Source organism: Meriones unguiculatus, chromosome 1, assembly GCF_030254825.1.
Source record: "Meriones unguiculatus strain TT.TT164.6M chromosome 1, Bangor_MerUng_6.1, whole genome shotgun sequence".
Lineage (NCBI taxonomy): Eukaryota > Metazoa > Chordata > Mammalia > Rodentia > Muridae > Meriones > Meriones unguiculatus.
Genome location: NC_083349.1, coordinates 52,006,485 through 52,150,663, shown reverse-complemented (window position 1 = coordinate 52,150,663; position 144,179 = coordinate 52,006,485). Strand labels below are relative to the sequence as shown.

At 41.0% G+C, this 144,179-nt stretch overlaps 1 protein-coding gene, 2 long non-coding RNA genes and 2 pseudogenes across 8 annotated transcripts; 4 read left to right on the top strand and 1 right to left on the bottom strand.

The window, feature by feature from the left end:
- Window positions 1–48,341: 48,341 nt before the first annotated feature.
- On the top strand, window positions 48,342–51,344 carry LOC132647928 (uncharacterized). The gene is made up of 2 exons (XR_009586281.1): window positions 48,342–48,452; window positions 51,096–51,344. It is a non-coding gene; the product is annotated as an uncharacterized LOC132647928 (long non-coding RNA).
- LOC132651943 (small nucleolar RNA SNORA17) lies at window positions 49,342–49,466 on the top strand (annotated as a pseudogene).
- A 6,888-nt stretch (window positions 51,345–58,232) lies between the features above and the next one.
- Window positions 58,233–118,568, bottom strand: Hectd2 (HECT domain E3 ubiquitin protein ligase 2). 6 transcript variants are annotated; one of them, XM_021631271.2, is made up of 21 exons: window positions 118,285–118,568; window positions 100,779–100,908; window positions 90,547–90,685; window positions 89,991–90,093; window positions 89,528–89,617; window positions 88,498–88,562; window positions 83,698–83,743; window positions 81,876–81,985; window positions 80,210–80,358; window positions 79,538–79,661; window positions 77,128–77,227; window positions 74,284–74,391; window positions 73,358–73,490; window positions 72,200–72,288; window positions 68,680–68,838; window positions 66,685–66,759; window positions 65,951–66,038; window positions 65,759–65,865; window positions 64,358–64,473; window positions 63,768–63,911; window positions 58,233–60,650 (listed from the first exon to the last, which is right to left on the bottom strand). In XM_021631271.2, the coding sequence occupies exons 1-21, from the start codon at window positions 118,414–118,416 to the stop codon at window positions 60,530–60,532; spliced, it is 2,328 nt and encodes a 775-aa protein (XP_021486946.1). In that variant the 5' UTR covers window positions 118,417–118,568; the 3' UTR covers window positions 58,233–60,529. The 6 variants fall into 6 exon arrangements, 3 of the variants coding, with proteins under 3 accessions (XP_021486946.1, XP_021486947.1, XP_060244619.1); XM_021631272.2 differs by having other exon boundaries at window positions 77,128–77,224; XR_009593541.1 differs by lacking the exons at window positions 58,233–60,650; window positions 63,768–63,911; window positions 65,951–66,038 and having other exon boundaries at window positions 118,285–118,546.
- Window positions 67,456–68,115, top strand: LOC110545271 (U1 small nuclear ribonucleoprotein C-like; annotated as a pseudogene).
- A 19,709-nt stretch (window positions 118,569–138,277) lies between the features above and the next one.
- On the top strand, window positions 138,278–139,977 carry LOC132647827 (uncharacterized). The gene is made up of 3 exons (XR_009586218.1): window positions 138,278–138,579; window positions 139,057–139,167; window positions 139,589–139,977. It is a non-coding gene; the product is annotated as an uncharacterized LOC132647827 (long non-coding RNA).
- Window positions 139,978–144,179: the final 4,202 nt, after the last annotated feature.

The following is a 144,179-nucleotide window of genomic DNA, read 5'->3' as shown; positions in this document are numbered from 1 at the left end:
TAGGCACCGGAGCAGAAGGCCTTGGCCCATGAAGTTTCTGCATTGCAGGCTTGCCCTCTGCCAAGTACAGGCAAAAGATGTCAGCATTATTCAGGGACCGGGCATGAGGCTTCAGCAGCTCCTATGAACAGTTTTCAAGGCAGCCAGGGGAGGTTGCTTGGTGCTGTGGAGGCGTGAGCACAGCAGGCCAAGCAGAGCCAACCCTGTGGCCAGAGCAGAGGGGTTGAACCTGCTTATTATTCCTTCAGATTTAGACTCAGGAAATGCCAGCATTGAAGCTGAAATATGAGTCATAGAAAAGGATGGAGAGGTTTCGAAATTGGGTGTTTTGAACCTCTCCTCCCTGGGGCTCCAGAATCTATAGGAAGGCTCTGCTGCTGGTTCAGGGGCTGCTGCTGTTTCGTCAGTGTGTAGGGATGTGGTCCTTCATCCCAAGTTGCACACGTTGGATTCAGAATACGATGCATTTCTGGAACAGAGCTTAGACTTAAAGGTCTCTTTATTTGACAGCTCAGAGGAGGAATGCGACTTCAGAGGTTTATAGCCACTTTGTGACACAGCAGGGAGGTGTTTGCACTGAGGACATAGGTGAACCACAATACTATAGGTTAAACAGGACTTCAAATGCCCTCAGCACTGGCATCTTTTCCTTTAGGGCAAACGATTTATTTCAGTCCATTTCTCCAGTTCAAATTCCATCCAACCCCGAATCAGTGCTGTTTATACCATGATGATCTGGGCAGATAACCAGCCTATGCCATGCCAGAAAGGTTATCTGGGGGGTGCGATTTGTGTGGCTCCCAGTCAACGTTAGCAGTTGCCCATTTGACTGGAATTGCCGCTGTGGGTGGAACACGTTTTCAGATGAATCCGTGTCAGTGCACCTGAGGAACGGAGTATTGGTTTGTGACTGTCCATTACGCAAACAAGGAGCAGCTTCACCAGCACACACTCTGGCTGTGCCATAAGGACGCCGTATAATGTAGATCACAGAGGAGTTAATAGGAGAGGTCCTCAGTTTCCGGTTGTTTTCTTTGATAAGACCAGGCACAAAGGACTGTGAGTAGACACTTTCAGAATCAGGTCAGGAGATGCCCTGTTTCCTCCCCTGTTCTTGTATTCATGGTAGTCTCCAGCTTATGTCTGCCCAGGCCTTGGTCTGAGCTGTTGCAACAGCCAAGACCGTCCGTCTCTCACACTTTTACCCTGGAGAAAATAACTGCTTAGAAGAAGTTATTTCTTCTAAGTGTCTACTCTACCCCTTCTGCCAACCCACACCAAGGCTGTGCTGTGTTTAAGACAGTGATATTCTAGAATTTTATTATTGTGTCAGGCACATGGCCTATCCTAATGGACACAGGTGCTTTTTCAGTTCTTTTCATGAATCATCTCCAATTTGGTGGTCTACTCTAAATCACATAAGCATGCGATTAAAGGATTTAAATCAGAAGGATTTCAAATCATATGGGTAAAATTATATCAAATAGACAATGATTTTAGATGAATTGGCAAAATTTTGTTATTCGTGTTTCATTAAAATAAATCACATAGAAAGTACAACAAACGATGACAAAAATAAATATTTGGTGAGTGTCACATTGGTGATTAGTGAGGCCTGGAACACACATAGTCATCATCACTCACTCAGAAGAACCTCGTCAGCATTACTTTCCTTAGCAGGCTAAGGGTCTTCTTTCTGAGCCCGACACCAGTCCTGTATTTCTGGACGCTGTCTTTCTGACTTAATGACAAAATGCAGTTTATATTCATCTCACTCAGATTTTTCCCTGGTACTGGAAAATTAAAATAATTAGGAGATCTGAAGTGGAAATAATTTTGTAAAATTTGTATTTACTTTTCCTTTCAAGCCGTTTTGTAAGCATAAAATCCTAACCCTGGCCACGTCCATGTGCTTGCGTTCACGTGAACGCACTCAAGTAACTGACTGCTGAGTTGAGTTCCAGTTCCACAAAACAAGATGGTTCCAATGAGAGGCTCAGCTTCTAAGTCCTTAAAATCTGTATCTTTTTATTGCCCCACCCCTCTGGAGGTCAGAGGGCAACTTTCAGACATTGGCTTTCTCCTTCCATCTTGCGGGTCCCAGGGATCAAACTCAGGTCATCAGGCCTTGTACTAAGTACACTAACCATTTACTCTCTGAGCCATTTTCTGGCCAGCTCTAATGTCTTATTCTTCTCTGCATCCACTGTGGCTGGGGGAAGATCACGCGATGCAGAGCCTGACTCTTCCCAGCTAGGAGGACCCGGTGCCACCCTAAACAGCAGAAAATGCTTGTTGCTGGCGCAACCTTGTAGAAGCAAATGACAACATTCTGGAGTTCCATGGGAGATTGGGGGAGGGTTTTTTTTTTCTTCTGTTATTTTTTTACTGTGTTGACTCCTAGTATTCATGAGTGGAGATGGACAGTAGATGCCAAAATAGAAAATTTTACTGAATAACTTAAGATTAAGTAAACTTTTATTTGTTGCATTTGGAAGGCATAGATGAGGAACTGGTTTTCTCTTGTGTTTGGGTCAGCATGGTAAGTACATGCACTGTTGGGTTAATGACAATGTCAGAAATCGTCTTCATCAGTCCCGTGACACAGAGAGGGCACAGAGGGAACAGTGGTTCTTTGCTGCTCACTGGAGTCTATCTGCCCCTTTCCTCTCGGAGGACTCCAGGAGTGGAGTTTGGCTTTCTTTAGCTACCTTGGGGCGGCATCCATGGCACTTGGCGCAGTGGGCTTTGCAGAGGCTTCCAACATGAAGATGGCTTGGGGGTAGTGCAAGACAAGCTTGGCTGCAGGAGGTGTTAATATGTGGGAGCCACCCATCACTGAAGAGCGCCATGCAGGCTGGGCACCAGTTCTAAGCAGTGACTGAGCCACGGGCCATCATCAGTTTGCTCTCACAGGAATGCTTGGAATAAGGGCATGGGACTGTGCCCTGAGAACACAGAAGAGACGCCTGACCTGCTTCTCTAGTTGGAGTAGTGATTTGCCCAAGAGTAGGAAAGGACCCTCTCTTCCATGGTTCAGACACCTGGGTTAGAAACAAATATGAGAAAGAGGAGACTTTGATCACTCATTATGCCTGAGCACGCGGCCTGCTCTCAGTGTTTAGGCTGTGTTACAGAACCCAAGGATATGTCTGGGTAGCTGAGGACACAAGGAAGGTTGGGGACATTACAGTCCAGTGTGCCTACTGCTTTACTGCAATATTTAAATGCTGAAATTCTGTGGGCAGATATCCTAAACCTTTTAACTACATTTAAATGAATGTGTATGTATGTATGTTCATGCAGACATATTCCCACATGCATCATACATGTGTGCTAGAGGACAATGTGGGGGAATCTGTTCTTCCACTGTGTGGGTCCTAGGCTTTGAACTCAGGTCATCAGGATTGTTAGCAAGAGCCTTTATTTCTGAGACATCATGCCTACACTGGAAGGGTATTGTAACAATGACTTCTATGACTGGAAATGTTTGATGTCTCTCGACCTACCCTGAACTTCTCTATCAGTTACTTTTCTTGTTGCTATGACAAAACACCTGACAAGTAATCAAAGGAAGGAAAGGTTTATTACACTCTACAGTTCAAGAAGATTCACTCCATCACTGTAGGGGAGGTATGGTGGGAGAATCCAGAGGCTACCTGGTCAACCTACATCCCTAGTCAGGAAACAGAGGGCAAATGGGAAGCGGAAAAGGGCTATAAAACTTTGTAGCCTTTATAAAGCTCCCAGTGATTCACTTCCTCCAGCAAGGTTCTACCTCCCAAAGGGTCCACAAGTGCTAACAGCTGGGGACCAAGTGTTGAACCGCATGAGCCTCCGGGAGGGACATTTCACATTCAGTCTACAACAATGTCCCTCATGACTAAAGTCAATCAGTGTCATTATTTTTAGCTTCCTTCGATGTGACCTCACAGCCTTCCTAAGTAATCTATTTTCAGAGGATGTGCCTTATGTAAGACTGGAATTCCTGGGGGTGGGGCAGTTGGAAAACTCCAAACTCTTAAGTAGAACAAGAGAGTAAGTGATGCTAAGGCCAGCCCTGAGTGAAGATAGTGTCTTCTATGTCACGAGCTGCCCTACCACCAACTCCTGGGCTCCAGCTGCTGTTCCTCATCCAGAGCCCTGCCTGGACACCCTACTTGGTCCAGGCCCTTTCTCTCGCTACTGCAACACCGTGTGGGAGATGACATTCCTCAATTCTGAAAAGCTGTAAGTGCGTTAGTAGGATGGAATCTTATTTTCTTTTAAGATTTATTACTCAGGGTATTCACATACTCCTTTCTCATGTGGCAAGTTCCTGCTGGCACCTTTGAAGGATTTTCCTACCAGCTGAACCATGGCTGGCACTATTTCCTTCTACCTTTCCACCCTGGGAAGAAGGGTGGGTTTGTGGTCTCTTATCTATAAGAAGGATGCTTTTGCAACTTGCTTCTTTACCTTTCCTGGCTGCCTTTTCCTAGGACTCTGTGTATAAAGGGGGTAAGGATGAAGGCAGTTTTGGCAAGACCTGGAGAGAAACTTTCAGTCCCTCCACTTTCCTGGAGAAACCACTCAATTGATTTTTTTTTTAAAGGGTGCTCTACTATGACAAAATGCTTGAAGAATTCAGCTTACAGAAAGAAAGGCTTATTTTGGTTCCTCTTTCAGAGGTTTCCTGTGGGCTCATTGTTTTGAGGAAGAGCACATGGCGGGAGGGCGTGGCGGAGCAAAGCTGTTCACCTCTTCATGGTGGCCTGAAAAGGAGAGAAGCTAGGGACCGAGTGCAGCCTTCAAGGACATGCCTCAGTGACTCACTTCCTCCAACTGGCCTCATCTCCTACAGTTTCCATCACCCCTCAATCGCCCCTAAATCTCTGAATCCTTCAATAGGATTAATTTATTATTAAGATTAGAGCCCTCATGATCAAATTACCCTCCAAAGGTTCTCCCCTGAATCCAATTGCTCTGGGATCCAAGCTTTCAATGCGTCGATGCTGGGGATCATTTCATATCCAAACTTCAGCATCTGCTGTGTTTGAACTTCTAGACATGAACGAGGATGGCATTGTACCACTCTGCTTCCCAGCTACTTCCTGACAAAACAGACTCAAACAGGCGTGAACAGCCAGCAGTGACTCACCATGTCAGGCCTTTCCCACTCTTGTCTTCTCTCATTCATTTTGCCCAGAACTTCCCTGTTTTCAGACCCGGATTCCATTTCCTTCATCCCCTCTCTTCCGTAAATGCTTTCCCCCCTGCCTCCCCTTCTAAGTTCTCCTAGCTCTCAGAGGCGGCTCAGAAACCCTCTTCCACCCGCCCTGCTCTCGTCCTATAGCTGAAGGTTGGGAAGCCAGGTGGTCATCCTCACCTTCCAGCACTGCTTCTTTGGCTCTGCTGGGAGCATAGCACTCCCCTGGCTGTCCTGGCTTGTCAGCTGCCTGGTGGAGAACAGTGGCTGAAGGTGCCGTCTCTGTGCCCTGGCTTATCAGTTTTGGACTGTGTGGGTATAACCTCAACTTGCCTGACTCTCCTGACGGTGATATGATGTCTTTGCCTTCTGTTTGTTGTGAAGCTTACATGGGCATAGAAAAGTTAGCTAATTCATTCTATAAATAAATACTTATTGTGTGTCAGACCATGAAGATCTTATACCAAACAGACCAAGCCATTGCCTTTCTCTTTTAATGAGGAAGAAATAGAATATACTACAGGTAAGTCCTAAAACCATCACAGTCAGTGTCTGCCAGTCACAGTTCTGAGTGGCTTAATGGGTTTCTAGATCTTTTCCTTCACAAAAGTCCTCTGAGTTACACATGGTCCTGGTCTGCTTACCTATATGAAATAAACTAGTATTCCACACCAAATCCAGCAGCGGCACAGTGGTGTGGCAAGGACCGCACTGAGAGTGTCAGGGGAAACAAAGCCCGAGAGAGGAAAGGAAGCCGAGGGACAGAGGAGGTTGAAGGGCTCCGAGAAGGTCACTGGAGTTGAGGGAGGTCATGGGAGGCAGAAGGAGGAGCAAAGGCAGACTGCGTAGCAGGGACAAAACAGGTTGTACAAAGCAGCACCAATGATAGTCTCCTTGGGACTAGCCTGACTAGTAAAAGCTGCGTGATGAATCTGCATAGCCGTGAATGTGGACGCTGTTTGCTCCGGCCATTATAAACACACGCCTTGCTCTTCCCATTAGCCCGGGAGGCCAGGGCTGAGCTTCTTGTTCAGACTTGTATGTGCCCACGGGACTTGTGAGAACGCAGACCTGCCTCTCTAAGATACTGGTCATTCTCAAGAGAGCCATCTCTTGCAGCCTGAAGAGATCAAGCTATGACCCCCTGCAGTTCTTTCTGTGACTGAGTTAACACACAGCTTTTACTGTGACCTAACAGCTTGGCTTTCCATGCTCTTTGACACGTGTGCTTTGTTATGAAGAAAAAAAATCTAGTGATGAGAAATTTCCTGCTGGCACAGTCCCCAGCTTCTAAAGATCTGAAATTTTCTTTGTTCTTGGGATTGCTCATGGCTTGCTCCCAGGGATTTTCTCTATAGAGTCTCCTGTGCCTATGCCCTCTCTCTCTGGCAGCAGTGTAAACCATGAGGGCCTCAAACTGGCTTGCCTCTGCCTCTGGAGTGCTGGAATTAAAGGCACAGTAATGAAGTTCCTCTCCAGGTTTTGAAAGGAAGCCATGCCCTCCTTTGAAAGCTCTCATCATGTTTGACTCTCATGTATGTTCTATAACTTTCTGTGCTAGGCTTCTCCCTCCTACCTTGAGTCCTAACAAGGGCCTGGAGGCCCTTTCTTCTAATCATCCCCTTTTTCCCAGAGGGGAATTGTGTGGCAGCCTTTTCTTCCCCGTACCAACCACTGCTGCTCTTTTCTAATGTTATTATGTTTAATATGACTCCATTCTATGGCTTTGTTAGTAGATGTTTAAGCTTCTTGTTGCATTGGAGTTAGAATTTCAGTTTAATTGGGCAAACCTTGGACTGCAAAGAAATAGCTTTTTATCCCAACTCTGTTGCTTATTAGCACCTGTGGGCAGCTGGTTTTTGTTCTTTGAGTTTGTTCCTATATTTGTCAGCTGCAAAGAGGAACGTTCCCTTCAAAGAATGTTGTCAGGATTATGAGGAATAGCGCATATGAAATAGCATAGCACACACGCTATATATATATATTTATAGCCACTCTACTCTATAATTAAGGGAAAGATTTTTATTGTAGATATGAGAGGACAGAGCATCTGGAAGAGTTCAGAGCAGAGAGAAAGAATTAGACTGAACATAGCAGCATACTGGACCTGACTATGAGAAAAGTAGGAGGGGAGAGAGAGAGAGAGAGAGAGAGAGAGAGAGAGAGAGAGAGAGAGGAGGGACCCAGAGAGAGGGAGAATGTGAAGAAGACACAGAGAGAGCATACTGAAAATTTCAGGATTATAAGGAGAGTGAGTAGCTGGGAGATGGAGAGAAGTCAGTGAGCTAGAGAGAGTTTAGGGTAGAGGAGGAGGTGAGAAGGGCTAGGATGCTAGCATGGACTTTGAGATGTCTAACAGCTGCTTGTGATGGTACTGAAGGAGTCTGGAGGCCAGCACATGCTTTAGTATGCTAATAGGTGCCTCAGAGAGCCATTTGTCCCTTCTGTCTTTTGGAATTTGGGGAAATGGAGTTTCCTTTGGACCTGACATAGACCTATCCACCCATAACTTCCCAGAAAATTTTCTTTCCATTTCCCAAATTCCTGTAAACAAAATGTTCTTCAACTATGTCTAGGCCTCATGAAAGCTTAGGATTATTATGCCCATGACCTGTCACCACTCTAAGTGTCCTTTGCAAGGAATCACCATGTCAGTGAGCCACGATTTCAGAGCTGTACATTGGCACTCTCAGCTCACAGGTATCAGATATCCTTTCAGGTGTGTGTTTATGTGCTTGGTAGTCGCCCCCCTCCCCCCATCTCCCAATTTTTACTGTCAACTTGACACAGCCTAAAGTCACATGGGAAGAAAGAACCTCATTGGGAGAATTGCCTCCCTTGATTAGCCAATAGAAATATCCGTGAGAGACTGTCCGACTGATCATTGATATGGGAGTGCTCAGCCCACTGTGGGAGGCACCATCCCTAGGCAGGTGGTCTTGGGCTGTAAGAGAAAGCCAAGAGCAAGACAATAAGCAGCATTCCTTTTAGTTCCTGCCCTGACTTCCCTCAGTGGCAGATCATGACCGGGAAGGCAAGACAAATAAACCCCTTTCTTGTAAAGTTGTTTTTGGTTAGAGTGTTTTCTTTCTTTCCTTGTTTCTGATCTTAAAATATTTCTCTCATTTTTTTGAGATTATAATTACGTATTTTCCCCTTTTCCCTAAACCCTCCCATATACCATTCCTTGCTCTCTTTCAAGTTCATGGCCTCTTTTTTTCCCCATTAATCGTTATTGCATATACAGACACAACCCTAAATACATAAGTACAACCTGCTCAGCCTGTATAATGCTACTTGTATATGTGTTTTCATGGCTGACCATTTGGTACTGGATAAGAAATGGTGTGGTTTTCCCTGAGGAGATTATTTCCAGCTTAGGGGCCTCCAAGCCCAGCGTCTGAAGTTCTGAAGTGCATGGTATTTCAATGATAGGGGTTTACTTACCTTCCTCCTCTGGTGTGTGTGTGTGTGTGTGTGTGTGTGTGTGCGCACCCAAGGGCAATACCAGTAGCTTGTAATGCATTAGGAGCCTCTTTTACAACCAGGTCAGACTGTTCTTTCATAGCAACTAAAACCAAACTAGAACACCAGCCAACTTGGGATCATAGGGAAAGAAGTAGAACCCATCAATCAAAGAAGAGCTAGGATATAGCTTTCCCTATGCTCAGATGGAGCCCTCTGAAGCACGCGGTGCAATTTGACCTGCCCCTGTCAAGAGATCTTGGGATCCCTGTAAGAGATGAATGATTAATTAATTCTTCAGTGATAGCATTGCCCAGGATACTCTTTAGTGGGAGGTTCCTTAATTCTTTCACATTGGTCAGTGGTATTGTTTGGACCTGAAATGTTCTCTAATATCCCACATGTTAAAGGTTTGATCTGTATGGCAACATTATTGGAAGCTGGCAGAATGTTTAAGATGTGGGGCTTCGTGGATGGTCTTTAGGCCATTGGGGTGTGTCCTTGAAATAGAGAACAGGGCTTTAGGCTCCTCCTCACTCTCACTTCCCTAACCACAAGGAGCATGGTTTTGCTTCATTACAGTTCTTGCCACACACCCAAAGGCAGTGGGGCCAGTTGGTCATAGACTAAAACCTCCAACATCTTGAGCCTAAACTAGTCTTCTTCCTCTATAAGCTGTTTATCTCTGGTATTTGTTATGGTGACACTGAGTGGACGGACAGGACAGTCCCACTTCTAACCTCCAAAGGAACTTGAGCATTTCCCTTTTTAGCCTGTGACCTAAATCCTAGGACTCATTCTTTCTTAACCTTGGTGGTGAGTCATCAGGAGCATACGACACCCCTCACTCTCCTATCCCTCCGAAGCTTTGCTACCCTGTGAGGAATTTCAGGGTGCATGTGATATGCAGAAGGGCAATTTGCAGATGTATACCAGGTCTCAGAGCCCTGGTTGGCCAGGCTACGTGCATTCCATTTGTTTCCCAGCCTGGCCAGGAAATTTGCCTAGTACCAGCACTGGGGAGAAACTGAGGCCAAGTCTTCTGCAGCCACTAAGTTCCACTGTTTCCTTCCCCTGCACCCACACTTGGAAACCTGTAATATTTCCTCCATCTAGATCTCCTATCCAGGGGTAAATGTCATGGGTGTCCAGGCTTTCTCTCATTTGACTTCAAAGACATATCTTTCTCTTGTAGCATTCTTTGACTTCTCTTTCACATTGAAAAACAGTAGTGATCCAGTCTTTAAAAAACTAGGGAAAACCCACAATATTAATTGATCCTGAGTACTTATCTGGCCCCAGAGAGGTTGCCCTATGAACATCTGTAAGACTGAATGATGTTTTGTTAAACACACTGGGCTATTTACTTCTCAGGGATGAAGCTCAGTCTTTCTTACGTGCACCCCACAGAAGACACATTCAGACTTACAAGTACTTCTGCAGAAAAGAAGGGGACTGTTTTTCATCACCCTTCCAAATGGAGGGAAATGCTGGCCTCTGATTTGACCAAAGCTGCAACCACATCTGTCATCTTCCAGATTACCTGTAATAGGAGGAGTGGGGCTTGACAGTGCCTGGCACCAACTGGCCCTTCTGACATTATAATTGTGGACCCAGGACAGTGACAGTTGCCACATTTACCAAACATACCACTATAGAATGCTGTGGTTTGTAGGCCACTGGGGCCAGAGGCTATGACGTGCTTGGCTTTGCATTTCCTGTGCCTGGTCCTGAAGGATAAGCGGTGTTCAGCAGACACTTGCTCAACAGCGAGTCACTCAAAATGAGGACAGTATGAGTAGAAGCACAACATAAGTTGGTATTTCAGAGAGAAACGTTATTGGACCCTTTCTCTTTTTGAAGGATGGACACATGAGGACTGTGTAGTGTGTTTTGAAAACCTAAAACTATCACAACTTGAGGAGATGTGTTCATTGCCTCTGAGAGGAGGGCCTCCGGTGACGGCCTTGGGCCATGAAGAATCACTCTCTTACACAAGCAAATATAAGCCTGGGAGGCAACAAAAATGGAGACTCTTTTCAATGCCACGGCTTAGTGGCCACTGCTTCTCCCCTTGATGTGCAGCGCCTTGAAGAATCACAGTCCCTAATGGGTCAGGGTTGCCCTGTACCCTGCACGAAGGTTAACCAGCAGCGATTTTAAAATGCCAGGTCACAGTAAATTCAGAATTTACTGTGAAGATGCACCTTGCAGTTATCCAGGGCGATGGATATGGCGAATGGAACTTGCGGCACCTCCCGAGTGTTGTGACCAGAAAGTTACTGGGACAGAGGTACCGCGGGGCTGCTTTTCCACAGCAGTGTCACTCCGGCAAGGGTGGACCAGGACGGTGGATCAGAACGGTGAGACTTGCATCGTAAGCTCAGGAAAACCTCACTTTTCTCTATGTCTTTATGATCACAAAATTTAAGGGAATTTAGAAAAGGCTCTCCTGAAAAAGGTTGCAAGTCAGTCCCAATTTGCTGCTTTTTTTTTGTTGTTGTTGTTGTTTCCTTTCAATTTCTGTGATGCTTGCATAATTTGGTGGATTCACCTGTAGGCCTCTAGAACACAATTCCCTCCCCTGCCCCCTTTTCTTTTTAGTCACTTGCTAACATCTTTGAATAAAGTACACACACACACACACACACACACACACACACACACACACACACACTCATACATGCACCTCTAGTCTTTTCTGGAGTGAATGATTTATAATAACTGACTAAATGAATATCTGCTCAGTGGGCCTTTAGCATTTAAGTCTCACTTAGTCTCTGGCTATTCTCCTTATTTCAGTTAAAAAAAAATTCCAACAGAGAAATGGCTTGAGAGTGCAAAGGGCAGTTTTAGAATGATTTTCTCCCTCTGCAGTTAGTGACAGAGCAGACAAATAGCACACACAGAAACATATACCCACTCCAGACTGGGGGGAAAATGCTCCTGTTGCTTTTTTTGACTTAGGCTAAATTTATCATGGCTTTCACAGTAAAGCCACTTCAGCCTCAAAAAGAAAAAAAAAAGTGACAGATTTTCACTTAAGTGAGGAAACTGATAATTACTTCTCAGGATGGTGTGACAGTTATGTGAACCTAAAGCCTTAACAGACAGTGGAGTTCTTGTGTGATGGAGCAGGGGGAGTGGGGGGAGGGGGCTCTCAGCAGGTTTTTGCCCTCACCATGCAGGGTGTTGAAATCACCTCTGAGGAAAGCCTTGGCTCCCCTGTGAGGGGGTCCAGGGTTGGCAGTGTCTTATTCTAAACTGGAGGCTCACTCTGCGGCATCTCTCTTTCAGAAGGCACCCCTCTCGCTACTCCAAAGCTCATGCGTCATGTCTCTCTGCACTGCCTAGTCCTCTTTTAATTTTAAGAGTATCATGCTGTTCAGTGTAGATGAGGCTCTCCAGTTCTTCAAGATGGCAGCAGCCAAACCAAAATGGGTGCTGTATTGAAAAGACAGTCCAGGAATAGGAAGGCCAGATCAGTGGACTCTCAATGTAGGTCAAGGACTGTGTGTGTGTGTGAGTGTGTGTGTCCTGTTATAGGACGAAGAGGAAGTCTGATCAATCGAAGGGAAATTAAAAATTAACGTCCTTTTGTTTGCTCAGTTATAGTCTGTGAATAGGTCAATACTCAGGGACTGTGCCAGCAACCTGGTTTGAGGCTGGCCACAGAGTATGCTTGAAGACCAGTGGGTAAACAAGACTGAGAGCAGCTGGGCAGGACTGGGGTTCAACACATCTAGGATATGGAGACTCACAAATTGCTTAAACATTCCTTTCTGGGGGCTGGTGTTTGTGCAGCTGGTATGGAGGGCTCGAGAGGACCTGGAGCCCGTGGATGGCGTGTACCCTAGTGGTTCACTTCAAGAGAGACCAAGGATACCAAGAACATCTCTTTCCTTCTCTCTTTTCTGCTTCCGTTTCTCTCCCCAGGGCAATATGGCAACTGGAGGTATAAGGGAACTGACTCTAAATGAGACTGGTGTGTTTGTAGGAGACATATGTAACCAGAAAAAATCTGGGAATGGTTTGTTCCCACTCACCACTTCCTGTTTTGGTGTGTGTGTGTGTGAATGTACCTGGAAAGCAGATATTCCATTATCGATTATAATCATTGACTTAAAATAGACCCATGAGCATTGTCTTAGTTAGGTTTTTTTTTTTTTTTTTTAATTGCTGTGATAAAACACCATGACCAAAAGTGACTTGGTGAGTGAAGGGTTTCTTTCAGCTTATAGCAGCCATCCCATCACCTAGGAAGTAAGGCTGGGGACCTGGAACCATGAACTGAATCAGAAGCCATGGGAGAATGCTGCTTATATGGGTTCGCTCGGCATGGCTTGCTAAGCCCGTTTTCTTATATCATCCAGGAACACCTTCCCAGTGATCTGTGCCCAATTCCCCACATCAATCATCTATCAAGCATCTGCCCCATCGGCTTGACCATAGGCTGCTCTTGTGGGGACCATTGTTCTTAGCTGAGGTGCTCTCTTCCTAGACGACCCTAGATGGAGTCAAATTGTCGTAAAACTAGCTAGCATAGCTGTAAGCTGAAGTTCCCAGAAAAAAAAGTCAAGTTACTTCTGTGTTAGAAATTCTACAAGGGCCAAGTGACTGAATGTCATGATTAGAGAGAGTTAAACATTCTAGGCCAGAGCCAACTTATCTTGGGCTATTTTTAGTCCCTTTGAAAGCAGTTCATCACTTACCCCCCATCTAACCCAACACCCTTGTAACTCCTAAAGCTTTAAAAGTATTTTTAGCAGATCACTGGCTTCCTACAACCGAAAAGCTAAGAAGTCATCAGAGAGTCATCAGACTGTAGCAGTCTTCTCCATTTTGCTGTCACCAGTCTGTGGATCCACTGATGTATTTAGTAAATGTCTAAATGACTTGAAGTGTGACTTTCTTTGTTAGGTAACTAACAGGCTCTCATGTGAGCACCTCCACAGGGGAAGGAGTTTTTCACAGCAACCTGAACCCATGTTCCAGGGCCATGACCACCCACATTTGGCTCTAGCCTCACTTCTTATTCCCATAGAGGTGAAACTTATGGGAGTTTTTGTTTTGTTTTGCATGGACAGCTCAGTTACTAGTCTATAGCTACACAATAAATACTGAAGTTAAAAAATAAAAATGAATGAGTGGACAAAACTCACATGAGGCTAGGAACAAAAGAGTATAAATTGTAATTTACAGTCAATTAATTGTATGTGTGTCCGTGTATTATAGTAGTTTTAAACAAGTGTGGGTGATGTGGATGTTAAAGAACACGTGTATGATGTGATTTGTTCCCTGCAGATACTTAGCAATGTTTCAAGATGTTTTGGCCCTCACATCAGACAAACTCTGAGAATGGTACTGGTACTCAGTGAATAGAGAGCATGTTATAGTCAATCAACCTGCAACACTGAAATATTTTGATCCAAATGTCCATAGGGAAAGGCTAAGAAATATTTCTATAAAATGCTAGTATAAGAGAATATTGCCAAATTGTTTATAGTGATAATTTATTTGGAGGAAGGTGGAATACAGTTTCAGAAAACAATGTACTTACAAAAAAATAACTTATTTATTGTTAGAATTCTTTTTTTTTGGAGAGAGTCTGTATGGGGCTTGGAAATTAACATCTGTCTGCCTTAACTTCCAGGTGGTTGGAATTACAAGAATGCATCGCCATGCACAGCTTTTGGAATTTATTAGTTTTATATGAAGATGCCCCCCCCCATAGGCCTACATATATGAATACTTAGTTACCAGGGAGTAGAAAGAACTCTTTGATAGGTAGGAAGATTAGCAGGTGTGGCCTTGTTGGAGAAAGTATGTTACTGGTGTTGGGATTTGAGGTGCCAAGAGCCTATGCCAGGCCTCGTCTGCATCTGCTACCCACAGATCAGGATGTAGCCCTCAGCTACTGCTCCAGCACCATGCCTGCCTTTGTGCTGACATGTTTGTTCTCCGCTGTGATGATAATGAACTAAGCCTCTGAAACTGCAAACAAGAGAACAACTAAATGCATTCTTTTCTAAGAGTTGCCTTGATTATAGTGTCTCTTCACAGCAACAGAACAGTCCCTAAGGCAGTGCACAAGTGTTTGCCTACATCCATGTATATGCACCATAAACATGCAGTTTCTTGGGAGGCCAGCAGAGGGCTTCAGATCCCCTGGAACTGGAGTAACAGAGGGTTGTGAGACACCATGTGGATCCTTTGGAAGAACAACTGACTCTAACCGTCAGGTTCTAGAATTAAAAACAAACAAACAATAAAAACCACCAGTGAATTACATTTGGAATCAGGATCAATTAGAAAGATGTTAAATACTTAAGCTGGACAGTTGGTAAACAGGTGCTATCTAATAAAGAAACAGTTGGTGCTGTCCACACAACAGAACTGGGCAGTCAAGTTCTCATTCAGCGAGGCAGAAAGCCAAAGTTTTCTGAATATTGCTTGTCTTTTTTAAAAGAAAAAAAAAGCAGTTGGGGGTCCTCAGACATAACTACTGTTTATGCTGATTCCAGTTTCTATCTTCAAAGGAGGAAGCCAGGTCTTAGCAGTTCTCAACCTGTGGGTTGCAACCTCTTTGGGGGTCAAGGGACGTTTCACAGGGCTTGCTTGCCTAAGACCATCTGCATGGCAAGCATTGACATCATGATTCATAACACTAGCAAAATTATGGCTATGTAGTAGCAATGAAAATAATTTTATGGTTGGGGGGTCATCACAACATGAAGAACTGTATTAAAGGGTCACAGAATTAGGAAGGTTGAGAACCACTGCTCTAGGCAAAACAAACAAAAAAAAAAAAAACCAAAACAACAACAACAACAACAAAACCCAAAAACAAAACAAAAACTCTAGTCTGTGTCTGGTCTCGAGGGCAGCCTCCCTCTCTACCTCAGCTATTTTGGCTCAGCCTCTGCTCTCAGGGAGCAGAATCTCAGGGAAGGATGTAGCACGAGGAAACAGACAGCACTGGAACCCTGTTCTTGCGCTAAGCATGCTCTAGAACCATCCATATTCACACCTTCACTTTCTGGAAGAGGACAGTAGGCCAGGAAGGTTAAATTTGCCCATACAAAGAGCTAATGTAAGGGCGGGCCGAAGCCCAGGTTTCTGCCCCCCCACACTCTGGGGTGTGTTGTTGCTCCAGGACACCCTTGCTTCTCCGTTGCCACCAGAGCAGCTATCAGATCGTTTGCCAGGCCCCGAACTCGGTCCACATTCCCAGAATATAGTTCAGAGCCCTGGAAATCCGAATGGGGGCTGAGGAGATCGCAGCAGCAGCAGGCCGCGCAGGAGCACACAGCCCGGGCCAAGCGCTACCATTTGGCCACGGACAGGAAGCCAGCCAGTGAGGTCTGGAAGGTGGCCGTGACGGGGAAACCACACAGAAGGAAACTCATGTTTGGCAGGCTGGATTCGCGGATGGGCACAGCGCCAGGATGAATAGCCTTGGGAATGAAATCGTGAGGGACGGGGCGAAGTAAGTGTGTGTGTTTATGTTCACGTCTGTGTTAGTGTTCCTAGAGGAAGGTTACGGGTGTTGTGTGACTTTTCCTAGAGAGACATGGCGCATCATCTAGTCCCTTCACATAGGGCCCCTACAGACCAAAAGAAGAAGTCCATTCAAGTCCAGCTTGATGCACCAATGAGCTTATTGGGCTTATTTATAGGGACACGGATAAGGGTTACTAATAGGGAGTATTGGTGAGTCGTGTGAACGGAAGTTCCTGGAATTAGACCTCTCTTGAAGAGTCTATAGGACTGACTGACTAAGGACTCTAGTGGTGGAGCCTTAGAATGTGCTGACCCAGCCAAATAATCTCCGACATAATATCCTATGACTATCAAAACATTTGGAATGTGTTTTGACCACCAATCCCAAAGCTGAGAATGTCATCAAAAGGCACCTGAGGCCATGGTAGGGTTTTCTCCTCTGCTGTAACTTATCTACACGTGGTCCCCGCTGTAAGGTATTTGGAAAACGTCTCCATTTATGACCCTCTTTGTTCCGTAATCTCACCTCTCCACTTACGCAGCAGAACACGCCTTCGAGGGCAGCCTAGATCTGTGTCCCAGACCACGGGTATTCTCATTTGATCCCATTTTCTTATTCCTTTTGAGAGAAGAGCTGCAGTTTGGTGTTGACAGTTTGGGTACCTAAATGTGGGTCCCCAGAGATCCACTTGGAGAAGTCACAGGGTCATGGGCCCTTTCTGACTGCTTGTCTCGTTCCTTCTTGAGTGGATGATAATGAGTTCTCTGTGGGGCTCAGATCATCTTTGGCTTGGCTGATGGTCCATTGGTCGGCGGCGTGGGGAGCCAATTTTGTTTTCAGACACTGGTTATTTTTGCTCACTTTCAGAATGTTTTTTTATTTGCTAGCTTTTCCCCACCACTTCTTAAATATTTAAATTCTATTTATTGCAAACTTGTGGCTTTTGGTTTGGAGATTCACAAAGACTTCAAAGATATCAGACACTCATTGTTAGTGTACAGGCAGTTCAGCTGGTCACCCTCAGGGACCTAGACATTACCTGCTGCCACCACCGGTGTGCCAGGGTGTGCCACGGGAATGGGGTCCATAAAAGGGCCACACTCCACCCCTAGCTTGTTCTCTCTCTCTCTGTGCGTATGTTCCAACTAGTCTCTCTGTTTTCTGTTTCTCTCTTTCTCTTCCTCTCTGGCCCCTCTCTATTTCTGCCCTCATGGCTCATTCACTGTCTCTAACTCTTCCCCAGGCCCTTGGCATGGGTCCACCGTGGTGCTACCCCATTGCCAATGCATCATCTTTATAGATCATAGCACTCCTGCAGGTATGTGTTTCCACATCAAGTTGACAATGAATGTGAACCTTCAGGGGCTACAGTCTGTTTGCCTATGCCCTCCCCCTTCTCTCTCTCTTCCCCACCCCACACCATTGCCTCTTTTGAAAAACCAGTTATTCTGCATTCTTAGTCAAGCCTAGCTAAAGTAAAGACATTTAAGAGTTAATTGTAAAATTTGAGACTTTAGAAAAACTCATTATATAAGGAATTGCTCTTAGGCCTGACAAAAATGCAGATATTAAAGTTAAAATGGTAACTTTGTTTATTTTGTTAAGATTTATTTTGCCGTGTGTGTGTGTTTATGTGTGTGTGTGTGTGTGTGTGTGTGTGTGTGTGTGTGAGAGAGAGAGAGAGAGAGAGAGAGACTACTTGCCACAATGGTGTGGGTGCTAGAAGAGGCATTTGATATCCTAGAGCTGGTTACAAGCAGTTATGAACTGTCTGATGTTGGTGCTGTGAACCAAACTTGGGTCCTCTGGAAGAACAAAAAGGTCGATTCACTAAAAGTGCTTATTGTTCTCACACAGGACCCAGTTTGCTTCCAGGACATACACGGTGGTTCACAACTATCTGTAACTCCAGTTCCATGGAATATGATGCTTTCTGTTCTCCAGGTGTGCACATATACTTGGTTGTAAAGCGAGTCTCAACGGACACAAGAAAATTGAAATAACTCCCTGTATCCTATATGACCATCAAAGATTAAAGCTGAATATCAACAATGACAGAAACAATAGAAAGCCAACAAACTCCTGGAAACTGAAAAACTTCCTCTAATGACTTCAGGGTCAAGGCAGAAATAAAGAAACTATAGACTTTCTACAATTCAATAAACATGAATGTACAATGTACCCAAACTTAAAGGACACAATGACAGTGGTGCTAGGAGGGAAGTTTATTGCACTAAGTGCCTTCGTAACAAAATTGGGGAAATCTCATACTAGCATCTTAACAGCACACCTGAAAGCTCTAGAACAAAAAGAAGCAAACACACCCAAGGGGAGTAAATGGCAGGATACAGTCAATCTGAGGGTAGAAATCAATAAAATAGAAACAAAGAGAAAAATACGAAGAATCAATGAAGCAAAGAATTGGGTTTTTTTGAGAAAACCAACGAGAGACAAACCCTTATCTATCTAACCAAAAGACAGAGAATATGCAAATTAACAAAATCAGAAACAAAAAGAGGAACATAACAACAGACACCAAGGAAATCCAAAGAATCATTAGGTTTTACTTCAAAACGCTGTACTCCACAAAGCTGGAAAATTTAAAAGAAATGGCCAATTTTCTCAATAGACACCACTTACCATAGTTAAATCGAGATCAGATAAACAATTTAAATAGACCTAAGACCCCCTAGGAAATAAAAGTAGTTGTAGACATAATGTTATTGTGCACTATGTAAATGCTGATTTCTGTGCCCTCATTTCTAGTTGTAATCCTTGTTCTGACTGTCTAAAATTTGCTCCCCAATTGTCCCTTGATATGTCGATAGAGCAGCTTATGAGCCAGTCACTGAGGAGGGGAGAGAGTAGGGGAGGAGAAGAGAGAGAGAGAGGGAATGGGGATTGAGCCATGAAGAGAGATCCAGAAGACGTCAGGGGAGAGCAGCTGGAGCAGGGAAAGCAATGCAAGTATCTCCAGGATTTCAGCTGAGAGGTAGCCAGATTAGCTTAGAGGGTTAACACAGGCTTATGTTGCTCAGTTGTTGTACTGTAAAACTTATTAAACGAAGATAATAGTTCAGTCTAAATTATCTGGTTGCAAACTGGGCTAAGAAAAAAAAAAAACCCTGCAACATATTTTAAAAGCAACCACTAACAAGTAGTCAGTAAAAGTCTCCCAACCCAATAAAAGCCCAGGGCCAGATGATTTTAGTGCAGAACTCTATCAGACTTTTGAAGAAGACCTAATACCAATACTTCTCAAATCATTTCACAAAAGAAAAACAGAAGGAACATTCCTAAGTTCATTTTATGAGAAGACCACAATCATCCTATACCCAAACCACACAAACACTCAACAAAGAAAAAGATTTTTGACCAGTTTCCCTCATGAACAAAAATACTTAAGATACTTGCAAACTGAATTCAAGAACACATTAAAAAGGTGGTCCACCATGATTAAGTAGGCTTCAGTTCAGAGATGCAGGGATGGTTCAGCATATGAAAATCTGTCAATGTAATCTACCATATAAATAAACTGACAGAAAACCACATGATCATCTCATTAGATGCTGAAATAACCTTTGACAAAACCCAACACCGTTCATGATAAAAGTCATGGAGAGATCACAGACACAAGGAACATAAACATAATAAAGGCAATTTACAGCAAGTCTATAGCCAACATCAAATAAATGGAGAAACTCAAATCAATTCCACTGAAATCAGGGACAAGCCAGCGCTGCCTGCTCTTTCTGTATCTACTCAATATAGTACTTGAAGTTCTAGCTAGAGCAATAAGACAATTAAAGGAGATCAAGGGAATACAATCTGGAAAGGAAGAAGCAAAAGTGTTGCTATTTGCAGATGATATGATAGTATACATAAGCAATCCCAAAATTTCTACCAGGGAACTCCTACAGCTGATTAACGCCTTCAGCAAAGTATCTATATAAGAGTAACTTAAAAAAAAATCAATAGCCCTATGTACAAATTACAAACAAGCTGGGAAAAAAAAAAAAAAACCAGGGAAACAACATCCTTCACAATAATCACAAATAATATAAAATATTTTGGAGTAACTCTAACTAAGCAAGTGAAAGACCTGTATAATAAAAACGGATAAGGTCCTTGAAGAAGGAAATTGAAGAAGATATCAGACAATGGAAAGATTTTCTATGCCTATGCATCGGTAGTATTAACATAGTAAAATGGCCATCTTACCAAAAGCAACCTCAAACCCAACATAATCCCCATCAAAATTCTAACCTGATTCTTTACAGGCCTTGAAATAACACTAATCAACTTCATATGGAAAAACAAAAAATCTAGGACAGTGTAAACAAGCCTGTACAATAAAAGAACTCCTGAAGCTATCACCATTCCTGATTTCAAGCTGTACTGCAGAGCAATAGTAACAAAAACTGCATAGTATTGGCATAAAAACAGACACATTGATCAATGAAATCTAATCAAAGACCCAGAGGTAAATCCACACACCTATGGACAACCTATTTTTGATAATGAAGCCAGAAATATATAATGGCAGAAAGACAGCATCTTTAAGAAATAATGCTGGTTTAACATGCACACATGCGCGCACGCGCACGCGCGCGCACACACACACACACACACACACACACACACACACACACACACATTAACATAAAGGGCTGGCCTGCATACAGAGACACTTTTTCATGGTTTCTGGGCTTTGCCTATACATTTTTTGTTGTTGTTGTTGTTGTTAATATTTAGCTCACTCTTCATGCAATGGCAGAATTGAGTTGCTGGATTTCAGTATTAGTTCATTATTAATAGATAATACATTTTTCTAAATAATGTTCTGAGATCAGAAATTTCCAGATCTAATTTAGTGTAGAAGCACATTCTAAAGTTATTAAGGGAAACCCAGAGTTGTCTATGAAAGACAATGTTGGATGTGAAGGCTCTGTGCTGAATATTGATGCTTATAACAGAAGATGATTTATGACATAAATGCATAATTAGCCATATAAGTAAGTCTCTAGCAGACACAACATGACAAAATGCCATGTAAAATCCTGTTGTCTTTTTCAGACAGGCTCTATCTTTATTAGCATGGAACACACAAACATTGTGGGTCAAGCCTGCTATCACCGGTTCTGTCCAACCTGAACCACTGAATTCTTACTCTATTTCTTCATCTTTATCTTATCTATTATCACACTTACTTATGTGTGTGCATATGTGCATGTGATATGGACACCTCTGGAGGTCAGAAGACAATTGGGGGAATCCATGTTCTCATTTCACCATGTGGCTCTTGCAATTTCGGGGGACCAGCTTGGCAGGGAGGGTCTTTACCGTGGGATCTTTCACACCAGCCCTGCTCTCTCTTCCTCCAAACAGGAGCTGCTGGCTCCTCCAGTTCTTCATAGGAGCAAATAGGTTTTATACCTAACACTAAGTTACAGGGCTAACATGAAATGTTTTTGGCTTCCCGCGTGTTTCTCTTGCCTCTCCTGCCTTCTTGCTGATACGGGACAGGCTGCTGCCCGAGGTCGCCGGACGCACTTGCCGGAATGTCATGTTCCCTGACACTCAGATTCTTGTTAGATCGAGGGCAAAAAACACGTAAAAGGGCCCCCTTTTAACTTACTAAGTTTGTTGTTTGACAGTTTCATACATGAAAATAATTTATTCTGATTTTGTCTCTCTCTCGCTCCCTCTCATCTCCCTCCTTCCTTATCAAGCCTGCTTCACCCGCAACGGTCCGTTTCCCAGGATGGCTTTTGGTTTTGCTTTACGACCCACTAGTCTAAATCCAAGTACTAGTGAAGTCTGCCTAGGATCTGCAAAGGCTGAAAACTTTACAGATTAACAAGATGTGGGCAGATTATCTGGTTGCTACATATTAAATACAATCTGGATTCAATTCTCTCCTAATAAGTTGGTAAATTTGTTTGTTACATTACTTTGTTTCATGATATTAAAGAAGGATTTTATGGTGAATATTTTATTCGTAAAGTAAAAAAATAATTCAAAAATGTAAAAGAAAAGATGAGAACAAAACCTAAAGGCTTAAGTATGTCATGAAAAACTTTGAAAGAGACATGACTTGAAGATAACACACGCACGCGAGTGCACACACACACACACACACACACACACACGCCTGCACCTACACAATTAAAAATTCCTTGGATTAAAATGACTATAGTGTGAAAGTTCAACTTATTGTTTAAATTTTTTTCCCTGTAACTGTAGGTATTTGTACTATGTGAAATGTTTTATTTGGTATTAGTACTTAAAATAACTTATTCATCTGAATTTTAGCTTTAATTTTGTCTAGACTGCTTTTATAGCCACAGCCTCATGTGGAGTGCCTAGTCTAATTTTGGGAAATATTAGTCTTTAATGTCTAAATTTATTACAACTCTCTTTCTCTAGATAATAATGTGATCTATTTTATTATCTTGGTATTGTAACAGATGAGTTCAGGAGAGTAAATGAAAATTATATTAAGGATAAAATCAAATAACATTCCAGTATTACTTTACATGTTCTTTTAATAAAATTGCTCATTCTCCTATGTACCAAATATTATTAATAAAGGGTAGAAAGAAGCGGTCAGACCTGAGAAAAAATTAAGATTTTTAGGTTTTGTGGCCATACCCAGATATTTATTTATTTATTTATTTTTGAGACAATGTCTTTCTATGTATCTCTGGCTGTCCTGGAACTCTATACATAGACCAGGCTGGCCTTGAACTAACAGTGAACTGCCCACCTCTGCCTTCCAAGTGCTGGGATTAAAGGCACATACCACTATTCCCAGCTGTAATAAAATCTTACCATTTTTCTTTTGTAGTGAGAGTGAGAGCTCATTTTGCAATATTGTCAGTTTACTTTTTATTGTCAGAATATTTATTGTCAGAATTAAGGGTACCTTAAATGTGTATTTAATCAAGAAACATGGAATCTTAAGTTATAAAACACCACACGTTTTAACCAGAGAGTGTCCTCTTTTTGTATAATTTGGACGAGGAGAGTCAGCACAAGAAACATTCTTTTGGTTTCTTTCCAGGATCTTGCTGTGAAAAACTGCAAAGAATTCTGATTTGTTGTTGTTGTTATATTTAAAAGTAAGTCTCCTTAGTAGATGTGGCTCATCTAGGTTTTTACTTTTTTTTATAGGCTGTGCAGTACTCATTTTAGGAGGAGAACGATAGGGGTTTTTCAAGAGGAACTCTAGAAAGTATCTTAGGCTAAGGAAGCCAAAAGCTTTAGTCAGTTTTGAAAAGAAGTAGAGGTTGTTGTTGTTGTTTTTTTTTTTAAACACTCGATCAAGAGGACTGAAGATCTTAGATAGAACTAAATATTTACATCATAAGCCAAATTAAATATTTGTTCATTAGAATGGTTTGTACAGTTGTCATGTAAATGAGCAGAAATGAGGCAAGTAGGGAAAGTTCCTCGTGATAGATTTCTAGTTGTTTTTTTTTTTCTGCTGCTGGTCATCACTTGATGGTTACCCAGCAAGCGAATGCTTCACCCAGTGGGAAAACATACAGACACAGCACTTGGATGAAATCTGGTTGCAGATTATAAATTGCTTACTTAGTAAAAGAATAGAGTAAAACCCTCGTTTTCTAAGCCAGTGCTTTGGGAACATTACCAAGGACAGGTCAATATTTAAGAAAACTTTATTTGTTTTAAGCAAGGAGTCAGGCATCAGTTGTATCCAAGGGCATTGAATTTTGACCTTAGGAGGTTGAACAACCTGTAATTTCAGCCAGCTTAGAGATACCATGTCATCTTTAACTGTTCACAACCTTTTTACAGCATACTTAACCTTCAAGTTTTGATCTCATTGCTCTGTTTCCATTTCTGGAACAAACCTTTACCTTAAGACAAAAATCTGTACAAAATACTTTTTATCAAAAACCATTTCCTTTTTCTTTAGCTTTCTTTACCAAAAATACATTTTATAACCATAAAATTTAGATCTTCTTTACTTACCTGATTTTTGTTTTAATTTTCTTTATAAAATTTTGAAGGTACTTTTCTTTATAAAACATCTGTATTCAAATAAGAACCCAGAATACCATATCTGAAACACCAAAATATGTACATTGTATCTTAAATATCTAACAACTATAAATACATGAAAAGCATGTTATCACTCTGGAAACATTTTTTCACCTCTTAGCAACAAATGTAAGTTACCTATTTGTAAAGCAGGCAGGTCTCACCATAACAGGCACTGAGACATTGATCAGGATAAAAAGAATATTTTTCATTTAGGTTTTCAAGGATCTTAAGGTCAGGGTTAAAGTCTGTAATTTTCTTTTTCTTTACTTTTGAGTCACCTATTTACATTTGTAGTAAGGACTTCAATCATTGAACAAGTATTTTACCAAAATAATTTTACCCTTCTTTAGACCAGGGGATACAGAGATAATTACTGTCCCTAATACATTGCAAAATAGAAATTATATGTATAACATAGTGGAGCACAGTAGGGTCATCTGAGATGACTTTGTCTGCTTTTAAGTTGGTTAAATACGTTTTAAAAAGATAGTTTGTGTCCATTTAAAATTTTTAGAGTTGTATATTGGACTTGGCTAAGACAATAACCTTGAAAAACCTGTTCCTAATGTTCCTAAAAATATTTACACACATATACAGACATGCATACACATCTTAAAGTTAGGGATATGCCAAGGATAGTATGCACTAATTAAAAAATATATATACATATGAAAGAAGTGGCCACAATTTTTTTTTAGTTAGTTATTTTTAGGAATTTGAGGGGCAGATTAAGTTTTGTCCACAGAAACAGTCACAGTGATCACGAACACACAAAGTAGAAGCACGAAGTGTACTTCTTAGGAAAACAAAGCAGAAACTTTATATGTTTATATTCTCAAGGCCGGGGAAGGGCTGGCGAAAGGATCCAAGGTTAGGCGGTGTGTGCAGTCGCTGTTCAGTTGTCTCTGCTGGAGACGCACTCAGCTGACTCAGTGCACTATGGCAATATTTATATAGTGTGGGGTTCTCTCCCCTCTTGATTTTATCCTGAAATAGCTCATAGCAGTCTTTTTTTTTTTTTTTTCTTTTCTGCAGACTGGTGAAAGGATAGGTGAGGGGTGAGAACAGTTAGATCTCAGCGTGCATCTTTAGTTTATATGTAACTGCTAACATATTTCTATTAGCTTCCCATCCAGTAGTTTCTAGAGCTTTTATTAACAAATTTTTAATGCATTATTTTCGTTACACATTTCTTATCTTTTGTTTGTTTGCTTGCTTTCTGTTTTCCTGAGACAGGGTTTCTCTGTGTAGTCCTGGCTGTCCTGGAACTTGCTCAGTAGACCAGGCTGGCCTCAAAATCACAGAGACCTGCCTGCTCTGCTAGGATTAAAGGCGTGCACCACCACACCTGGCATATTTTCTACATTCTTTATCTTAGTTTGATGTGGTGGTACATAATCTCAAGTCTTGGGAGGCAGGGGCAGGAGGAGCTCAATGTCATCTTTGGCTACGTAGTGCTCATCTCATCTGTTGGCGGCTCATACTCAAGTGGCAGGGAAAGGTTTCTCTGCTGTGAACTCCCTTTGTAAACTTTGTATACTTTTTACTCTTTGTAAACCCTCAAGGCAGAATAGTAGCCAGGCCCCTCCAGAGGAGCTCTAGCAGCCACGCCCCTCCCCCAGACCTCTCTTAATTGTCATAACAGCGTTTCCAGCCTCTGTAACTGTCATCTCCAGGACCTCAATTAAGATCCTTCCCACATTATGCAAATTTTAGGTGAAAAGTCTGAACAAAAAGCCACCACCGATCTCTGAGCAGGAAACCCCACCAATCTCTGAGCATCCCACAGAAACCCACCAATCCATGCATAGGAAAACAACCCACCAATTGCTGAGCTCCCCCAAGCTCTGGACTTGAAATCCCACCAATCCCCACCCTGGAAATCTCTCCCCTAGAAAGCTCCACCCCCCTAAGAATTCCTGTATAAAAGCTGGGTCTGCTCAGTGTCCTACTGCCCCCCTGGTTTCCTTCTTCCACACCTGGAATCCTTTTCAGTGAGATTTGCTGCCTGGTGTGACTCATTGAAGAAGCCAATGAAGGGAAGAAGCAGAGAAATGGAATGGGGCTGAAGCTCCTGAGCTCCTTAAGCTCAGCTGGGAATGTCCTCCCCTGAGAGTTGCGATGCCTTGCACTGTTCTAATTGTGATAAAGCATTTATTATTTTGGAACGAGTCAGCAGTTTGTGGTTGTAAGGAAGAAAAGCCCCATACATGTCTACATTTTGTTCTTCTGGTGAATGTATCTGTGTGCCTGGCAGAGGCTGTTATCCTGACCCACACCCTTTCTAAGTAAGCGTCTCCATCGACTGCACTCTGCGGGACTCCGGGTAGGTGGTCTTCTGACTTCCGCATCCCTCGGTGTGGGTGGCTTTCGTCCTTGATCTCCGGCTACGGTTTCCACGGACTACTGTTCCTCTTGGTTGGAGGAAGCCTGAGGTGTCAGAAGGAACCAGGCCAATGTCACTTCATTTCCTTTCAGGCAGATTTGATAACTGGACTGCCCCCCCCCAAGCAGTGAAGCAGATTTAGCGGTGATTGCTGAAATGCAGTCGGTGAGGTCTTGCCAAGCAGAGCTCAGCCCTCTGAAAAACAAGGTGGGGTTTAGGAAGCCTGTCTGCCGAGGGTGAAACCAGGAAGAAGTTGGCACTCATCGATCACAGATTTATCTGTGTGCTTATTTGTTTCTGGAAGGCTTGCATAACGGCTCAGATCGGCCCCTGAGAATGTACTGTAGATACAGCACCCAAGATGCCAATCACAAGCACATAAACGGTGCCCCAGAAAAGACATGCTTTACATTCTCACGCATCCCTAGCACTTCATATTGGGTGATCTTGGGAAAATCTTCATGTCTCTGTGACTCGGGGGCCAAACGCAAAGTGAGCATAATCCTCACTTTGGAAGCTTGCTACTCTGGGGCACTTAACAATTGTAATAATCATTCTATTAAGTGAAAGGGTTGGAAGAAATTTCCTGGGAAGCTATTGGGTCTGGATGTGTGCATGTATGTGTCTCTGTGTGTGTGTGTGTGTGTGTGTATGTGTGTGTTTCTTGAGCATTTTAAAGTCAAATCCAAGACAGCATAGTTTTTGCACCCATAAATGTTTACACTGGTAACAGAAAGGAACTTAAACATCAAAATGAGAAATAAAAACCCACCTCTAGGCAACACTATTATTGCATGTACATAATTAATAATTTCTTTTGTTAAAGATTTATTTATTTGTTATTTATATAGTATTCTGCCTGCCTGTGTGCCTGCACGCCGGAAGAGGGCACGAGATCATATTTATAGATGGTGGTGAGCTGCCATGTCATTGCTGGGAATTGAACTCAGGACCTTTGGAAGAACAGCCAGTGTCCTTAAGCTCTGAGCCATTTCTCCAGGCCCCTAATTAATAACTTATATATTTCACTATAGCCTATTAACATTCAAAAATTTCCTTTTTTAAAAATTACTTCGTAATTCAGGATGCTTTGGTACTGAGCATCCCAGAAAGGTGCATGCGTGCGCACACACACACACACACACACACAAATACATACATGGTCATATCCTAGACCCAATAGCTTCCCGGGAGTATTCTACCAACCCTTTTATTTAATAGCTTTGTTTTCCTCCTGTTGGCTGGCAGAGGATGGCGTCATCACAGTGCTACGATTTGATCATGAGTTGAGGCTGTAGTGACTCCACAGCATCCCAGCATTCCCACCAGAGTAGTGGGACCCGGGGCTTTGCCCCGCTGCCTCTTGTGCTGCCTGTCTTCTGCAGAGAACAGAAGGACCCTTTGACACGCATGCGCTTGCCAAGAGGCCGTCACCATCAGCAAGCTCAAGTACTCTTTACAGCTGCCTTTCAAACCAAAGTTCACAAAGTGTTTATTTTATATTTTACATAATTTGCTTTTAATCTATGTTTGCTTCCTTAATCTCTGATCTATTCTACAAATCGTTTATCCTAGACATTTTCCTGCCTCCTCAATTTTCATAATTGCCCTCCATGGGGTTGGCTTCTCCTCTCCCCACTCTGTTTCCTGGAAAATGGCCCACTAGATCCAGAATCTTGATACTTTTCAAAACGACTTCAGAAGTCGTGCTGAGTTACATCAGAAGGCTCACGGTGTCTGCGCGTTCTGGTTGTGGTGATGGATCAGTGGGTTCAGATATCAACAGCTTGCCAGCAAAATCAGTCAAAATCGGTCAGCCAGAGATGATTGCTCCTACATCAATCCCTCTTGGTTGAATGGGGATTTCTGTGCGTTTCCTTACAGTTATAATGGTTTGCATTTTAGTGCTAGTTACCTTTATTACTGTGACTTGACTTGGCGTGCTTAGTGTAGGGTAACTGAAGAAAACTGCAGCTCTGTCTCCTTTCGAGGCTAAGCGTCCTTGAAGCCTGGCTGGACTGTCCCTGCTCTATCAGACACTCTAACGTCAGGACGTTCTCCCACATGTGTGCACTGAGGAGGGCTCTGTGTCCCACAAAAGACCTGACATCATTACAGTGACACCCGAGTTGTGGTTTGACTTCACCTCCTCTCTTGTGGGGATCATGGGAAGGAGTGTTTTTAAAGGAAGATCTAACCCACCATGATTTTGAAGTTTGAGGGATGCGAGAGGGTCACCTTATTCCACGAATATGCTACTCACATCACAAATACTCATGAAAACTTGGAAATCCACAGTGCAGAGTCTAGTAGGGCCCCTGTCATGGAACAGCCCAAGTAGAGATCTCTCTGGAGCGCTTGTTTAGCTTAGCTTGGATAAATACGCTTCTGCTTAAAAATCCTTGTGACTGTGAATCAGTCACAAGGATGTTCCTTGTCTGTTTGTTCTCAGATCCTGTCATGACTCGGCTCCACCTACAGAGCCCTTAAGCCCTTTCTCATATACTGTGGAAAGCCCTGGTAGACTGGACCCTTTGGGGTTTTCTCACCTCTTATGCCAGTTCTTGTCTTTTAAAAGTCTCAACCCTTGCTTCTGGAAGCTGTTATTCTCCTTTCATCCAGGTTGGACCATGTCCTGCTTCCTTTTGTTATACTGTGTTTGCATACAGTGCTTGACATGGTGGGATTCGGCGGGAAAACAGGGACGGTGTGGGAGGAGAACTCACCATTTCCCTCTTCCTGGGACCTCTCCCTGATCCCATACTCCCTCTGCCCTCTTCTGGGATGACCCTTGGGAACTCCAATGTCTCTGTAGGCTTAAGCCACGGATCTAGGTCCTTACCCATGGCTTTCAAGCTTCCTAATGCTGTGACCCCCAACCATAAAATTATTTCATTGCTTCTTCATAACTGTAATTTTTGCTACCATTATGAGTTGTAATGTAAATATCTGATATGCAGGATATCTGATATGTGACTATTGTGGGGGTCCCAGGCCACAGGTTAAAAACCACTGCTTTAGGGGAACTTCTCTGTCTCAGAACCATGCCCTGGGACTTCCTGTGGTCAAGAGGACTTCACTTTCTTTCTCACTCTATCACCCCCGCCATTGCACTAGACCAGCCCAGCAAGACAGTTGCTTGACTCTGGTATCTCCAGGATGACATTCTTGACCTTTGCCAGTTCATATGTGCCTCATACGCAGAATGTTACAATAATGTGACTATGGGTCTTCTGTTGTAGTAAATTACAAAAAGAAGTGAGGGTTGAGGTATAAAACATTTATTATTAGCCCTATGAGTATCACGGCGGTTTTATCTAACCTGCTATCACAAATAATAAGACACAGACACCTGTTAAATTTTATAATTGCCTTATTTACTTTGGGCCGGGCAGATATCCCTACCTATGCTGTCTCACCATCCATCTCCCAGCACCCGTCCAATGCCATCCTCCTTAGTCCTCTTATCTTCCATCCGTAATTTTATAAATACTTGCTTTTACTCCTCATCTATGCCTTTTCATGCCAGTATTGGAGTCCTTTCTCCCAGTCCCACATGGTTTCTTCTCCAGCCTAACCCATCAAGGCATCCTCCTCCTTCCTCTTTTCCCATCTGTCTGTCTGGGGTGGTTCTCTCCGAAGCCGGAAACCTTAGACATGCCTACCCCATTCTGCCCTGCCCAGGTCTAGCTATCTAATGTACCAGTCAGATATAATGGCTTAGGCAGGTTTACAAGTGAAGGATAGGTGTAACCAGATCTTGAGGGTCAGCATTAGAACAACATGCAACAGCCTTCTCTTCTTAAAATGTACCTGTGGTACCCTGTAGCAGAATTTTAATCTAGCAACGTGGCTACTCTGGCTGGCATACTGACACATCTTTAATCCAAGGAGATAGAGGCAAGCAGATCTCTGAGTTCAAGGTCAGCCTCTTATAGATGAAGTTTTAGGTAAAGAAAAGTTTAGGTCCAGGAGTTGTGGTCCATGCCTTTAATCCCAGCATTTATGAGACAGAGGCAGCAGATCTCTGAGTTCTGTTCAGGCTGTTGGGTTGAGTCAGGAAGTTGAGAGGCAGTGCAGTGGAGCTGAGTTTGTGGCAGTTCAACTTGTGGAATTCAGAGGAAGTTTTTATCAGGAGAGTTTTACAGAGAGAGGTTGAAGAGATAACAAACTAGACACAGGTGAAGACAGAATGAGCCAGAGAATGAGAAGGAGCCAGAAGGTTAGAACAGATTTCTAGAGTTTATTTAAGGCTAAGCAGAGCTATTCAGTGAGAAACAAAGAAAAGCCAGATTGCATCAGTCAGCTTGGAGAGGAGTTTGAGCCAGAACAGCTGAGTAGAACCAACCAGCCAGCCAGAGTCCAGAGAGAACTAGAATGGGTGACCTTATTCAGCAGTAAGCCTCAGAGACTAAAAACATTGTAGGCCTCGATTAGAATGTATGGAGCCTAGAAGCTTCCAGGACTAGGCCTAGGTTAGGAGATGGAGGATTACACCTCAGAGACAATAGTTAGATAAAGCGAATAAAAGCTACTTTTACAGGACTCCACTGCCTTTCAGAGAACATGCAGATCCTTGCTGTGTTTTGATGACTGCACACGTCCAGCCTGGCTGCTCCTTGTCACACGCTGTTCCCTCTCTTGCTCTTGGTAGTCACCCTGCTCTTCCTCCAGTTCCTCAGGAACCCCCTTCTCTCTAGTGACTGCTTGTGGTCACTTCCCCATTATTTCTCGACACCCTCCTCTCACATCTGTCGGCTTAGGGAGGACACCTCTCCCCTCCCCCCATGCCTACCACACTCGAACAACTTTTGTCTAACAACTTCCAGCTGGAGTGTATGCTAAGTGAGTGGAGCACATCATTGTATTGTTCATTGTTCTCTCTCTAACGGCATCTGGCACAAGACCTTAATAAATAATCATAAGATGAACTTAACAGCCACAAGAACATTACAACTGCTTGCTGGTGGCATGAAAGAATCATAAGCTGAACTAAACCGCCGTAAGAGTGCCGTAAGACTGCTTGCCGGCGGCATGGGGACGGTGCTGAGAAAAGACCTCAGTAACTAAAGAAATGAGATCCTCCCTCTTTTGAGGAAATCAGTTCTGCGGTGTCACGTTCATATCCGGGTATTGAGATTCATCCTCTAAAAGGGAGGGGAGGGACACTGTATTCCGAGGTACCCAGCTTGGTTTTCAGAATTATTCAGCTACATATGCAATCCCTCAGCTCCTGCTGATGAAGTGATTTCTGCAGGAAACTGGCTGCCTTTCCGAGAGGAAGGAAGGCCTCCGGAGATGCTTCCCAAAGAGCAGAAAGAATTTCCACAATAGCAGCTTAATGTTGTACAGCATATGGGATTTTCACGTTCACAGCTGGTTGGAAAACCATTACTGGCTTCAACCCATTTGAGTTACTGTCTCTGTAGCTTCAGTCACCCCTAATGTTAACTCCTGAATTGTCAGGAATGTTTCCCCTTCCACATCTGCTCCTTCCTGCTCACTACAGTATTTCTAGTGTGCCATTAGACTGAGTATCTGCGTTGGATGTCGGTCCATGGGTGGAGGGACGTAGCTCCATTGGCACAGTGCTCACCTAGCATGCATGAAGTCTCGAGGCTTGGTCTTCAGGTATGCTAACACATACTAGTAATCCAAGCAGTAATAGAAAGGGTTAAAGGCCATTTCCTTTAAGGACAGCCTGGGTTACATGACATGGGCTCTGGGGAGGTGGTTCCACACCTGTCCTTTGTCCCTTCAATCCTTCAAGCAGCTAGACTTTTGCTCCACAGTGTTGAAGGAATGGCTCATCAGTCAATATAAAAGAGAACACTGCCACCAACTCGAACCCTCAGTTTAAGGGGCCCGACCCCTGCTCGCTCCACCCACTCTCTCCCTCATTGGGGATATCCTGGTTTGAATCCTTTCCTATGAAGTTCAAAGATAGGAGTGTAAATAGAGACCATGGGACGTGGTTCATCTCTTCCTAGGATGCAGTTGTGTGGGCTCTAAGGTGAGGGAGGTTTGGGCAGGTGGGCGCGCTCACACTGAGGCACCTTCATCCACATCTCTCACATTAGGCTGCTTTGACTTGACCTGGGTGCGGTCTCCCCATGTAGTTTGGGCTTCCACACAGCATGGCAGCGTCAGGGGACTCAGATTTCCTACTTGACTGGAAAATTAATGTATCACATAAGGCAAAACATATTATGTGGCAGAACACTAAGGTTTATTCTAAGGGCAAGGTAGAAGCCATGTGACTCTGAATGACTACAGAATGGCTACCGAAGCCATTTTCTGCTGTCCCTCATTAGTAAAAGACACGGCAAGAATATTGAGATTTAAGGGGAGGAGAAGTCACCTCCACGTTCTGATGGGACCATGAAAAACCTGCACTGTAGAAGGGCATGTGGGCTGGAGAGACTTCTGCAGTCGTCTTTGGAAAGCACATTGCTGAGCCCTCTCTCCATCTTCACCCACTGATATGGAGCAGTTCACTAACCCATTTCATCAGTGAGTGTTGAATGGTGATCCTGTGATCCTTACTGGCCCTCTTCAGGCTTTATTGTTCTATCTATCTATCTATCTATCTATCTATCTATCTATCTATCTATCTATCCATCCATCTATCTAACGATCATCTATCCTTTTCATTTTTTTTAAATTACACTCATTTGCTTTGTGCACGTGTGCACATGTGTGTGTGTGAGAGAGAGAGACAGAAACAGAGAGACAGACAGAGAGAGACCCAGAGAGAAATAGAGTACAGGGGTTAGATGACAGCATGACAGGAACTGGTTAACCTTCTACCACATGGAGACTTGGGATTCAACAAACTCAGCTCATCAGGCTTGGCAGCACGTGCCATTACTTACTCAGTTGTCTGAGAAGCCCCTGGCTTTGTAAGACTTTGACTTAAAAAATTATGGTTTTGGTATAAGTGTTTAGGCAAGATGAAAGTAACAATTTTTGCCTATTAAAAAATCAATACATTAATACATATGCCTTGGGGGGGGATAAGGACTAAAGGGCTTGGGAAAACTTTTAGGAATACTTTTCTTCTTAGAAACTAATGTGCACTGTTAGCATAAAGCTTGAGAATTCTTGGATCAAAGAAATCTTCCACAGGGCCCATGAGAGGGGAAAGAGAAAGCTTCAAGGCATGGGAGTGGGCAGATAATAGAACACGTGATCAAGAAGCAAAAAAAAAAAAGTGTGTGTGTGTGTGTGTGTGTGTGTGTGTGTGTGTGTGTGAAAAGGTTCAAGCAGGGATGTAGGGCAGGATGGTGAAAAAGAGAGGAAGAATGGGGGGCAAAAACTAAAGTTTGTATAAAAAAATGACAAGGAAACTTGCTGTTTTGTAAGCTATTAAAGTAAAATGTAAGTAGACAGACTTGGTCAATGACGTAGGCACTGTTGTTGTATTGCTAAGTGGTCATGGGATTAAGCCTGTCAGCATTCTGTATTGGAGAGGGGCAGGTCCCACAGGTCCCACCCCTCCCTGAGGATCTGCAGGTATTTCATAAGCTGGTGGTTGGGAGGATAGGGCCATTTTCTTCAGTGGTGTAGCCACTGCCAAGTCTCCCTGTGCTCCTGCCGACACTCCCTTACCTGTGCTTCTGTAAGTAACCTTGATTAAACTGCCAGGACACCAACAACCAAACCAAGACATGAAAGTAGAGAGGGACTAGTTAGGAATGGGATCAGCGGGAGTGGGAGAGGGACAAGAGAGGGGGACGGAGGGTGGGTTTGATCAAAGCACATTAGATACATGAATGAACATGCCGTAATAAAATTCATGTTTAACAATAAAAGAGTAAAATTTTCAAATAGAAAAAAATGAAAATCAAGTCTTTGGGTTCTGGAGGTAGAGGTGGGGAAGAAACAAACAAACAAAAAAGAATTCTCAATTTTATTTAATTTGGACATCTATTATTTCTACTCCTGCTGCAATCTCTTAAAAATTACATCTATCTATCTATCTATCTATCTATCTATCTATCTATCTATCTAACTATGTGTTTATTTATTTTTGTGTGTGTGCATAAGGATTTGTGCGTGTTGTGAGGGTGTATGTTGAAGTCAGAGGACAAGCTGTCAGAGCGTGGGTTTTCAGTATCTTCAGGGAGTCAGGCTTGGTGGCAGAAACCTCAACCTGTTGAGTCATCTCTAATGAACTGGGACTTACTGGGCCTTGGCTTCTTCAACTACGAGGCGGTGGCTTGAATGTGACCAGGCCGGTAAATGGAGCCCGGCAGACAGCAGCTGACTGCTATCAGCATCAGCAAGCTCTTCCAGCCTCGCCCCGTTCTCTCCTTCTTCTCTAGAGCGCTACAATGAATGGCACCCTACAGTTCACATCACTGTGTTCATCCTCACCCTACTCACCTCAGTGACCACACTGAACGAGAGCAGGAAGCCCAGCCCATGACTTCCCTGTGCCTGCATGAAGGGAAGGTCAACGGAAGGCTACTCTTGAGAAAAGCACCTGCTTTAGGGAACTCTCAAGTAGCCGGATCTGTTTTCTCAAAGGTGGGCACCTTGGTAAAAGGAAACTGGAGGAGAAAGCTGTAAATTACCTCTGCTTCCCTCTCTCCTCTCCTGCCCTGGTGCCGCAGGTGTAGCTGGGCTTTTGGCTACTTTACTGGGTTCTTTTTCCTCCCTCCCTTATCCGGTGCTACTCTCCATGATCTCCCACTCCTACCCACAATTTTTTCAGTTGCATAGTCAACTCTGTAACCTTTTCAAAAAACCTAAAATAAGAGATTCACCCTTTTGGTTTTCCCACTTTATCCATTTTTGTTTTTTTGTTTTTTTGTTTTGTTTCACAGATTTCTTCATTTCCACTCAAAACTTTACAGACTGCTCAGCCATTCTCCCAACCTTTTTTGAGGCAGAATATACAAAGAAGAAGAAATAGTTTCCTCTGAGAGCATAGCGGAGAGAACATAGCAGCAGCAGCTGCAATAAACTTTTTTGCTGACATCTTGAAGCAGAAGATTCATCCCTTCTTCCCCTGCCTTCGATGGCATTAGAAATGAGATTTCCCATTCTGCCTAGCCCAATGTCTGGGTGCCACTTCTAACCAGTCCCTTCTGCTACTTTATTGGGTTCATTTTCCTACTTCCCTATACCATCCCTATCTCTTTCATTGCTCCCCCCCACCCCCCAACACAAGGTAGGAGAGAAAGAAGGTTAGAGGGAAAAAGAGGCATATTGTTAGACTACTTCCTGCTGATTAGGGGCATTGGGTTCCTTCTTGTTTGTTACCTCCAACTGGCAACCAGGAATCTAGTAACCAGCAACAAACAGCAACCAGCAGCAGCAGGGGGAACAGCAGCAGGGGGAACAGCAGCCTCTGCCTCTCTTGGGCCTCTGGCAGAGTCCCCAGAATTCCAAATGTAAAGTTGGAATTTCTTCAGCTGGCAAAATCGCACCCTTGCCAGAGCATGAGACAAATCATAGCTGCTGCAGTCAGTCTGAAGGAGCCCCACATCCCACACCTAGGATTGAAAGAAAAATATATTCACATAACATTTCTGTGTTTTTAAAGAAACCAAAATTTTCGCTACACCCAGGAGCTACAGGGGGCCCTTTATTATCCTCTTAGGTGATACAGCATTGGAAAACAAATACTCATGTCCCTATACTAATCACGTTGGCTTAATTCTTGTACCAAAAGTTTGTCACAGAACCCGGTGGGATGGGAGGAGGTCAGTGAGGGCACAAATAAAGCTGAACTTTGTGGTTCAGGCTAGGACACAGACTCTGTCTTTAGGGATGAAGAGAATGAGAGAGAGTGCAAAGAATCTGACTTCAAAGGACCATGGTGCCTGTCCAGCTTTGCCCCATCAGGCTATAAGGCAACTCACCTGCCTTCACAACCTTGTTTTTCCTCACCTGAAAATAGAGCTTGGATATAACTCGATATGCAGATAGGGTGAATTTGGTATTAGCTCCTAATGGTCAAATATGCATACTTTATGACTGCGAGGACACAAGCAAGAGTGTTCATTGTATGTTATTTTTGGTAATAGCCCAGACCAGGAATAATTACCTGAACGTCCATTTATAGTCAAATGGATAAATATGTTATGTGAGATTCCCCGTGAACTCAATGAGAAAGTCAAGAGGTATGGTGCATGCAAACAATGGATTAATCTTTCAGACATAAGGCCAAGCTCTAAAAAGCACAGATATGAATCCTACTTGATATCATTTATATGAACATAGAAAATTCTCAATTTAAGATCTTAGGAAGGACAGCAACAGAGGCAGGCAGAGACAAGTGGATCTCTGAGACTTTGAGGACAGCCTGGTCTACAAAGTCCAGGACAGCCGAGGCCACCCAGAGAAACCGCCCTCCCCCCCCTCCCACCAAAAAAAAAGAAAGAACAGAAGCTATCTTTAGTGTCTATATGTCTACAAGAGCACAGGGACACTCCAGGGTCATGTTCTGCTTCCAAATCAGGATGTTGCTCGACCCTTATTTAAAATATACCAGACAAGGGGGCTGGAGAGATAGCTCAGCAGCTGGTAGCACTGGTTGGTTTCCTAGAAGTCTTGGATTCAACTTCTAGCACCCACATCACAGCTCACAATCATATGCAACTCTAGTTCCAGGGGATCTTCACCCTCTTCTGGCCTCCATGGTCACCAGGTACATGTGGTACACAGACATACATATAGGCAAAAACACTCATACACGTACTTTTTACAATTAAAATATTGCCTACCAAATAAAACGTTCTGAGAAGTTAGTGGAGCTGGGAGAATCTAATGGGATTTAGGGGATCAGAGGTCTACTCCCAACTCTTCACTGGCCATCTGTGGTGGTTTGAGAGATAATAGACCCCCTAGGCTCATATGTTTGAAGCTCGGTCCCAAGTTAGGAAAACTGTTTGAGAAGGATCAGGAGGTGTGGCCTTCTTGGAAGAGGAGGTGTGTCATCAGGGATGGGCTTTGAGGTTTTAAAGGCCCATGCTGGTCCCAGTTTCTACTCTCTCTGCCTGCTGCCTGCAGATCAGGATGTAAGGCTCTCAGCTACTACCCTGGCACCATGCCTGTCTGCTTCCCACAATAATGCTCATGGACTTGCTCTCCAAAAATTTAAACAAGCCCCCACTTAAATGCTCTCCTTTCTAAGAGTTGCCTTGGCCGTGGTGTCTCTTCATAGCAACAGAACACTAAGACATCATCCTGTGGCCCTGAACAGGTCTGGTCCCTTTTGTGCTTCACAATTCCTGCTCAGAGAGGAGTTCTTAAAGGAGACAAGAGGAAGTCTGACAGTCTCTGGCACAGCCCTTACCCTCCAGCCTCTGCAAAACTCTTGCCATGCACACCACAGCCCCCTTCTTCATCACTGATAATGCCAGGTCAGAAGACCCCAGGTGGGTAGCCAAAGCCTGTTAGTGTTTGTCACACTGGGACAATCTTGAAACCAGCCTCACGGGGAAGCCGTGAGTATCAAGACACTGTGCAAATCTGACAGAGATTGCTCACACTGTTCGCGTAACAGCTCCAAGGCAAGGACTGCATGCAGTCCAACTGGCAGAGCGACTGAGCTGAAGTGTGTGGACTGTTGATGGTGCCGCCGATTACTTAAAGCTGAAACTGCCCATCGGGAAGCTGCGGACAAACAGGCCGCGATTCGCGAAGGCCAACAAGCCGAGTGTTGAAACTGGTTACGCAAATGAATAGCCACACATTCTTGGCAAAACTGGGCAGAGGAACCTCATGTTGAAAGACCTCTTCAGGAACTGCTGGTGCTGCCCTGTCTGAAGTTCCTGTGAAAGCCTTACTCTGTGCCCCAGTGGAGACCGCCAAAGTTTGGGCCAGAGAAGCCAAACATGGAGGAGTGTCATGCCTTCTGTTAGCCATGCTGTAAGCTTGTTCTGTTTAGTCCTCCCTACAGCCTTGTCGGTTGGGTTCTGTTAACATCTGATGGTGTAAGTGAGGAGAGGTGACAGTGTTTGGCCAGGTGTCCTGACAAGGTCTGAGCTCTTCCTGTAGTCACTGGTCTCAGGTTATACACACTGCTGCTTTTCCCCAGGGAATGAGAAGAGTGTCTCCTGGGCATCCTCAAGAAGCCACCAGACTCAGCCACCAGACTCAGGGTCCTCTGGTGTCTCAACAGCCTGAGCGGGGCACCATCACCCTTACTTTGTAGGTGGGTTGATGTCTGCAGACGTTAGCTTGATTCTGGCATACAGCAGGGAGTTAGCTTGATTCTGGCATACAGCAGGGAGCAGAAGGCTTAAACTCGGTTGCACCAATCCAAGAGCCTTTATTCTTCACCCCCCTGTCCTCTGATCCCTTTGAGCCTTTGCTCACGGACATGACCAATCCCAGCTTTCCACATGGTGCTCTGTGCTCATGGCCATGAACTTTAGGTGAATTGGTTCATTCAGGTCCCAGTTCTCTACCCAATGGACAGCGCTGAAAGGCTAGGACTCTGATCGTATCTCGTCTCTGTTTTCTGTATCACTACCCAAGGGAACAGAGATGACAGGCATTGGACTCCGAGCTAAACTGGGGGAGCTGAGATTACCAGAGGAAGGTCCCGGGAGCTTGTTGGCGGGGGTGGGAACCGTAATGAACATCTTAGTTGGAGAAGGGTGGTGGATATTCTAACGCTTTGGTAATTAACTGCCTGGAGAAGGACTTAGGAAGGAATGGGGAGTCAGTGAGGGAAGAAGCAATGTAAGAGGCTTGGCCTGCTTGCTGCTGGCCAATAATCATGAGTTCAGCTGCTTTCTAGGCTTTGCTTAGAGTTGACACGGCTCCAGGAAATCTTGACAAGAGGAAGAGCAGTATGGTAGAGGCCAACCTACCTGGGGAGATACCATGGAACAATTGTCAGCCTGGCCAGCTGTATGATGGGCGGCTAATCCCCTCCCCCTCCCGAGCCTGGATTCCTGGAAGCCGCATACTGACTAGGCCTATTTGATCCATGATTTTATTTTATTTTTTTTTCTGTTTCATAGAGATTTGGAGTCTCCACGGGTCTATAAAGAGACCTGAAGTGGAACTGCAAGCCAGAGGGCAGCTGACTGTGAGCCCATTTTAAAGGAAGCGTTCCGTGCTTACTGAGTTACACACGCTGTGTGTACCAGAAGAGTGGGATGAGCGCGCTGCCTGTCTGTCCTGTCCTTCCCAGGATGGGGACCATTCCCCTCCCCAGTGCAGCCACCCCGTACATGCTGTCTGCTTGCTACTATACGCTGGCATCTCTCTGTGGTTTTACCCGCTATTGCAGCTCACCCTGCTAGCATTCAGGGAACCCATATTTTACTTATGAGTGGCGAACATAGAGACGCTAACAAACTTGGTTATGTCAAAGAGAATCTCTACTGTGTTTCCTCTAAGCAGAAGGTGAAAGTTCCTGATTTAATAAAGAAAAAAAAAACAGTACAAAGCTGAGCACATCACCTGAAGTTTCATACATCCCCCAGAATAGGCCTTCGTAATGTTTCCTCTCATAACCTTTTCTTTTTTCCTAAGATAACACACCCTCAAGCATATGGGCATGTAGAATAGGTATGCAAATTAAACATTTACTGATAACACATCATACTCATACTCATTATTCATATAAATATAATATATATGTAATATATAATATATATACATATATATGTATATATATAAATTAAGTCCCGACTGACTAATTGGTACTGTGGGACATAGAATATCTTCAGTAGTTTTCAGTCAATATTTTTTATTTATAACAGTCAATGCTGAGAATTCTACTTTATACGATAAAGTAGTAATAAAACTGGGAGAAGCATATTTAGGGCCACTTCAGAAAGTGTTGAAAATTGTACCTTAGTCCTAAGATAAAATTATGTTAGCAACTCAAAATAGCGATTTAAAACTCAAGCATCATCTATCCGCTGCATGAAGGTGGAATGGATGGGGGAGGGGCGCTAAGGAGAAGGAGGGGCCAGAAGCAGAACAGGACGGGGGAGGGGAGCGAACCAGAACAAAGTCTGTATAAAAATGCCTTGATAAAGTCCATTACTCTGTAATTAAGCTAACTTTAGAAAGCAAGTACAAATACAGGATGCTATTTGAGAAAACTAGAAAATATTACTAAAATTATTTGGGGTGTGTGTGTGTGTGTGTCCACAAACCATGAAATATGTGCACAGATCCTTCCACCAAATGGGTTCTGGGGGTCAGATGAAGGTACCAGGTTTGGTGGCAAGTGCCCTCCCCCAATGAGCCATCTCACTGGTCCAATGAACTGTCGTAGCACAATGTAATCTAAAGAGACACTAACTTGATAGACATTGAGGAATGATGGCAGAAAGAAGTGAATGTCTGATTTCTGCAACAAAACCGGTACGCTAAACCATAATGTTTCTGTAAGCAGAAAGCTCCCAGGGGCAGTAGAAGCACAGGAGTTCACATCTTACCGTCATCTCGCAGCTGAGCCAGGTGTTCAAGCATTTGTTGGCACCCTGCGGTGTGATGAAAGTTCGCTTGAGCAAGCAGCAAGCCTGCAGTAGAGCTGCAGGACACAGCGTGTGTAAGGGCTTCCGGAAGCACCAGGCTCAGAATACCTTTGATTTTGAGTTTTTGGACATTATGCCCTCGGAAAACTTTCAAAAGGTCAAATTTTCCAGTCCCCTTCTCCCAGTCAGTGACATGGTCCCCTATGCAGTGGTGAGCCACAGCTTAAGAAGCTCTAGATACCTTGCATGTTTTCCATGGATAAATTCAGACAGCAGACATTAAAAACCCAGGCTTCAGGAAGGAAGTGTCAGCTTTTAGCACTTCATCTAGAGGCCCTGTTTGAGAGCCCCTTCATTGACTCTCTGCCCAGCCCACTGAGGTGGGCTCCTACCTAGGGTCTGGGTCTAGCTTAGCTCCTCCCATGCTCCTCTCTCTCCATGAGGAGGTGCTGAAGTAGGGAGAGGAAGACATCAAGATTGGCAGGTACTATGATGGTTTGCATTTGAATCCTAGCCCCAGCTCATGGCTTGGAGGCTTGATTCCCAATACAGTGTTTCAAAGGAGGGACTCAAGGGAAGTGACTGAATCTTGAGGGCTCTGACTCCATCATGGATTCATTTATTGGTGGGTTCATAGCTTGGTTGCACCACCGGGGGATGGTACAGACTTGAAGGTGTGCCCTGACACTCTTTGTTCCTGGTGCCTCCCTGTCTCTCTGCTTCCTGGATGCCACGAGGAGAGCAGCTTTCTTCTACCATGAAGTTTCTGCTTTATCCCAGGCGTAAAAGCAACAGAGCAGGCTGGCCATGGACTGAAACTTCAAAAGCACGAGCAATGAGAAGCGACTGTCATAGGAGGTGATTGCTGGTGATACCAAAAACCTGATGCTGCAAATGCGGCCGTTCTCCTAAGAAGCCAGCCAGAGAGGGTTGGTTGTGAGATCACCTTTAGTGGCTATGAGATCACCTTTCTCCTTTGTGAGCTCCCTCATAAAGTCCTTGGTGCTCCTAGGAACTCATTAGCGACACCTTTAATGACCTCTGGGCTCAGGCTTTGTCTGTGCTGGCCACATGTGCCCTCAGGGACAGTGCTCATCAGAGCTGTCCTCCTCAGCCTTCTCTGATGGCTGCCCTGTCCTAGTTGGGTGAGAGTATGATGGCCATGGCCACTCCAGTGGAAAAGGCCAGTTATTGCCCTACAATCTCAGCACTGGCTGGGCCGCCTCTCTTGGCATACTTCTGGTCTTTGGTAAGTACTGGGGCAAGTGCCTGGTCTTCCTGACTCAGGCTTCTCTGCACGTGTGTCCCTGCGTGATGGGCGAGGAGACTGCCAGTGGCTTTGGAAGATGCCCTCATTTGTCTGCACTGATGTTCTCCTTGGGGTTCATGAGTCATGTCACTTTTGGTTGAAAGAACGGTCTGGTGGCAGAAGGATGCAGTGAGGACTACCTCACACATCGTCCAGGAGACTGCTAACACAGATGGCATGGCTTCGCAGTGGGAGAGCCCAGTGTTCTTCAGCGTCCCAGGGAAAATGAAGTGGGGCATGGGTGTGTCTGTTACTATACATCTGGGCCCTGGTGCTCCCTCAAGAGCCCAGGTCAGGATCTCGGGGATAACAGCCACGTTATGCCCTTGGCCATGGGCAGCTGGATAGAAAAAAAAAAAAAAAACAAAACATGGCTTTGGGAGTTCCAACCCTGGCTTCAATAGCAACCCTGTTGTTTACCAGTTTGGTGACCCAGCTCTGGGCCGGGGGAAATGAGAGTGGGGGAGGGGCTTATTTGCCTTTCCCCTATGAAAGGTCTGGATTCAGCCTTGAGAAATGGGAACCATCCTATTTTATTTTCTAAATGTACCGAGGGTTTCCTAAAGTAAACAGGCACTGGTTACTGATTACCTGACCTACATTGCTTGCGACGGCACTGGCAGGTGCTCTGCAGAGGAGGCTTCTGGGAATCTGTGATGGGGAGAATCCTGATTCTTCAGCAGAAGCCAGAGTTTAGATGCGTTCCCCAGGCTCAAACACAGACAAGCCCAGTCTATGTATACAGAGACCATCTTCTCTTCTCAACAGCATTTCTGCTATATTTGAAAATAGTGGAACCTCCAAAATTAGTTTTCAAGCACGTCAGACACCCTTTAATTAAAAGGCCACCGCATGAATAGCAGCTGGACTATTGCAGCAAAGCTGCAGATAAGCTGAAAAGAGTCAGTATGGCAGTTGACTTGTTGCTCTGCCCACTGTATCTTCGGTGGGAACTCTGGGAGAATAAAAATGCTTTCGAGATGGGCACAACAGTGACTCCCAACTCTGTCCAGGTATCAGTCCCGAGATTCCGTGAATGTTACTTACATGGCAAATGCAACTTCCTGAAAATGTAACTGAGTTTAGGATTTTGATGGAGAAACTATCTTGGATTAGCTGGTGCTGCCAGTGTTAGTGAGAGGTTCTTATCAACAAGAGAGGAAGCAGGAGAGTCCACGCTACCCTGCTGGTTTTGAAGGTGAAGGAAGGGGTCACGAACCAAGGCAAGTTTTAGGACCTAAAAAAGGGAAAGGAGTCAGAGTTTCTGCAGAGCTTCCAGCAGGAAGACAGCTCTTTCAAGACCTTAATTTTAGTTCTGTAAGACAAGTTTTGCATTTGTGATCTCCAGAGCTGGACGCCAGGAAATGCCTGTTGTTTTAAGACCCTGTGGTAATTTGTTAGAATGGCAATAGGAAACTGATACACCTTCAGTCGTTGGTTTTGCATCGGAGATGTCCTTTGATTTGACCTTCACCAAACCCATATCTGAATTTACACATTCTACCTAGAGCCATGACACATTTGTGGTTCTCGATGACCAGGCACTAAGCCAGCACTGCCTTCCCAGTGAACTGGTCAACCCGGGGAAATCTTTTTAGGTCCTCAGAATCAAGAAGAATCAAGACAGGCACCTGACTTCCAGAATGTGTGAGGGCCCCAGGGCTCATAGACTCCAGGCTCTTAGCAGTTGCCAGGGTAGCAGGTAGAGGTGATGCTCTTGTCTCCATGGTTGACTTATGAAGGCTTTGGAAGCCGCTTGCCTAAGGCCATAGAGTAGGCTAGGACCTGAGCAAGGCTGACATGGCCTTTATTCCTAGTTCTCAACTAGTTCATAAGGGGGAAGGGTCTGGAACCTTCCACAGGGTCATCAGCACATTCTCCTCTGCCAGGATTTGGCTCTGGGCCTCACTGCAGGTGGTGGTGACAGAAGACAGGATGGGGTCCTTCTCTTCACCATGCCCTTCACCAAGTCAGGCTTCAGTGTGCCACGTTCCCTGCTGAAGAACATCAGCAGGCAGGAAGGACACCCTCACTCTGGTCTCCAGCAGTTCCAGATAACCAGGACCTGACCCAGGAAACTCCTTGGGTGGTCAGGACTTGTGTATGCTTTGAATTTCCCAATGCTTTCCCAGGAGGGCCAATGGGGGGTGGGGAGGTGGGGATGGGAGGATTGGCAGCTGTGTCCTAAGGTCTGACACGCAAAGAACTTCCCAGGTGATCCTTTGACTGACAGAGCTTCAGAGGTGAGAGTCAAAGGCAGAAAAGTGGGTCACTTGGTACAAAGTAGGGCATTAATTTCAAAGCGTCTAGAATGGTCTCTTGGAACAAGAAAAAACCATAGGCTCTCAGCAACCTTGGACATCTCTTCTCCTTCTCACTCTTCGTCACGAAAAGATCACTAATGAGCTGGGCTTTGGCTAGAGGTGTTCAAATATTAAAAAAAAAAAAATCTTAACAAAACTGGAGATGGAGAGTACATTGACTGGGCAGGCCCTTGCTGTCTGGGCATGCTGCAGACGTTATTCTAGGTGTAGGCTGCTGATGCCTGTCACTCTGCTTTACTGAGCATTCTTACAAAGCAGAGGCAATGTATAGAGGTGTCTAGCCCGGGACCCTAGTAACGTCTAGATCAGTGGTTCTCAACCTTCCTAATGGTGCAGCTGCAACAGTTCCTCATGTTGGGGTGACCCCTCCCCCGCCACAAAATTACTTTGTTGCTACTTTATAACTGTAATTTTGACACTGTCATGAATCTTAATATAAGTATCTGACGTGCAGGGTCTCTGATATGCCGCCCGCAAAGAGGTTTCAGCCCGCAGGTCGAGAACTGCTCTAAGATCATTGAATCTCCAAGTATCGGAGACTTTTGTAAAATCAGTTTTGGGGACATGACCGAGATCCCAATTTCTGGTTGTCACCAAACTCTACTTTTCCCTCATCTTAGGCACACAACTGGACCACATTTTGTCTCCTTAGCAGCCAGGTATGTTGTTTATGGGAGATGTGCATGCGTGTTTCTGAGGTACCCTTCAAGGAAGTCTTGCTTAGAGCTGGCCCCACCCCCTCGCTGGCTGCAGCACTGAGGCGAGTGGGCCTTGAACTTTGCCTGGGCAGCACAGTGGAGCTGTCACTGGTGGTGTGGGGGAGGGAGAGCCAGCCCCAAGGTATGAGAGCAGGACAGCTGGTCTCATCTCTTGCCTGGCCAGTCTGGAGAGCTGGCCCCGGTGGCATGAGTTTGGGAGAGTTGTTCCCCCATGGTGGGAGTGCAGGAGAGCCAGTCCTGCCCTTTGCCAACTGCTGCAAGCAGGAGAGCTGGCCCTGCTCCCTCTCTGGGGCAGTGCTGGAGAGCTGGCCCTGGTGTCACGGGTACAGAGGAGCTGGTGTCTGAGCAACTCAGCTTCCACCCAGGCCCAGATCCAGAGTTTTGTGTTGGCCCACCCCAGGATCTACCCTATCTATGATCTGCTGGAGCATATGAAGGGTCTGGACCTGCAGCTCCAAAGCTGCAGGATCTCCATAACACAGGCCAACAACAGAATATCCAAGACAACTCTGGCGAGGATCCAGTATTGATAGTAATAGAATCCAGAGGCCTCAAACCAGACCAGTGACTCATGGCAACGAACGTTTGCAAGTGAGCTGTTTAGGTAAAAAACCAAAGTGCTCTTTTAGGGATGTGGGGTCAGCCAGCCTTATCACAGTGGTAAGCTGTGGACTCTCAGCTCCTAACCCTGTGTCACACAGCCTTCCAGGACCTGCCTTACTCTGTTACCACCTTCTTTTCATGGCCTTGATATCTAATACCTTTGTGTCTCCACACACCAGTCTCAGCTTCTCTCTCCTGAGAATCCAGCCTGTGATCCTAAGAGACAGAGTTTGGAGGACTGTGGCGTATCTTAAGGTGGATCCTAGGAGCTAAGGTTGGACAAGTTGGACTGAACAACGGAAAGCCTTCAGTCACCGGTTGGCATATTTGGCTCTGGGCTGCTGGCAGCACAGAACTATTGGAGCTTTCTGAGTAATGCAGTGGTTGGTTCCACGAAGATTTGAGTCGGCTGCCACAGAGAGCAGATTAGAACCAGCACAGGAGTTAGGTGGTCCAGGTTACAGTGGAGTGTAAACAGATACACAGTGGAGTCAGAATTGCCAGGCTCTGGTAAGCTTACCAAAGGGACAGGACAAAGGAGAAGGAAGTATTAAGTACAGTGCCTCAGATTAAGGTAATCCACTGGGGAGACAGTGTCATTTATATAGCCAAATGGAGAAGGCAGAAGAGGGAGAGAGAAAGAGGGGTGGGACTGAGAGGAAGAGGAGGAGGAGGAGGAGGAGGAGGAGGAGGAGGAGGAGGAGGAGGAGGAGGAGGAGGAGGAGGAGGAGGAGGGAGAGCAGAAGAAGGCAGTGATGGTGAGAGAGTGGAGTTGGTAGGAAATTCGAATGAAGCTGCCCAGACAGTGAGGCCTGGGAGAAGGCAGCATGCAGGGCAGAGCAGAAGTGGGAGTCCTTAAGGGCGATGAAGATGCCCACCACAATCTTTTCAAAGGTAAATCCTTGCTCACTTCCTCGAAGATGTGAAAGCAGCCCTTCAAGCTCCCTTTTCTTCTAGTTAGTGACAGAATTTCAGTTTCTGCAGAGTGGGAGATTTCCAGGCACCACAGACCCCCTGAAATCCCCAAATACATCTCATTTCTGCCCTGGTGTGTTTTTCCTACTTTCTCAACATTTTGCTAGTTTAAGGATTTCTCAGCCTTACCGGGGAAAGCGTTCACGGACTTCATCATCTATTCTGTTTTTGTTTCTTATTTATTGATGATTTTATTTTTCTCTATTACCTACATACACACCTCTTGCTGAACTTTTATCTTGCTGGTTGGAATATTTAGTTTTATCTTGTGCTTACTATGCTCCCTAGGAAGCAGTACTTTGATATCTCAAATGAACAGTACATAGCATCTTTACTGAAATAGCCTTCTGAGTAGGGATTGGAACAGACATTGTTCATGTGCAGGCAATTCAACTGGCCTGTACTCAGGGCCCTCCTGACAATGTCCTATGTCATCACCTGCACCAGGTGCACCATGAAGGCCAGCCTGCCGGTCACTCCAGCTCTGCTCTGTCTCTCTTGGTTTTTCTCTCTCTCTGTCCTCATGGATCACTCAGGCTCTAACTCCTTCCCCCTTCTCCCAAATAATCTTCCTTATACCAGATATGTTGCCTGCCCTAAGCATATATTATAACAGACATAATTTTTCTCAGTATAGAAGAATTTGTTCTGTTTTTTCTTCGTTCACTTTTCTTTGAAGAGACAAGAAGAAACAAGGGGAGGTAAGTACAGAGTTGTCTACGTAACACAGCGGGTGTCACATAAGTGACTGGACCTGGCACTGACTGATTCCTGGGCTGACCCGAGGGGCTGTGCTGTCGTTTCATCTAGTGGAATCATTCATAGTTGCATGGTGTTGAAAGAGCCTATGAAACGGACATTTGAAGTTGGATGGAGAATAATTTAGGTTCTGTCTTGGCTCCTTGATAGCTGTGTGATAATAGGGCACCTTTCTAGGCCTTTCTGATTTTCAGAAAATAACATCAATTTTGTTATAATTTTCATTTTTAAAGTTTTACTGAAACATGAAGTTTTATATATAAAATACCTTATATATGCTAAATGACATATAAAGATTTTTTTTATTAAAAATAAGTATTCTTCATACAATGTATCATGATCATGGTTTTCCTTCCCCTAGTGATACGTAAAAGTTGATCTCTTCTCCTTTAGTTAGCATCTTGTAAACTCTCAGGGGAGTGGGTTTTGTGTATGTGTGTATGAGGATGACATCAGCTGTCCTGATCTCTTGTTCCTCTGCCACAGTCCCTTGAGGCAGGGTCTCTCACTGAACCCAGGGTTTACTGTTTTGGCTGAACTAGCTGACCAGCAATCCTCCTGTCTCTGCCTTCTACAGCACCGGGGTTAGAGAGCATTGGTGGGTGGCCCACCTCTACCTCCTGAGTGTACACCACCACCTGCCTGGCCTGGCTTTTTGACCTAATGCTCAGGTCCTGGTGCTTGTGAGGTGAGTTCTCTTTCTCTGTGATCTCCAGCCCCAGGATGAATGACTTGAACAATTATTAAATGAAAGATTAAGCCAGGGCCACAGCTAACCGCACATCTTTGGCTCAGTTTGCTTCTTTGGGTCATCTTGTTTGAAATTCTGCTGAGAAGGAACTTATGCCTTCTAAGTATCCATGAGTTGAAACAGATCCCAACAGGTGTTAAGTAAGATGGTAGAGACTGAATTACTGAGGTTGAATCTTTCTGAGAGATTTTGCCGAGAGTGGTTTAGACCCCAGATACTCCTTTCATCATGAACTGTGACCAGATGACCATGGAGCAGAAAGTCTATAGTTTCTATAGCCATAACAAGAGAGGAAACCTCTGAGATCTCCAGCACTCAGAATCTGTAGAGACTCTGAAATGTTTCACTGATGGTGCCAGCTCAGAAATTAGAGTAAGGATGACATAATTTCTCAGTTGGTCCTGGAGCAGTATTTGCCGGCATGACAAAGACAAGTCTGCTTTGAAAGAGAAGTGGAAATCAAGTCCAGAAACTTTAGAAATGAATGAATGGTCTGATCAACAATTGCATGAATCACTGTGCTGGCCAGTGTTGTCAACTTGACACAAGCTAGTCATTTGGGAAGAAGGAACATCAGCTAAGAACATCCACCTACCAGACTGTAGGCAAGTCTGAAGGGCATTTTCTTGCTTGATAATTGGTGGAGGATCCAGATCGCTGTAAGCAGTCCCACCCTGAGCAGGTGCCCTGGATAATAACAGAACGTAGGCTTCACAAGCTGTGGTGGGAAAGCTTGAAGCAGTACTCCTTCGAGACCCTGCCCCCAGGTTCCTGCCCTGACTTCCCTGGATGATGGGCTGTGATATGGAAGTGAAACAAACCCTTTCCTCAAGTTGCTTTGATCATGGTGTTTCTTCATCTCAGAAACATAAACTCTGACAGAGGATTGAGGCTACGTCTCTGCTCAGTGTTCTGAACTGTGAACATCTGAATGATTAGTAACCTCATATCCCTGAAAAAAGTGAGCCTGAGACCACCAGTTCAGTGCTCTGCAAACCTGGAGAGCAGACCATGCCTGAGAGGACCCCTGCCCACTGCAGTAATGCCAAGTAGGGCATAGCACTCTTGAATATGCGTGCTCTTGAATATGAGAACCGAGAAAGAAAAGAGGGGCGTGTGGAGGCATTAGGTGTTGGTGTGTGGCGTGGAGCCGTTTGGAGAGACCAGAGATGGTGTGGTGTTTGGAGCAGAGAGAAGCAGACAGACAGAGAAAAATGCTTTGGGGTACAGCATTTTGAGGAGACTGCTAGCTGCATCTGTGGTTGATGGGGATTGGTATAGAGCCCTAAAAGTATCCCTTGACCCCATATAGCAGGGAGAAGTAAAGGGGTCTGAGGCCCCTCTCCCTACTAACCTTTTCTCTCTCCTATTTAAGGTTGGGGGTTGGTGGAAGGTAGAGGCCTAAACGTCCCAAAGAAAGTAGAGTTTTAAAAAAGACAGCTACAGATGTGGCTTTCCACTATAGATGAATCTCAGCCAGTCATGGTGGAGAAATGGAGTGAGAGAGTTTATTTCATGAATCAGGGACATTATCAACTGTTGCAGGATATTTGATCCCATTGTGAACCTCAAAATTGTGAACCGTAAAACCCTATTTCTTTGATGTGGTTGAGCCCTACCACACACCTTTAATCCAAGAGCTTTCTGTTTATTGTAGACAGGTGATTATGGTGTGGTTCACCCAGGCCTAGCACACACCTTTAATTCAAGAGCTTTCTGTACACAGGATTTAATAGTTAACCCTAGGTCAAGAGGCTGAGCAAGAAACCAGCTTCCAGGGATTAAAGAGTAGGAGGACTTTGAGTTGAGGGGTATTTAAGACAGCGTAGAGAAGAAAGAGCTTTTAGCTCAAGCTCTTGCTTTAGCATAAGCTTCAGCTCCCTGCCTTTTTGGGCTTTGAACTAATCTTGTGTTTTGTTTTTTTTTTTTTTTTTGGCATTTTCCTCCTGGGCTGTCAGGTGTATACTAGTGAGCCTTTTGAGTTTTTTCCATCCAGACCTGAGCTGAGAAGGAAGGTCAGTTGCGTGCTTTCTCTGCCTCTCTGAGCAATCAGGTTTATGCCAGGGTTCTTTCTTCTAAGAGTAAGAAAATATTATCTGATTTTTATAGGATCCCACAGTTAAAAGACTGAAATTTTTAAGAGGTTTTGAAGTTTTACAGAGACTTTGGAGTTTTAAAGTATTTGAATTTTTAATAATGGATTTTTAAGTCAGTGTTTTGTATTGTGATATTTACATGTCATCTTGGGGACAAACGAGAAGAAAAGGTTGTGGTTTATCAGTACTGTGTTCATGTAGCAAGTTGACAAGGAGTCAGTTGTGCTGGCTAATTTTATGTCAGCTTGACACAAGCTTGAGTCATTTGGGAAGAGCGATACTGAACTGAAAAAAAAAATGTCTCCACCAGTCTGACCTGTAGGCAAGTCATTAGGGCATTTTTTCAATTGTGATTGATGTGAGAGAGCCTAGATCACCAAAAGTAACACTGCTTTTGGGGAAGCAGTGGATAATATAAGAAAGCAAGATGAACAAGCTATGTGGAGCAAGAGAGTAAGCAACACTCCTCCATGTCCTGTTTCAGCTCCTGCCCTGAGTTCCTGCCCTGACTACCCTGGATGATGATCTGTACATGGAAATGTAAGGAAAATCGACTCTACATCCCAAGTTGCTTTTGGCCATGGTGTTTTATCACAGCAATAGAAATCCCAAGACAAAGCCTTATGCCATGTTCATACCTATGTGTAGGGGCACAAAAGTGTTTTCTTCTAAGAATATGTCCTTAAGAAAATTTATTATCTCATATTAAAAACAACTGTTAGCAGAAAAGCCAACAAGAGGAGTATGAAACCCTTCTGGATATGTCTAAATACTTTCTTGAGGATGGATGACCGTATGTAGGTGGCTACAGCAACTCCTGGAGAACTGCTCAAGAAAAGGGCAGTGTGGTAGTCGTCAGACAGCTTGTCTACCCATCAGGCCCAAAGAGAACCAATATAGGCCCAGAGATGAAGGCAACCTGTGAAAACACACGCAACTCCAGAAGAGCAAGGCCAAGCATCCCCAGGTGTCAGAAAGGGTTCCCGAAGGGACCTTCTTTCCATGTCCAATGGGGGCTGATGGTGTAGTTAGGAATTCTCTTTAGACTAGACTAGTCTTCTTCTGAGCCTGTCCTCATTGCACCAGAGCATTGAAGAAAATCCCGTATGTGAAGCCAACCAGGAGAGACTCCACAAAGCTCCTGACCTACAGAAATGTGAGAGCTGTCCTCATATCTTTAGGCATTTCCGTCACTTTTTAGCTTTCCAGAGAACACATAGGAATGAGATCATTTGCTTGTGCTGGGTGTAACGAAGGTCTCTCTTGGGCTCCAGGTCATCTATACAAGAGAGAAGCCTTACACATGCAGCACCTGCAGAGAGCCCTTTAGCCCCAAAACCAACCAACCAATGTTGGCTGGAGCATTGACATGGAGGAGGGGTCCCATACATCTCCAACCCCCCAATCACCTGCCAACATTTTCAATCATCCATGTACCATCACACCTGAGGCCTCCCTAGAGAAGCTGATTAAAAAGAAGTCTTCCACACTAGAAGCTTCTACAGCTACTGCCTCAACGTAATGAATATAAATATTCTATGCATGTATGTTATGGTACTTATCCATTAAGAATATGGACAAGCATATTCTTGTCCATATTCTTGTCCCTGACTATGCTTTTATTGTCTCACTCCACTAAAACCTAAGGCAAATGCCTAGAAAGTAGGTGGACAGTTTGTTTGATTTATTGAATAAAAAATTTTAAAAAGTGAAAGGATGCATAACCTCAGTCATCACTATCAATGATGTGTGACACAGTCTTTTGGAACACCAAGCATATTATCTACATACACTTAAACACACTCATACACATATGAACATTCAAAATTTGGGTCACACCACTTATTTTGTTGACATTCTTTTCTCAGTGTGGGATGGTCACAAGGAAACAGGAGATGGGCAGGTTAAGGCCATGTATAGTCTAGAGTGGAAAAAGTAGACCTCATTGATGGCAGTCAAGACAAGAGCTTTAGAAGGAATTTTCTTTCTTTTTTTTAAGATTCAGTTTTAATTATGTGTCCATGTCTATATCTGAGTGTGCATTTGTGCATGAATGCATTGCCTATGGAGGCCAGAAGAGGGCGTCAGACCCCTGTGGAGCAAGAGTTACAGGCGGTTGTGAACTAATGTTGGTACTGAGATATGAACTAGGTCCTCTGCAAAAGCACTAACTGCTCTTAACTGCTGACACGTCTCTCCAGTACCCAGAAGGTATTTTCTTGAGGCTCTAACTTGAAGTCCTGAGGTCAGAGCAGGAGAGGTGCATTAGGGCAGCAGGCTAACATTTCAAGAGAAGCCTCTTAGCCGTGTGGGTCACTAATTAATGCCATGGATTTATCAAATTTCACCTGAGCAGTCAAAAAGTCAGATCCCATTTTATATGACTTTCCTGATCCAGCATTGTGTGAGGTGTTAAGAGGGGACACAGGAAATACCTGTTCTCGAGCTGCTATGCACACGCCTAACCATATAGACATCTGAAAACACTAATGCAGCCTAAGAAATGAAGACTGACATGATAGTTAAGGAAGACAGTATTTGCCTTCCGGCTAGAGGCTTTGTTTGTGGCATGGTGGTGATTCAGGTTTAACATTGGGGAGAGAATTCTGGTCTGGGGAAATTACAGAAGAGACAGGAGTTGGGTTGGAATTGACAGAAACTGATTGGTTAGAAAGGAACAAAAAAGATACTTGAGAAGGCAGTAGGCTGAGCAGGCAACTGGGAAGTGACTAGAGCAGAGATACCTTAGATTCTTTACAGGGAGGCAAACCATGAAAACAGAATTTACCATGGCACTGTAGGTGTCTTAGGATAAACAGAAGAGTAAGCCTCTAGTCAGGGAAGCCAGTTGGCCATGAATGACTGAGTGTCCATCTAAACCAAAGAAGAGTCTATTCTATGAAGAATCAAAGCTGAGAGATAACACGAAGATAAAACTTGACTCATAGGTCAAAGAAAAGGAAAGACAAAATGAGAACAATGTTTATAAGCCACCAGAATCTGAACAAGATTGCTTGTGACAGAAATAGTCAAGTACAGATAGCATACCAAGAGTCTTATGGACTGGCCTATATGCAACTGGAAACTTGGCACAAGATTGTCTTTGATACATGAGCAGCAACAACAATGCCAGGAGGGAACATTTACTAGTCAGAAATAAGGGAGAGTCATTTGTGATGGCTAATCTTTGCTATAGGCCTGATTGGGTCTGAAAGCAAGATTGGGTCTAAAATACAAGCCTCTGGGTGCTTACCAGAATGGTCGACCGAGGAGGGAAGACCTTCCTCCTTCAAGATTGGAAAGCAGCTTCCTGTGCCACCCCGGATATGAAGAGAGCCAAGGGAAAAGCATGAGAGTCTGTCGTCTTCCTTTGCCCCTTACCAAGTGCATCTGCCCTGCTCCTGCCACTGCTGCCATCCTTACCTGGTCTCCTGGGCCTTCCCATGTGAACCAAAGACTAGCTGCTCTTCAGAAATCCTCCAGGTCTTCAGCAGCAGCAGAATGGGAATGTTGAGTTATCTGGCCTTGTAAGTGGTTTATCAGCCTTTCGAGAGTACAGTCATTGTTGGACTACCCAGCCCACAGTGGTTTGAGGCCCTGGTTGCACTGGTGTGGGACAGCCAGCCCAAAGGCTTAAAGGCATGAGAGCTGGACCCACCCTTCACTGTGGCAGTGCTGGAGAGCTGGCAGGCTGACCAGTTCAGCTACCACCCAGGTCCAGATCCAGGGTTTTGAGTTAGCCCCCCCCCCCCCAACATCTACCTCATCGATGAAGTGCTGGCTTGCGTGAAAGTGCTAGTTCCTGTAGATTCTAAGCTACAAGATCTCGTGACACAGGGCAGCAACAGAGTATCTGAGGGGAATCCGGTGAGGATGCAGTACTGACAGTGTGGTAGAAGTCAGAGGCCTCAAGCTACATCAATGATTCATTGCAACAAATATTTGAATGTGAAGATGTTTGAGCAAAAGAATGTACTGTATGATGTATTGTGACACACCACAGCTTCCAGGGCAAAATGTTTACTTTTGTTTTCTTGGGGGTGGGGAGGGAAGGTTGCTAGGGTGGAGAGTGGATATGGAAGGATGGGGAGATGAGTGGGATTGGGGCACATGATGTGAAACTCACAAAGAATAAAAAGTTTAAAAATACCCAGAATAAAAAAGTAACTCTAAAAAACCAATGGAAAAAATGGGCAAAGAACCTGAATGTAAATGTGTAAATGGTGCTTAGTGTTGCTTAGTGAAAACGAAATTTAAACACAGCAGTCATATAGGTGGAACCCCCATCCCCACAAAAACAACGCCGAAACAAACAAACGAAAATTGAAAAACAAAACAAAAACAAAACAAAAGAACCCACTGAAACCAAGTGGAGAAATGACAGGTCCTTGTACATGCTGATGAAAATGAGTGCTGCAAACACCGGTCCCGGGAGCAAACAGCAATAACCTGGGAAGGCTGAAGACAGGCTTTTGCCGTTGAGCAGCTCCACCTCTGGAAGATAATCTGGGGAGACTCAGCCTATTTAATCACATAGCTCAAAGCTGGTTCACACGTGTGTCATTAGCATGCAGGAAGGCCAACAAACTGAGGCCATTTAATAAGACTATTCTGTGCATCAAAGTGGACAGGTTATAACTGAATCATTAGGGGAAAGCCTAGAGAAGATAGTATTGAGTAAAAAAAAAAGTTGCAGAAAGACACACATAACTATGACTACTATATAGACACACACATCATAAACATGAAGATGAGTCACACAAACTACAGGTTCAAGGGGGGAAAATGGTGAAGAATGTTGGAAATAGACTAGGGCATTAAAGGGGGCTTCATGGGCTGGCAAGATGGTGACCTGAGTTTGATGCTTGGAACCCACATAAAGGTGGAAGGAGAGAATTTACTTACAAAGTTGTTCTCTGACCTCCACATGTTCTTTGGTAATGCACACACATACACATATACCACAACATACTCCAATAATAATAAACAAGCTTCAATTTCACCTGTAATTTTAAAAATTGTTTGTTTATTGTGGCAAAAAAATATGAGTGGCTACACAGGAGTGCAGAGAACTATTGTTTTAGTAAAATTGTTAAATCTCTACAGATTTTTTTCTGTATTTTAAATTCATTTGTTGGTATAATGTTCTTTTGGACCTCATGTTAGTACAATTTACCCTTGTTCGTTCAAATGCTGATCTCTCTACCCCACTATCTGGTTTCAATCCAGACATTGCAACGCGATGCTTATCCTAAGCATCACCTGTCTCAAGTTTGTGTAAACATGCCCCATTTGTTCCCTATATTGTCAATTAACAACCAGCCCCAATGCTGTGCAATGGAGAGGATAGGGTGGGCCATCCTAGTCAGGGAGAAGGACAGGAAGCAGGAGGGAGGAGCAGAGAATCCGAAGGAGAGGTCTTGGAAACATGTGGAGAGATGGACCGGACCTAAGATACGACTAAAAGCAAGTATAATGTGTGAAATTTGAATGGTAGGAAACTATGCAGGCTTGGAGGTTTAGGATGGAATAACTATTGCCCAGCATTGTGTTCTACTTTAATTAAATAAATCCCAGTCTCTGTGTGGTGATTTGGGTATACAGCTGGCTTAGGACTTACCGCTGGGTATCTAAAAGATAAGATACGTCAATAGTAAATATTAATACCAACAACATTCCTTAAACTGCTTACTTTTCAGTTTTTAAAATATCTTCTTGAATTTCATTTATGGTAGGGTGTCCAGAGCTGCATGCCCCTGGATAACTGGGTTTTGGAGATGCCATATTGCTTTGGCTTTAGTTGTTTTTTCACGCTGGCCTCTACCCATCGGGCTGTCTCAGGTGTTGGCTGTTAGTTTCTGGTGCCTCCTTGAATCCTGCGGTGGGGAGAATCCCTTGGGCAGGAAGATGATTTTTCCTGAAGGAGGCCTCCTCAGCTTTTTGTATATGCTCACGGAATGGCTTGTGCCACAGCTCACCTCAGGTGTATGGACTTGAGCAGTAACTGTGGTCGCTGATAGTCAGGGGGCTCTCCTCTCACCAGGAGAAGTCCTGGAGACAGCTGCCCTGCTGCTGGGTTTCTTGCTCTGAATTTAGTGAGCTGCTGCTGCTGCTCTTACACTGAGTTTGCTGGGCGCAGCCCTCTTGAAGAAGCAGGGAGCCCCATGGTTTGGTCAGTTTAGCTAGAGATAACTGGTTGCACCTTGGAGAAGTATCTGGGGGCTGATCCCATGGGTCTCAGACTTCTGTAGGTCTGAGATTGGAGCTCTGTGCCCAAGTCCCAAGCGGTAATCGGTGGCAGGTGAGTGCAGCGCTCATGTGTGCAGCAGGAGGCTAGAGCCTGAAGCCTGCGGGAACCCTGTTGCACTTGCTTCTATAAAAGTGCATTAAAACCCTTGTGTAGCATGACATCAACATAAATCCTTAAGCCTTGTGTGTAGAGTAAGTCTCCTTATACATCCTTATGCTTCAAGAGCTCTTTGTGTTCCCTAAACTCTGGTTGAACCCAATAGATGAGACAGAACCCCCAATACAAGAGGGATGGTTGAGAAGCTGTGGCTTAATATCTTACCACATCAGCACCATCTTGCATCCTTTCCAGATGTGTGCCATAAGCCAGGCACTATGTGTCTCACACATTAACCCACTGAATCTTCCCCCAAAGACTTCAGATAGGTATTTCCATCTTCCAAATTATTTTTTCTTTTGCAGCTGAGACATAGGGAGGTTACATTGTGTGCCTCCAATTTGGTTCACTGCAGTCTTGAGGATGGATGGTTACCTTTTCTTTTTTCCAAGTCACACAGTCACTGCCAGATCTAGGTTCAAACAGTGGCAGCACAGTAACTTAACACAAGACTAGAATGTCCACAGCTGGGGCTTGGGGAAGGCTCGGTGGGTCACATGCTTGCTGTGCAAGCATGAAGACTGGAGATTGACTCCCAGCAAACACATCAGAGTGGAGGCACAGCTGTAACCCCAGTATCGGGAGACAAAGGGGACTCCAGGGACTCACTGGCCAACCAGTCTACTCTAAGTGCTGAACTCCAGGTTCAGGGAGGGACTTTGTCTCAAAAATAAGGTGGAGAGAAATAAAGACACCTGACATGGATGTCTGGCCTCTACATGCATGCTCATTCTGTGTCTCTGTGCCTCATACCCCCGCACCCCCCCAAGAAACTCCTAAAGGTTATGTGTAAGGAGTCAAACTCCTAAATGTTAGGAGTAGATTTACTTGCATATTGATCATCCATAACTTAGCTCTTCTCTTTCTTAAGCTAAGGCGATATGGGCAGGAGGGAAAAGGCTGCAGGAACGGCTCTAAGGAGAACACGAGTCTGAAGCTATTTCCAGCCAGTGTTCTCAGACCTCCACCTCTGAAGGTGTACTCCACTGCTATGGTGTATTCACTTGGCGAGATATCTGTGACCATTCAGGTCCCGGCTATACAGTTTCATACTAAGAATATGCTAAGGCAATTGGCTACACTGTGTGTCAAATACATAGCTCTTGAAACTGTATGTTCTAGTAATTTCCCTAATCACATTATCTTGTAAGGAGCAGTGTGATTTTAAATATACTGTTTTAATGAATTGTCCAGTGTTTAAAAAATGAAGTGAAACCTGATTGACTGCATAATTTTAATATTTGAAAATGTCTGTACACAAATTAACTCAATACAATACAGATTTGTACAAAAGAATGACTTCTAAAAACTTATACAGAAAAAATAAATAATAGGTTTTTTAAAAAAGGACAAGACATTTTATAAATACTAATAAATAGTGTGCAATGCTTTAATTTACTATGGCAGATAGAAAACTCAAGAAATCATTGACAGGTTGTATATTTAAAAAGCTACATGAATTCTCTAACTGATTAAATTAAAATGTAACAGTAGTGGCTTGTACTTTTAAAATGAGGTATTATTACATTGTAAACCAAAACAGAGCATAAATATATGACCAAGTAATTAATGGTTATAAATTTCAACTTAATAAAAGACAACAAAAATTTCCATTATTTATGGACTTTGTCACTTAAAATTTGGCTTGTGTACTTATAAAAGTGACAGAGCTATCAATATACACACAGTTAGACATGCAGACTAAGTCAACACTATTTCCATGAGTCATCCTTAACAAAAACAAAAAAACAAAAAAACAACTTTGCTTACATTTGACTTAGAATACTAAACCTGGCTTCGTATACATGATCCTTTGTGCTTGTTCATAGTCACCTACATTAAAACATCGTACCTTCTAGTTCAAGCAGTGCAAGAGAGAAGCAGTTTTATTTGCATATAGAGTAAAAGAATGCACAAACCAAACCAAATGTGCCTCCACTGTCTTAGGCTTTCCGAGATTTTTAAGAAGAAATATCCTTTCAGCATACTCAAATGGAACAGCAGTCATTTGCAGTCTCAAGCAGTACAGGTAGGGGAGTTGGTCCTCTAACACATGTGGGTGGGCCTCAGAACTGTGGGCAAGCTGATGAGTCCCCGCACCCTTCAATTCTGCTGGTTGGTGCAGGAAGCATAGCAACAGCAACAAGGAAATGCCTCGCTCGGGGAGGACTGGGGGAGGACTGGGGCCAGGTATTATTTGCATGTGGATCATATGCTGGTACTAAATGCTGGTTTCATTCTTATTGCAAATGTAACTTCAGAGTTTCCTGAAGAAAAGCTATCAAAGAGTAGGAGAAGTCTTGAGATGGAAATGTTTGCAACATGCTAATAAAACTGCTTCACTATAAATTAAAAGAAAAAAAAAACCCGGGGGCTTAAAAATGCAGCGTTTACATGCTACTTTATTAGAAATAGAAACCAAGGGTGCTTTTGAATTTACTATATTTAGAATCCAGTGAAATAAACATTTTAGCCAAAATGTCAAACTTCTTTTATGCCAAGCTACATCATTTTGACGCAAACGTTTTTTATTGTATTTCACTTTCGTCAAACATCTTATCCTACATTTTCTAAAAATTAGTGTATTCGCATAACTGGTGATCAAAAATGTAGATACAAGTTATACATCAAAATATATAAAATGGCAGGTTTTTTTTGTGCTTGTAATTAATTTCAGTAATCAATGACTAGTTCTGTCTAATTTGTTCTACTATCTTGGTTTTCAAGAAGAAACGACTATTATACAAACATTACAGAATACCCAAGTAACCCATTTAATGCCAGTGAGCATGCGGACTAACAATACTTAAAAGAATATAACCTTGAATCCAATTGGTCTGAAAATACTCTTGTACAATCATCTTTATTAATTTGTAAAAGCTGTATACACATCTAAAACCCTAAATTTACTTTGTAAAAATAAATCTTTAGCAATAAATGGCACTATCAAAATCCCATGATTCTTAGGCTGTTATGTAGTTATTTACATGCTTTTCAGCAACAGTTGAAAAGATCTTATAGAACCCCAAACCAATATATCAAAAGACCCTGTAAACTGCATTTGCAATTATACTGTGTTGTTTACCTTTGTATGAAAATATGGCTACATGCTTTATGGTAAAGATAATGTAGCTCTCTGCTTTGCTACCGTGTGCTGCAAGCACACATCTGCCACTGGGCTCCATCATGTCAGAAATGCACTCTGTCCTGCTCCTGGCTTTCCCAGTGGCACCTGTGACAAACTATGTCTGGAAAACAAGATGCTATAAAAAGAGCACTGGATTCAGACCTGTTTCAGCCACATGCTCTTTTCCTTAGTCAATAAATGTCTGATGTATTTTTAAAAATCATGCCTTCACTACACATAGTTCATATCTGAGTAAAAAATCTCATTATTTTAAAAGTGGTGAGCTTTGTGAAAGTGTTCTGGAACAGAGACATGAAAATGTTAAAGGCACAAGAAGAGGGAAGTGAATGCTACATAGAAAATACTGTATTTCAAGTCTTCTAGGTTACTCAAGTCCAAACCCTTCTGAATTTGAAATCCCAATGATCAGTTTCTGTTTCAGATCTTTTTTGCTCTTGTATGGAGGAAGGCAGAGTTGATTGAAGCAAGTGTGTGCCACAGGTAACCTAGAAAAAAAATAAGTTTTTAAGGGATATTATGTCTTCAAACAGACACAAAATGACTAAGAAACTTGAAAAAGCACCACATATATAGTCAGATCTATTTTATTGTTATACGATGACTCATCTCTTCTTTATTGGACAAATATTTATTGAGTACTTAAGTACCAAGTGCCATTCTAAATAGCGGGACCATGTTTGCACACAAGACAATCAATATGCCTGCCTTCATTAAACTCTAATTTGAAAAGCATTTTGTTTGGAGTCAGAAGACCTGAATTTAAATACTGTTGCCTTCACTTACCAACTGTGGGACTTTGTTTGAATTGCTCAATGTCTCTAAATCTGTTTCCTCATCCATATGGTGAACTATGCACTTAGAGTAAAAGAATAAGACTGTGATCTACACAAAATACCTAGTAGACAGCATATTGTATAGCTCAGCCTTGGCTGTCAGAAAGTTAGGAAAAGCCATTTGGGGCCTGCTTCCAAAGCTGCTGTCCTCTCTGCACACAAAGCATTCAGTCTTTGAATCCTTCTGATCAGCTCTGCAGCATTCTACCTGATGACACTGCTGTCTCCATCCATGGTTTCTAGGGGCATCTCAGAGCCTTCTCTTCAGGTTTTATGAACTGCTCAACATCACAGTAGCATTCAGCAAAGTCAGTACGTAAAAGTGGAGAGTAAGCCAGAGAACACTTAGAAAGAATTTTGGATGATCAGAATTTATACTGCAAGACCACACAAAAAGACTTAAAAATACTGGGTCAGTCATCATTTATGGAGTCTGCATTACACTAAAACTCTAACATATGTTCTGATATGTATTGCTTCTCTTAAGTGCCAAAGCAACTTAAAAGTGGCTGTTACCCACATTATATGGATGAAGAAAAGTAGACATGGCAATATACAAATCAAATATTCAGAGCTACACAGCTGGAAAGGAGTAAACTTGAGTTTCACACCCAGAGCCGTTTGCTAAGATGTAAAGCATTGGTACTCACATTCAACACACCTGTCTATCTTCAACCGTGTGTCTTACAGAAGGAATGAAAACTCTTAGCTCAGATGGAATACTGTCCTTGCCCTTTGGGGAACATTTTCACTGGACTGGATGGAAATGGCATGCATCTTTGACAATCTAGAGTTGTTCTAGAGTCAGAACTAAGACATTTTTGCTCCTAAAATAATGCCTGAAGTAAAAATAATTGGAGACATTTATATGTTGCTTTTGTATTAAGATAAGTTACTCATATTACCTTTTAAATAAATCATATTTTTGTTGCTATAAATATTCAAAAAAAATTTCTGTTGAACAAGTAAATCTTCAAATGCAAAACTTTTTTTGATATTTTCTATGCTAGGTCTTTAAATTATGACTCACATAGAAATGTCTTAGTTCTATGTAAATGCTCATTTATGGTTTAAAATGTAATTCCTTTCTTCATTTTTGTGTGTGGTCTATGCTCACGTGCACATGTGTGGTGGTGTACACATTCACATGTGTACATGGAGGCCAGAGCAAGACACTGGGTGTCTATGCTGTTACTCTGCCTTTATTTCACTGAAACATGGTCTCTGACTGAACCTAAAACTTTTCTTTGACTTGTGCTGGCAAGCCCCAGATTCTCATGTGCTCCCCCATCTTTACTCCAGCTCAGGGGTTACAAGCTAATGTGGCCACACACACGACTTCTTATATGGGTGCCAGGGATCTGAATTCAGCTGTTTGTGCTTGACCACAGAACAATGTTCTGAGCCCCCAAGTATAATTTTGACATCAGCTTAAGTATTCATTCAAGAAACAGTTACCACATGTGTGCCTATAAAAAGAATAAGCTATATAAGGCCTATTTTCCCTGTATTGAAGAGATAAATGACTGTAATATAAGGTGGAACATGAAAAAAGAATTTATTGAGGGAATGATAACTTTTTGGTGTCACAGGAGCTGTCAACAGTAAAAAGGATCTTCATGGAGAGGTAGCAAGAACATGTCCTATGAAAAGCGAATGGAGGCATCAAAGCAATGGAGGAAGGCAGGTGAGTGTGTTTTAAGGATGAAGCAAAATAGTGGGTGGGTAGAAACAGAAACAATGGATTCTAGGAGTGGAACTTCTGAGGTCAATAAAGCTACCAATGCCCCGTGTGCCAGGGCTAGATCAGTATCATGGAAAAGGAATTGTATAGGAACTGGACAGGAAAGAGGCCTTAACTCAGCTAGGAATGAGGTAAAAAGGAACAGCACCAGGGTGTTCGCAACTGGGAAAGCACAGAACCAACTCAAGGTCTGAAATGAAAGGACTGAGACAGGATCTGAGAAATGTTCAATGTGTAAGCTGAAGGGCAAGGGTGATTATGATGAAAGTTGTGTGTACTCAAATTACTTTTTGAAGCCCTAGAACTTTGGAATAGGAGTAAGGAAGATCAGCATTAATTACCCACTAACACTATTAGAAAACTGTTTAAAGTCGTGGTCTTCATCACTTCATATGTGCAGAGAATGAGACTTAAAAGACAGCCAGTACCAGAAGTACAGAAAGTACTAATACAGGAGTTATTTACCTCTGCTCCGTGCACTAGCCCTAATTCCTTATGTTCCCTAATTATAAAAGTCATTTACACAAAATGAGGGCTAGACAGCATGCTTCTACAAGGCAGGCTAGGTTCTAACAGACCACAAAGGAACTACTCGACAGGCATGTAAAGAGAGATGGAAGGGGAGCATCAGCAGGACTGGGATGTGTCAACGCTGCCAGGGGATTTCAGCCACAGTCTCTTCCATTTCAGGGACACACTGACGCTGAAGAATTTACATGAAGATGACTTAAGACCGAAAGACTGTTTTGATTCTAAAGTTACTAATAAGTTATATATTAAACATAAAGTTAGCTGGGCAATGGTGGCATAGGCCTTTAATCCCAGCACTTGGGAGGCAAGGCAGGTGGATCTCTGAGTTTGAGGCCAGGCTGGTCTTCAGAGTGACTTATAGGACAGTCAGGGCTACCAGAGAAACCCTGTCTCAAAAAACCAACCCAACCCAACCCAACCCAACCCAACCCAACCCAACCCAACCCAACCCAACCCAACCCGCCAGCCAACCAAAGTTATAACCCAGAGTTTACCAGTTAGTAGAAGTTTCATTTTTTGAAATCTTAAAGTTCAAATCAGCCATCCCTCCCACAGGTACTCTGTCACTTCCTGTAGTAAAATGTAGCAACTTCTTCTGGAGTTCAAGAGGAAATCCAAGCACAACATCCCAAAAGTATCTACAAAGGAAATTCACACATGATGCACTCCTCAGAGATTCTAATAAAGTAAGCTGAGAAAATTTCTCTAATACAAAGGTGCTTGATAATAGTATAAAATAACATTTTATAACATTATTTAACTAATCTAACAATAAATGACATAAAACTCATTTTTTTGTTCTTGAGTCCTATTTTTCAACACAGTGCCAGTAAAATGCTATTTAAAAATTTAGCATTTTTGGGGAAAAAAGCTCTATACTTTGATAGAAAGTTATATAATTTCCTCCCAAGGGGATTTCTAAATGCGTTCATATTTTAGTACTCTTTTATTTTTAGCAATAAGTTAAGACAGGGTGGGCTGCCGAATATTTAACTTAAGCGATTGAAGAATTCTAAGCTATCTAAACAAGCATGCCACACTTTCTTCTCTTCTACCGAAGGCGCCCGAAGACCAGGGAGCGTACCGTATAGTCGGGTCTGTCTTCGCATAGCCGTCATACTGAGTGCTCCTCTGCAGTGCATGCATATCCAGTTCAGGACTGCCACAAACCAGAATTTCCACCTCTTCTGGACGAAGCAGCTGTCAACAGTCATAAAAGCAGTTAAAAATTATGATCCTAAATAAAATTTAAACTGTTTTCATTGAAGAATCAAATCACAGAAATTACGACTTTTTTGAAGAAAATGCTTCCCATTATATTTATATCTTATAACAATAATGAGTAGTTTGCTAGAAAACCAAGAAACAATACAGCATGAACCAACTCATTCCTCTCCAGAATGAGCAGGGAGCAACAATGATTACAGATCCGCCTGGCCTGCCCCCACCAGTGCCCTGGGCTCTGCAGAGCTGTGTGCTAAGTCTGGTTTGTGTGTCTCACTAGTTCCCACCTTTTGGTGAGTTCATTCTCATTTGTGATTAGATCTGAAAAGCAGTCGTCCTACGCCATTTAATTTTTATTTTCCCTTTCTCCATCCTCCCACTACCAGAGTCATACAACTTAGTTTCAGCTCAGCAGTACTTCTTTTTCAAAGGTACTTTCAGCAAACATGTTACAAAGGCAAACCAGTGGTTCCCAACCTTCCTAACGCTGTGACCCTTTAATACAATTGTGGTTGATTTTCAACCACAATTATTTTTGTTGCTACTTCGTAACTGTAATTTTGCTAGTGTTATGAATTGTAAGGATAATGTCTGACACGCAGGTTTCTGATATGTACCCTGTGAAAGGCTTCAACCTTCAAAGGGGTCATAACCCACCAGTTGAGAAGCTCTAAAACAAGCCGGAGAGACAGCTACTTGCTTCTGTGCCAAAGAACCTTTGATAGTCCATTTCTTTCCTCTTTAAAAGCAATGCAGATGAAAGGTCACTTCAGTATGTCATGATAAAACACGACATACAAGAGACACGATGGCATGTGTCTTGAAGGTGAACAGCTCATAATATTTACAATATGGCATTTAAACTCCAGTTTACATGGCCAAGACAAGCCAAAGCACCCTGAGTCCACCATGCTTTTGAAGATGAACTATACGTGCAGGGTGCTAACAAGCTCTTGAGTAGCAGGGAGCAGCTGCACAGCATGCTCCCACTTTTCTCCTGGAGCCTGCTGTGCTCTGCTCCAGAGTCAAGCTTTTAAAGCCCTAATTTACGCCTAATTTAAGGCGTAGCAGAAGAAAGATCTGAAATCATGTTTTTCTCTCTAGAGGAGAAAGGCTGAAAGAAGAATACTACTGTTATTTCTAACTCTTTTAAAAGTAGAAAACGTTTTCTACTTTTAAAAGCTCATCTACCAAGATACTTAAGTAATTTTCTGTCATACTATTACAAAACCTAACTGAAAGCTTAAAATTTTAAACTCACCATTAGGGCATTTGAAGCACACACACTATGGAATCCACAGTAAAAGGCAGCAAATTGCTTATAGATAGATTTGTTCAAAAGGAAGTCCGTATACAGCTGCACATACTCTGGAAAGCAATGTCACATCTGTTACACAGTCATAGTAAAGAAAATGTACTAATTCACTGCAATTAAAAATGGCATCTAACTTACCTCTTCTATTCTGATTGGTAACTGGAATCTTATCACCCCCTGGCTTTAAGTTATAGGATTTAATTATTCCAAATTCTTCTTGAAAAACCTGATGGGCGATACCATGATATGTTTATTGGTATTGTTGATGTACAAGGGGCTTTGGGGAGTAGATCTGTAGAAGAATAGTTCTGCCCCTCCCTTAAAACACACAACTGTCAAAAGCCTAAACTTTTTGTGACTTTTAAGAAGAGCTGTCATTCTGATGTTAGAAAAAAAATGAAATAAAAGGAGGTCCATAATCCTTCCTGTTAAACACAGTAAATATGCTAAAGAAGCCCACAAAACTTGTATAGCAAGTGGGAGAGGTGGAAATGATTGTTTTGGTCTGATTCATTAGCTTCTCCTAAACTTCTTGTGTTGGAGCAATGTCAGAGGCTAACTTTTGGTAAAAGCCAGTCAGTCATGGAAATATGCAACTACCCAGGAAGAACCATGCCCCTGATGAGTTCATTTCCACATGCTTGCCTACATGTGTCTATGGCTCTATTTCTAATACGTTACTAGCCTTGATTCTTTTAAAATTATTAATAGGTTCTTGCTGCGCAGCCCAGGATGGCCTCCAATTCACAATTCTTCTGCCTGAGCCTGCCTACACTCAGATTCGAGTTCCTTTTCTTAAGAGTTTAGTAACAAATGAACATTTCATATGTCAGCTGTAGAGCTGACAAATGGTGGTGTGCTCTCATCAGTACCTGGAATGTTGAGTAGAAATCTTCTTCAACATTGCCTTCATATGATAAGAGTTCCTTTAATCCGTGGGCCAATTCCTGTAAAAACAAACCTGTGATCTGTCTTTTACATTCAACTAGCCGTACTTCAAACTGTAAGCAGAGATTGTGGGTTCCCTACCTGTGAGAATAAGGAATAAACTCACATTTTAAAGCAAGTATTTGAAGTTTCTTTCTAAGACTCATGGTACTTGCCAATGATTTCTACCATCCATAGCTTGAAAAAAATTAAAGTCCATGCAGGAGGGAATTTTACATTTTATACTTCAGTGATCTAACTCCACAGGGCACTCTTAGCAAGCAAGTATTGTAGGTCCATTATGACTTCCTGGCTCTCTGCCACATTACCGTTTATAGATTTGTAGTTCTTCTCATTTTTAAATTTTATTTAGATTTTTTTAATGTTCTATTTTAGGATGCATTGTTTAAAATCAGACATACAGTTCACATGTGAAGAGGCTTATACATTTTAATTATCATAACTTCCTCTCCCAAGAAAAGCCTGAGCATGCTAAGAGAAACATTTTCTTACAAAAACTTAAAAGTAGAATTGGCTCAATATTTTATTTTTTTAGCAAGCTTCATGAAAATCACTCTTAATTTATATTAAATTTTCTGAAGAGGTAAGTAATGCCAGGGGTTGGAATAATCTCATATTCTTTACATAATAAATTTTCATCCCATTAAAAGCACAGGGATGAGGGCCCAAGATTTGGCAGGTGGCAATGATTTTATCATGACTACTGTGATATGTGTATTACCCATGCCCACCATCTATCTGTAAGACAGACACACTGCAGTGGCAGGAAACACAAAGAGAATGTGAAAGTCTACCATCAGGAGGATGCAAGAGGAGGCCCATAGCCTGACTGACAAACAACAGCTGCATTTCAACAAGGAACAGTATCTCCAGCTCCATTCTCTGCTCCTTCTCCTGCAGGAGAAATGATCCTATCTCCCCGAAGTCTCCTGGGTACTCACCTTGTATGATACCTGCACCCCACATGAGAAGTCCTCCCATGATGCCAGTGATGGGGCCCTTCTCCTGGGATGATGCCTGTGGAACCTGCTCTTGGAATGAGGCCACCCATGACAAGACCTCCCGCTTGCCCTATGATGGTGCCCACTAATCCTCGCATGACTTGGCTGGACAGAGAGCAGCAAAGGGGCTCTTTATTAGTTTTGTATTACTTGTTCTGTTCTGCCAGAAGATCATAGAGCTATGTTCAAGTGTTCTCTATGACGTAACAAGGAAGATTTCTTCCCATTCCTACCAAAGAGAATAATCTTGGATAGGAGAAGTGGGGTAAAAAAAAGTACAGTTTTCACTTGTACTGTGAAATATGAAAATAAAATTGTCAGCCATTTTTTTTAAAAGCGCATAATTTTATACAAATATAGGCTGGTAGAGGTTTAATATGCCTATCACCATTAAACAAGATTTATTCTAAATTATGTTTATTTGTGTTAAGTCTGTGTATGAGTATGTGCACATGTGTGCTGGTGTCTGCAGAGGCCAGAGAGGCTGAATCCCCTTGAGCTGGAATGACAGGCAGTTGTCAGCATCCTGATATGGGTACCAGGAACTGAACCTAGGTACTCTGACACAGCAGTCAAGTGTTGAGTGGTCTTAATTGGTAAGCCATCTTTTCAGCCCACCATTTGTTTTTAATTATCAATTTTAAAACATCCTATTATTCCCATAAGGACATTAAGGCCCAGAGAGGTTAAATAACACCCAAGTCAGTCTGGATTCTAATCAATGCCCATAAGACTTAAAAAAATCTGTTCTATTCTGCAAGAGCAAAATATGACTATCTCTGTAAGGAAGGGGCTAAAAGCAAGACAGAGTAGAGTTCTAAAAGGGAGCCCAATTTTAAAGTAAGACCAGCATTAGAAGACAGCAAGTAGAGAGGCACTTAGCATAACACGACTACAAGGTACTAACAACATACTTACAGGCATAATCTGGCACAAGTCGTCAATGGCAACACTGCAGATGCCTACTGGGGTATTCTGATCAGTAGGTACGATGGGGGGGCTCAGCAATTTCTTGTAACAGCAGGGAGGAAAACGAATATCCAAAGTGATACTGTTATAAACAGCTAGTCCCATGAGCTATGCATACTAAATGTTAAGTATTAACATAAAAGCCATGACAACAAATGAGTTTTGAATTATGCATCAGCTGTCTTACATACTTCCTTCAGATCTAACACTGACTTTCTAATTAGTCCAACACACCTTCCTTTTTTCCTTCATTTCCTTTTATTTACATTCTATAATTCCTGATTAACAAAAGTCATGGGGAAAGGTGTTCATTTGATACAATTTAATGATTTAATGCATTCTTATAAATTATTATATAAAATTACTAAATTTAAGGAAGGATGTTGGTGGTTTTATAAGAAGCATCAAGAGTTTATTGACTGCAAAATGCAGGAATGATTTTAGAAATTGTCATAGCTATTTAAAGCTTAAAAAAGACTGTTAAAGGAGCTGTATGAATAAGCATATAGATGTACAAATACTGTTAATGAGGTAGTAGTGTAAGCAGACGCACATGTAAGCTTGAAGGGCTATAGTTCAGATATCTTATTTACGTGTAAAATTTGTCTACTTACACAGTAGAATGTAACATACATTTTCTGAAGAGGGAGGTTTAGATCATATTTCCTAATAGTTAAAGGTCAATTATTCTGTTAAAGTTACTTAAAAAGTAATTCATTTTATAGATTCCAAAGGAAACCTAAACACACGGGTTTAGCAAGTTGCTGAAAACTATTAAGAATACTGTCAATTGAATTGGCAAAGGCAAAATGAGGGCTGGTGATGTAAGGAGTACATAGTGTTTTCTAAGTAACTGCACAGGCTGACCAGGTACTGCAAATATGCTCAAATATACTTACATGATCAGACAGTAGCAATGATGAGAATACTACTACTAATTCTCTACGATGATGAGAATGTCTAAACATGCTAAAATTCTAAAGGCATGATGTCCACAAGTAAGGAAGCAGGTTAACAGGCTTATGTTACAGAGCCTCTCACACAGAGATGCTTACTCTACACTAAATCAACCTGTTCTAGTTGAAACAAGGATGGAGTAAGTTTTCTGCCAGTGTCACTGAGTGCTTTGGGCGGCGGACAGTCTAAAAACCTGCACTGTGCTATACTGTCTCTACTCAACTTCAGTATCTTTTGTTACAGGCAATTCTACTTTTAAAATATTACTCTATTAATGCTCTGGATGTAATCTTTATAACATTTTACTATTATTATTTTGTATTTTATTGATCTACTCCTTGTAAATACTAAAAAATTGCCATATTAAAAAATGTAATCAAATGCTAAACAATTGTGTCAGTTTAATTTTAGACACATTTGTTTAACATGAAATATACATATAAGCACATGCTTAGTATAATCTTTTAGGTACTGATAAAAACCATCAATATTATGAAAGAAGATGACTAACAATGCATGGTTTTATGAATAACACCATTTCAAAAGCTTAATAGCTAACTTTATTAAAAATATCAGGAAGTCAAACTATCACAACTCTTAGCTGTGACATAAGAACTATAAAGCAAGATAACCATGTACATCAAGAATTCCAAATAGGTCAAAGTTAATCGAAAGTACCAGAGAAGTTGGACACACTCAACTGAGAAATGACAGAAAACCAGAAATCCATGATTTGCTCAGCCTTCTTGGATAGAATTTGGCACTCTGGACCTTAGATTTGACAATCTATAAAACATTTCAAATTGACTATCTCAATATGTAGTTTTGTTTCCTGCTACTTTTTCTTTCATTTACTCTTTCACATACATCTTCAGGATTTAATCACAACAAATGTAACACTGGCCTGGATGGATGCTCAGCATTTTCCCCAAGTCCCAGGGTGATTACTGCTTTGTGGCAAGTCAGTAACAACTCAGCCTTTTATTCCCCTCATCAATCTCTCAGGTAAAATTTCTGCCTTCTCTGGAAAGAATGTAACCCCACCTCTTCTCTACTTTACAACCACACCACACTTATTTTTATGCTAATCTTGGTTTTTAATGAAGTCCCAAACCCCTTAGTAGTTATTCTTAATTCCATGCTCCACAGTCATCTACCTGAGAATAAACTATCCTCCACTGATGCTCATCTGTTTTTTTAAATGCTGAACTTCTCAAAATTAGGATTTTCCATCTTTTCCACATATCTCTAGCACTTGCTCGTCTTTTTATTCTTCCTTCATTTTCCCACTGACAATTATATTTCTTATAACGTAATAACTAGTGGACCAAGGCATTCTTGTCTAGTATCTAACCTCTCTTTGCTCTACCAATGTAAAAAAAAGTTGCACAACACACCTGAGATAGACATGAGAGGATGGCAACTGGATTTGTAAAACTAGAAAGGTTGGAAAATCTTCTCTGTTGCACTCACTTTTCAAGTTTTTAGGATCATCTCCTTTATGTCTCAGGATTTCAGGGTATATTAAAAAGGCTAGATTTACTTCTTACAATTTCAATGTAGTAAACTGAGCACAAAATGCAAGAACCAAAAATATGTTATCACAAATAGAAAAAATTCTAAATTTTAAAAACTATTTAAATTTTTTTGATATCTAAATAATTATTTTGAGGTAAGAAAGACTTAAAACTCAACCATTTTATGTATTGAGACTATGGAAGTGTGATATTACATATTATACAGATTAGGGAAATCTAATAAATTTGATGATGTTTAATTTTCTTTTTTCCTCATTTATTTATTAACTTTATATCCTAATGGCAGCCACTCCCTTCTCTCCTCCCTCTCCCACACTCCCACTCTCTTCCCCCATTCACTGCTCCCCTTCTCCTCAGAAAAGGAGAGCCCCCTTCATACCAATCTACCCCAACACAGCAAGTCACATCAGGACTAACGCATCCTCTTCCACTGAGGCCAGAGAAGGCAGCCCAGCTAGAGTAAAATGATCAAAAAGCAGGCAACAGAGTCCATGTCAGAGACAGCACCACTCCAATTGCTAGGGGCCCCACATGAAGACCAAGCTCCCATCAGCTACATATGTGTAGAGGGCCTAGGTCCAGTCCATGCATGCTCTTTGGTTGGTGGTTCAGTCTCTGAACCCCAATGGGCCTAGTTAGTTTACTCTGTTGGTCTTTTTATTCTCTCCACGGGAAAGATACTATAATGATACTATACTATACTATACCCCTGATACTATAATGATACTCTGTTATGCTTGCAGGCAGGTATCTAGCATAATTCTCCTTTGAGATGCTCCACCCAGCAGAGGGGATCAAAACAGATGCAGCAACCACAGCTAAACATTAGGTGGAGCTCAGGGAATCTTGTGGAAGAGTTGGGATAATGTTTAATTTTCTCAAACAACATTTTTTGAAACTACAGAGAGGGGAAAAAAAAGGTCTTAAAAATCTCTAGTCTAGTAGCACCTCCTAGTGGAAAGTTTAAAGGATACAATTCCCACCAATCGGAATTCAGAATAATTATCACATTTAAAGCTGCTAAACCAATGGCAGTTCGAATCCTTGTGATAAGTAAACATGCCTGCAAAGAAGAAACACAATTTATCCACAAGAGGGAAAGCATTGGTAAAATACATATGATATCTAGCAAAAGCAAATCACTCTAACACAGTTCTGTTTCAAACCATTTTTCATGCTAAAAATTTCATAGAACACATTTGCAAATCTCAGTAAAGTAACATAGAAGGCATTTTATTTTTTGATATCCTTAAGCAGAGGATAAAATGTATAAATTAATCAGATAACTTCATAAAATACAGCTAATGAGAAAAATCAAATTTGAGCATTATCTACACAGTTCAATGTATCTTTGCCAACCCTGTCTCATATCACTAGAACGATTTTAAACATGCATCTATGTTATCTATAATATGTATGCTATAAAAATATAGAAATTCTCCTTTGAAGAAAAATAGTTAATAGATGCTAATAATTTTATAGGCAATTTCTCTAAATAAAATAAAATAAAAATTAAAGATTTTGTCCTTAAAAAATTAACTTGTGAATTTCTATTTCTTTTTGTCTGTGGTTTATATGTATATGCATGTTTGTGTGTAGCTGTGTGTTTACATGTTCATCTGTGTGTGGCTGCCACAGCCATTGTCAGGTGTCTTCCTCAGTCAGTCTTTTGAAAGACTCTCCCACCGAGTCTGGAGCGCAGCAACCAAGCTAGCCTGGTTGCCAGCAAGCTCTAGGGATCTCTCTGTCTGTCTCCCCAGTGTGGGGGATTAAAAGATTAACCCAGTTCCTGGATTTTCACATGGCTGCCTGGGACCTAAATCGAGACCCTCATACTTGTATGGCCAGCATGTCACTGACTAAACCATCTCCTGAAACCACAGACTTCTATTTCTTAAAATTTAATGAAAGAAGCTTCACATACTAGTGTAGAAAAAAAATTATAGGCTTGCTTTTAAATTCTGAATGTTCTTTATGTATTTCAATGGCATACTTTCATGCATTGTGTTTATACAAAAGATATATCGCTATTTCTATACAAATTCTACATTTACTGCTGGTGAAAATGTCTGGGATACTACTGAACTCTAACAAGTCTAGACACACAAAGGTCATAAACATTAAACACTCACCATAATCTGGATGGAAAATCTGGCGAATTAGAAGCAGGAACCATTCTTTAGTCAAGCCACCCATATCCAAACCAGCTTCACCCACAAATGTAACTTTCAACTTCTTCTTCAAGTCTGCTCTTTTCCGGGTTAACTATTTGAAGAAGTTATGTAGTAAGGGAGAACAAATGGCAACAAAAAGAGAAATGTATTTATTTGTTTAATTTTGGGAGCAATATTAGGCAGACTTTGGCTTATTTTTACTTCCATAAGCATCCATCCATCCAATCTGCCACACACTATAAGCTAAGTGTTATTGTATTCATTTCATAGATTAGAAAAAAAATTATGGGGTCAGATGCCTTGATAAAGGTTACTGCCCTCAAGAATCACAATGTATCCAACTTTTTAACTTAGTAGACCATAATATAAAGTGACCTTTCTCTTTCAACACTAAATGAAAGCCCACACAGATGAGGCAGCCACTATCTCATCTTAGCCACATGATGGTCGGACTGCAGCAGTGTGCACAGGGCAAACTTTGCAACATACAGACATGAGTCAGTGTCCGTATAAATCTGAATAGGTCCTATATACCCCTATACGTCAGACCTGTAAGGTTATAGACGGGCAATCTGAGGTCTGTAGAATTTAAAATAACGTGTTATACACCTAACCAGAAAGAGATATGGGTCTAGAATCCAGGTAGCATACCAAGAAACATGAATTATGCATTTAAATATTTTACAGCAATCCCCCTGAGAAATTAACCAACTATTAATAAACATCAGAATATTAGAAAGCTTATACAAAATTTATCTTAACTATATCAAAATTTATGGAAGTATACATATTGACACACAGAAATAATAGCTTAATAAAATTTTAATAATAAAGTCACATAGTTGCATTTCTTTTAATCAACACCATTTTGGAATAAGTTATACCTCATCAAGTGAGTCGCTAACCAGATGTGTCCTCCTCACTTTCATATTTAGAAATAGCATATTCATGTCAGGTCTTTGTCTTCGAGATACTTTATCCACCAGACTTTGCTAATTAAATAAGAAAGCAAACACTGTTCACTTTTATTTAAACTATAATTTCATTTAAAACAATTAGTCAAAACTGCTTAATTCTTTTTTATGCTATCTCTCAAGTAAATAATTTCATAAATCATTTTATTTATACACTAAAATGTATTTACATACATTTTAGCTTGTGAATCATCTTATTATGACTTTATTTTGGAACAATGATAAATCAGTGGGCACCAAAATCTTGATTAACTTTCATAGGGAGAAGGCTGCACTATTGAAGGACTCGGACCTTCAATAGCAATGTTTTTTGTGCAATAAAAGGGGGGACATTTAATCCAATGTATGTATTTCTAATGCTAAGCTCAGGCTTTAGCTATTTTAGATATTGAATTTATTCTAAAAGAACCGTCTACTTCTAAAAAGTAAAAAAAAAAAAATAATAAAATAAATAAATAGTGTGTCTACAAGTTCAAAGACATTCAGACCTTTTATTCTAAAAGTCCTACTTTTGGGAATTTGAAAGATTAGAAAAAATTTTTATTCCATAGATATTCGTAAAGCTATTATCCATAAAATCAAAGCTTAAAACTATCCTAAGTATATGAAGCTACTATAAAAATGTTTAGGAAAATTCTGTAAACAGGGATTACAATTATACATATAACACTGCACTACCTCTGCTGATTTTAAAGATTAGCAAAATAAAATTTACCAAAATGTTAACAACAAATATGCTGGGTGATACAGATATAAAAGATTTTAAAATACATTTTTAATGTTTCTTTGAAATATAAGCACTGTGTATATAAGAACCAACATATTAAAATGTATAAGAAATATGTCATTATACAAACTCAACATGCTTGTATATATACTTATCTAGATAACGATTATTAGACTATTTCCTTATTTTTGATGACAATGAAAATGAATTTTGTGCAAATAAGGATAAATATTTCAGACATCTGAAGTATGGTAATGTGCTATAACATAATATCTCATGCCCCAAATCTACAGTGTTGGACACTACTTAAAATTTTGTTACATTACTGTAACAAGTGCCAATTCATAGCCTTCTCCAGCCCTCCAATCTCCAAGACTCTTTAGTAGCCTTTTGCTTTTCTGGGCCTGGTCTTACCATAGAAGTTTGTATTCCTGGACAGTGTCTATATAACTGATATTGTGTCTTACCCTTTCCTTCTTCTCTTCTGTTCCTGTTCTTGCCTCTAGGTAGCTGTCGCATGTCAACACTAAACACATTTACCCTGGATGCTAATGGAGACAAGCTTAGTGGTCCTTTTCATTGGAAATGTGTATTTGCCACAAGAATGCTCCACATAAAAGAGGCCAACAAAGTTAGAATTTTAGACAGTCTTATGGAACTTACTTATTTATTTACTTAATTTTGCAATTTCAGATTATAGCATAAGCTGTGTCAAAAGTGGCGTGGCAGTTAGGAGAACCTGTGAGAACTAACAGTGCCACTGGAGGATTCATCTATTCCCTCCCTCCCCTGTTCTGTGAAAGCCTGTGTGCTGCTCTCCTTTCCAGGAGAAGAATCATAGCACAGAATGGCACCTGATACCTGAAGCATGAGTGGCAGCACACTGCTAAAGAAATCTGGATAAACTAGTCCTATGTGTTTTATTTAAATTGTAACAAACCACACAGTCACTGTGAAAAGAAAGCATTTTTAAAAGACACATGACACAGAACTGCATCTAAGTCAAAATGTCAAGATGACTAGCTTCACCGATTAACCTTTGAGCCAGCATCTGGTGCTAAATATGACCATTTAATCGCATTCTTCAGGGGCAGTGTGGTTTCAGAATTCTCTTTGGAGCCAAAAGCAATAAAATTTCTTCTAATATTCTCATACTCAATGCAAGCTGATTTCAGGAACTTACTGGGCACTAAAACCTATGTCCTTCTCTGTGGCAAATAAAACAAACAAAAAAACAAAACCCAGAACTAACTGCTGAGGAATACACTATTCTCATTTTTATATTTTAAAATATCATGATTTATACTTCATTTTTACACTCTTGAACAAGACATGGGAATACTCTATCTGCTCTGCTGTTCTTTCTATCTTAAGAAGGCTACAGCCATGCTTCTTTTTCACATGATGTGAGCCGGGAGGAGCCCAGGATGAGCCGGTGTGCAGAAGAGCAGTGTCAGCTCTTGCTCCCTGTGCTCTTCTCAGCAGTGGGGCAGAACTGGCGCCCAGGGGAGCCTCACCTTGCTCCACAATCTTCCTCAAGTCCGCCCTACTTTCTGTGCCTTTACCATGTTCTGAGAGACAAGGCAAACTGAGAAACTTTCTTTGAGCAAACTTCGTAGTTCTCTAAGACACATGCTTAGTGGTTGTTTCTGATTTTCATGAACTCCAGGGAATGCCGTAGCATGAGTGTGATTTGTATTATGGCCCCCTGGTCTCATAATGGTGCTCAGTGCTACTTCGCTAGCGTCCTAGAACAGGAGCATTACACAAAGAGAAGCCCAACAAGCTCCTCAAAACTGGGTCTATCAGAAGCATTTCTGCTGCATTTATAATATACTGCGAAGCTGACTAGATACGGGCTGTTCTATCTCCCATATTGTGAACAGGGTTACCTTGTGGGGGTAATAACATGGACTATATTTTTAACATTTTCTGATTACACTAAAACAATCCACATGACATTTCACTTATTTATTATTTGCTATATTGATTACAGGAAGCATAAATATGTTTCATAGCTGGCTTACCCTTGCGATGCTTATCATCTGTTGTTCTGAGTCTCTTTGAATAATGATTTTTTTTGCAGCTATAGAAATAACGAATGGGTACTGACAGAAGGAAAACCTGCTAAATAAGTGAAAACAGAAAAAGCAAAATGGTGCATTTTTAGCAAAATTACACCAAGGGAATCTAAGGAACCCTCTTTGCAATATAAAACATTACTTTTGTATGGTGTTTTACCATTCGCAAAAGATTTTATGTGCATGATTTCATTTCCACAAAACTATGAAAAAAACGTATTATTCCTAGAAGTGCAATGTCTTAAACGCTTTAGGAAACCACAGCTAATTTTCTAAATATGTGCTGGTCACTTACATTGTTTACACAAATCATTTCCATTTCACCTATGAAAAACATGGCTAACAGTAGGACCAGGAGGCAAAAGTGTTGATGGTGAGAAACAGGACAGAATATTTACATGTTCAAATGAATATACAGTTTATCATTCAAGGATGATTTCTTATGTGTGAGCATCAGAAATGGAGAAACATAGTGATAACTAAAGCATACAAAAAGCAGTCTTAAATTTGAGACTAATATAATAAAAAATAGAAAAATGAAAAATACAAAGCATATGTACTTATAAAGATACAACATTGTTATCAAAGTGTATGGAAATAACTGTCTCCTAGATCAGAGCTAAGTCTTATACTGTATGTGAAAGCCACAAATTACATAGACATGAATGCATATGGAAAGAGTGCAGACAGCAGCAATGACACTTGGAGAGTTGAGACTCCCATCACAAGTGGCTGCAGCTTGGGTGTGTATATCTCCGTGGACGTAACTGCAACAAATCCATCAGTTTTAGTTTACTCCATCTGAACACAGTCAGTGGGATATTTGTGGCCACTTGCTGCAAAGAAGACATTATATGAAAGAAGAGACAGCCCTGTGTACTGAGCATTAGATAGCCGTTACTCTGATTCAGAACTGACAATATCACAACTTGCTCAGTACTAGTATGTAATGAGTCAGTAAAACTAACTAAAAGTCTGGAAATAAAAGAAAATGCAACAAGCTTAAAAGAATATATGTTGGTTTCATTATATACTTTAAAACAGTGCTTCTCAACCATTGCCATTTTGGTTTCATAAAAAATACATAAAAATGCTATGTGCATCAAGTACCCAGATAAACACCCCAGGGTCAACAGAGGCTCGCCCTGTGGTCCAGATCTAGTTTCAGATTCCACTGCCTGCCAGTGATCAATGGCAACCTCTATGGCGTGCACTGCTGGTGTGCTGCACTGGAACTGGAACAAGCTCATAGGAACAGGTGACTATGAAGTGGTCAAACTCTTAGCTGCTTGACGACTCCACTTACATTAAAATGGGAAGGTGGGTATCTTTGTCAAACAAACTCTACCAGGAAAGTGTTTCTCAGGCTTACTACTACAGTCTTCAGAAGACACTGTTTTCAATTTTGATTGTTCATGTGTGCACTGAGATTTGATCAGAGTGCTATTATACATTTTAGGTCAATTCTGGCAGAATCCCTTGAAAGGTTAACCAATCCATGTGTTTATCTGGGTTCTCTGGGTTATTTATATCTGTATTTACATCTCTCCATCTCCAGAAGAAAAAAGACATCTCCTGGATAATTCATGTGTGGGAAACAAATTATGTTTGGGATAGACTTGATAATTTAATCCAAAGTAGAAATGTGGATAAAAAGTATAGTACACTATACACTATAATACATTAAAGAATTTTGCCAAGCATTTTGAAAATCTGTTACATTGAATAAATTGTGAACCTCCTTCTCTGAAATATCAATTCCCTTTTCTATGAACAATTCACAACCATTTTTTGATGCATATTAGGGGAAAGGAACAAATGTGTATTAAGTAGCCATATGTGTGTGATCAATGAATTAGATAAAGTACTGGTATACTATAGTCTCCAAGACAAGATAGCTTATTACCACTTTTTGTAAATAAAGAAATTTGGAACATTCAGTCATTCTTTTATGTATTGTCTAATGATTTTTATGCTAAAACAGCAATATGAATTATTCATAGAACTGAAAATATTTTCTAGTCCTTTAGAGAAAAAAAAAAGTTGCCCCTTGTGGTGTGATGACAGCACAAAGAATACTAAGTAAGCTCTAAGAAACCTTATACCTAGGGAAGAACCTCACTGTTCTTCAAATGATGCTATTAATTAAAACAAAACTTAACATATGCATAAACTTAAAATGTAGCAAAAGTAAAACCTCTTGATAGACACAATGACATTTAAAGCTACATATTTAAATGATGCATGTTTATATATAAAGAAATTATATACACATTATTTATACAAATTTAAAATCCTGTAATTATTTTAAATTGCATTTTGTTAGGTAAATAATTAGATGAGTTATTGAACATACCTGTGAGAATTTCCAAAGCTCTGCCAAGTATGATACTCTTCCATGAGATTAATGTGATCCAAGGTAGAATTATAGAAATCAGTGTAAGGAATAAGAGGAGGATGAACCAAATTGTTGGCAGTATCTGTGAAGATAAAGTATCATATAGTGCTCTTTCCCAGCATGTACATGATTCACTTTAATAATAAACACATTATTTTAATATCTACTACTGGCTGTCCTTCATTTAAACTCTGGTTTTAAATAACTGCAGTTCCAATGAAAAGGGCATTTTGCAACTATTTCTTAGTTTTAAAAAAATGTGATGAGGATCATAAAAATATTTAAGGGGGTGCAGACTGTCGTCTAATTGTCATTTTCCACCAATGTCGTCTCATGTAAGATTCCTCAGTAGTTAGTGGAGCTCACGTTCTCTCAAGAATTTATACTTAGCAAATCACACGCACTTAAGACTATGGTACAAAATACTACAAAGCTTTCCCCAGCTTTATAAAACACTTATCATTCAAAAAATTTATGTATTATAAAATTCATAAACAAAATGACTTTTTTTTTCTTCAAAATAATGGTTTAACAGTTAAAGCTAACTCTCTAGTACTCAGAGATCCCTAGGGGATGTCTCTAGTTATCAAGAGAAAAGTAAGATAAGGGAATAAAATAATCAAAACCTACTAAGCAAAGCCAGAACTTTAGAGGCTGATGGAATCCACCAGGTACACTTCGTTAGAGGAGGGAATTCTTCAGGTTTTGCTGGAAACAGGCGTAAGGAAACAAACTGCAACAATCTCTCTACCAGTTGCTTGAATTTCTTCTGGGATAATCTAGTATAGAGTTTGAAATAATTCCAATCAAAATTTTTCCTTTCTTATTTTGTCAATATATTTGTCAGAGCTCAAACTACATCTAATAAACATAAAATAGACTATTTTTATTTAAACTATATTTATTAAGCTGACAACAGAAGACAAAATCCTACCATGAATACTGTTTCTCAAATAAAAAGTAAACACCAGAATTACGGTAGTGTCACCAATATAATTTTTAAGGCTTTCAGTATTTAGTCAGTTTCACTATTCACAGATGCTGCTCTTGAACACCAACCTGTATGCTAAAATTTATTCCTTACTCCACAGGTCAGCACTGTGCTTTCATGGCCATTTGTGGACATAAAACAATGCTGAGAGCGCTGAGTTGTCCTGCGTGCATGAATGAGAGTCAGCAAGGTAATGTTTTAATGTTTGTTTCAGTTCCCATACTGCCATAAGCTTCTTTCTATAGTCTAATAACATGTTTTCGTATGTTTATGCTTTTGGAGTGATTCCGTTATTTCACAACGGCCCTCCAGCAGGCACGGCAGTGCACACCTGTAACCCCTATAACTGGGAGGCTGAGATGGGAGGGTTCTGAGTTAAAGGTCCACTGGGATACACGGTAAGTTCCAGGCCCGACTGAGGTACGAGTTCAGCCTGTCTCAAAAACCAAAGCAAAACTAAAAATCCTAAATGTAATAATTAAGTGCTGGTTAATTCCAATGAAGAAGAATGTGATACTGTACAATGAACAAGAAGGATGTGGTGTGTTGTACAAAGAAAATGTGTGCTATAGCTATACTGGCATGGCTCATGGTGTGACCGCCATGATCTCAATTCAGCCAGTTCATTTACATGGAGTGAAGCATCAAATACAAGCAGTCCTAAAGTGGATGCTTGCTGGGCTGACAGGACTGTGGCCAGAGGCTCCTAGTAAGGCACCCTGCACAAAGACTCAGTGATGTATGCTGGTTCATCAGGACTGTCGGGGACTCCTGTCAGCACAGCTAGTGCGAATAATGAGAACTGACAGTACTTAATTTTTTTTCTGAAAATATTTTGCCCTTTTAGTTTTTCACCATCGTTGAGAATTGTCACTTAATGTAAAGATAGTCCTGAGGGGAAGAAGTGATGTGCTTTTGTAATCTGGTATTTTTAATAAGGCAAGTCATACATATTAAGACATGTTAATAACAGAGGAAATTAAAAGATACACAATAAAACAATAGCTGAACAAATTCATTTGAGATGTATAAAAAACAGAAATGTGCTATATAAAACTGCAAGTGGTGGATTTTCAACAATTTTCACAAAAATATAGTTACTCAGATTAAAAATAGATTTTTATGTTTCTTTTATGTATTGCTAAAGTATACATTTTATAACTGGCTTTTGAAGCATTTCAAAGTATAAACATCATTCCTAAAAAATCTTCAAAACATTCAAATATTGTAAAGGTTTACAAGAGTCTATCATAAAATTAATAATATTACATGTAAAACTGAGAGACTATAAAAGTTCTTGTTTACGTTTTAAGCCAGTGAACTAGGAAATGATGGTCAGCTTCCACTAAGGTAGCTATCTGTCGTAGCAAATGAGCATAGATGACATATGTAGATGTGCTATTAAATTGAGGATTCTGAAAAAGATATTAAAGATAACTGTTAAATTGTGTTAACAAGGAAAACCACAAAGCTTAATGAGTTTTAAGCGGCAAATTCAGGAAGCTACATTTGAGTTTGTGCAGTTCTTTAAAAACAATCAACTTATTATTTATTTAAGTGAGACTGGCTTTTGATACAGCACAATGCACAAGTTTTGGAATTATGACAGATCTGAAGCTGAGGCTTGGGTCCTATCACAAATTAGCTGTGTGCCCCATTAGGCATGGTTATAAAACTTTAATTCTCAATTTCCTCAGCTGTAAGATGGAAATAATATCTATTCAGGAGTTGTTTTGAGTTTTAAAAAAGAAAACATACAAAGCACCTAGTTGCATCTTTCATAAATGTTGGCAACCACTATTATCCAATTAAATAGCAACAAAATGTGTGTTTTCTTGACTAAAAAAACAAACAAACAAAAGAAAAACCAGGTAAATGCTAGTTGTAAAATGTTTGCACTGGGAAATGAGCTTCCTGCATCACAAAGTTATAAGCATGTGCTCTGACAACGTTACAGGCCTGAATGAATGCTTGTAAACTAAGCAATCCACATTATCTTTCAAACGCTGAAGTTCTATGACATTTCAGATATTTCTATAAGCCACTGCTATCAACAGTCAGATGCCGGCTGGAGGTGGCTGGGTGGTTTGGGGCGCCTGCTGCCCCTCCAGGGGATCTGAGTTTGGTTCCGGCACCCACAAATGTGTGCGGAGTTAGCTCCAGGGCATTTGACTACTCTTCATGGGTAGAAGATAGCTCATGTATAGCTTTCACACAGACATACAAATAAAAAGTAAAAAGAAGTAAAAAAATCAATCCAATTGTGATTTAAAAAACAAAACCACTGTTTTCAAAACTGACAGGCAGGAGTGAAATAGGGTGCCCACACCCCCCAGGAACAGCCCTGGGAAAGGTGCGGTGTGAGCAGAACCTACAGCTGACTAACAGTCTTCTTCCAGAGCTGAGCTTCATGGCATCATTTTATAGCTTTTCTCTCCTTTTTTCTTTCAGTTTTGATGCTTTCCTCATTTGTTTCCCTTATCTTTTTTTGTTGTTGTTGTTTCTTTTGTTTCCCACAATTCTTTTATTTGCGCATGATACTGATAATATCATAATAGTAAACTGAACACTGTAGCTTAATATTTTTACCTTCAAATGAGTTAATATACCTGGGCAACTTGGTAAATTATAAAAAATTATACAAATGTAGTATGTTAACTAAGATAATATATTTTCAAAAGTAATTAAAAATAAAAAATTGCTTTTACTTAAAACCTCAATGTGTTTTTATATTTTTGAATCCATATCTCTCTCATGAGGAAGCAAGTAGTTTTGCTTTATAACAAATACCTTTTTGTTTCTATCATAATTCTAATGAAAAGTAGAGACAAATTAGAAACCTAGAAATTCTCTAGCCTATCCCAGTTAATTCAAAGGAAACAGTCTGAGGGGAGAGGGAAGAACATCCATTCCGTTTATTCCCAAACACTGTGGAAGAAAGGTAAGAATGCACTTGTAATTTCTCCCCTCAAATAATTTAGCTTCTGAGTGTTTGTTACAATGTTAGTCTTTGGATTATAAGTAACAATAATTCTAAAGATTATTAATCCTATTGTCAAGTAATAGTTATCTGATAACATTTAATTTCCATGTGCATACTGACATGAATTCACTAATTCTCACTTACCTGTAACAGGATAAAATACGCTCTAAGATCATCTTTTGTTCGTGGGCTGAAAAAGAAAAATAAATGATTACAGATGAGTGCTTAATATCATACTATCTAATAAAACATGACCATTACATGTGCTTGTAAGAACTGAGAAGCCAAAATGAATTTAAATTTACATGCATTATTTTTACTGAGATACAAACAAGTCTTTAGTATGCTGGGAAAATAGTATGCTGGTTCTGAGTACCACCTAAAGAGCAAGTTACAGAGGAAAGCTGTAGCATTTTAAAGTAAATTTCAGACTAACTATGGAAATCGTTAAAAGTCTATAACCAGCTATTTAAAAGTACTTACATTTTGTTTCAACATGGATTATTTTTACTTAATATTTATTTATGCATCAAAGAAACAAAATGTGCCTCTGTTTACAGCCCACTCCTGAAGCAACAGAAATGCCTATAAGCTGGCAACAAGTCAGTTGACAGTGGATCCACACCTCCCCCGATCCTCCATATCCAACCCCTCCAGTATCATCCCCAGCTCTGTAGCGGAAAACCAGCTGCATCTCCCTTTCCTCTCTGGCCCCACCTGCAACTGATCACAATCGTCTTCAACCTTCCTTCCTCTAACTCATGCCATTTTCCTAGCCTCTACCACCAGCAGGGAACACACCAGGGAATAGGCCAGAGAAACAGGTCCACAGAAAATTTCCTCTAGGCAGCACACAGCAGCCACACTCTGAAAATCCGAAGAAGAAACAGGAACCAAGAAACAAAACACCCACTCAACAAAGATAAATCCAGAAACAGCACCAACGCCAGTGGTACTTGTTCTCAACCTGTGGGTCATGACCCCCACGGGGTTGCATATCAGATATTCTGCATATCACATATTGACATTATGACTCATAATAATATCAAAATAACAGTTATGAAGTAACAGCAAAAATAATTTTATGGTTTGGGGTCACCACAATATGAGGAACTGTCTTGAGGGATCAAAGCATTAGGATGACTGAGAACCACTGACCTAGACCTACAATCATCCCAATTCCAGATGCCTAGATGCCAATGTAAAAATGCCACCAATAACAGCCAAGGCAGTGTGTCTCCACTGGAGCCCTACTCTTCTTCCACAGCAGGCCCTGAATATTTCCACATAGTTCAAGTAACAAACAAACAGGCCTCAGAACCTCTCATATGGAGATGATAGAGGTCCTTAAGAGGGAATTAATAAATCCCTTACAGAAATCTGGGGAAACACAAAGTGTGTGAGGAAAGGATTTAGGTCCCCTAATGAAATCTATAAAAACACAAATAGTGGAAAGAAATGAATAAAACTGTTCAATGTCTGAAAATGGAAATAGAATCAAAAAAGAAAATCTCAACTGAGAGAATTCTGGAAATGAAAAAATTTAGGAATCCAGAGGCAAGCTTTACCAAAAGGATATAAAAGATGGAAGAAAGAATCTCAAGCACTGAAGATATGACAGAAATGAATATACCAGTCAAAGAAAATGTTAAATATAAGCCACTTCTGATATAAAACTTGCAGGAAATCTAGATACTATGAAAAGACTAAATCTAAGAATAATAGAAATAGAGAAAGGGAAAGAATCCCAGCTCAAAGGCCCAGAAAATGTTTAAAAAAAAAAAGAAAAATTTCCTAACATAAAGGAGATATCCATAAAAGTACAAGAAAGATATAGAACACCAAATAGATTGGACCAGAAAATAAAGTCCTCTTAGCACATAATAATCAAAACATGAAATGTACAGAAAAGGGAAGAATATTAAAAGATGGAAGGGGGAAAAGAACAAGTAACATACAAGGCAGAACTATTAGACTCACACCTGACTTCTAATGGAGACTCTAAAAACCAGAAGGTCCTGGACAGATGTGCTACAGACTTTAAGAGACCACAGATGTCAGCCCAGACTACTATATCTAGAAAAACTCTCAAATCACCATACATGGAGAAAATAAGATATTACATTGAAAAAAAAATTTAAACAGTACCTATCTACAAATTCAGCCCTGTAGAGGGTGCTAAAAGAAAATTCCAACCTACAAAAATTAACTACAACCATGAAAACATGGGGAATAAATAATCACAGACAACCAAAATCAAAGGAAGGGACACACACACACACACACACACACACACACACACCATCACCACCACCAAAAACAAAATAATAGGAATTAACATTCATTGATCAATGATATCTCTCAATGTCAATGGTCACAATTCCTCCAATAAAAAGACAGACTAAGAGAACGGATGATGCACATCCCATCTGTCTTTCTAAATGAGGATTGATCATCTTACCCCATGTCTGCTCAATTGATTATCTTTTTTAGGTGTATAGATTTCATTATGTTTATCATACCTTATTGGTCTATATAAGTGAGTATATCCCATGTTTGTCTTTCTCCTTCTGGGATATTTCACTCAGAATGATCTTTTCTAGATCCCACCATTTGCCTGCAAATTTCATGATTTCCTCCTTTTTGATTGCTGAGTAGTATTCCATTGTATAAAAATACCACAATTTCTGTACCCATTCCACCGTTGATGGACATCTGGGTTGTTTCCAGGTTCTGGCTATTACAAATAGAGCTGCTATAAACATGGTTGAGCAAGTGTCCTTTTTGTGTACTTGAACAAACTTTGGGTATATACCTAGCAGTGGTATAGCTGGGTCTGGAGGAAGCACTATTCCTATTTGTCTTAGAAAGCGCCAGATAGCTTTCCAGAGTGGTTGTACCAGTTTACATTCCCACCAGCAGTGGAGCAGGGTTCCCCTTTCTCCACAACCTCTCCAGCATGTGTTATCGCTTGAGTTTTTCATCTTGGCCATTCTGATGGGTGTAAGGTGATATCTCAGGGTCGTTTTGATTTGCATTTCCCTGATGGCTAATGAGGATGAGCATTTCTTTAAGTGTTTTTCTGCCATTCGATATTCCTCTGTTGAGAATTCTCTGTTTAGCTCTGTTCCCCATTTTTTAATTGGATTACTTGGTTTGCTGCTTTTCAGGAACGTATGACAGGAGTCTACTGAGCGCATCTGAAAGACTCTAACTAGCAGTGTTTTCAAAGCAAAGACTCATGACCAAACCTTTGGCAGAGTACAGGGAATCATAAGAAAGAAGGGGAGTTTGTCTGATGGGGAAAGGATAGGAGCTCCACAAGGACCAAATATATCTGGGCACGGTCTTTTCTGAGACTGACATTCAACCAAGGACCATGTATGGATATAACCTAGAACCTCCACTCAGATGTAGCCTGTGGTAGCTCAGTAACCAATTGGTTTCCCAAAGTGAGGGGAACAGGGACTATTTCTAACAGGAACTCAATGACTGGCTCTTTGGTCTCCCCACCCCCAAAGGGAGGAGCAGTCCTGTTAGGCCACAGAGGAGGGCTTTGCAGCCAGTCCTGAAGATACCTGATAAAACAGGATCAGATGAATGGGGAGGAGGCCCCCCCTATCAGTGGACTTGGAAAGGGGCACGGTGGAGATGAGGGAGGGAGGGAGGGAAGGAGGGAGGGACTGGGAGGGAATGAGGGATCGGGACACGGCTGGGATACAGAGTTAATAAAATGTAACTGATAAAAATAAAATAAAATAAAATAAAATTTAAAAAAAAGAAAAAAAAAAAAAGAGAACGGATGAAAAAACAGGATACACCCTTTTGCTGCATCAAAGAAACACACCTGGACATCAAAGATAAACATTACCTAAAGGTAAAGAGTTGAAAAAAGATAGTCTAAGCAAATGGACCTAAGAAACAAGTTAGTGTACACATTTTAATATCAAACAAAACAGACTTCAGACCAAAACTAATAAGAAAAGATAGGGAAGGACATTACATACTCATCAAAGGGAAAATCTACCAGGAAACTCCTACAGCTAATAAACACTTTCAGCAAAGTAACTGGAGAGAAAATTGACAGACAAAAATCAGTAGTCCTCCTATACACAAATGACAGCCTGAAAAAGAAATCAGAGAAACAACACCTTTCACAAAGAGCCTCAAATAATAGACCTTGATGCAATATATATAACCAAGCAAGTGAAAGATATGATATGATGTCTGATAAAAAAATTCAAGTCTTTGAAGAAACAAATTGAAGAAGATATCAGAAGATGGAAAGATCTCTCATGCTCACGGATTGGTAAGATTAACACAGTGAACATCCTACCAAAATCATTCTATAGATTTAATGCAATCTCCATCAAAATTCCAACACAATTCTTCACCGATCTTGAAAGGACAATTCTTCACCTCATATGAAAACACACACACACACACACACACACACACCCCAGTATAGTTAAAACAATCCTGAACAATAAAAGAACTATTGGAGCTCTCACCATTCCTCATCTCAAGTTACACTACAAAGCTATAGTAAGTAATAAAAACAGACATTGATCAGAGGAATTGAATTGAAGACCCAGGCATAAACCCACATACCTATGGACACCTGATATTTGATAAAGAAGCTAGAAATATACACTGGTAAAAAAAATTGGTGCTGGTCAAATTGAAGAGCTGGATGTAGAATAATGGAAAAAGATACATATCACCCTGCACCAAACTCAACTCCAAATGAGTCAAAGACATCCACATAAAATCAGGTTCTCTAAACAGCTTTGTTTCAAGCATTCTATAATGTCTTTCTGATCCATGTCATTAAGAAAATTCATATAAGATACTTCCAAAGAGTAAACCATACTCACATACATTAAAGATACATGAAACACATATCCAAGTAATCGATACGTATTAAATACCAGTTACAATTACCCTTTAAATTCTTGTAACAGGCTATTAATGATTCCCTTCAATACTGACTTCTGAATATCTTGAGGCTGGAGGCAAAAGAAAATAATAAGATATAAAAATTATTAGGATATCTTGTGATTTTATGTTAATTTTATTTACAGAGCAATCTGAACAATTACAAGCAGACTTACGAAGTAGCAATGAAAATAAAATAATTTTATGGTTGGCGGTCACCAGAACATTAGGCACTGGATTAAAGGGTAGCAGTATTAGGAAGGTTGAGAACCACTGGGATAGGCCAATAGCTCTCTTAAGCACAGATGTAAAACACTCAACAAAATATTAGCAGATTGAGCCCAAAACATATAAAAAGAATTATACATTATAGTCATGTAGGATTTATTCCAACTTTTCAAGGATGGTTTGACCTCTGAAAATAAATGTATATAACTAATCACAGTAACAAGCTATAGAAATTTCTTCATTTCTACTAAAGACCTACTGATTCTGAGGCTGTGCTAATGAGCACTTCCTATGATTGATTCAAAACTAATTTCTGAGAATCACTCAAGTCACTGCCCTGAGTAAGTGAAACAGGATTTTTCAAAGTCTTTCTAAATACAGATTATATACAGAAATATTTTGTTTAATTCTCAGATAATTAGAAAAATGATGACCTAACTTTCTGAAAATTCCAATTCTATTGATCATAAAATCATGTCAGTTTTCTAGCATAATTATGTTACAAAGTGGCTGCATTTGAAATGGAGTAGCTGGAGAGATGGTTCAGTGGTCAAAAGCACTTTCTGTTCTTCCAGAAGACCTGAATTCAGTTTCTAGCACCCACACAGGAAGCTCACAACCACCTGAATGCAATTCCAGCTCCAGGGATCAGGTATCCTCTTCTGTTTCTGTGGGTACCTTATATAATTAGTATGTTCACACAAACATAAGGTAAATGAAATAAATCTTTTTTTTTAATAAACGAGTTGTGCAATGAAGAAAAGACAGAGAATTATACTACTGAAATATATCCATAAACAATACTTACAGTATTAAGTAAGGCATCAAATACAGCATTCACGAAATTAGCATTAACCCCAGGGTCCTCAATGGTATTAAATGAGGCTGTGGCATCTTTCTGCAAATTCAATTAAAGAATTATGTACATTTAATATTTCATGGATTAGTCTTAAAAATATCTGAATTATACTTTCTTATATTCTCAACTAATCTTGTCTGATTACCAAAAAAAATTAAGGCTATTATTGAAAATAAAAATTGACATATAGGAAATAAAAACATATGGCTTTAATAGCTTTTTAAAAAATTAAAGAAATCAAACATTAATAGTGAAATAAATACTATATTTACTGAATCAAAAATAATATTTTGATACAAATAATTTAAAAATGCATATACTATTTAAACCAATACTGGCTATAAAATGGAATCTCATCTTTTATTTAAAATTGTAAGTGAATGAAAAGTATCTTTTATGTATTATTTATTACCTTAAATGCAGTATTTAATTCTGAGAACGAATCAAATGCTGTTATATAAAAAGCATGTACTGTTTTCCAATTTCCTGTTGACTCAGCTTTTTCTAATTCTTCCCTAAAAATCAAACAAAATCATATATTAACCATAAGTGGAAACATCATATAAACAGCATTTCTCTTAAAAAAAATGAATGCCATGCTAAATATATCATTTTAATACTGAAAACAACATAAATCTGTTGTAATTGATACAAAACCAGCATATAAACATATAGTTCTTAATTACATTAAAATATTAGTTCAGCTTCAACTTCTCCCATATACCCAATTCTGACTCAGATTCTCTTGGTGTTTGCTTTCCTTTGCTGCAACATACCCACTACCCATTACTCACACATTCATTTATATTTTCAACTTGAGATATCTTATCCTTTGCATCTTTACTTTTGTCTAATATCTTATAGGACTCTATAAGTTCAGCTAATTTTTCAGGCAAAGACATTAAGCTATGTAAAGCGCTGACATGCAGATGCTATCAGTCTACACAGAAGAGTGAGTTGGAACTTACTCAAAGTCTTTTACAGTTTTGGGCTGGCTGGAAGGGGTAGGTTCTGGAAGGGCTGAGACCTTCACTTCAGATGATAATGCATCTATAGACATGCGCTGTTTTTGTCTAACATCAAGACAAACCGGTGGTAGGTCTCTCACTGTGAAGTGTAAGAAAATTCCATGTAATGAATCAAAGCTTTTCCAAATTAGAAAATATCAGGGTAATTCAGCACGAACAGAAATGATTTCTTATGTTTAGAAACTTTTATTAGCAGGGAGGGATATTTTAGCAGAAAAGAAATAAACTCCAATCTTTTTACAATAATCTTTTTGGCTCTTCCAGCTTTTCTCATTCTTCACTAGGTGTGGAGAGCCGCTTTTTTTGTCAGGATGCTTTGTTATTGAGTTCTCAGCATGTTTTCACCCTGGCTTTCACCTGGAGACAGGGATTATAGACAGGATGTTTTGTCAAGTTCACTTCCTTTTGTTTGTGTGAGGATCACACAGACAGGTGGTGGAAAGGTTAACAAGTTTGAGTTCTTCGTGAACCCCTTCTTTGTATCAAGGTGCTTTGCTCTGACTATAAAAAGGGACTGTGCAAAGGAACTATAAAAAGGGACTATAAAAAGGAAACTGGTGCCTCGTTTCTACTGGAAGCCCTCTTGAACAGATCCCATGTGCAGTGTGTTGGTTTTTAAATTTTCTTTCAATCCTCACTCAGAAACTGTTTGTCTCTGTTGGTGGGCTCCAGCAACTAGACTTATCCTTTCCTATCCCTGCCCATACACTTTCCCCAACCTGGCTATAAACACCCACTATTAAACACAAACAGACTCATTCAAATATAAATCAAACTTATTCATAAACTAAGCTTGTCTGAGTGTACATTTTTATACCCACTCACTTTTATTAATACCATACTGAGGTAGAACAGTGAAATTTGAGTTAGTAAAAGAACTTGATTTTGGCAGAGCCCAAGAGTGGGTAGAGTCTTATATAAGACAAACAGTAATGCCGAGACCAGAACTGTCCAGTGAGGTAGCACCAGAGGCCAACAGCAGGTTCTATTTTCAGTTCCAAAGGTAGCTTGACTGAAGAGAACTACAGAATGTTAACATGCATATTAATGAAATCCAAGTCTGAAAGAAGAGCTGAATCCATTGCTCATATCAGTGAATGGAAGCCAAATTACAGGATGTGACATTCAGCTATTAAGGGAAGAAAAATAACAGCTCACAGCTGCTCTTATGTCCCTAAATATCAAGGCATTGTTTCTAGAGATAGGTTTTCTGCCTTTTGCCACAGATGGTTTTTTTATTAAAGTGTAATTCAAAAGAGAAAACCAATAACTATGGTGATTAATTAAACCTTATGTCGGTATCATAAACAGAACAGGAAAATTTTCATTCTGACATATGCAACTCTACAATATATAAGGATATTGTGATATAGTAAAAAAAAAAAAGCAAAAATACACTTGTGAAAACCTGCCATTTAGATTTCATTCAGCCAATACTTGAGAACACTCCATGCTAAATTGATAAGCAGTAATAATTTTCCTTCCTTTTAATAAATTGCTGCCAATTTTAGTTGGTTGCTTAGAAACATTAAGTAAAACACGTGAAGCCAATGCAAAAAGAATATGACTGAGATGAGGGCTGGTAGTATATTAATGCATGCAGGTTGTAATAGTTATGCATAAGGGTGTGAGATTATTAGCAACATTTTGCCATCTCACTAGTTATGGGTTGACTCTGGTTGAAAATGGCATATGTAGTCTTCTACAACTGCAATAATCAAAATGAAAACTGACATTTTGGTTGGTTATATAAAGACTGCTCCTGAATAGCCATCATATATAGTAACAGTAGCTCAGAGATAAACAAGAGTGTCATGTAGATTGTGTGTTCAAGAGAAGGAACCTAGGTCTATGTGCTGCTGACAAGGAAGTACTGGCATACAAAGAGTTTCTGCTTTTAATACACAACTACAAATGTTACACCCTAAGTTTCATAAATAATGGAAAAGCACCAGCCTTGAAAATAAGGAACTGAATCTATTGCTTGCTGAGTTACCCTGTTAACGTTGGCTAGTCACTGAGGCTCTTGGAACCTCAGCTTTTATATAAAATGAATGAAACGGTCAGTCACTCTTAAAGTTGAAGAGAACTTGAAAGGCCAACTTGGGGGTGTAACGAATGGATTGTTTGACTGGCAGTAGTTCACCCTTTCTTTGCTTAAGATATCAGCACTTCAGGATTCTTTATATTGCAAATATCTGTTTAGTAGTCTAGCTGGCAGTGTAAACCTGAAAGAGTTGGACCTGAAACTGAGGGAGATGTCTCATGAAATAGCCAACTTTGTTCAGAGTATCAGACATTTTATACTCTGAAGGTTAAAAAAAGTTACCAGAGTAAAGTATACAATCACAAAGACAAGCCACACATTTTTCCATAGAGACTGTGGTGGTTTGAATGAAAATGGCCACCATAGGCCCATAGGGAATCACACTATTAGGAGGTTTGACCTTGTTGGAGTAGGTGTGGCCTTGTTGGAGGAAGTGTGTTAGGGGTGGACTTTGAAGTCTCAAATGTTCACACCAAGCCCAGTGTCTCACTCTCGTCCTGCTGCCTGTCAACCCAGATCTCTACAGCACCATGTCTGCCTGCATGCCACCATGCTTCTCACCATGATGATAATGGACTAAATCTCTGAACTGTAAGCCAACCACAATTCAGTGTTTTCCTTTGTAAGACTGGCTGTGGACATAGTTAGGAACACTAACTAAAACAGAGACACATGAATAACAACAGCTGAAGTAACTCACTCCTATCTGCTACAAATAAAGCTGCTACAAACATGGTTGAGCAAATGTCCTTATTGTGTACTTGAGCCTCTTTTGGCAAAGGACACCATCATCAAAACAAGACGACTGCCTACGGATTGGGAAAGAATCTTCACCAACCCTTTTTCTGACAGAGGGCTAATATCCAGTATATATTAAGAACTAAAGAAGCGGAAAAGCAGCAAACCAAGTAATCCAATTAAAAAATGGAGAACAGAGCTAAACAGAGAATTCTCTGTAGAGGAATATCGAATGGCAGAGAAGCACTTAAAGAAATGCTCAACGTCATTAGCCATCAGGGAAATGCAAATCAAAACAACCCTGAGATTTCACCTTACACCCATCAGAATGGCCAAGATGAAAAACTCGAGTGACAACACATGCTGGAGAGGCTGTGGAGAAAGGGGAACCCTCCTCCACTGCTGGTGGGAATGTAAACTTTGTACAACCACTCTGGAAATCAATCTGGCGCTTTCTAAGGCAACTAGGAACAGTGCTTCCTCAAGATCCAGCCATACCACTCCTAGGCATATATCCAAAAGAGGCTGAATATGTTTTAAATGCTTTCTTTTCACATATCCTTATAACTTTTCAGGGTAGTTTTTATTACCTCATTTTACAGATGGGAAAAGAAATAGAATGAGATTAATTTTTTAGAATGGTAGTTTGTACGCTACAGATCCAGGATTCAACCCTAGCCTGAAAAACTATAAGACCTGCACTGTTTCTACTACTGAACAACGGCAATCTTCTACTGTGAATAAAGTCAATCAGGAAACAGGAGCTAATAAACTGTAAATGTATCAAAATAAATAAATAAACATCCCCAAAACAAAAACAACCTTCAAAGATCAATCAAATCAATATGCTGGCAAATTGCATCCTAAATATTACTTACGTTAAAAAACTTAGGAACAGACACATTTACAGTTTATCACCCACAAGTGCCCCACTCTGTGATCATTAACAGAGGCCTAGGAGGGTTAGATGGTTCAGAGTGCTCTGACAGGTGGAGGCAGTCAGCTGGCAGTGCAAGTACCAGGCAAGGCATAAAGGAACAATCTGAAGGTTCCCTCTTTCAGCTTAGCTTTTGTGCTGCTTTTGACTACTTCAGTTTTGGCATGTAGCAAAAACAGGGAAAGACCAGAGTAGATTAGTCATAACAGGTGGTGTTTACATCACTCTCTATAAGAGTACTTTTCTGAACATTTAGCAAAAATAAAGCTTGAAGGTGGGAGAAAGGAAGAAGAGGGGGAAAACCCTATGATTCATAGAACTTTAGCCATCAGAGCCAAATAAAGCAACACATTCCCTGGTTTTGGGAAGACTTTTTACCAAGTTTGTTGAAGTGTATATAAAACTGTAAGCATGAGTGAAAAGTTCTTTTATGGACTTCATCTAAAAATGTAAGTTATTTCCGTAGAAGCTCATCTTTAATGAAGTAGACGCTTTATACTAGATTATCTTACAGAAGTAAAGACCAGAAAAGGATCTGGTATCCCAATAGGGCAAACAGGCCAGCAAAGAAAAAGTGTCTCCTATTCATTTCTTTATTACCAAGTGCAGACTACATGTGTCATGGATGCTGGGCTGTAGAGACAACTGAACACAAAACTCAAGAAAACTAGAAATACATAGATGCCCAGATCTGACACACTTACAGGAATATCTTACAAATATTATGCAGATGAACAACGGGAATAAAAAGTCACTTGTCGTACTATTTCTATTAAAAAAAAAGGATGGGCACAATTCATTCTTTTTAATGGGGTCAAAAAATATGTACATCTAATATGATAGAATATAGTTGTAAAAAACAAGAAATATATCTCAAATTAAACAACTGAAAATAACAACCCAAGGTGCTGGTTGATGTACATGTAGGGGACATTGGCTTTTAAGTAGGGAAATAAAAGTATACATATATACATATATGTTTATGGCATACAGGAGATACAGCAAAACAATGTGATAGTTACATATGAAGCTACTCATTCTTATAGCTTTTTAAAAAAACTCTACAACAATTCTATTAGCATTTAAAAGAAAAGTTTCAGGCAGACAAACTATAAATCTCAGCAGCTGCTCAGAGAAAGAGAATGGAGAAGAAAGGGAAAAAAGCTAAGCTGTTAAGAGTTCAGCTGGCAGGATTGCATGGTGATAGGCAGCTGGCCCTGTGGCTGGGAGGAAAGGTTTAGAGGAGTGAAGTCAAAGCACTGGGAGGCCCAATGTGTTAGAAAAGCATGTTTAGAAAAGCAGGTAGACTTCTAAAGCTGGTATCTGTGGCTCTCTAAGAGGGGGTAGGGATTCTAGGAAGGAATTCTACTTCATTAAATGGGTAAGTATTCTACCATCTCTTGAGGGTGGCTCAAGGTGAGCTCACTTTTGAATCACACAAAGGTGCTATTCAAAAGTTAACTCTGATCTAAAACAACAGCCCTTCCCCTCTCCAAAATAAGCCATTCAGGAGCTTAATTTAAGAGTAGTAAAAAAGATAAGTGAACTAACACAGCAAAATGTTTTTCAGATACAGTTTTCTCTAGTAATAGTTAAGAAAAGAAAATAACTAAGGTACTTACTCTGCTTAGGGGAAGATCTTAGAGATTTAGAACAAGACCAGTTTCATTTTCAAAGGCAACCTGGAGTTCAGGGTCATCTGAGGCCTTGGAGATAGTCCCAAGGTAGAAATCCTAAAGTGGCATGCCCTTTGCTCCCCGCCAGACATCTGGCACTGCACTGGCTTTCTTCTAACCACTTGTTTCTGTCTGCCCCTCAAACTGCTCTTAAACAGAAACTGTACTACTTTACCTGAAAACACATCACAGGAACCTCATACAGACCTAAGCACTGAGTTAAGACCATCTTTCTTCCCTTCCGCTATTTTAGAGATGCATTTCTCATGTCACACCAAGGCTCTGCTAAGACTAAACTTTTTTGCATTTTTATTAATTATTTTTATTTATTACAATTTATTCACTTTGTATCCCATTTGTGGCCCCTCCCTCTTCTCTCCCAATCCCAGCCTCCCACCCTCTTCTCCCTCTATACCCCTCCCCTAGTCCACTGACAGGGGAGGACCTCCTCCCCTTCTATCTGACCTTAGACTATCAAGTCTCCCAGGGGGAGGTGATCAGACAGCCTGCCACAGAGTTCATGCCAGAGACAGCCCCTGCTCCCCTTACTAGGATACCAGCAGCAGAAAGATACGCATGGTATATACTCACTCCTAAGTGGTTATTAGACATGCAATATAGTATAAACATACTAAACTCTATACTTCTAAAGCACCAAGGAAGACCCTAGGGAAGATGCTCAATCCTCATTCAGAAGGGAAAACAAACACAAGAGACAATGGAAACAGAAGAAGTCAGAGAACAAGACAGGAGCCTACCACAGATGACTTCTGGAAGACTCCACTGATCGACGTATCGAAGCAGAGACTGAGACTCATAGTCAAACTTTGGGCAGAATGCATGAAACTTTATGAAAGAAGGGGGAAATTGAAAGACCTGGAGGGGACAGGAGCTCCACAACGAGAGTAACAGAAGCAAAAATACTGGGCCCAGGGCCCCTGCAGAGACTGATACTCCAACCAAGGATCACACATGGAGAGGACCTAAAACCCTTGCTCAGATGTAGCTCATAGGCCCAGTCTCCAAGAATGAACTCTTAAATCAGCTGAGCTGGGAAAGAAACATTGGCCTCCAGGTAAATGTGAGTTCAAGTTCATATCCAGTCTTTTCTCAATTACCAAGAAAAAAGAGATATTTCAAAAGGATTTAGGAAGAACTGATTTGCTTCTTTTAAGGTGGTTTGTGCTGTTTTAAACTTGTTTTAAGAAAGTCTAAAAGGAAGAAAGAAAAAAATATATATATAAAGAATGTAGTGTTACCCTCAGAACTCCACTCCTACTGTATTTGCTTTCTAGGTCATTTTTTTGTATTTTTTTTAAAGATGCACCATCTCTAGCAGCTGTTAAAGCAAGTAAAACACCTACACTTCTCAGCTTTTTCAAAGGATAGCCAACTTGACAGACTTACCTAGTCATGTGATCTACAGGGAGGAAAGGGTCCCTCAGCTGTTAGGTAGGAGCTTCTCTTAACACCATCTGGAGATAAGCTGTTAAGAGAACACCTGGTCTTGATACCAGAAAAAAAAGAAACTTACAATAACTGCTAAGAATTCAAACTTCTGAAGAAATAATCTTACTGACAAGTGAGGCAGGCTTTTCAAAAAATGCCAAGGAATTATAAGTACGCCTCCATAAAGACTCAGTCTAATTCAAGTGAGTCTAAACTCAAAGAAAGAGTTCTTTCTGTAGCACCTGTGACACATGACTATACCAGAACTAAGGTAGCATCCAGACAGAACAGCCAGATGTCTAGACAGGAGTTCGATTAAGGTAAAGAAGTCTGCTGAAAGACCTATTCAGCTAAAGGGCTGTGTGTAAAAACTCCCAAGCTGAGTGAGCCTGGGGCTAAGTCCAGAGTCCACAAGACTGACTCTTATGAGAGAAAAACAGGCAAGCTGTGGGAATTCAGCTAGATGGTATTTTGAGTCAACAAATCTACTTAAAAAGTGTAGGCACATGAGCTGACAAGCCAAGTTTACAAATCAAGGTATCTGTACACAAAACAACAGACGGGCATGCGCATGGTGCATACACATGTGCAGGCAACACAGCAATACATGAAATGAGCACCCATAAAATAAGATAAAAAGAAAATATTAGGTAGAGATTGAGGAAAGGAAGCAAAGGCCATTTAAACCAAAAATCCAAAGATTACTGCTATCTAGCACACTTTGACTTCCTGTCAGGTGCCATACTTCACACATTTCAGTTTTCTTAAGGTGACAGTTCTCTGTTGTGCTTCATCATATCCCTGCATACGCTTAAATGATATGTCAAAGTCCTAAACATGGAATCTATCGCTGTGACCTTAAAATGGGAAGACTAACCAGGTTGGCAGAACCCAATCTCACAAATCCCTTTACAAGTGGATCTTCCACTGGTTGCAAAAAGCTGAAGAGACTGGAATCATAAAAAAAAAAAATCCTAGAAAGGCTCTGTTGCCTTGAAAGAATAAGCTTTGATATTATTGAGAACCAGTAAGAAGGCATGTGGCAAGGAACTGGATGCCTATATGCTGACCTTGAGGCAAGGTGATGGCACATTGGTCTTACAATATCCAATTTTGCCAGCAATCTGAATGAGGTTGGAAAGAAATATTTGTGCAGAGTCAGCCCAACAACATCTTGATTTCAGCCTTCCAGGGCTCTAACTATAGAACCTAAAGAACTGAGAGAAAATAACTGGGTGCTGTTTTAAAGCCACTAAGTTGTGACAATTCATTATGCAGCAATAGAAAACAAATTATGATAAGATTTTACTTGACTATTGTGAGGGTCCAATAAAATATTCTTTCTAAATTTTATAAATAAATGTTATTATACAGTTGATATGTTAAACAGAAATCATTTGCTACAACTTATCTCCTAATTAGGTTAATTTTCTTTATTTCTATAAAGCTACCACAATTACAGCTTTGTTTAACTACATTGTGGAACTGTGTAAAACAGATACCTCTCCAGGATAGGGCATATGTGTAAGGGTGTGGGTGTAAATAAATCAAAGGAAAAAAGATGTTAGCAAAGGCATAAGTCCAAAAATAAAGTGCTATGGATCTAACTTCTAAGACTGTAAAGTAGGTCTAATGTGAGCATGCACTGCCAAAAAATTTCTTTGTAAGAAAGATTTATCAAATATGTAGTGATTTCACTTGGATATCAGGGGCATCCAAATTTCAAAGATTTGTTTTATGTTTTCACAGCTATACTGAAGAAAATATAAGCAATTTATATTTTCTATGATAAAATAAGAAACACAAGTAACATATACCTAATCCTTCTAAAGGAAGCCATTGACATATTTGTGAAGAGCCTTAAAGAAGAGTCAAAATATATGCTCAAAGTATAAAAGGGTTCATCCCACTTAACAATACTGGTGTTATAACCTATGTTTAATTGTGTAATTGCTTCTTTTAATTTTATACTGTACTATGGGCATTTTCCTCAGTTATTTTTATATCCTTATCATATTCTTTTTAATAGAAACACAGTATTCACAATAAAAACTGACAATTTAGTTAACCAATCTACTTAGACTGTTTCAAATACTATTATAAACAATGTATAGCCATTCCTTCTCTCTTTGCACATGTAAGATGTTATTTCCTTAGACTAAATTCCTACATGTAGAATTATTAGGTTGATGTCTACATATCTGCAAATATTCTGCATATTCTTTTAGTACTTTTATAATTAAAATTATAACTGTTATTTTTGAGAGGTCTGTCAGTTGTTCTAATTATGCTTTTTGAGTAATTTAATACCATTTATGTCCTACATCCTCTTGGACACTTATACAAGTATGGAATGATTTTTGTCAAGTTTTCCCAAAGAATTGTTGAAATTATTAAATATGTAGAATAAACTGTAGGACATCACTATGGCTTTTATATCCAAACTGTTTGTTTTTCATGTTTTTTATATAAGTTTTGCCTACTTCCTTTTTGGGTTTACTTCTAGTATTTCATATATTGTCCATTTTGTTTCCTAATAAGTTTCTGCTTAAATATTGGCAGTATATTAAATATCTGTATCATATTTATATGCTGTCGTAAAGCTCAGAATATAAACTGGCCCCCACAAAAGGCTCATGTGTTGCAGACTTAGTTAATGGTAATATTGAAGTGTGAATGGATTATGAAGGTGTGAGTTTCAAAATCTATTAAATCCATCCATGAATTCATACTAATTACTAAAAGGTAGGGCAGAAAGCAGGTCATTGGAGGCATGACTTTGAAGGGTCTACCTCCTACCTGGTCCCTTTCGGCCTCTTTCTCTCTGCTTCTCAGCTGCCACAAACTCTAGTCTCACATGCCTCCCCTCCCTGCTGTATGTTCTATCCCACCACAGACACCAAAACACAGAGCCAACTAACCCTAAAGTAAAATCTCTAAAACCAGGAGCCAAAATATAAATCCTTATTCATTTAGGTTGTTTCTCTCAAGTATTTTTTTTACAACAGAAAGGCTAACGCAAGTGTATCAAACAAAGATGTAGATCTATTTTACATCCCTACTACACCCGACATACAGTACAGCTCTCTCTCTAATCCAACTTCACTATTCCCTACTTTTTATTTTATTCTTACTCTGGAAAACACCCAAAACTTTTAGGCTAAAAGTAACAATTCTGGATCTTCCTATAAATATTTACAAAGCTTATTCCTCTTTTATTTTGTAATAATTAAACTTACTAAAAAAAGTGCTAAGAAACTAAAATACACATTTTAAGTAGTTTAATACCAGAAGATAATTTCAGCCAAGACACACAGACCATTACCATTCCTGATGTTGGGGAGAGCAAGATGGGTAGGTGAGCTTCTATTTTCAGCGGCTTCTTTCTTCTGGGTAACAGTTGAAACAAAGCTGCTAAAAGTGGAAATCTGGCCCTTAGATCCTCTGTCCAAGCCCTAAAAACAAAACATTTAAAATTGTAACATAATTCTCCCTGCACTTTATTTTATTGTAAAAATTAAAGTGTCATAGTGATTTAGATTTTATGACAGAGAGATAATGAAACTTTTATATATGCAAGTGACCAAATTATCTTACGCATAGAAGAGCCATAGCAATCATCTGAGTACTTGAAAACTGGTAAGGCTGGGAAAGGTAACGGCAACAATATACCTATTTCACAGTTACTATGAGGTTTAACAAAGTCTACTCATAGAATAGTTAACATACCCCCACATGCATCCCTCCACACACAGAATGTATCCCACCAATGTTAACTACTTTAATTATGTACAAAAAGCAGTATGTAATTAATACTGCTTTTATGATCACTAAAACTATAAGTTTTAATAATGTATGAGTTATGTTACAATTTGATTTACTAAAGTCTTTTATAATCATTTGCTCCAACTTTAGAAAGAGATATAAAATCATAAATCCTTTAGTGCTTATTTCTTCCCGAGCATTATAATTAAATTGTGGGCATACTAGGATTCAATAAAAAAGTTCTAACCATGTTGGAATCCTTAGGTATAGATCACAGAGCACACACACTAAAGATCAAACTATTCATTAGCACATTTTCCACCCCCAAAACTCCAAAAATTCCTAAAACATTTAATTCATCTGTATTTAGTGAAAGTAAAATATAAGCAGTGCTCATTTAAGCTGCAGTGCTAACTCTGGGCCTTTTCTTAGTTCTTAGATCTTTAGGAGCTTATGTTCCAGATCTCAGGTTATGTTTTGTTTTGAGGTAGGGCCTCTATATATCCCTGCCGGCCTGAAATTTATTATATAGCTCAGACTGGCTCTGAACTCCTGTCAGCCTTGCCAAGGCTGAGATCACAGATCTACACCACCACACCTCACTTTTCAGCTCTCAGAATCTTGAGAATTAGTAGCTAAACTTCTTTTTTTTATTTTTTATTTTATTTTGTTTTGTTTTTTTTATCAGTTACATTTTATTAACTCTGTATCCCAGCCGTGTCCTGATCCCTCATTCCCTCCTAGTCCCTCCCTCCCTCCCTCATCTCCACCGTGCCCCTTTCCAAGTCCACTGATAGGGGGACCTCCTCCCCATTCATCTGATCCTGTTTTATCAGGTATCTTCAGGACTGGCTGCAAAGCCCTCCTCTGTGGCCTAACAGGACTGCTCCTACCTTCGGGGGTGGGGAGACCAAAGAGCCAGTCCTTGAGTTCCTGTTAGAAATAGTCCTTGTTCCCCTCACTTTGGGAAACCAATTGGTTACTGAGCTACCACAGGCTACATCTGAGTGGAGGTTCTAGGTTATATCCATACATGGTCCTTGGTTGAATGTCAGTCTCAGAAAAGACCCTGTGCCCAGATATATTGGGTCCTTGTGGAGCTCCTATCCTCTCCCCCTCAGACTAACTCCCCTTCTTTCTTATGATTCCCTGTACTCTGCCAAAGGTTTGGTCATGAGTCTTTGCTTTGAAAACACTGCTAGTTAGAGTCTTTCAGATGTGCTCCGTAGACTCCTGTCATATGTTCAATGTACATCCCATCTGTCTTTCTAAACGAGGATTGATCATCTTACCCCATGTCCGCTCAATTGATTATCTTTTTTAGGTGTATAGATTTCATTATGTTTATCATATCTTATAGGTCTATATAAGTGAGTATATCCCATGTTTGTCTTTCTCCTTCTGGGATATTTCACTCAGAATGATCTTTTCTAGATCCCACCATTTGCCTGCAAATTTCATGATTTCCTCCTTTTTGATTGCTGAGTAGTATTCCATTGTATAAAAACACCACAATTTCTGTACCCATTCCACCGTTGATGGACATCTGGGTTGTTTCCAGGTTCTGGCTATTACAAATAGAGCTGCTATAAACATGGTTGAGCAGGTGTCCTTTTTGTGTACTTGAACAAACTTTGGGTATATACCTAGCAGTGGGTCTGGAGGAAGCACTATTCCTATTTGTCTTAGAAAGCGCCAGATAGCTTTCCAGAGTGGCTGTACCAGTTTACATTCCCACCAGCAGTGGAGGAGGGTTCCCCTTTCTCCACAACCTCTCCAGTAGCTAAACTTCTTAACATACTTTTTGTTCATACTGTGTGCGAAGACATGTGTGCATACATGCCCATGAAAATGTGTGCTGTGTGTGCTGTGCAAATGGAGGTTAGTGGGTGACCTCAGGGTATCTGCACTCTCCTTCCACCACGTGGATCCTAGTGATTGAGCACAGGTCAGCAATCTCAATGGCAAGCACGTTTAGCCACTGAGCCATCTTGCCAGCCCAATGTCTACTTTTTTTCAACATCTACTTTTTAAAGGTAGTTATACTTTCACAGTAAATGAAGAGTTTCCTTTTCACTTCTTTATTTACTCACCAAATGGATTCCATTTACCCTTTTTGAACTAACTCATACATGTTATAGCCAAAATATTTATGCTCACCAAATATTCACGTGTCCTCTCCAAATTTCCTGCCCTTTTACACAGCCATTTGATTAACTCTGATAGGCTACAAGTAGAAATAACATCTGTCAGTTCTAGTAAGAAGTGCTGACACATTTAAGATTGTTGGGAAAATCCCAGCTCATACTGTTTTCCAGAACTGTGACAATGACAGATACTAAGAGCTGAGGTGCTGGATTATTCATAAGCTTGAGTCTGGAGTGATGGATTATATGAAACAGAGCCACTTCTGACCCATAGGCAATATACTGGCAATAATAAAACCTTTAGATGTTTTAAACACTGAAATTGGGCTATGTAACTGAAATAGCAGCTCATAACTAGTCTGTGAAGTTCTGTTTTTATTTTTCTAAAAAACCAATCATTCTTCCTAAATCTTGCAATGTATTTAAATTACTCCAGAGAAAGTAACTGTTCTCATATTGGTCCATTAGGTTGCACTAAAGAGTCCTTATTCATCATAGGACTTAAAAAAAGTTATTAGAAGCGCCCAAAGAAAATAAATACTATAATAACATAATATTAAACAGTTTTTGGATTTAAGCAACTTTTGGAAATCAGTTAACTCCTACTTCACAAGTAAGGAAACTGGAGTCATCTAAGCATCATCAAAAGTCAGTAGGCTGGGTAGAGTCTTTTAGAGGCCCTCTGTGGTAGGCTCCTGTCCTGTTTCTTGTTTCTCCTTTTTCCAATGTCCATCTCGTCTGTCTTTCTAAGTGAGTATCAGAGCAGATGCTGAGACTCATAACCAAACTTTGGGCAGGGTGCAGGGAATCATATGAAAGAAGGGGGAGTTAGTAAGACCTGGAGGGGACAGGAGCTCCACAAGGAGAGAACCAAAATATCTTGGCACAGGTTTTTTTTTGTTGTTGTTGTTGTTTTGTTTTTGTTTTTTTTTTTCCCTGAGATTGATACTCCAAGGGCCATTCATGAAGATAACCTAGAACCCCTGCACATATATAGCCCATAGCAGCTCAGTATCCAAGTCGGTTCCCTAGTAAGGGGAACTGGGACTGTGTTTGACAAGAACTCAGTGGCTGGCACTTTGACTACCTTTCCCCCCCGTCCCCCCGAGGGAGGAGCAGTCTTGCCAGGCCACAGAGGAGGACACTGCAGCCAGTCATGATGAGCCCTGATACGCTAGGGTCAGATGGAAGAGGGAGAGGACCCCTCCTTTCAGTTGACTTGGAGAGGGGCATGGGAGGAGGTGAGGAAGGGTGGGATTGAGAGGAAATGAGGGAGGGGGTTATAGCTGGGATATAAAGCCAATAAAATGTAATTAATGTAAAAAAATTAAAATTTAATTTAAAAAAACTTCTGGGGAAAAAAAGCCAGTAGGCTAAAAAATTACAAAGCTGTGATAGCTAGATTGTAGAAATGGCTCAGACAGTACAGTAGACTTAAATTTGATTCTCAGAAACAACATTTTAGAAGTCCAGGCATGGTAATACATGCATTTAATCATGCTGTTGAGGAGATAGACACAGGCAGATGTCTATGGAAAGTACCTGTAGAAAGTGCCACAAAACTAGTCCACTGACTTCCACTGCATATGTATAGATGTATATACCTGTACACACTTGAATTTGCACACACATGTGTACTTGAACACACAAAAATATGCAGACTCATGCACACACACAATGCTTCACCCAAAATGTACAGAGACACTGAGAGTCTGAAGGATATGCCTTCACAAGTACATAGATGCAAACTGTAAAGAGACACTGAGAGTCTGAAGGATATGCCTTCACAAGTACATAGATACAATTTTTTTCAATGTGCAACATCTTTGGCTGCTCATTGACTTTGTTACTGCTATTTGTTTTTGCAGCTCAGTGAATCCCAAACTGATATTTCTGTGTTAGAATTAGTGGACACAATAGTGTCTATAAAAGCTCAAAATATCTGGGCTGAGAAGGCGCCTTGGCTGGTAAAGTGTTTCCTGCACAGCATGAGGACCTGAGTTTGTATCCAAACACCCAGGTAACTATGTGGTGAGGGAAGACCTTTTCTTAAAAAGTGTGGAGAACATTGAGAAAGATGCCTAGCTTTGGCTTCCACTCACATGTACTTAGACATATAAACATCTACACATGCATACAACTGTTGAATATATTGTGTAACTGAAAATATAGTTTTCTAATCGATACGGGAAAGAGAAAATCAGAAGTCTCAGAATCATAGATATACATAAAGGGTTAGAACTACAATATAATGAGTGCTCAAAAATGGTTATTACTGTTATAACAGCATATTAGAACAAATCATTTGTTGGGTGTTTCCTATACTCTTACTCCTATATTTGATGCTTCACTACATTAAAACATTCTTGTGATATTGGTGGCTAATCTTGGTTGTCAACTTGACACAAATGGGAAAGAGAGAACATCAATAGTAGAGTTGCCTCCATCAGATTGGCCTGTGAGTATAACCAAGATGCCTTTTCTTGAGTGCTGATTGATGTAGGAGGGCTCAGCCTACTGTGAGGAGTACTATGCCTAGGCAGGTGGTCCTGAGCTGTATGGAGAAAGAAGCTGAACATGAGCCCAGGAACACGCCAGCAAGCCATGTTTCTGTTACAGGTTCCTGCCTTGCATTCCTACTTTGGTTTCCCTTGATAATGGGCTATAAAATAAAACAAACCCTTTTCTCCCCTGAAGTTTATTGCAGCAATAGAAAAATCAGACTAGAATAATACTTCCACTTCATTGTACAGCAGAGGAACTTGAAATGCCTTTCAGGTTCAAAGGCACAGATCACAGCAAATAGAGTTTAAATTCCAGTCTAAGGACTATCAAGACTTACTTGCAAATTACCACATCACAGAATCTGAAGCTATAGTAGCTATCACTAGTAGGGGCTCAACATGTGAGAATAAATGTTAAATATAATATACTGCCAATTTTAAAAACTACTCTGTGGTTATACTTATACTGATGTTGAATGATATTTAATAACTTTAGAAGCAACTCAACTAACCACAGGAAATTAATACTTGGAACCAGGAAGGCCATGCGACTGGAAGAGCCAGTCTTGAGCAAGACTGAGGTTTAGACATATTTAAACATTGACAATCTCATCCCAAGACTGGCAAGAGTAGGATCACTTCCTCCCTGTTCTGGGCCCGCATGTCCCAGTGCATGTAAGCCTTACACCCCGAACCTTTGCCACCCTTGAGGTGGTCACATAGCCTCGTGGCCAGGTTTCAGGTTAAACTTCCTCTCTCCCTATAAGGACATATCCAGCAAGCACCTGAAAATTCCTCTTCATAAAAATGAAGCATTCCCAGCACCTTGGCCCTAGCTAATGATGTACACCCACCCCCAAAACTCCTATGCACTCCCAAAGGTCCCCTCAATAAAGAGAGCTGTTTCATTGAAAACTGTCTCCTGAGAAGGCTGTTTCTCCTGTATTCACATAAACTGAGATCCTGTCTAACCTACCTGCCCAGGCTAAGTTTCATTCCCTCCAGTACAGGCTGGTGCCTCGATACACCAGGGGAAAAGCAGACCTGGGGCAGCATTAAAATACATATAAAACCCCAAATATTTTAGGGAGATCACTAATACCCTAATGATTTAGGAAAAACTTTCTGGTTTTTCCTCCTCTCCCTCTACCTTGTCTTAATAAAAACAAAGTCTCCAGGAACATTGTTCAGTTCACTTTTAAGACTTTGAAATAATAAAATAATTTATTTAGTTAACAGCTATGCAACCACTGTAGTCCTGATTTCTCTTAGATTTATAACACAGATTCCCAAAGGTAAGAGAGAGAGACAGTATTGGGAGCTAAATTAACCCAATTTCAAGAAATGAAACCTGAACATATAATTGAAACAGTGACTAAAAGATGGCAGCCTGTCCAACCAAGAACAAAATGGTAAGAGCTATTTCCAGTCTAAGTTTGAAACACAACAAGGAAGAGAAACTGTTCAATAAGTTATATGAGAAATTAATAATATACAATGCTTCAAATTTCAAAAAAAAAAGATACTTTAGCACCTCACTGTAAGTAAGAGGTCTTATTGGGAGAACATCTCTAGAGTGACTTAGATGTATATACAGGTTTTGAGTAACTAGACAAGGAGCCCAAGGCTCAGTAGCAAATATGTTTTACATGATAAATTAACTGACATTTTAAATAGAGCTTTATATACAGCAATGAACAATAAAAAGGTAAAAATATATGATGTGAGATACTGTAGAAAATAAAGAATAAATGATGAAAGAGAAGAAATCCAGAAGAAGGCAATGTCTTAAAACCTAAAGGGGGGAGTGGAGTGGAGAAATGGCTCAGCCGTGAAGAGCACTGACTGCTCTTCCAAACAAGCAGTTTTTGATTCCCAGAACCCAGATTACAGCCATCTGTAACTCCAGTTCCAGAGGATCCAACACCCTCTTCTGTCCTCCATAGGCACCAGGCAAACACATGGTGCACAGGCATTCATTCAGGCATAAAACATAAGATAATTGGAAAGAAAAAAATAAGGGAGTTAGAAAAATTCAAGAAGGTCAAATAATAAAGGGTGCATCTAGTCCAATGAGTAACTACAAAATCTTAAGAGATAGCAAAGGCAAACAGATTGGGTGGAGTGGAATGGCAGAAATCATGTGAATGAGTTGAGAAATGAATGGGAAGGTAGGGAATGAAGGCAATGACAAGGACTGCTAAGAAACATGGATAAAGTGGTGCGGGACTGAAAGGTTAAAGGCTGCTACACCTTCTGAAACTTCAGCTACAGCTGACTTGCAGGACTTTCTGTCTTATCTGGAGTTCTACAGAATACTAGAGATGAAGTTTTGGACTATGGCCAGCCTGCCAACAGTGGGCTGCATGTGTTGAAGAATAGACAGTAGGAGGATACTCAACCAGCTGTTACAGACTTAAGTACAAAGAAAGGGGGGTGGAAGGGGGCAGGGAGTTGAACTTCAAAAATTCATTGAGAGAAAAATATACTCAAGCTACTTCAACCTAGTACAATAAGCAACAGAATTCATTCTCCAGGCAGATATTACCCATGAATTTATTAGACAAGTTCAATATTTCAAACAACAGAAAAGTTTTATGAGGTAATTACAATTTTATTTTGCTAGTACCTAACATAAGCCGCCACAGTTTTCTGACCATATAAGTATGTAGATATTATGTAAGATTATAATATTAAATCATCTCAAAAAGTTAAATACACAAGTACTTAGAATATCTGCTCTGCTCATATTAACATATAGTGATATATTTTTCAACCTTATTTTCTTTGAACATTTGAGTTCCTACTTTCAAAATTAACTGAGGAAGTATCTGAGTCAAATTTCTAATTTCTTAAATCACATTTTTCTAACAGACGCCCAAAGGGGGAGTATTAAGTTTTCACTGATGAATTTTAAGTGCCAAGTTCTATTGTATACAAAAATTTAGTACGATTTACTTTGATTATCCTCCATCTTCCAGTAACTTCCTTAGAAGATAAACATTTCTGTTTACTTTCTGACACAATGTTTGATTAAGATACAACTGTCCATCACACAATGCTAGAATTTGGTAACATCTCCCCCTATTTTACAGTCTCTGAAATAAAATATTTTAAATTGAATTTCTATGTCCAACCTCCAGCCTCAAGAAATCAGGGGTAGAACACCTATGATGGATATAAAAACTATTTTTACATAAAAGTAAATGGTTTCCTGAGGTTTTCAGTAAAGGGTATTTATGTCAGATGAGTAGCACACAAGCATATCTGCATGTTTTAAGTTCACATAAGCAATCCTTAAGATCTCCTGCTTTGCCAATTTCTAAAATAATTTCTCCTAGCTACCAATCAGGATTATATCAAACATAGGGCTTCAAATATACTTAAAATCCATAAAAAATCTACTTCAGGTCTTGATGCCAGGTAAAGGTATGTTTTCTATGTTCTTTCTTCACAGCTAAGATGAAGCACTACCTTGAACTAACTTTCCCTTTAAGATGTGGAGCCAGCTACTCTTCAATTGTGAACGTTCTTCCTAAACTAAATAGCACCATCCCCAAGTAGAATTTTAATATAAACCATATCTTTTAAAGGGTACTAAGAGATAAAGATATAGATTTTAAAATAATATTTATTACTGCTTAATTGGCCAAAGCTCACTGAAGATAGTTTATTTTTTTTCTTACAAGGCTCTAAGCTCGAACTGACATTATTTTCCACTGTAAAAGACACTTTACCATTAATCTCAAAAATATCTGACAACTGACCCCTATAGGCGTTAGCACTGAAGCACAGAGCTTCAGTGTTCACTGACCATCAGGAGACAAGGTAGCCTCTGACATTTATTCATTTGCTTCACAACACACACACACACACACACACACACACACAATGAAGCTGCATAAAGATATTATCCTTATGCAGAAAAATACCTTCAGGCTTTATTTTTGTGCTATGACTCTGTGTACTGATGTGCACATGTATGCAGGTGTACAGAGGCAAGAAGAGAGGATCCGATCCTCTGGAGCTAAAGTCATAGGTAGTTGTGAGGCATCTGACATGGACACTGGGAAATGAATTTCAGTCCTCTGAAAGAGTAGTAAGTGCTCTTAACCTCTGAGCCATCTCTCTAGACCTAAATACTACTTTTAGAATAAGGTCACAATTCTATAACTAATAAGAATCTTGTTGTTCTTTAATTTAAAAAGATCTGAATTAACACCAAGTTAATTTTATTGCACCTCTGATAACTAGACTTCAGAATGACTTTTCAATTCAGCCTAGTTAGTAAAATTTCAATAAAATTTAAATTTAAAGCATATATTCAACATTCCATTCGTTGATCCCTACCTGTACTGTCCTGGGCTGGGGTTGCAACATGACTTGTGCATTCTGGGAAAGTGTTCTACCACTGGGCCACACCCCCAGCCCAACTATATTCATTCTAAACAGTATTTTAACTGCTTTCTAAAATGTCACACAGATCTCTCTTAATGTAAAAATACCAACTTAAGAACAACTAGTTATTCCCATATACAGAAGGCTCACCATAAAACATTCTAGCCAGGGCTGGAGAGCTAGCTCAGTGGTTAAGGGTACTTGTTCCTGTGACAGACCCAGGTTCAATTCCTGGCAGCAATGGAGGCTCACCACCTCCTTGGGCACCAAGCACCCAAATGGTGTACAGATGCAGACACATAAAATAATAAAAGTTTTAAAAATCAAAACATATATTTGAAAACATTTAATCCATGCAATCAACTCTAATGCTAGAAAAAAGTAGATGAAAAGCAGAAACTGAAGCTTCCAGAGCCTCTGTGCTCTACCCACCTCCTCATTCATCCACTGTTGATCTTTTTCTTCTCAACTCTAAAAACAGACAAGTTAATTTTAAAATACAACACCAAAAGAGGTTGCTAATTATGACCACACTAAGCTCTACACAATTTTAAAGCTATTTTTTTTCTTTTTCAAAAAGAAATTCGTATGAATTCTCACATATACCAGTCTTGCAGAATTCAGAGTGCAGAGAATCCTTTAATTCTGTGTAGACTGGAGAGAGATGGGTAAAGGCAATAGATACAGAGGGCTGATAAGAAAAGTGTCACAATAATAGGAACAGCAAGGACTGCCTGACTTATAATTTCTCACTACGGGTGTAGCTTTTTATATGCTTTATTTTAAATTTCATATCTGTTATATGAGGTAGGCACTACTATTATTTTCCTCATTTTATAGACAAAGAACTACATATAACAAAGTGGTCTCATTTTGGGGGTGTTCTTTGGTTCAAAATTTAGAAGCCCATGTTTCTCCAATTATTAAATATAGTCAAACTATTTGTGTTCTAGTTCCTGAAATAAGGATGAATGAGAGAATGAACAGATGTGCTTTCTCACTTTGAAGCAAAAGAAAAAAAAAGTTGAGAGACTTTACAATCACCTCAAAATTAGAAACCAAGGATATGTATTTATATAGCTACAAACTGAAAACTGTTTAAGAATTATTTTAATCTCTCTTTGAGAGGTTATTTTTACTTTCTCAGATTGCTTTGTTTTATATATAATTTAACTACATATTTATAACATTAAAATCAAATGATCATATATTCTAGAATATATTTGCTTTCCCATAATATTCCTTCTTTGGAAAACAAATTTGATCTTAGCCATTCTGACCGGTGTAAGGTGAAATCTCAGGGTTGTTTTGATTTGCATCTCTCTGATGGCTAAGGACATTGAACATCTGTTTAAGTGTTTCTCTGCCATTCTATATTCCTCTACAGAGAATTCTCTGTTTAGCCCCGTACCCCATTTTTTAATTGGATTGCTTGATTTATTGCTTTTTAACTTCTTTAGTTCTTTATATATTCCGGATATCAGCCCTCTATCAGATGTAGGGTTGGTGAAGATCCTTTCCCAGTCCGTGTCTTTTGCTTTACATAAGCTTTTCAGTTTCACGAGGTCCCATTTGGAGAAAGGCGAACCCTCCTCCATTGCTGGTGGGAATGTAAACTTGTACAACCACTTTGGAAATCAATCTGGTGCTTTCTCAGACAACTAGGAATGTGCTTCCTCAAGATCCAGCTATACCAGTTCATATCCAAAAGATGCTCGAGTACACAACAAGGACATTTGCTCAACCATGTTTGTAGCAGCTTTATTCATAATAGCCAGAACCTGGAAACAACCCAGATGTCCATCAATGGAGGAATGGATACAGAAATTGTGGTACTTTTACACAATGGAATACTACTCGGCAATTAAAAACAAGGAAATCATGAAATTTGCAGGCAAATGGTGGGGTCTAGAAAAGATGATCCTGAGTGAGGTATCCCAAGAGCAAAAAGACACACACAGTATATACTCACTTATAAGTGGGTACTAGACCTATAAGATAGGATAAACATTAAAATTTGTACACCTAAAGAGGATAAACAAGAAAGAGGGACCGGGATAAGATGATCAAACCTCACTTAGAAAGATAAATGGGATGGACATTGGAAGTAAGAGAAAACAAGTAACAAGACAGAAGCCTACCACAGAGGGCCTCTGAAAGACTCTACCTAGCAATGTATCAAAGCAGATGCTGAAACTCATAACCAAACCTTCGGCAGAGTGCAGCGAGTCATATGAAAGAAGGGGGAGTTAGTGCGACCTGGAGAGGATAGGAGCTCCACAAGAACCAAATATATCTGGGCACAGGGGTCTTTTATGAGACTGTATCTCCAACCAAGTACCATGTATGGATATAACCTAGAACCCCTGCTTGGATGTAGCCCATGGTAGCTCAGTATCCAAGTGGGTTCCCTAGTAAGGGGAACAGGAACTATTTGTGACCTGAACTCTATGGCTGGCTCTTTGACCTCCCCACCTCTGAGGGAGGAGCAGTCTTGCTAGGCCACAGAGGTAGACATTGCAGCCAGTCCTGAAGAGACCTGATAAGCTAGCATCAGATCTGTGGAAAGGGGCAGGGAGGAGATGAGGGAGGGAGGGTGGGTTTGGGAGGGAATGAGGGAGCAGGATACAGCTGGGATACAATGTTAATAAACTGTAACTAATATTTAAAAAATAAAATAAAATAAACATAATAAAAAATAAATAAAAAAAAAGAAAACAAATTTGAACAAACGCATTCCTGGACCACATCCTCTTTTCCAAATTGGAGTCACTGCTTTAGGTGTAGGGTCTTCATGCTTCCAGAGAGGCACATACAGAGCTCAGAATGAAGAAACATAGATTTTTTTTAAACAACCTTTGTACCTGAGTACAAAGGTACCTTCGTACCCTTACCCCTGGCAATGTACAAGACATCTGACTCAAACATCTGTCCTGGAAAATGGAGTAATAACCTACATACTGGGCTGTTGTGTGCTTGTTATTGGTTGTATTAACTGACTAAATGACACGAGATACATGAAAAATGCATAGTGCAGAGTATGTACTCAATGGCTGTTATTTGTTATATACATACACCTTTTTGAAAGAGATAGACAGACAGACAGACAGACAGACTCACTATGTAGTGCCAACTGTTCCAGAACTCAAGAGACTGGTCTACTTCTTTTTCTTGAAAGTGCTAGGCTGAAGCATGGACCACCAAGCCAGGTCATATGTATTTTTAAAAAAATCTTTAGTTTATTAAATTACATACTTTCACCAACATTTTCATTTTCTCTGTACATTACCTCATTTACAATATAATATACAAAGGGCACAAGAGTTTCCATATGTAAGACTGTTCCAAATGCTTAGCTGTGCATAGTTAAGTAAGTACACACACACACACACACACACACACACACACACACACTTTTGTAATGTTACTGGCTGGACTGCTTTTTTTATGTGCCTTTTTTCTTCTTCTGAGAAACTTTCTCTGGAAAACGAAGTATTTTTTTTCCTTCATTAATCTTTCTTATGCTTCAGTTCCGCTCCCTCCACTCCACATTGTGTAGATTCCTCTACCCTACACAGTTTATTCTGCAGTCATCACCCCAATGGATGTGTTCACCATCTCAATCATGAACCACAACCCTCCTTCTTTCACTTTCTTCCTCCTACTTCCTCCAGTTTAACTATACACTACCAGGAATTTCATTATGTTGCTCCTCTATTCAAGGAATTCCAAAAGCTCTCCATTAACCACAGGGGAAACGTCCAAACTTCTCCAGTCCCTACACACCCTTACATACCTCCCACAAGTCCCCAGCATGCTTCCATTGGTTACTGTTCTCTAATTTTTCCCTTTAAGGCTTCTTAAAAGTGTTATTTTACCCACTGTTTACTTTGCATATTTTCTTCTGCTCATCCAGATCCTATCATTCCTTCAATGGCCAGCCAGCTTAAATGATTACCTTTACTTCAAGGCCTTTCTTCACAGTTCTGCGCACACAGATTTCCTATACTGTAAACTGTTTCTGTAGCTTATTGTGGCTTTTACATACTGATTTGTTCTTTATCTATTAGCCCCAAATTACCTGAGGTAGGGCATTCTAGTTAAGCCTTGTCTGTGTTTTCTGCAGGAGTCAGTGCAAAGCTAAGCCTAACACATCTTCAGTGACTGCTGGTTCCATCTTGGTCCAGAGGTTCTAGCAACCCCATTATTTCACCACACAAACTTGTCACTCTTGTCCTCTACAGCTTGTGTTCCCCTCAAACTCTTTTCTTACCTTCAATCTGTTATTTGACACAGTTCCTAATCTTCTATTTGTGGGCAAACGTCTCTTTGAAATTCTAAACTAGGGATGTAGATGCAGAAAGTATGTGCACAAAGCCCTGTATTTGATTCCCTGCAAAACACACACACACACACATACACAAAGAGAGAAAGAGTGTGTGTGTGTGTGTGTGTGAGAGAGAGAGAGAGAGAGAGAGAGAGAGATAAGGAGAGGAAGAGAAACTAAACTGATTTATCTTCACCCCACCCCCAGGTTATATAAAAATTATCTCTCTTGAATCCATTTTGTTCCTTGGTATATCCCATCCCATGGAGAATCTCTCTTTCCTGTTCAGCTCATTAAACACTGAAGAAGGATAAAACTTGTTCCCACCTGCCACAGTTAGTTCTGCCTGTCCTTTGAGTATTTTCTCCTTCAGTTTTCATGTTTTTTTGACATTTGTATTAAATCAGTAACTAATTTATGATATTTGTCCCCTCTTCTATCTGCAGCCTTGTGAATTCGGTATTTCCATCAGCAGCCCCTCACAGCTTCAAATTTGTCACTGGCCTCAGCTCTGGATCTGTGCCTCCTCTTCAGCACAGGGCCAGGTCTCAACAGGAACAGAGCTCTAAGAGCTCTGTCCAAGGCTTCTTGAGCATCTCCCTCTGAGCTACTCCAACAGCCATTCCTTTCAGTATCCCTCCCCTAACAGCTCTCACAAAACCATCTTTTTTTTCACAAAACCATTTTAACAGCTATTCCTAAATATACTTGGGATGAGGGTGTAGTTTTAAAACAGGGATTGCTGAGCTGTGCTCATAGAGCTTTTAATTCAGTATACACAGCATTGGTTTTTGCTTAGTTATCCCAAGGAATCTAATAGTCTCTGTTCTCAGCAATTCTGATTTAAAGAGCTTGTATTTGGGCCTTCATAATGTATCCCAGGTGATTTTAGTGTGCATCAAAGATTGATGTCTTAGGGTGGGATGTGAGTCAGGACCTCAACATCCTACCAAAGTAACTCTATGGTCTGTCTAGCTTGAGAACTGTGTCAGGATTTCTGAATGAAATTTGGCTCAGAAGCAGTCTCAGGATTTATCAGTTTCTAGCATGCTTTCTCCCATCATGGCATCCCTCTTTAAGCCTTCAGAATACAGCTTAAACTTTTTAGCCTTACTTAGAATCAGCATAATCCACCCTCTATTTTAGTGAGCTGTCAGTCTTATTTGTTTCCACTCTGTCATACCATGGAACACTAATTTTCTGAAAAAGCCATGATTACAGGGCTACTTGACTTGAAACAAACTCAACTTGGAAAGACGAAGCCATTAATTTGGGCAAAAACGGAAGAATCAATACAAGGCCCCCAAAGTTACTGATGTCAGTTAGGTTAATAAACAAACCCTGAGTTCTGCTTAACCCAGATGGAGTTTGAAAACAACCTAAGAGGTAACAAACTGTCTTTCCCTGTCCACCATATTCCAACCAGCCTTCTCCACCCCTCTAGAGAATTCCATCATCCCAGTTGCCCCAGCTTTCCTGATCTTCAGAAGTCAGCATATTTTTTTTTCCTCAGGCCTTTTATTGTGATACCTCAAATTTTCAGCTCTGAACATCTCCTTGACAAATATACATGCATACTTACATTGTTCTCTTAAAGTACCATTTAAAAATCTAACAGCAATACCAATGTTGAAAGACATTTTAAGACACCAAAGAAACTGCCTCAGAATAATCCCAACTTTGCTCTTCCAAACAGTTGTTTTCCCCTATGTTTAAAAATTTTTTAAATTCTTGACCTGTAGTCTTTTTGACTAGTCCACAATCCTAAAACAAATACTTTGCAATTCGTTTGGTAGCAAAATGTGAATCTGACTTAAAATGACATGAGACAATTTTTTAACCTTATTCTATTTAGTATGACCAGACAGTACATTTTCTACAGTTTTAAATATGACTGATGCTGGGAAACTGGTCAGGACTTTAGGGTAGGTATTACATGTGGTATATTACTTAATTGCTTTCTTCAAAATCTGAAAAACTTGAAATCACAAAGACCTATGGGGTTCAGATAACAGATGTTAGACTTACATGCACACCGTCTCAACTTCTGTAACTTTAAAATTCCAAACCTCCTTTTGTTACACTGATCTCACACACACACACACACACACACACACACACACGCGCGCGCGCGCGCTTGCAGAAAGGTGCTTGCCCTTAGAAAGTAAACTCATTCATATAATTGCTTCTAAAAGCAAATACATTTTTTCTTTCTTAACCACCCTAGGAAAAAACGTGTGAGGATGGGGAGATGGCTCATTAGGTAAAAAAGCGCTTGGCCCCATGTGTGTGGATTTGAGTTCACATCTTCAGGACCCATGTAAAGAGGTTCATTGGTGTGCATCCGTACCCTCAATGGTCCTATAGATGGATAAGAAGCAGGGATAAGAGATTCTTGGAAACCTGGCTTATGAAGATGCAGAAACGAGACTTTGTCTCAGATGAGTTCAAAGGTGAGGACTGACCTTGGAGGTCTTCCTCTGACATCCACACAGGTCCACCCACACTCAACACATATCCACACACCACATATATACACACAGACTTGAAAAACAAACAAACACGAAAAACACATTGGCCTCAAAAAGTCCTGCATAATTAGCTCTGAAAACCGGGGCACCAGCAGACTATAATTTGAATGACAAATTGCTTCCAAGCATTTCCCAAGGTAATCCCTAACCACAGATACAATTTACCAATCAGCTACGCTTTTAAACGTGTGCTGTCCACGATTTGCTGCACTGACTTAGGATAAAAGAGTTGTCTTTAACAATTTCCAGTTATTATAGGCTTTAGACAGTTTTGAAAAACCTACCGAATCATAACAACTATTCTGATACTAATACTCTGTAAAGAGTGAGCTATTTTAGTAAGTTCTTAGTCACTTAAGAGGATGGCTTCAAGAAACTAATTACAAGTAGAAATTATTAAAATGTATAATATTCCGTGAACTTTTACTATTTTATCACGTACAGATGTGTGACAAGTCATAATCTTTAAATACAATAAAGCAAACTTACCCAAAGTATTTAAAAAAAATAGTACGTCAAATAAAAATGTCAAAACCAGAAGTTAATTTTAAGCAACCAGACTTAAACCACCAGTACAAACAGGGGGAAGGGAGAAGGGGGGATGATGTCCCATGACATCATTTGGCAGGATGGAGTTTGAAGGCTGGGAGCGCCTTCCAAATAACCCTTGCAAAATCCATCTGGGAAATTACCCCTGCTAAGCTTAGATAACTGAGTTTTAAAGGAAGAAAAAGCCTCTCTCCTTTAAGTCACATGTCTGTACCATATGAAAAATAAAGGCGTCAGGGATGCATCTACCTCCCACTACTCTGATAGCAACGGAAAGGTCAGAATTAGGTGGAAAGTCGCCTCGGGAGTCTGAAGGGAGAAAGGGCAGAAAAAGCGGAGAAGACAGAAGCGCTGCCTCGGCGCCCCCAAGGCAGGTTTTCCACCTCAGTGAAAACCTACTGCCTGACATCTACACCCATCCAACACACGATGCCCGACCCTTTGGAGAAAGTAGGGAGCCAGACCCCAGACAGGAAGCAAACGCCCAGCCCGGGGCAGCGGACACTCGAGCACGGAAGGCGCGGCTGCCAAGGGTCCCCCGGAGGCGCGACCTCCCCGGTGTCCCCTGTCCAGGCCGCCCCGGGCGACCCTCGGCCCCCGCCGCACCTACCGCGGCTGCGCCGGCCGTCACGATGGGCGGCAGCTTCTCGCGCTCCGGCTCTTTCCCCTTCCTCTCCTCTGAGGCGGCCGCGGCCACCGCCGGCAGCGCTCCGGGCGAGGGATCCCGAGCCGCCTCACTCATGTCGGGCCGGGGCGGCTGGGGCTCGAGCAGGCGGCGGCGGCGGCGGCGGCGGCGGCCGGACTGCAGCCGGGGCGGGCGCTGCTGCTGCCGCGGCCGCGAGAGGGCTCCTGCCAACCGCCGCCGCCGCTCCGCCCCCGCCCGCGGCCCCGCGCGCGCGCGCACCGGCGCCCTCGGAGGCCGGCGCGCGCGCGCCCGCAGCCCCGCCCCCGGCGCGCCCGCGCCCGCGCGCTCCCCAGGAGGCCGCCCGGCTCGACCGCCCCCTGCGCGCTCCCGGCTCGCGCCCTCGGCTGCGTGCCGCTCCCGCGGGGGCGGGGGGATCCGAGGCTCCGGCCGCGGCCTAGCGTCACGCGCGAGGCCCCGCAGGGGACGCCGATCGGGGGGCGCCCGGCAGCCATGTTGTTTGCGGGGCTGTCGCCGCTCGAGTTGAGGGAGGAGAGGGGAGGCCGTGCGGTGGGCTTCGCGGGAGGGCGACGCGGATCCCGACCCCTGCTTGCCCTTCACCTAAAGCGGTGGGCGGGCCCGGGGCCTCTGACCCGGCGGGTGGCCTTTCGCTGTTGGGCTCGGAAGCCGGCTCCGGGGTCACGGCTGCCCTTTGACCTTCCCTCATGGGCACGTCCTCCAGAGCATCCTTCCCTCTGACCCCTTCCCCATGTGCGTACTGTCTTCCTGCGGGAGAGCCTAGGGTCGGGGGAGGACGAGGCGACACCGCGCTCCCTTCCCCGCCCCCCACACACGCCAGGGCAGTAAGGCCAGGCCACATTTTCCATTTCTGAGCTGCGGTCCCTCATGACTGCCAAATCCGCCGCCTCTTCCTTCCCGTGCCCACGCGCCTACATTTCGCTCTCTTCCCCCATCCTTCGTTCCCTCTTATCCCTCGTCCCCTTCCGTTTATGAGCTCCAGATGGACATACCCAAACTGCTGAGTAATCCTTAATAAACCTCGTAATAAAATTATGGGTAAGAACGTTAGAGCTGAATTGCTTTAAATCATGGTGCTAAAATATCCCCACCTCCACCACCGAAAGACGTAGACAATTTCCTTTCTCCTCGCCCCCTCCTTTTTCCTTTTATCAGTCTGCTGGAATGGCAGAGGCACCTGCTGATGGAGGGGAAAGGAGGGAGGAAGTATTCACTGTACCACTTTCTAAAAATAGAGAATTTCTCGACACTGAGGTCTTCGGATTTTTAGTTGAGACTTTGTTACTTCATTCATGGTGAGGTGAATTTTCTAATCCAAGAATACTCGGATCCAAATACAAGAAGCAAGACTATCTCTGAAACAAACTCAAAGGGGATTCGGAGAATGTCGTTTTATATAATTCGGAGTCCACAGAACTAAATACTAGTTACAGTTCTTCATGGCATGAGGCTGTTTTCAAGCCCAGAATTTGTAGCAAGCAACAAAGTGAATAGCATAGTCCCTACCGTATTGCTTTGGAAATGATATATTTTGTTTTCATTTATGGGAGTTTTTTTTTTTTTTTGTAGTTTTAGTATAGTTGCTGTCACCAGACACTTTCCTATTAATTAACAAAAGGTGTGGAATGAATGTCATAAAGTAGTCAAGTATTTCAGTACTAATTATCCCTAGAGCCAAATGACGTAAGCGTTACTTTGCATCCTTTTCCAGTTCCCTTTTCCTGAATTTTTGTTTTCAGACCTCTCTTCTTAAGTCTCTGGAATATCTCATAGAGAGAAACATCACTATTTTAGCAGGTCGGCATGCTGAAACTGATGACAGATATTGTAAGGTTAATCATTTTAAATACAATTCAAGATGTTCTACTAATGTGTCTAGACTGGTGGAATACTGAAATGGTGGTGGATTGTTTTTTCTATTGTCTTCAACTAAATTTAGTAGTTTGCTGTTGAAATACTTGGATCAGGAACAAGTTGGATCCCATGCCTTATGCTTTTACTTTTCATGTGTTAGACAGAATAAAAGTGTGTCTGTACATCTAGTCACATTCAATAGAACAAAAATATTTAGATATTGGCAAAAACTGGCAAGTCAGAAATGTTCATTTCTAGTGCATCAGAGGAGATAAGCCAACTGAAGCAAGCCATTGGTCTATTCACCCAGGGGTTCTTATAGAAAAGATAAGCAGTGTGATGAAAAGGTTTCCAGTTCTGACTAAATTTATGCCTCTTACGTTATCACCTGAAGTCTCTTTCCTATGAGTCCCAGGTGGGGACTGGGAGGTAGGAGCAGGTGCTCCTTGGTAAGCTAGAGTAACTGGGGGAACTTAAAGGCTTGTGAGGTAACTGCCACTAAAGATGTATGTGTCCACTGTGGGTTTGGGAGGGTTGGGAGGGCCAGACATAGTTCTGGCTGTTCTGTATAGAAGTAGCAGAGGATGCTTTCAGCTACGCCAAGTGTAATGGTGAAGTACAAACTTATTAGCCTTAGAAGAAGTGGGGACCTTCTTAAGTCCAGATGTAACCGGGCTTGTTCAATCAGGTTTTCCAAACAGGGTTGCTGGGAGCGATGAAATGGGATTTACAGATATCATTACTTCCAAAGAAGAATGCCCAAGATGGAGTTAGATGGTCATGGAAAGTCTAACTTACAGTAAACCACTTCAATTACACACAGTACTAATAATGTACTGAAAAATAGCAAAATTGGTTCTGAAAGAGCAGTTAAGAATGGTTCAATCATTATGATCGTGCAGTGTATTTTAAAACTTTGCTTCCGTCTCCGTTTTAAGCTCTGTCCTATTAGGTTAGTGTAAGGCGTGCCATGTGGCACGTGTGGCGGTTACAGGACAGTGTGTGTGAGTCAGATCACTCATTCTGTGGTGTGGGTCCCTGAGGATCACGCTCAGGTTGTCAGGCTGGGCAGCAAGTGCCTTAATCCAGTGAGCCATCCCATCAGCCTTGCGATACATTTTTTAAGGAAAGCATTTCTTTCACATGCTAATTGAGTATTGGCCCTAAAGCTGGTTAATATACTCCTTTTAGCTGTGTTGACATACTTCCTGAGGCACAAAGATTATGACTTTAACTAGAGGAAAAAAAAAAATCCGCTCTCTTTCATTACAGAAAAAAAGTAGACCAAAATTAAGCAAATAAGAACTAAAGCCCTGTTCAACTATAGATACTCACTAAGACCCTGTTCAGTATCTTTAGACTATCTACCGTAACTATTTATGTCTCCACACACAGAGAGATACAGTGTTTTTTGCTTATTTTTTATAAAAAAAAAAAAAAGCCAGAACTGTACCCAGACACTATTAAACCTGTGCAACTCATTTTTAGACAGCTTCAAGCGGTGGGATAATCATGAGAGAAAAAGAAGACTGTGACGTTGGGGAGGGGGTAGGGAGATGGGAGGAGTGGGAGGAAGGGAAAGAATATGATCAAAATATGTTATGTGAAAATAATAAAAAATGTACAAACTAATAAAAATGTACAAAAATGAATGGGTGAGCTGCATAATTATGGGAATATGTTTCAAATATATAAAACTGTTAGATTATATGAAACAAATCTGAATAAAGAGAGGGTGGAATTCTTTAAGTGTACAGTGTTGTATAGATCCAGACTGAGCGCCCTCAACATTGTAACTCTTGCTCTTGGTCTGCCTTGGGTCCTACCTTCAGTTTCTTACCTATTCTAATTGCCACCAGAATGATCTCTTAAAATACATATGATTTTTTTTCCGATCTTTTGTTTTAAAATACCCCAATAGCCTTTCAAAGTCTTTACAGTAAAAATCTAACCCCCCGCTCTGGTGTTCACCTGAAGTTTTTCAGAAAGGGTTTTCAGAATGCCCTAATTAGAGTCTTTTTTTTTTTTCCTTTCTGCTCCCAGAACATATTGTACCTATTTACTTTGCATTCACAGACAACACCGAGTCTTTGTTATTTGTTCCACAATAAATTCATGGAGACGCGGGAAACGCGCTCTGTCTAATCACTCCTTGAGTCCACACCTGCCGGGAGCATGCTATCTGGGGTGTGCTGTTGAGGGAGCTCAATAAGCTCAGATTAATAAAGCAAGATGTTTCCTTAATGAGGTTTGTAAAGGAGCTCTGAGACTGTTCCCAAAGAGGAATTAGAAGGATACTCTGCATGGTAGTTTACATATCAGAAGCGCCCTGTGCAGAATGTGCTCTTTACAACTTTTTTGAGTTTCAAAAATAAAACTATTTTAAGGTAGCTGAAAACTTCAAAACAAATCAAGATGGCAGCCACTGCTGTTCTTTCTTCCTCTTGGCTTTCTAGAGATGCCCAGTTAAAAGTGATTTCCTCTCTGGACTCCTTTTTCGCTAGTGATGATGATGGGATTTAATTCTGTTCAGTGAAGTATATTTCAGGGAAAGTCTTTGCCACTGTTTTCTGCCTGAAATAAGAATATAGTGTCTGGATTGACACTACACTCTTTAGCAAGAGTCTGGAACATTGTTGGAATGGAAACTGCTATAGCAGCTTTGACTGCTTATACTTGGATTTCTTGTTTTGTTATTCAATTGATTTCTTGCTTTGTTTAAATACGTGTTGAATGCCCTTGAATTTGCTGTTGAATATATTCCTGTTATTTTCAACATGTGTATGCATGTGTATGAACACATACACAACACACACTTCACAAGCACATATACACCACCACACTCTACCAATACATGTATACACATATACACATAACACACACACTCCATAAATACCTGTACACCACACACACGCCACACATACACACACACACACACACTCACACATCCTCCATACACATCCATATTTATACACTCCACAAACACATAGGCTTCTAAATTTCATCTTAATTCACCCCAAACAATCCAGTCCTTTGAATTTTAACTGATACAACTTGTTTCAAGTCATGACTCTAATCAAGTAAAGTATCTTCCTTATATCTGTGTTACAGTTCGGGAAATCTAACAACCTTTATAAATCACTGAACTTACTTCTTCGAGCTAGAAAAGATGCCTGTGGCTTTTAACTCTGTGAATAAGAGTTAATGAGCTGTAAAAACTGACTTTAGTTCTATCTCTTGCAATTTTGAACTAGTGTATATGGCTTTGGCAAAATTACTCTCTGAGTTAATTTTCTTACACTTGAATGGGTGTTGTGAAGAAACATGCGGGAAAAACACAAAAGGGCTTTGTGGGCTATAGTGCATTTTAATAGCTGCAGCTTAATGGGCACCGCTGGGTACCAGAGATTGTGCTCAGAATTGGTATTTGATCGGCATCTTCGTTCTTTTCAGAAATCCACTTTAACAGGTATTGTGGTAGAAAATCTTACTTCCATTTTATGGGTGAGAGAAATAAGGAATCACATCTAGCATGATTTTTGCTCAGAGTCATCCTTTTACTCTCTAGATCTACTGAAAAATAATTGACTGGGGCAAGGTTGGCAGACAATGACGTATTTTAAAGTATATAATGTGATGTTTTGATACACACATACACACCCCTTGTAAAACTATTACCAGGAAAATCCCCAAATTAAGGTAGGAGATGCCCAAGTACAGGAAGCATTTAGATTATTAAACAAACAAGACCAAAATATATAACCTTTTCATGTTATATTTTCATGTTGAAACATGAAATATACAGAGAAAAGAAAGTGAATTGAAAGCCATAAAAGAGAAACACCAAGCCACAGGTAAAGGCAAGCCCATTGGAGTATATATAGTTGGCTTTTCAGCAAAAACTAACAAGCCAGGAGGGCTTGGAGTAAGTATTTTAAGCTCTAAAAGCCAGAAAAATGATGCCATAATTGAAGGAGGAAGAACATCTTTCCATGATAAAAGCAGGCTAATGGAACTCATAGCCACTAGCAGCCACTAGAGAAAAAACTTGAAGGAATCCTTTGGACTGAAGAGAAATATAAACATACTCATGATGTTAAAGAAGAGAATAAACCATACAAGGACAATGATTAAGCAATTGAGGATGAGGAAAACACAAAACACCACAAAAATCAACAAAGTTATAGTGGTTAATATAGATCTTTCAAATATTAATGATCTTGTTTTCTCGCTTAATAGATACAGGCTGGTAGACTGAAATAAAGACAGAATCTTTTGAAAGACTTCCTCATAAACAATTAAACAATTGTTTAAACAATTTGTTTTAGAGGACTTCCCAAGGGCTTCTGAGAAGAATGTATTCCAGTGTTTGCATCTACTTGTTACTGCCAAAGAATACACCTCAACATCAAAATTTCATGCAATCTTGAGATCAGAGGCTAGGAAGAGGTATTCCAGGCAGGCAGAAGTCAGAAGCAAGATATCACTATTCTAATATCTGAAAAATAGAGTTCAAACCACTTTTAGTCAAAAGATGTAAAGAAAGTCACTTCATATTGATTAAGGGAATCCACCAAGGGCAGATTACAATTTTAAAACACACACACCAGATACAGGCACCGCAGATTTAACCTAACACAGTAATGGTGTGTGACTTCAGTACCCTCCTCTCACTGAAGCCAGGCCATTCTGACAAATATTAACAAAGAAATATGGATTCAATGATATTTTTGCTCATATGGACCCAATAAGCATCCTGAGAAGAGTCCATCCAAACACCACAGGATGCATATTCTCTTCAGCAGCTCACAGGACTGATCTTAAAGCAGTAATCATGTAATCAGACATCAGTCATGTATGAACAAATATACAAAAATTGAAACAAGTTCTTATATTCTTTCTGACTGGAATGGGATTGAACTAGAAAGCAACAGCAAGAGGAACTACAGAACACAGAGAGACTCATGGTGATTGAACAATACAGTACTGAATGATGAATGGGTCATCAAATAAAGCAGGAAGGAAATTCTAAATTAAGTGATAATGAAAACACAACACCCAAAATCTATTGATTTGATGAAAGCTTAAACTTCCCTTAGTGAAGCTTACATTAAAAAAAATATGATCTTAAATAAACAATAATGTATCTTAGGGCCTTGGAGAAACAAAAACAAACCAGGTGTTAGAAAGAAGTAATTAAAATCAAGGAACATTTTAATGAAATGGAAATTGATAATATAAAAAATAAATGAAAGCAGAGTTGGCTTATTGAGCAGATAAACAAGATAAGCAAACTCCTACCTAAACTAAGCAAAAAGAGAGATGGGGGAAAAAAAACCTCGAATAAATGAAATTAAAGATTAAAAAGAGACATTACAACAGGCACTAAGGGAATTCAAAAAACCATGGGACAAACTTTTAAAATTTATATTCCACCAAATCTAGAAAGTGACTTTTTTTTTTTTACCAAAATTTAACAAAAGTAAGATGCAATGTGATTAAACATCTTTAAACCAAAAATGTCCAGGCTCAGATAGTCACTGGTGTATTCTACCAGACATTTAAAGACTAAAGGCTGGAGTTTTTGGTTCAGTGGTTAAGAGAACATACAACTCTTACAGAGGTCTTGGGTTTGGTCCCCAGTACCCATGGCAGCCCATGTGCGTGCACGTGGGCACACACACACACACACACACACACACACACACACACACAGGGGTGTTTAAAAATGAAGAACCAACAGCAATGCTTCTCAAATATTTCCCTGAAACAGAAAAATATGTTTTTAAAAATAAAGCCAGCATTACCTTGAAACCTAAATTAGATAATGACACAACTAACAGCAAATATACCATTCATCAATCTACCTGATGAACATAGATGTAAAAATTCTCACTAAAATATTTTCAAACCAAACGCAAGAACACATCAATCACCACAATCAAGCTGTCATATTTTAGAGAGCCAAGGATAGTTTAATACATGCAAATCAATAAATGTAGTGTATTGCACAGGAACTAAGTACTGAAATCTCATGGTTATCTCAAAAGATGCAATAAAGTCTCTTTTTTTTGACAAATTTATCACTTATTTCTTCAGAATAAAAGCCTTGAAGAGACCAGGAATAGAAGGAATATATGACAACATAATAAAGGATATATGTGATAAAACTATAACCAACATTGTAATTGGTGTAGGGGAAACAGCATTTCCACTAAAATCAGGAACAAGCTAAGATTTTCCTACCCTATCCACTCTTACTCAACATAGTTTTTGAAGTCTTAGCTAAAGCAATTAAGGCTAGGAAACAAAAGGGATAGATAAACAAAAGGAAAAAAGCCAAAGTATTCTTGCAGATAATATGATTCTATAAATAAGGCACTCTGGACACTCCTCCAGAGAACGACACCGATTTTAAGCAAAGGGCCAAAATGCCAAATCAATATCTAAAGAGCAGTATCCTTCCAAATACTATTAGCAAGGATGCTAATAAAGAGCCAGAAAAATAGCCCCATGCACAATTATAGAAAGAGAAAGGAAGAAAGAAAAGAGGAAAGGAAGGAAAAAAGGAAGGAAGGTAGGTAGGAAAGAAGGAAAGAAGGAAAAAAAATCTTGTAATTAACCAACCAAGGAAGTAAAAAAACTCTATAATGAAAATGTCAAAATATTGAAGCAAGAAGTTGGAGGAAGCGCTAGAGGCTGGAAACACCTTGCATACTCATTTCACTTAACATGATGATTTTCATTTCCACCCATTTTCCTGCAAGTGACAAACTTACTTCTTCATAGCTAAACAAACTCCCATCCTGTATGCATGACTTTTCATTCATTTGTCTTTTAATGGATGTCTAGGCTGAATCCACCCCTTGATATTGTGAATGGTGCCAAGGCAAACGTGGATGTGTCACTTCACGTTCTTTAAGAATGTGAGTGCACCGCCCAGGTGGCTCAAGAGTCTGGAAAGGATAGCGGGTGTTGTGGAGTCTCGCGGTCAGCAGTTTCTCCTTATCTTACATACCCTCCAGCCTGCTTCTCCCTGCACGTTAGGAGGAGATGTCTCCATGTCTCATGTTAAATGTGGGCATGCTACTCATGGCCAATCCATGAAAGTTCATCCTTTATCCACAGTGATTAATTCAGAGATGGGGGATGGGGGGGGCTGACCCAACTCAGGTTAGCAAGAGGTAAGAAAGTATTTTCAGAACTTTCAAGGGAGAATGCTTCTCTCTTTGCATAGAGAAATTTGCAAGAACAACCTCTTCTATCTCTCCTCCTCCTCTCTCCCTCTTCCTCCCTCAACCATCCCACCCCACCTTACTCCCTGCATGGAGGTTCTGAGGGAAAAAGCTCTGTGAGATAAAACTGATGTCATAGATGGCAGCGAGGGAGAAACTAAAGAAACTGGATTTTTGTGGGTGATTCATGATCCACGGAGTTTGACTCATTGTGCCTTCTTCCTCATCAGAAATGGTGTATATTTTGGTCATTATTACATATAGCCAAATAAGTTCTAATTAGTGTGATAACTTTGAGGGTGGACCCAGGAAGCCTTGTATGAAATGATTCTGGATAAGGTGCCAGTGAGCCTAGGGCCACGTATTCAGAGAGATGAAGTTTTTTCAGACATCAAAGGTACTTGCTTCATTAACTTAGTTCTCCAAACTTTTAAGTAAAATATGTAGGTTAACAAGAGTTTAACTAAATCTTATTTAATGAATTGTATTTTGACAGCTTAAGTCATTTATCTGTAATATATCTGCCAAAGATAAATGCTCTTGAAACTTGAAATCATACATTTTCTGCCTTGCCGTCATAAATGATTTCATTGCAGCAACAATGACACCAATTTTATGCCTTTTATGTAGCAAAGTAGAGAAAATGGGTCTTAAGTAGTCATTACCCAGTAAAAAATGGAGCTGTCACCCCAAATAGTCAACAGTCAGACTGAGAATTTAAACAAAACCAGCAGCTTCTACATTACACATGAATAAAAAGGGCTGTGTAAAATTGATAGGCATTGTTGGGATTTTCAGATATCAGCCCTATATCTGTATCTACATCTATATACATCTATATTCTGCTGATGAACATATAATATGCTGATGAATAAATATATAATCTGCTCATGAACATATATATGTATATATATATATATATTCTGATGATGAATTCATGAAATGCCAGTTAAACATGGACAGAAGGCCTAGGGAGATGGCCTGGTGGGTAAATGTGCCTGCTATCAAGCCTGAAGAGTTGAGTTCTACCTCCCATGCACAGGATGGAAGGAGATAACTCCCTTTTTTTGTCTGTCTGTGTGTCTCTGTGTGACTGCATGGCATATCTGTAAATGACTGATTCCTTGCAACAGAAATTTAACTGGTCATCATGGTAGGCAGAGTTTCGAAACAGCCCCCAAACATGTCCTTCTTTCTAGACCCTATCGTGTGATAAGAGCTCCTTCCTGTGACTGTAACAGTCTGAAGTACACTTGACTTGGGTGGAGAGAGTGCCCGGGCAATTCTCATCTAATGGCAACTAGAAACTGGCTGGCAGAAATCAGAGACTCACAGCATGAGTCGCTGCGTTGATGACCATCATCATCTCCCTTACACAAGGGTAAAGGTAAGCAGCCTTTTAAAGAGCCGAGGAACGTCCCTGGGCCAGACCAGAACACAGAGACATCAGCCTTCCAGCTGTAAAGAATTGCATTTGTCAACCAGAGCCCAGCAGCTGACTCCTTGACGTCAGTCTGGTGAATCTTTCAGTAGAGAATCTAGCCAGAGCTGCCTCTGAAAGGATCAAACTAACTTTGTAACCTATATGTCTTCTAAAGCCTATAGTTTTGAGTTTTAGGTCCAGGTTAAGCTAAAGCCTCTGAGTACCTTTCCAGAGAATGGAGGAATGTGACCCTATCTGTGAGGACAGATATAAAAAAAAAAAAAAAGCGAGCAAGCAATGACCTTCGCTCAGCAAAAAGAACGACCAGACCCTTGTCTTCGAGATAGTGTTTCTTAGCAACCAACCCAGACAGCCTCAATCCTTCTCTGAGTAGCTCCTGACCTCCACCCAAAAGCCTGCAGCCCTGATCTTCAAGGATGAGCTAACCACCCCCATCTTTAATTGCAGCTGCATCCACACTTGGCAGGACTGGCCAAGCTTGAGCACCTAAGACTAACGAATTATATTACTTTATAGCTTCCTCATCCAATCCTAAATTGCCAAGACTGCAACTTCAAAATTCCCGCACTTTATCTTTTAAAAACCCAAGGCCTTTGTCTCCCGGTGCCAACCTTTGCTGACCAGCAGGGGTGACCCCATTGCACAAAGGTTAAAATAAACCTCTTGTGATTTTGCAATGAGATCTGGTCTCCTGAGTTCTCTTCATTGCTTCTGAAAATTAGGCTCATGCTGGGCCTAACACCTCAGCTTCTTTTTTTTTTTTTAAGTTTTTAAAAAATATATATTTATTATTTATACACTATACTGACTGTACATATGTCTGCAGGCCAGAAGAGGGCACAAGATCTCATTATAGATGGTTATGAGCCACCATGTGGTTGCTGGGAATATGAACTCAGTACCTTTGGAAGAACAACCAGTGTTTTTAACCTCTGAGCCATTTCTCCAGCCCCTGCCTCAGCTTCTAACCAATACAATCATGAGCTCATACTCAATGGCTGTTTTAAGCTGTTATATTTGTCCTGTTTTTATATGTGTCTGTGTATCTGTGAAGTGTGTGTGTGTGTGAGAGAGAGAGAGAGAGAGAGAGATCCACACACCGGGGTTGTGGTGGCAGTGCACACACCCTCTGAGCCCCTGCTACCTACAATACCAGGGTTACAGGCCTGCATGCGTATGCCTAGATTTGTATGTGGGCATTGGTTATTTGAAAACAGGCGTGTACAGCGAGTACTCTTACCCACAGAGCCATCTCTTCAGTCTTACACTAATTTTGACACCACAACAGAAAACTAATATAGACAGGAAAAGTGTGAGCAGGATATCCAAAGTAGGGGCACCTGAGAGCCTCCATCCACAGAATCCCTAACAAAGTGGCAAGGGAGTGGATACCGGAAATCGTGTTAAACACAAGCTATTTCAAAACGCGCATGTGTGTGTGTGTGTGTGTGTGTGTGTGTGTGTGTGTGTGTGTGATGTTTTGCCTGTGTGTATGTCTGTGTACCACTTCCATGTCTGGTACCCGTGGAGGCCAAAAAAGGGTGTCAGATACTCTGGAACTGGAGTTACTAATGGTTGTGAGCTGCTGTGTGGGTGCTGGGAATCAAACGTGGTCCCCTGAAAGACCACGTTTTTTCTTAACCACTCAACCATTTCTCCAGCCCTTATTTCAAAACCTTGTAAAGTCCCCATCACATCACACAAGCATTGTCCACGTGCTGTTTTACAGGCTTACTGAATCCTGACACACTGTATGCCTTTGTTTTCACCTTTGCTAGAATGTCAACCCCACTTGGGCAGCAACCAACATCCCTTCTTTCACCCTATGCCAATGCCAAGAGCAGAGCTTGATTCTCAGTAGGCACTTAATGAACTTTTATGGAATAAACAAATAAATTATTAGGACTAGAATTATATCAGCCAGCGTTACAACAACACTCAGCTGCTGGCAATTATTTAGGCTTGAATTCATTAGAAGGATTATAATAAGCTTCTTTGAATGTGCAAATGGAGTTAAATTGGCCAAATCATTCAAAACATAAATCCTGGGTGTCGTGGCACATGCCTTTAGTCCTAACACTGAGGAGGTAGAGGCAGGTGGATCTCTTGCGAGTTCCAGGACAGCCTGGTCTACATAGCAAGTCCCCAGGATGGCCAGGCCTACCTAGAGAGATCATATTTAAAAACAAAACAAAACAAAAAACAGAAGGCTGGATAGTAAGTACATCACTGTGAATTAAATTATGATGTCAGTTCTAAATATTTATCAAATTCTTCAATCGCATACGAATCCATGCTTAGAAGTGATGAGTACAGCTGCTAAATCAGATGATGTAAAAACAGACTACAAACAAACAAAAACCAAACAGGCTTCAAATTCATTGTTTCTGGCAAATAAACTCAATTCCAACATATTCAGTAAGGAAAGAGACTGTTAAGTTCTATTAGCAATGTATTTACTATACGTGAGACACCAATAGGTCCTCTTTTGGCAATAAATATGAGCGAGCAAGCCTGGCCATCCAGGAGTTCCGACTGTGGAGGGTCCCTAAGGTCGACAAATCAGACAAGTCAGACAAGGCCGAGTGTGGAAGGTCTTATCAGAAAGGTCAAAGCAATGGATCATGGGAGTAAAACTGATGGAGAGCGAAGTTTGCGGTTTTCTGTTTGCTCTGCTTTTGTTTTTCTTGGAAGGTTGAGCAGAGATCTCCAGGTGAAGGCTTGGTACAGAGGTCTCACCTGACATCATGGCGATGGGAGTAGAAACGGCCCTCCAGAAATCTACCCCTTGTCTCATTAGTGGCTGCACATGCATGCCTCAGAAATAATCTCTGTGTGTGTGTGTGTGTGTGTGTGTGTGTTTGTCTGTCTGTCTCTGTCCCTCTTTCCCTCCCTCTCTCTGTCTCTGTCTGTGTGTGTGTGTGTCACTATTTTCCTAGGACTCAGGGATGGCCTGTGTGTGTGCATTTTTCATAAACACAGTGAAGAACCATGTGGAACACTAGGCATTTTGAAAGTGTTAAAAATATGATACCTAGGTTATCAGTTAGCTGCTTCCCATGTGAGCGGGGTACAGAGGACAGAGGGGCCCCGCACTCCGCTGGTAATTTCTTCCCTCCAGGCCAGGGAATTAATTCACAGGCTTTCTGATGCTCTGACAAGCCTCTATTTGAAGCGTTCTTTTTATAGAGTGAAATGTCTTTTTGAGCTTAAATATAGAACCGATGAAAATGTATGGTGAAAGACCCAAAGAATGAGAAATAACGGTTTTAAAAAACTGCTTTGGTGGCCACGTAGAACCCCATTAGCGGTGGGTAGTACTTTTTACTACATTGCCCTCTAGTGGCAGCTTGAGGTTATTGGGCGCAAAATTCGTTTCCCTTTAATTAGGTAGTCTATGCAAAGTTCATTGAGCATTTATCGTTCCTCACTGAGGTGACACTGAAGACGCTCAAAGGACGAAGACTCTTGTTGATTTCGTGGGCTAACAAAACCTTCCTGTCATAGCATTGTGTGAGAAAGAAACTAGAACAGTAGGTACGAAGATGGAGGGGTACTTTGATGGAAGGCTCAGTTCTCCTGGAATCCTGGGACTTTTCAAACCAGCTTACATTTTTAAAACCGTTTTTAAAATTTTGTTATTTATTCGTGTGTGTGTGTTGGGGGGGGAGCCACAAAAATCAGAAAAAGACGTCAGGTCTCTTCTTGAGCTGGAGTTACAGGCAGTTGCCAGCCACCCAGCAGGGAAATGAACCCAGGTCCTTTTCAAAAACAGCAAATGCGCATGGCTACTTAGGGAGACATCACTCCAGCCCTTCAAACGTGCTATATTTGAAAAGCGCTTTGCAAAAATGCACGGGGTTTTTCTGAGGGTGTAGATGAGTGCAGGAAGGCACAGTGTGTGTGCCCGTTCTAGGGTGGAGGGGCATCCTGAGCGAGGGACGCTAGTCAGCAAAACTCCCAGCACCTCTTAGAGTCAGGCGTCTTTCGTGTGGCTTTCACAGTGCGCCTCAGCCCAGGGCTGTCCTCCTGGCTCTCCAGAGTACCCACAAAATAGAAACCACGTGAATGTCGTATACCAGGAAGGCTGAGACAAATGGCTGTGATAGGCATCCTCACCATTTGCTGTGTGATAACAGTGTCTTGGTCTCTGAGCTCCAGTTTCCTAATATGTGAAAAAAGAGTTATGAGTGCTCGTCTCTAAAATAGCTGGAGGGATCAAGAAAATATATGTGGGTGGGAGAGCATGGGCAGATAGAGTAGTCAGAAAAGATTAATTCCTTTCCCTGATACCCTCATTCTTTAAAACAAGCATTAGGGGCACCTCACTGCCACTTAAATAGAAGTATAACAAAACAACTGTTCTGTGCATTCTAGTTTGCCAAAACAACCTCACACCTAGACAGGGCTTTGTCATCTGGGACCTCACAGCCTATTGGCTCATTTCGTTGGATTCTCAGGTAACCTACGTGTCAGGGGATCTTAACATCTCCTGTCCATCACTTGTTGAGGATCTTCCCTGTGTCTGGCAGAGCCCCAGGATGAAGCATTCAGCCTCTGCTCCCCCAAGCCTCTGCTCAGGTGGGAAGAGGCAGATGGTAGTGCCAGCTACAGCTCAAAGAACCAGTGCTCCAATCCAGGCGAGAGGAGGGCACTGAGTGGACAGGATGGAGGGAATGCACTTTTACCAGAAGAGGAAAGAAACTGGCGACATGGAAAGAGTAAGTGCTCACTTGTGATCAAATGGGTCTTCTGGGTCACCACATCCTGCCCACGCTTTTTCCCTTTGTAGATTTAGTAAGAGGGGAGTGTGTTCTGTAGCCCAGGCAATGGCACGTCTTCAAGACAACGCCTTTCTAAGGTAACTGAGCCAGAGCCATGTTCCAGCTGAAGACAGAGCAAAACCATCAGTTAAATCAGCAGTGTGATTTAGAAAAAGAATAATTGTTGGTGGAGGTGATGCAGCCGCATAGCTCCTATGGATGGAACGTGCATTTCCTCTCATACAGTTTTCCTTAAAGATATGAATACATTTGCAAGATCACAGAACCTCCTTTTAAATTTTATTTTATCACTGTTGTTGTTGAGTGTGTCTTTATATCATCATGGCACACATGTGGAGGTAAGAGGACAACCTTATGGAGTTTCTTCTCTCCTTCTACCTTTATATATGTTGGGGGGAATCAATCTTGGGTTGATGGATTTGCAGAGCAAATGCCTTTGTCTGCTGGGCCATCTCATTGGCCCAAAACCTGCTCTTCATTCATTCATTCATTCATTCATTCATTCATTCATTCCTTTGTTTGTTTGTTTTGTGGTCCCCAAATGGCCTGGAACTTGCTATGTATTCCAGGTTGGCCTCAAAGTCACAGAGATCTGCCTGCATCTGCCTCAATGTGTTTAAAGGTGTGAACCCATGCCCAGCCCAAACCTTGCTTTTTAAAGTGGGAAACTTCACGCCTTGTTTGCTTTTTGCCAAACAAATTTACTTAATCTATAAAACACGATTATGTTTTATCCATTCTCTCCTTCCAAGTTCCCTCTCTGTCCAAGCCAGCTCTGCAGCAGACATGGATGTCTTCTTTTTTTCTTAGCTGAAAGAGAAGCTCCAAGTGTCAGTTTGCAAAGTGAGGGAGAGGACACACACAGCAGCATGCGTGGTTTCCGGGCAGGAAAGCAATGGGAAGTGTTGAGAGGTGCACATAAATTTCTCCTCCCTAATTGGGCAGGGATGAATTATCCAGCCTTGATTAGAGGCATGAACAATGAAACAACTGCATTTTTAGAGTCTTCTCTGGGGTATGTATGAATATTTGGTGTGTAGGACTTTTCCTCTGAGGATAATTTTAGCCCTGAAAAGTCATCAAATTATTTCAAATTCTGCCAAGTTTCAAAATATGAGTGGGTGATTTAGGAAAGGTCTATTCTCAAGAAGTAACAATGGTGTCAGCACAATCCAAGATATTTGGAAAAGAATGCACACACACACACACACACATACATACACACACTGAATCATTTCTCTCTCTTGCTCTCTCTCTCTTTTCTCTCTCTCTCCCTTCCTCTCTCCTTCCACCCTCTTTACTCTCTCTCTCCCCATTCCTTTGCTTCCCAGAAATTAAAATGGATTGAACCCACTGAGAGTTATTTGGGTATTTCTTTTTAAATAAGTCAAGGAATAAGTTTACCTTGGCATTAGAGCCAAACAGTTCTAACCCACAGAAAATAGGGCAGAGTTTAGGCTTTAAAAATAGCACAGTGGGAGGGTGGGACTGGGAGGAGATGGGAGGGGGGCCACAGCCAGAATACAAAGTGAATAAATTGTAATAAATAGTAAATGAAAAATGAAAAATATAGCACAGTGAGCATGATTGTTGCTGACAATGAAACCACTATTTCCACTTCCCACTCCTCTTTTTCCTTTCTCCTGTGTTTTCCTCTCACAAAAGAGCACAGTCACTGGGGGCTAGTTATATATGTTTATACACACACACACACACATACACACACATGCACAGGCACACCAGATGAAAAAGAAACACTCTGAAGGAATAAGTAACTATACATTTGCAAGCACAGTTCCTCATATCTGCCTTCCCATTCTCCTCATTTTCATGCTTTCTCCTGCCTCCTAGGTTTGAGAAAGAAATGCAAGATATATTTTTCGACAAAAAGCATCTTTCCAGGTGGACTGCCGTTGGCTTGAAGTGATTGTACTAGTTCTGTGCATTTTACAGGGTCCAATTTTAAGGTATGGGCCATTTCACAATGAAGGTTAATGCAGAGTCCTTACACATGAGCTTGATCTACAAGCCTTTCAAAACCCTTTCTATAAGTAATAATTCTCTAGTATTTGATTGGGGACCCCAGTAGGAGGTCCTCTTTTCCTTGTTGGGCTGTGGAAGGCAGCTAGCTTTCCAGTGACAGTGAAGGTCGTCAGAGCCACTGGGGACCATTTGCCGCCTGGCTCACTCCTTTAAAAAACTGTCATTGTGACTCTTCTGTTTTTCCTACTTCTGCGGTTTATTGGGCTCCTCTCAGAGGTCCGACTCTTGCGAAGAGACAGGCTGCCTGTTTTATCAATACCTCAGGTCACTTGATTTGAATTCCATGTTCTTCTTTTCCCACAGCTTCAATGTTCTATTTCTTTAGGCCTCTGAGGAAGCGATACCTTTTGCGATCCTAAGTGAATGGTTGTGACCATCTGCGTCTCCCGGCCCTAGTCCGGAGCCGCGGCAAGTCCGGACACCTCGCCTCTCTTTACACCTCGCCTCTCTTTTGGAAACAGGGAGCAAGCACAACGATTGTAACTGATGTCTGCTTACAGCTTCCACCTGAAAACTGCCACAGAGTCAAGACTGGGACTCACAGTCTAGGTCACGTGCGTGCTGGGGAAGCGTAGAGTAGAAGGAGGATGAAGGGATGAGCAGAGAGCGGGAGAACGGACATCTTGGACCCCAGAGTGACCAAGATGTAGGCAGCTGGTCAGTTCCCGTGAGCTGGGCTTCTAAACTGAGTATTGGGACGTTTCCTTGAGCCCTGTTAATAAGCCCCAGTTTTCACTTATGCTGGTACAAATGGTTGACTGATTTATGATATGTTTCTGTTTTATTTTATTTTAGACCAAGGCTCAACAGTGGTCCTACTGATTCTAGGGCAAGACAATTGTCAGCTGGGGAGAGGTGGCCTGTGCATTGTAGGAAAGTTAGCAGCATTCTTTGGCTTTCCCATCTGTCACTCACGGATTTTTTTTTTTTGGTCTTAATTAAAAACCCAAATTTTATACATCTGAAAGAGGCCAAAAGGTTACTGTACAGTGGACAGGTTATAAGCAATGGCTATGCAAGCTAAGAGAGTCCCACTACCAGATTACCTGAAATGCACAGTCAGCTTTTCTATAGAGAGCATCTGCACCTATGGGTTCAACTAACCCCAGGTCTAAAATATTCAGAGAATATTGTGTCACTCATGATTATTTTTCAGACTTAAAAACTCTTATCGTCCTTCCTGAAACCTAACAGTACAGGGCACGTGAAAAGGAAAATGAGAATACAGGTTGGAGAGCTACAGATGGTCTTTGGACACTGGACCAAGAGGGGCCTGAGTTCAGACGGGGTCTGCCGTGAAGCTGGTTAGGCTATAGAAGTCTAAGAGATTGCTCTAGTAGACGTGAGGGAAGACTCAACACAGAAATCAGACCCCACCGGTAGTTGGGATGTAGGAGATGGTGAAGGCGAGAACAATGATGGTGGCAGCCCATGATGAAGGTGGGAATAAAGGAGAAGCTTACATGGTGAGTTGCTGAAGGAAAGAAGCTGTTTGGGGCTACCCCTAATCTAATGAGGGCCACTGCTGTTAAGAGCTGCATCGCTCGGGGAGGAAGGTTGGTCTGATCTAGTTTAGCGTTTCTTCCGTTCTTTTTCTTGAACGCTGTGAATGGAGTTCAGGCAATTCACGGGGGTATCGCCCTGGAAAACTGCTGTCTGCCAAGATACTGCACAGGGTGACATTCACTGCCGTGACTTGAACACAGAAGGATCTGGCACCGGTCCTGTTGGCAGGAGGAGGCTTTTTATTCTTCCTTCTCTCCTTTGCCTGGGGCATGGCACACACCCAAGTCCCCTCTGGAATCAGGCATGCAGTAAGCAAGGATAAGAGAAAGGGGTCTTTTGTCACGCCAGACCCTCATCCACCAGCAGGGACTAGAAACTCTTGAAAATTCTTCTATTCCAGGCCAGGAAAGAAATAAGGAGATGCAGATGGAATGGAGTGATTGACAGCCTAGACCGGAAACTAAGGCGGGGAAGGGCTGAGATCAGAGATCTGGGAGCAGAGCAATTTAAAACACTAAGAGGTGCAAAGGAACAAAAAGCTTCCCATACAGGGGAGGGGCTCCTAGGACCCTGGGAAAGAGGTGCCAGTGTGGGTGGCCTTGGGAGCTGAGAACAAAGGGCAGGCGGGGGTGGAGCCCTGGGAAGGAGAGCTGCCGTTAGGATTCGAGCAGATGGTTAGAGCAGGAAGTTACTGTTCAGAACATTCTTCTGGACGTGTCATTGCATGCGATTGATCAGCTCTGCTTTGTCTGCATCCAGAGGGAAGCTCTGGCTTGCAGAGGACAGGCGCAGTAACCAAAGCCCCAGAAAGGAGAGGGTGACTCCAAGGCCGAGGTACGGATCTCAGAATGAGAGAGGCAGCGCTCCGCTGCAGTGTTCCATTACCTCCTGGTAGGCCAGGCAGGAGAAATCAAATGATGGCCCATGGATGCAGATGAAGAGGTAGCCTACTGCATCTGCTAGAGGCGGCCTACACAAAAACGCTGTCCTTGTTTACCGTGTTTAAAGGACTCCAGGGCTTCTTACAGCTTAAAATTTCCTCCTTGTATTTGTTTAGGACACTGAAACTATCTGCATTCGAATTCCCTGGGGATGTGAAGTGTCCAGATATTATCAGGCTTTGAAGAATCAATGTCTTGAGCGATGTCCTGGAACCGACAATTTGTTGTTGTTGTTTGTTTGTTTTGAAGACAGTATTTCTCTGTATAGCCTTGGCTGTCCTGGACTCGCTTTTGTAGACTAGGTTGGCCTCAAACTCACCCGAGTTCTGGAGCCTGCCTCTGCCTCCCCGAGTCCTGGGATTACAGGCGTACACCATCTGGCCCGGAATCAGCAATTTTAACAAACTCTGCACAGAATTTATGGACCCTGAATACAGGTACATGCTAATCATTCAGTTCCTTTCTGGTCTTTGCATGGAGCACATTTATTTAATTAGGTTTACCCAGCTGTATTTAGGATCTGAGGTCCGAAAAGCCAGTCATTCATCTCTTTCCCCCTTTGGGAATTTGTGCCTATTAAGTTGTCAATATAAGAGAGAAAATGGAAATCTAAGTGTTGGCTTTATTTCTGCTCTCTTCAACTGATAATTAGACCTCCCATCTCATTAGAAATCACACGAGAGCCTGCACTGGCCTGAAGCTGGAGAATGGGAATGAAGCCCTGCCAATAAGGTTTCTGCAGGGAAATGGAGGTAAAGTCAGGTGTCAATGAGCAGATACAGAGGAAATAAGAGACAAGAACTTGGGTAATTCTTGAACATGATCTGTTAGCTACTTTTCTGTTACTATCATAAAACACCAGAACCAAAACAACTTAAAGAAAAAAAATAGTTTATCTTGGTTCATGGTTCCAGAGGGTGAGAGTCCATCAAAGGAAAGTGAAGGCATGCAGCAGGATCAGGAAGCTGAGAGCTCACCTCGTCATCTACATTCCAGAAGCAGAAAGAGTGGACTGCACATGAGAGGTGAGGCTTTAAACTCTCAGATCCCATCCTTAGCAATGTATTTCCACCAAGGCTGTATCACCTCCCAGAACAGCACCACCTACTGGAGACCAATTGTTCAAACACCTGAACCTATGGGGGACATTCTCATTTCAAACCACCACACATGATAACTGTCTGGCCGACAGGGTGACCTCCCGGGTCCCTCTCCTTTCTCTGTGTCTCCAGAGGGGTGGAATTTAATGAGTTTCCCTCTAGGATCACATTAGTAGCTCACTTGTGTGAGCTATTCAAAGCAGACTTACATCTGACTCTTCCAGGAAGTTTTGACCTCACTTACCTGGCCCTATTTTTGACTTAGCTTTTTCTCTTCTGCACAGTTTCTGCCATTGTGCCCCACAATAACCTGCACAATAACTTCTGCTTCTTTCTTCCCACAAAGCAACCAGCCAGGTATCAGGAAGACCAGCAGTTTTGGGATCGGGAGAGTAAGGTACAGGCTGGACCTGCATTTCAGACACTTCTTCCTATTCCTCATACTGAAGCTTCCTTATCACTGCAGAGAACTGCAGAAAGATCTTCAGTCAAAGGAGGAGGCCCAGCTGTGCTCATTTACCAGACTCCCCAAACATCTCTGTTGCTGCTTTTGATACTGCCTTTCAGACTTTACAAGGAGAAATGGCTGATGTCAGTCTGAGAAAGTCAGGGTGGCCACACAGTGGAGAGGTCTCTCTCAGGGGACTGCATGCAGCAGTCTGTTGCAGGAGAGATGAAATAGAAGAGTATGAAGAAGAGCTGAGCCAGTGGACAAGTGACATGAGATGAGGCTGAAATGTGGGCAAAGGCACATGCTGATGGATCCCCCTCTATGCCACACTAAAATCTGAGCTCTTTATCCTGTCAATAATGGCTACCAAAGTGGATTCTGTCTATCTCCCATTGGGACTATGCAAGATAAACTACTAGGGTATTTTAAAAGATTATTGATTATTTATATCATTAAGAAAAACAATTATTGATGTACTTGTATTATATTTTTAATCTTAAAAACAATTGGAAATAAATGAAACAATTTTCTGTAGTTGGAGATTTGAAATGTCCTCCTCAAGCTCATGTGTTTGGACACTTTGTCTTCAGCTGGTGTTACCTAGGTTGTGGGACGTATGTGGTTTGCTATGTTGGTAGGATAGAAACAGTTCTCTGATGCTTCCTTGCTAGTCTAAGAATTTCCTCTAAGATTTTATGGACCTCAACATAGGCTGAACTAGAATTTATGTAATTGATGATGAAAATATTTTATCATTAGCATATATAGTGAAGCAAAGTTGGAAATTATTAAAGATATTTTAATACAGGCTGAAGCCTGAAGGTTAAGAGAAAGAGAGGCACTCAGAAGAAAATAAGACGCATCCAAAGCGTGGGATGTGTTTCCCAAGGGGGAAAGACATATCCAAGTTGTAGGTAGATACAGGTTCCTCAAGGAAGAGTAAGCAATTGTCTTAGCCTTAATATATGCCATTTTGATGGCTCTCAGGTTGCATTTCCAAAGGTTGCTAGAAAATCTTTTCCCCTCTTTTTATCTCTTTTTTAAAAATCTCTTTTGATAAGTGAAATAAGTGAGACAGCTCTGACACCACCTTGAATGAAATTATAGTCTGAGAAGGTAAAGCCAAGAGCTAAAGGGTTGGTGAGAGGGGTTAGTACATGTCTCTTTTCCCTGTAAATGGGGTCCCTGGTGAGATTCCTAGAAAATGGTTTTGTGGCTGAGAGAGAAGGAGAGGCCTTGAGCAGTATTACATCTGCTGCCACCACCAAGCCTTCTCTGCCACAGTGGACTGTGTCTTAGGGTTACTTTGCTGTGACGAAACAACTCGGGGAGGAAAGGATTTATTTCTCTTACACTTCCACATTGTAGTCCGTCATTGAAGGAAGTCAGGACAGGAACTCAAACAGGACAGGAACCTGGAGGCAGGAGCTGATGCAGAGGCCATGGAGGGCATGGACGGGTGCTGCTTACTAGCTTGCTCTCCATGGCTTGCTCAGCCTGCTTTCTTATAGAACCCAGGATTACCAGCCCAGGGATGGCACCACTCACAATGGGCTGAACCCTCCCTTATAAATCACTAATTTAGAAAATGTCCCACAGCCAGATCTTATGGGGGCATTTTCTCAATTGATAACTTTCAGATAACTCTAGCTTGTGTTCACTTGAAGTAAGACCAGCCAATACAAAGTTTATTTTTTGAAACAGTGAGCCCAAACAAACCTCTCCTCCTTAGGTTGCATCTGTTGAGTATTTATTTTGTCATGGTAGTGACAAAAATAACTAATACAGATTTCTAAACCACAATGTGCAGGTTGACTTTGGCTTTCCCGTTTATCCTATATATCTAATGTGTCACATATGGAGTGTTAGGAATTCTGAGAGTTAGAGTAGCACACAGAGGCTATGGCTAGTGTCTCTCACCTTTGTTTGCTTTTACCATGTGGCACATGGCCTGGATAAATTTATATTGCCAGGATAAATGGACTTAAAAATTACTTTGTGTCTTACTTAACTTTGCAAAGCAGGCATATGGCTTAGGACAGTCTTCCAAAGAAATCACAGTTTGCTTAAAAACATTTTGCAAAATGGTCTGGGGTACAGACCGCTCACAGCAAATGACTTTTAGCCATATGTAGAAATGTTCAGTCTAACAGTGATAAATTCAAATTAATACTACAAAAATATTATTCCTCACCTATCAGATCTGCAAAAACCCAGAAAATTGGCTCAATATTCTCAATATTTTTTTATTGTGATAAAGACACTGTGACCAAAAGCAACTTGGAGAATAAAGGCTTTATTTGGCTTATATGTCCTGATCATTGTTCAATGTGGAGGGAAGCCAAGGCATGAACTCAAGCAGGGTAGGAACCTAGAAGCAAGAACTGAAGCAGATATACTGGCTTGCTTGACATGGCCTGTTCAGCTTGCTTTCCTATACTGCTCAGGCTCACATACCCACAGAGTGCCGGCTTCTCCCACTGCACTAACTAAGAAAACGCCTTCCAGACTTGCTCCTAGGTAATCTGATAGAGGCACTGAGCATCTTTTTCCCAGATAACTCAAGCTTGTATCAAGTTAACAAAAAAGTTAGCTAACTAGGACAACAAGGCTATAGGGAAACCAACACTTCTATATTCCAGGGGGAATGGTAAATGGTACACCCCTACAGAGAACACTTACTATGCTCTAGCATAGTCAGACAAGCCTTATTATTATTATCAAAGTAGACAGGAAGGAAGATACTAAAGATAACCAGGGTCACATTACGGGAATGCAGAAGCCAACATGAATAGGTTACCATTCTTCATGGCCAGGTAGGGGACAATTTGAGTATCAGTAAGAATCACAAATTCAGAAACTGAAGCTTATAAAATAAGTTCATGAATTTATAATGATACGAAAAATCCTTTGGTTGATGAAATAGAGGAATTATCAAAGAAAGGAAAATGTCAAATCTGACATGTGGACACTACTAGAATCTTTTTTCAGTCATTTACTGAAGATGAAAACAATGAGAATGATTAGAGGTGAAACCAGTCAGAGAAAATATGTAAATTACCAAGACTATCTCTGAGATATACTTAAGGATGATTTTATATATGTATGTACATACGTATATAATAGGATGTTAATGATTAAAAACGTGCTTATAATTATAAAACTAGCTATCCAGAAATTTCTGGTCATGATGGAGTAACCCTGACTAGACTCTAACTCTTGGACTAAAGTGATTAAAAGGCACAGAAAATTCATGGGTTAGTGGCTCTCAGACACTTGAACAGAAACAGTACAGGACAGTGAGCCTCTAAATAATGGAAATGAATAGAGTGGGCCCTATTGTTACCAAGCTTCTCATTCAAGCTTCTCATTTCTGGGCTATTGGATACAGAAGAAATCCCAAAGAGAAGTGGCCGGCACCTTCAACGTGAGTAACAGAGTTGAGGCTTCAGAGACTACAGTGGCTAGAATTCACAGGGTAAATTAGCATGAATTTCACCTTCAGCTCTTCTTTTTTTTTTTTTTTTTCAGCTCTTCTTTTAACTGTTTCTGGTTTTATGTTCATTTATTGATATTACTTTCTTGGTACAACTACAAATGCATATTATTTATAAGCAGAAAAATACAGACATTTCACTATTTTTTTCTGACAAGGATGAATAATTAAAATCTTGGAGCTGGTCATTTTGGCTGATAAAGACTAATTAGGATGTTTTGAATAGAGACATATATTTTAGTCTTTGGTTTGGCTCTTAGACAATTACTTGAAGCAGTGGGGAACCTGGGATGAGATGAAGCTGTTGAATATGCTCTCTCAAAATTTGACGTGATTCAAGAAGTTGTCTATCCATACATTGAGTGACTCAGGAGACTAGATCCAAATGAAAAGCACATGTCATATCTGGGTAATATTCTAAACTAACCACAGTTTCTAAGAGCTTAGACAAAACCACACTTCATGGCTTTGGAAACTGGGGCCCACTGAGATGAACTCTTTATTTGTCTAAAATGACTCAGCTAATTGGATTGTAGTTGCCAGGCAACTGTGTTACTTGCGAGTCTGTGGAGATGCTAACACACATTTCCAGTAGCACTCTTAACTGTGACACCCTCAAGGCTCCCCGTCTGCTCTGCAGTATCTTTGTCACTATATGACATCATAGACCGTAGTACCAGCCAATCCTTTGACATATCCAGTTTTGAATATGATTAAAGCAAGCTAATGCTGTTTTCCTTTTCATAGACAAGGAAATTACTGAACCTTAAAGAATTAAATAAACATGATATTTGAATAGGAAAGACAAAACTCTGACAAACGCTTCTAGAAAGGGATGTTGATTTATCTATGCTATTGGTTGGCATTTCTCCCCAGATAAACATTTTAAACCTCCATGTAATCAACAGAAGAGACAAGGAACCTTCCAATTTCCCCATGAGTATAGCTGAACTGACCCTACTACCCTTCAGGCCTTCCACTTTAGAAACT

Excerpts from the sequence above, each read along its gene's own strand:
- Hectd2 (XM_021631271.2), bottom strand. The coding sequence starts at position 118,416 with ATGAGTGAGGCGGCTCGGGATCCCTCGCCCGGAGCGCTGCCGGCGGTG. Across the intron at positions 90,686-100,778 it reads TCTCCCCAACATCAGGAATG|TGAGAGACCTACCACCGGTT; the intron begins GTAATGGTCTGT and ends TACACTTCACAG. Across the intron at positions 63,912-64,357 it reads AAGACAGACCCGACTATACG|ATACTTTTGGGATGTTGTGC; the intron begins GTACGCTCCCTG and ends TTTCCTTTGTAG.